At 34.1% G+C, this 135,249-nt stretch overlaps 3 protein-coding genes across 3 annotated transcripts; 1 reads left to right on the top strand and 2 right to left on the bottom strand.

Moving 5' to 3' along the window:
• Positions 1 to 32,809: 32,809 nt before the first annotated feature.
• Positions 32,810 to 77,802, bottom strand: LOC117690194 (uncharacterized). The gene is made up of 10 exons (XM_066070102.1): positions 77,549 to 77,802; positions 68,211 to 68,400; positions 66,926 to 67,042; positions 62,841 to 62,898; positions 60,790 to 60,977; positions 59,519 to 59,629; positions 51,149 to 51,193; positions 50,877 to 50,987; positions 40,763 to 40,873; positions 32,810 to 32,937 (listed from the first exon to the last, which is right to left on the bottom strand). Exons 1-10 carry the CDS (start codon positions 77,627 to 77,629, stop codon positions 32,810 to 32,812), a joined length of 1,140 nt encoding a protein of 379 aa, XP_065926174.1. The 5' UTR covers positions 77,630 to 77,802.
• A 4,072-nt stretch (positions 77,803 to 81,874) lies between these two features.
• On the bottom strand, positions 81,875 to 118,512 carry LOC105327283 (TSC22 domain family protein 1). Its single transcript, XM_011427647.4, has 3 exons — positions 116,814 to 118,512; positions 84,748 to 84,793; positions 81,875 to 83,504 (listed from the first exon to the last, which is right to left on the bottom strand). Exons 1-3 carry the CDS (start codon positions 118,268 to 118,270, stop codon positions 83,310 to 83,312), a joined length of 1,698 nt encoding a protein of 565 aa, XP_011425949.3. The 5' UTR covers positions 118,271 to 118,512; the 3' UTR covers positions 81,875 to 83,309.
• A 3,484-nt stretch (positions 118,513 to 121,996) lies between these two features.
• LOC105327286 (transmembrane protein 254) lies at positions 121,997 to 124,049 on the top strand. The gene is made up of 4 exons (XM_011427648.4): positions 121,997 to 122,151; positions 122,696 to 122,796; positions 123,319 to 123,378; positions 123,937 to 124,049. Exons 1-4 carry the CDS (start codon positions 122,074 to 122,076, stop codon positions 124,046 to 124,048), a joined length of 351 nt encoding a protein of 116 aa, XP_011425950.3. The 5' UTR covers positions 121,997 to 122,073; the 3' UTR covers position 124,049.
• The last annotated feature ends 11,200 nt before the right edge of the window (positions 124,050 to 135,249 follow it).

Genomic DNA, 135,249 nt, shown 5'->3' with positions numbered 1-135,249 from the left:
AAGGAGTTTCATTGTTTTTGTCAGATGAATTGATATCTGCTCCGTTATTCAATAAAAGTTTTACAATGTCTTCATGTCCCCGTCCACTGGCTTTATGTAGATGGGTTTCGTTGTTTGCGCCACATATATTAATATTTGCTCCTTTATTTAATAATAGTTGTACAGTGCGTTCATGTCCCTTTTTACTTGCTCTATGTAGAGGAGTTTCTTCTTTTTTGTCGCATGAATTGATATTTGCTCCTTTATCTATTAAAAGTTGTACAATTATATCATATCCTTTTAGACTGGCCTTATGAAGAGGGGATTCTTTGTTTGTGTCACATGAATTAATATTTGCTCCTTTTTCTAATAACAGTTGTACAGTGCTTTCACGTCCCCATGCACTAGCTTTATGTAGAGGAGTTTCTTTGTTTATATCACATGAATTAATATCTGCTTCTTTTTCTAATAAAAGTTGTACAGTTCTTTCATGTCCCATTTTCCTTGCTTTATGTAGAGGAGTTTCTTTGTTTGTGTCACAAAGATTAATATCTGCTCCTTTATATAATAAAAGTTGTACAGTACTTTCCTGACCTCTTTCACAGGCTTTATGTAGAGGAGTTTTTTTGTTTGTGTCACATGAACTAATATTTGCTCCTTTTTCTAATTAAAGTTGTACAGTGCTTTCAAGTCCTCATTCAGTGGCATTAAGGAGAAGAGTTTCTTTGTTTGTATCACATGAATTAATATTTGCTCCTTTATCTAATAAAAGTTGCACAGTGCTTTCAGATCCCCATTTACTGACTTTATGTAGAGGAGTTTCTTTGTTTGTATCACATGAATTAATATTTGCTCCTTTTTCTAATAAAAGTTGTACAGTGCTTTCATGTCCTCCTCCACTGGCTTTATGAAGAGGAGTTTCTTTGTTTAGGTCACATGAATTAATATCTGCTCTTTTTTCTAATAAAAGTTGCACAGTGCTTTCATATCCCCCTTCACTGGCTTTATGTAGAGGAGTTTCTTTGTTTAGGTCACCTGAATTAATATCTGCTCCTTTTTCTAATAAAAGTTGCACAGTGCTTTCAAGTCCTCATTCAGTGGCATTAAGGAGAAGAGTTTCTTTGTTTGTGTCAAATGAACCAATATCTGCTCCATTATCTAATAAAAATTGTACAGTGCTTTCATGTCCCTTTTTGCTTGTTTATGTAGAGGAGTTTCTTTGTTTAGGTCACATGATTTAATATTTGCTCCTTTTTCTAATAAAAGTTGTACAGTGCTTTCACGTCCCCATTCACTAGCTTTATGTAGAGGAGTTTCTTTGTTTAGGTCACATGAATTAATATCTGCACCTTTTTCTAATAAAAGTTGCACAGTGCTTTCATATCCCCCTTCACTGGCTTTATGTAGAGGAGTTTCTTTGTTTAGGTCACATGAATTAATATCTGCTCCTTGATCTAATAAAAGCTGTACAATGCTTCCACGTCCCAATATACTGGCTTTATGTAGAGGATTTTCTTTTTTTGTGTCACAGGAATTAATATTTGCTCCTTTTTCTTATAAACGTTGTACAGTGCTTTTAAGTCCCCATTTACTGGCATTAAGGAGAGGTGTTTCTTTGTTTGTGTTACACAGATTAATATCTGCTCCTTTTTCTAATAAAAAATGCGCAGTGCTTTCATGTCCACATTCACTGGCTTTATGTAGAGGAGTTTCTTTGCTTAGGTCACATGAATTAATATTTGCTCCTTTTTCTAATAAAAGTTGTACAGTACTTTCCTGACCTCTTTTACTGGCTTTATGTAGAGGAGTTTCTTTGCTTAGGTCACATGAATTAATATCTACTCCTTTTTCTAATAAAAGTTGTACAGTGCTTTCACGTCCCCATTCACTAGCTTTATGTAGAGGAGTTTCTTTGTTTGTGTCACATGAATTAATATCTGCTCCTTGATCTAATAAAAGCTGTACAATGCTTCCACGTCCCCATATACTGGCTTTATGTAGAGGAGTTTCTTTGTTTGTATCACATGAATTAATATTTGCTCCTTTATCTAATAAAAGTTGCACAGTGCTTTCAGATCCCCATTTACTGGCTTTATGTAGAGGAGTTTCTTTGTTTGTATCACATGAATTAATATTTGCTCCTTTTTCTAATAAAAGTTGTACAGTGCTTTCATGTCCTCCTTCACTGGCTTTATGAAGAGGAGTTTCTTCGTTTAGGTCATATGAATTAATATCTGCTCCTTTTTTTAATAAAAGTTGCACAGTGCTTTCATGTCCTCCTTCAGTTGCTTTATGTAGAGGAGTTTCTTTGTTTAGGTCACCTGAATTAATATCTGCTCCTTTTTCTAATAAAAGTTGCACAGTGCTTTCATGTCCCCTTTCACTGGCTTTATGAAGAGGAGTTTCTTTGTTTGTGTTACACAGATTAATATCTGCTCCTTTTTCTAATAAACATTGCACAGTGCTTTTATGTCCTCCTTCACTGGCTTGGTGTAGAGGAGCTTCTTTTTTTCTGTCACATGAATTAATATTTGCTCCTTTATCTAATGAACTATGTACAGTGCTTTCATGTCCCTTTTTACTGGCTTTATGTAGAGGAGTTTTTTTGTGTGCGTCACATGAATTAATATCTGCTCCTTTATCTAATAAAAGTTGTACAGTGCTTTCAAGTCCCCAATTACTGGCATAAAGGAGAAGTGTTTCTTTGTTTGTGATACACAGTTTAATATCTGCTCCTTTTTTTAATAAAAATTGCACAGTGCTTTCACGGCCACATTTAATTGCTTTATAAAGAGGAGTTTCTTTGTTTGTATCACATGAATTAATATTTGCTCCTTTTTCTAATAAAAGTTGCACAGTGCTTTCATATCCCCTTTCACTGGCTTTATGAAGAGGAGTTTCTTTGTTTTTGTTACCCAGATTAATATCTGCTCCTTTTTCTAATAAACATTGCACAGTGCTTTTATGTCCTCCTTCACTGGCTTTATGTAGAGGAGCTTCTTTTTTTTCTGTCACATGAATTAATATTTGCTCCTTTATCTAATAAACGTTGTACAGTGCTTTCATCTCCTCTTTTACTGGCTTTATGTAGAGGAGTTTCTTTGTTTTTGTTACACAGATTAATATCTGCTCCTTTTTCTAATAAAAGTTGTACAGTGCTTTCACGTCCTCATTCACTAGCTTTATGTAGAGGAGTTTCTTTGTTTGTGTCACATGAACTAATATTTGCTCCTTTTTCTAATTAAAGTTGTACAGTGCTTTCAAGTCCTCATTTACTGGCTTTATGTAGAGGAGTTTCTTTGTTTGTATCACATGAATTAATATTTGCTCCTTTTTCTAATAAAAGTTGTACTGTGCTTTCATGTCCTCCTTCACTGGCTTTATGAAGAGGAGTTTCTTCGTTTAGGTCACATGAATTAATATCTGCTCCTTTTTCTAATAAAAGTTGCACAGTGCTTTCATGTCCTCCTTCAGTTGCTTTATGTAGAGGAGTTTCTTTGTTTAGGTCACCTGAATTAATATCTGCTCCTTTTTCTAATAAAAGTTGCACAGTGCTTTTATGTCCTCCTTCACTGGCTTTATGTAGAGGAGTTTCTTTGTCTGTGTTACACAGATTAATATCTGCTCCTTTTTCTAATAAACATTGCACAGTGCTTTTATGTCCTCCTTCACTGGCTTTATGTAGAGGAGCTTCTTTTTTTCTGTCACATGAATTAATATTTGCTCCTTTATCTAATAAACGATGTACAGTGCTTTCATGTCCCTTTTTACTGGCTTTATGTTGAGGAGTTTTTTTGTGTGCGTCACATGAATTAATATCTGCTCCTTTATCTAATAAAAGTTGTACAGTGCTTTCAAGTCCCCATTTACTGGCATAAAGGAGAAGTGTTTCTTTGTTTGTGATACACAGTTTAATATCTGCTCCTTTTTCTAATAAAAGTTGCACAGTGCTTTCATGTCCTCCTTCAGTTGCTTTATAAAGAGAAGTTTCTTTGTTTGTGTCACATGAATTAATATCTGCTCCTTTGTCTAATAAAAGTTGCACAGTGCTTTCATCTCCTCCTTCCCTGGCTTTATGCAGAGGAGTTTCTTTGTTTGTATCACATGAATTAATATTTGCTCCTTTTTCTAATAAAAGTTGTGCAGTGTTTTCATGTCCTCCTTTACTGGCTTTATGTAAAGGAGTTTCTTTGTTTAGGTCACCTGAATTAATATCTGCTCCTTTTTCTAATAAAAGTTGCACAGTGCTTTCATATCCCCTTTCACTGGCTTGATGAAGTCTTTGTTTGTGATACACAGTTTAATATCTGCTCCTTTTTTAATAGAAATTGCACAGTGCTTTCACGGCCATATTTAATTGCTTTATAAAGAGAAGTTTCTTTGTTTGTGTCACATGAGTTAATATCTGCTCCTTTGTCTAATAAAAGTTGCACAGTGCTTTCATCTCCTCCTTCCCTGGCTTTATGCAGAGGAGTTTCTTTGTTTGTATCACATGAATTAATATTTGCTCCTTTTTCTAATAAAAGTTGTGCAGTGTTTTCATGTCCTCCTTTACTGGCTTTATGTAAAGGAGTTTCTTTGTTTAGGTCACCTGAATTAATATCTGCTCCTTTTTCTAATAAAAGTTGCACAGTGCTTTCATATCCCCTTTCACTGGCTTTATGAAGAGGAGTTTCTTTGTTTTTGTTACACAGATTAATATCTGCTCCTTTTTCTAATAAACATTGCACAGTGCTTTTATGTCCTCCTTCACTGGCTTTATGTAGAGGAGCTTCTTTTTTTCTGTCACATGAATTAATATTTGCTCCTTTATCTAATAAACGTTGTACAGTGCTTTCATGTCCCTCTTTACTGGCTTTATGTAGAGGAGTTTCTTTGTTTTTGTTACACAGATTAATATCTGCTCCTTTTTTTAATAAAAGTTGTACAGTGCTTTCACGTCCCCATTCACTAGCTTTATGTAGAGGAGTTTCTTTGTGTGCGTCACATGAATTAATATCTGCTCCTTTATCTAATAAAAGTTGTACAATGCTTTCATGTCTCTTTTTACTGGCTTTATGTAGAGGAGTTTCTTTGCTTAGGTCACATAAATTAATATTTGCTCTTCTTTCTAATAAAAGTTGTACAGTGCTTTCATGTTTCCATTCACTAGCTTTATGTAGAGGAGTTTCTTTGTGTGCGTCACATGAATTAATATCTGCTCCTCTATCTAATAAAAATTGTACAGTTCTTTCATGTCTCCATTCACTAGCTTTATGTAGAGGAGTTTCTTTGTTTGTGATACATGAATTAATATTTGCTCCTTTTTCTAATAAAAGTTGTACAGTGCTTTCATGTCCTCCTTCACTGGCTTTTTGAAGAGGAGTTTCTTCTTTTAGGTCACATGAATTAATATCTGCTCCTTTTTCTAATAAAAGTTGCACAGTGCTTTCATGTCCTCCTTCAGTTGCTTTATGTAGAGGAGTTTCTTTGTTTAGGTCACCTGAATTAATATCTGCTCCTTTTTCTAATAAAAGTTGCACAGTGCTTTTATGTCCTCCTTCACTGGCTTTATGTAGAGGAGTTTCTTTGTCTGTGTTACACAGATTAATATCTGCTCCTTTTTCTAATAAACATTGCACAGTGCTTTTATGTCCTCCTTCACTGGCTTTATGTAGAGGAGCTTCTTTTTTTCTGTCACATGAATTAATATTTGCTCCTTTATCTAATAAACGATGTACAGTGCTTTCATGTCCCTTTTTACTGGCTTTATGTTGAGGAGTTTTTTTGTGTGCGTCACATGAATTAATATCTGCTCCTTTATCTAATAAAAGTTGTACAGTGCTTTCAAGTCCCCATTTACTGGCATAAAGGAGAAGTGTTTCTTTGTTTGTGATACACAGTTTAATATCTGCTCCTTTTTCTAATAAAAGTTGCACAGTGCTTTCATGTCCTCCTTCAGTTGCTTTATAAAGAGAAGTTTCTTTGTTTGTGTCACATGAATTAATATCTGCTCCTTTGTCTAATAAAAGTTGCACAGTGCTTTCATCTCCTCCTTCCCTGGCTTTATGCAGAGGAGTTTCTTTGTTTGTATCACATGAATTAATATTTGCTCCTTTTTCTAATAAAAGTTGTGCAGTGTTTTCATGTCCTCCTTTACTGGCTTTATGTAAAGGAGTTTCTTTGTTTAGGTCACCTGAATTAATATCTGCTCCTTTTTCTAATAAAAGTTGCACAGTGCTTTCATATCCCCTTTCACTGGCTTGATGAAGTCTTTGTTTGTGATACACAGTTTAATATCTGCTCCTTTTTTAATAGAAATTGCACAGTGCTTTCACGGCCACATTTAATTGCTTTATAAAGAGAAGTTTCTTTGTTTGTGTCACATGAGTTAATATCTGCTCCTTTGTCTAATAAAAGTTGCACAGTGCTTTCATCTCCTCCTTCCCTGGCTTTATGCAGAGGAGTTTCTTTGTTTGTATCACATGAATTAATATTTGCTCCTTTTTCTAATAAAAGTTGTGCAGTGTTTTCATGTCCTCCTTTACTGGCTTTATGTAAAGGAGTTTCTTTGTTTAGGTCACCTGAATTAATATCTGCTCCTTTTTCTAATAAAAGTTGCACAGTGCTTTCATATCCCCTTTCACTGGCTTTATGAAGAGGAGTTTCTTTGTTTTTGTTACACAGATTAATATCTGCTCCTTTTTCTAATAAACATTGCACAGTGCTTTTATGTCCTCCTTCACTGGCTTTATGTAGAGGAGCTTCTTTTTTTCTGTCACATGAATTAATATTTGCTCCTTTATCTAATAAACGTTGTACAGTGCTTTCATGTCCCTCTTTACTGGCTTTATGTAGAGGAGTTTCTTTGTTTTTGTTACACAGATTAATATCTGCTCCTTTTTTTAATAAAAGTTGTACAGTGCTTTCACGTCCCCATTCACTAGCTTTATGTAGAGGAGTTTCTTTGTGTGCGTCACATGAATTAATATCTGCTCCTTTATCTAATAAAAGTTGTACAATGCTTTCATGTCTCTTTTTACTGGCTTTATGTAGAGGAGTTTCTTTGCTTAGGTCACATAAATTAATATTTGCTCTTCTTTCTAATAAAAGTTGTACAGTGCTTTCATGTTTCCATTCACTAGCTTTATGTAGAGGAGTTTCTTTGTGTGCGTCACATGAATTAATATCTGCTCCTCTATCTAATAAAAATTGTACAGTTCTTTCATGTCTCCATTCACTAGCTTTATGTAGAGGAGTTTCTTTGTTTGTGATACATGAATTAATATTTGCTCCTTTTTCTAATAAAAGTTGTACAGTGCTTTCATGTCCTCCTTCACTGGCTTTTTGAAGAGGAGTTTCTTCTTTTAGGTCACATGAATTAATATCTGCTCCTTTTTCTAATAAAAGTTGCACAGTGCTTTCATGTCCTCCTTCAGTTGCTTTATGTAGAGGAGTTTCTTTGTTTAGGTCACCTGAATTAATATCTGCTCCTTTTTCTAATAAAAGTTGCACAGTGCTTTTATGTCCTCCTTCACTGGCTTTATGTAGAGGAGTTTCTTTGTCTGTGTTACACAGATTAATATCTGCTCCTTTTTCTAATAAACATTGCACAGTGCTTTTATGTCCTCCTTCACTGGCTTTATGTAGAGGAGCTTCTTTTTTTCTGTCACATGAATTAATATTTGCTCCTTTATCTAATAAACGATGTACAGTGCTTTCATGTCCCTTTTTACTGGCTTTATGTTGAGGAGTTTTTTTGTGTGCGTCACATGAATTAATATCTGCTCCTTTATCTAATAAAAGTTGTACAGTGCTTTCAAGTCCCCATTTACTGGCATAAAGGAGAAGTGTTTCTTTGTTTGTGATACACAGTTTAATATCTGCTCCTTTTTCTAATAAAAGTTGCACAGTGCTTTCATGTCCTCCTTCAGTTGCTTTATAAAGAGAAGTTTCTTTGTTTGTGTCACATGAATTAATATCTGCTCCTTTGTCTAATAAAAGTTGCACAGTGCTTTCATCTCCTCCTTCCCTGGCTTTATGCAGAGGAGTTTCTTTGTTTGTATCACATGAATTAATATTTGCTCCTTTTTCTAATAAAAGTTGTGCAGTGTTTTCATGTCCTCCTTTACTGGCTTTATGTAAAGGAGTTTCTTTGTTTAGGTCACCTGAATTAATATCTGCTCCTTTTTCTAATAAAAGTTGCACAGTGCTTTCATATCCCCTTTCACTGGCTTGATGAAGTCTTTGTTTGTGATACACAGTTTAATATCTGCTCCTTTTTTAATAGAAATTGCACAGTGCTTTCACGGCCACATTTAATTGCTTTATAAAGAGAAGTTTCTTTGTTTGTGTCACATGAGTTAATATCTGCTCCTTTGTCTAATAAAAGTTGCACAGTGCTTTCATCTCCTCCTTCCCTGGCTTTATGCAGAGGAGTTTCTTTGTTTGTATCACATGAATTAATATTTGCTCCTTTTTCTAATAAAAGTTGTGCAGTGTTTTCATGTCCTCCTTTACTGGCTTTATGTAAAGGAGTTTCTTTGTTTAGGTCACCTGAATTAATATCTGCTCCTTTTTCTAATAAAAGTTGCACAGTGCTTTCATATCCCCTTTCACTGGCTTTATGAAGAGGAGTTTCTTTGTTTTTGTTACACAGATTAATATCTGCTCCTTTTTCTAATAAACATTGCACAGTGCTTTTATGTCCTCCTTCACTGGCTTTATGTAGAGGAGCTTCTTTGTTTTTGTTACACAGATTAATATCTGCTCCTTTTTCTAATAAAAGTTGTACAGTGCTTTCACGTCCCCATTCACTAGCTTTATGTAGAGGAGTTTCTTTGTGTGCGTCACATGAATTAATATCTGCTCCTTTATCTAATAAAAGTTGTACAATGCTTTCATGTCTCTTTTTACTGGCTTTATGTAGAGGAGTTTCTTTGCTTAGGTCACATAAATTAATATTTGCTCTTCTTTCTAATAAAAGTTGTACAGTGCTTTCATGTCCGCGTTTAATTGCTTTATGTAGAGGAGTTTCTTTGTTTAGGTCACATGATTAAATATTTGCTCCTTTTTCTAATAAAAGTTGTACAGTGCTTTCACGTCCCCATTCACTAGCTTTATGTAGAGGAGTTTCTTTGTTTAGGTCACATGAATTAATATCTGCACCTTTTTCTAATAAAAGTTGCACAGTGCTTTCATATCCCCCTTCACTGGCTTTATGTAGAGGAGTTTCTTTGTTTAGGTCACATGAATTAATATCTGCTCCTTGATCTAATAAAAGCTGTACAATGCTTCCACGTCCCAATATACTGGCTTTATGTAGAGGATTTTCTTTTTTTGTGTCACAGGAATTAATATTTGCTCCTTTTTCTTATAAACGTTGTACAGTGCTTTTAAGTCCCCATTTACTGGCATTAAGGAGAGGTGTTTCTTTGTTTGTGTTACACAGATTAATATCTGCTCCTTTTTCTAATAAAAAATGCGCAGTGCTTTCATGTCCACATTCACTTGCTTTATGTAGAGGAGTTTCTTTGCTTAGGTCACATGAATTAATATTTGCTCCTTTTTCTAATAAAAGTTGTACAGTACTTTCCTGACCTCTTTTACTGGCTTTATGTAGAGGAGTTTCTTTGCTTAGGTCACATGAGTTAATATCTGCTCCTTTTTCTAATAAAAGTTGTACAGTGCTTTCACGTCCCCATTCACTAGCTTTATGTAGAGGAGTTTCTTTGTTTGTGTCACATGAATTAATATCTGCTCTTTGATCTAATAAAAGCTGTACAATGCTTCCACGTCCCCATTTACTGTCATTATGTAGAGGAGTTTCTTTGTTTGTATCACATGAATTAATATTTGCTCCTTTATCTAATAAAAGTTGCACAGTGCTTTCAGATCCCCATATACTGGCTTGATGTAGAGGAGTTTCTTTGTTTGTATCACATGAATTAATATTTGCTCCTTTTTCTAATAAAAGTTGTACAGTGCTTTCATGTCCTCCTTCACTGGCTTTTTGAAGAGGAGTTTCTTCGTTTAGGTCACATGAATTAATATCTGCTCCTTTTTCTAATAAAAGTTGCACAGTGCTTTCATGTCCTCCTTCAGTTGCTTTATGTAGAGTAGTTTCTTTGTTTAGGTCACCTGAATTAATATCTGCTCCTTTTTCTAATAAAAGTTGCACAGTGCTTTCATATCCCCTTTCACTGGCTTTATGAAGAGGAGTTTCTTTGTTTGTGTTACACAGATTAATATCTGCTCCTTTTTCTAATAAACATTGCACAGTGCTTTTATGTCCTCCTTCACTGGCTTTATGTAGAGGAGCTTCTTTTTTTCTGTCACATGAATTAATATTTGCTCCTTTATCTAATTAACGATGTACAGTGCTTTCATGTCCCTTTTTACTGGCTTTATGTAGAGGAGTTTTTTTGTGTGCGTCACATGAATTAATATCTGCTCCTTTATCTAATAAAAGTTGTACAGTGCTTTCAAGTCCCCATTTACTGGCATAAAGGAGAAGTGTTTCTTTGTTTGTGATACACAGTTTAATATCTGCTCCTTTTTTTAATAGAAATTGCACAGTGCTTTCACGGCCAAATTTAATTGCTTTATAAAGAGGAGTTTCTTTGTTTGTGTCACATGAATTAATATCTGCTCCTTTGTCTTATAAAAGTTGCACAGTGCTTTCATCTCCTTCTTCACTGGCTTTACGCAGAGGAGTTTCTTTGTTTGTGTCACATGAATTAATATCTGCTCCTTTTTCTAATAAAAGTTGTACAGTGTTTTCATGTCCTCCTTTACTGGCTTTATGTAAAGGAGTTTCTTTGTTTAGGTCACCTGAATTAATATCTGCTCCTTTTTCTAATAAAAGTTGCACAGTGCTTTCATATCCCCTTTTACTGGCTTAATGAAGAGGAGTTTCTTTGTTTTTGTTACACAGATTAATATCTGCTCCTTTTTCTAATAAACATTGCACAGTGCTTTTATGTCCTCCTTCACTGGCTTTATGTAGAGGAGCTTCTTTTTTTCTGTCACATGAATTAATATTTGCTCCTTTATCTAATAAACGTTGTACAGTGCTTTCATGTCCCTCTTTACTGGCTTTATGTAGAGGAGTTTCTTTGTTTTTGTTACACAGATTAATATCTGCTCCTTTTTCTAATAAAAGTTGTACAGTGCTTTCACGTCCCCATTCACTAGCTTTATGTAGAGGAGTTTCTTTGTGTGCGTCACATGAATTAATATCTGCTCCTTTTTCTAATAAAAGTTGTACAATGCTTTCACGTCCCCAATCACTGGCTTTATGTAGAGGAGTTTCTTTGTTTAGGTCACATGAATTAATATCTGCTCCTTTTTCTAATAAAAGTTGTACAATGCTTTCACGTCCCCAATCACTGGCTTTATGTAGAGGAGTTTCTTTGTTTAGGTCACATAAATTAATATCTGCTCCTTTTTCTAATAAAAGTTGTACAGTGCTTTTATGTCCCTCTTTACTAGCTTTATGTAGAGGAGTTTCTTTGTGTGCGTCACATGAATTAATATCTGCTCCTTTATCTAATAAAAATTGTACAGTTCTTTCATCTCCCCATTCACTAGCTTTATGTAGAGGAGTTTCTTTGTTTGTGTCACATGAATTAATATTTGCTCCTTTTTCTAATAAAAGTTGTACAGTGCTTTCATGTCCGTGTTTAGTTGCTTTATGTAGAGGAGTTTCTTTGTTTAGGTCCCATGAATTAATATTTGCTCCGTTTTCTAATAAAAGTTGTACATTGCTTTCACTTCCCCATGCACTAGCTTTATGAAGAGGAGTTTCTTTGTTTGTGTCACATGAATTAATATTTGCTCCTTTTTCTAATAAAAGTTGTACAGTGCTTTCATATCCCCCTTTACTGGCTTTATGTAGAGGAGTTTCTTTGTTTAGGTCACATGAATTAATATCTGCTCCTTGATCTAATAAAAGTTGTACAGCGCTTTCAAGTCCCCATTTACTGGCATAAAGGAGAAGTGTTTGTTTGTTTGTGATACACAGTTTAATATCTGCTCCTTTATCTAATAAAAGTTGTACAGTGCTTTTATGTCCCCTTTTAATTGCTTTATGTAGAGGAGTTTCTTTGTTTGTGTCACATGAATTAATATTTGCTCCTTTTTCTAATAAAAGTTGCACAGTGCTTTCACGTCCCCATTCACTAGCTTTATGTAGAGGAGTTTCTTTGTTTAGGTCACATGAATTAATATCTGCTCCTTTTTCTAATAAAAGTTGTACAGTGCTTTCGTGTCCCATTTTACTTGCTTTATGAAGAGGAGTTTCTTTGTTTAGGTCCCATGATTTAATATCTGCTCCTTTTTCTAATAAAAGTTGTACAGTGCTTTCGTGTCCCTTTTTACTTGCTTTATGAAGAGGAGTTTCTTTGTTTGTGTCACATGAATAAATATCTGCTCCTTGATCTAACAAAAGTTGTACAGTGCTTTTATGTCCACATTTAATTGCTTTATGTAGAGGAGTTTCTTTGTTTAGGTCCCATGAATTAATATCTGCTCCTTGATCTAACAAAAGTTGTACAGTGCTTTCGTGTCCCTTTTCACTTGCTTTATGTAGAGGAGTTTCTTTGTTTGTGTCACATGAATTAACATTTGCTCCTTTTTCTAATAAAAGTTGTAAAGTGCTTTCAGGTCCCCATTCACTGGCATAAAGGAGAGGTGTTGTTTTTTTTTTATTACAGAGATTAATATCTGCTCCATTATCTAATAAAAGTTGTACAGTTCTTTCACGTCCTTTTTTACTAGCTTTATGTAGAGGAGTTTCTTTGCTTAGGTCACATAAATTAATATCTGCTCCTTTTTCTAATAAAAGTTGTACAGTTCTTTCACGTCCCCATTCACTGGCTTTATGTAGAGGAGTTTCTTTGTTTAGGTCACATGAATTAATATCTGCTCCTTTTTCTAATAAAAGTTGCACAGTGCTTTCATGTCCTCTTCCACTGGCTTTATGTAAAGGAGTTTCTTTGTATTTGTCACATGAATTAATATTTGCTCCTTTTTCTAATGAAAGTTGTACAGTGCTTTCAAGCCCCCCTTTACTGGCAATAAAGAGCAGTGTTTCTTTCTCTAGGTCACATGAATTAATATCTGCTCCATTTTCTAATAAACGTTGCACAGTGCTTTCATGTCCCCATACACTGGCTATATGTAGAAGAGTTTCTTTGCTTGTGTCACATGAATTGATATTTGCTCTTTTTTCTAATAAAAGTTGTACAGTGCTTTCATGTCCGCGTTTAATTGCTTTATGTAGAGGAGTTTCTTTGTTTGTGTCACATGAATTAATATCTGCTCCTTTTTCTAATAAAAGTTGTACAGTGCTTTCATGTCCATTTTTACTGGCTTTATGTAGAGGAGTTTTTTTGTTTTTGTCACATGAATTAACATCTGCTCCTTTTTCTAATAAACGTTGCACAATGCTTTCATGTCCTTTATTACTTGCTTGAAGTAAAGGAGTTTCTTTGAATAAGTTACATGAATTAATATCTGCTCCATTTTCTAATAAACGTTGCACAATGCTTTCATGTCCTATATTACTTGCTTGAAGTAAAGGAGTTTCTTTGAATAAGTTACATGAATTAATATCTGCTCCATTTTCTAATAAACGTTGCAAAATGCGTTCATGTCCAAATTCACTGGCTATATGTAGAGGAGTCATTTTGATTTCGTTACATAAATTAATATCTGCTCCTTTACTTAACAACAGTTCTACAGTGTGATCGCTCCCTAATTTACTTGCTATATGGAGAGGACTCCCAAAAATTAAGAATGGATCACCTAAATTAATGTTAGCTCCATGAGTCAGTAAAAGTTCAACAGTGATATCAATTGGCTGATTTCTTGTTTCCTTATTTTTTTGTTCGCTCGTGTCCGTATTGCAAACTGCCAACATCAAGGGAGTATATCCATATTCGGTTCTCAAATTCACCTCATTCTTCACCTTAGTCAGCTCCCGCAATATTTCATGATTATGAAACAGGGAAACAATGTGAATGGGATAGTATTTGCCCCACTGTTTCACCAAAAACCATTTAATTTGTTCTTTTGGAAATACATTGAACAAATCCATTGAACCATTGCAACATACCGCAGAAAAAAAAGAAGTATATTTAAGAGAATTTTGCATTCGCTGTAGAGTTTCTAAACAATATTTTGATATATTTGTATGACAAAATACTATTATAGCACTAAGAATTGGCACTTTATCTTCAAAATACAGAAAGTCAAGTTTGGAAGCAAATGATTGTTTTAATGCTTGATTAGCTTGTTGCCCTCTAACCTTTTCGTGAAGCGTTTTTTTTGTGAGTAGGCTGTGCAGTTTTTCGGGGCTATTTTTTAATTTTTGTATGAAACATGTAGCCACCTTCTCATTCCTCATACATGGATTGAGAACAACATCAAGCATACGATCTCCAAATACATCATTAAAAAGTCTATCCACTAGATCGCTAACATATTTATCATTTAGATATATGGTAAACATATCAACTTCTTCTTTTCTATTGTCGTTACTGCTTTTTAAGTTTACACGTCGTCTAAGGAAACCAATATCTGAATACTGTATTGTTTCTCTCGGATAGTCTGTTCCAAACACATAGGTGGTAACTTCCATTACAAAATCGTGATAAAAATGATAGGTGTCCTCAATCTTCTTGACAAAAAATCCCTCTAGAGTCTTCAGAGCGTCACCAATAGTATGAGGTGCTGTGCTTTTCTTCATTTCACACAGTTTCAAAGCAAGTTTAAATTTTTCTCTTAAGCAATCCTTTTCTTGTATATCCTCAACACAAAGCTGATTGTTACACAGAACAAGAAGAACAAGAGCACAGTAACTGTCTTTGCATTCATTTCTGAAATTTCTTATTTGTTCCTGACAGACGTTAAAAGGTTCTTTAAAAAATCGCGGTCCTATTGTCTGGTTATTTTTGTCGCTAAAATAAAGTTTGCATAATAACGGAAAATACTCCTCAGTCATCAAAATTCCATTATTATCGTCTTTTAGAAGACCACTGTTTGATGAGTAACTCCTTAGAATGTTTTCTTTTTCTCCATTATTCAGTTTATGTTTGTCATCACTAAGATCAATGTTGCATGATTTATCGTTTAACATTCCTTTAACCCTATTATCAAGCAGAATATATTTTCTACATGATAATAACATTTTGACTTCTTTCAGACAAGCTTTTAACCTCTCTTCATATTCTCTCCATAATTTATATGCAATTTCGTCAAACGATTCGTTTCCATAAGGATCATTGAATACAAAAAGGATTTTGCTTTGTAATACATTTCCTAAGGAATATGTATCAGTGATTTCCTTCACGTTATATACTGGTTTCACTGTCCAGCCTTGGACCCTATACCTCAACGCTATATGTTGAATAATGGCTGATTTTCCTGACCCAGAGTTACCGGTCACGATCACCAGATTCTGACTTTTGATAAGTGTTTCTACTTCCTCACAAGCTCTTGTTGAAACAAATTGTCTGTTGTCTTCCTGCCACTGCTTGAATATAGCTTGGTCAAGTGGTGACTCTGAAAGATAAAAGTTATTCTGTATTATATTTTTTTAAGCATTTGACAAGAAGATTAATATCATCTCATCATAATATTTAATCGTTTAACCTTTTGGTACAATATTAATGATATTAATTAAATTAGACATTTAAAAGCCGTAATTTAATAAAATATTATACAACTTGAAGAAAAAAATTACAGCTTTAAAGTCACAACAGCAACACCAATGCCCGTGCATTATGAATGCCTACTGCTTTGTGACGATTTTGAAACGTTTACACTCTTGAAGAATGACATAGGATAAGAGTATGTATTAACGACATCAAAGGACCATGATCGGAGGTACATTGAAAGTTCAACCTGACGCTTTGTCTCAACAATACATCAACTTTATGCATTTCAAACCCAAAAATATATTTTTTAATCTAAATGTCAAGGACTTTTTCTGCAACTGAATCTATATAACGATGGCTACAGTATTGCAACCTAGATGTGAAAAAAAATCATTATAGTTTTGTTATTGCATGTCTCCAAAGTGAGTTTTTGGCCGAATAAAGCTTTTGTCGATTTATTTAATTACCTCTGGTCAAATAAAAAAAAATGTTCCATAATAAGATTTCATTTTGGTTTTGTAACTTTTTATAGATCAATTCATTAAGATTAATTTGACATTGATAGCCATTTATATCGAGTAGTGGGTTAAAAACAGAATGTTTTCTTTTTCAAAATATTTCTTCTTTATTGTGTATTTTTCTTTTTTGTAAGTTAAGCTCTGACTGACGTTTTTGTACTTATTGTTAGGCCATTATTATTCATCAAATTGTCTACATATTTTCCGTTTTCCCGATTACGACAAAGTGCACGAGGCGGATGTGACCGGTCAGCAGAGGAGACTCACTCCTTCATGGCACCTGATCCTACCTCAAACTTTTGTAGATATCCGTGTTTACTCTGCTCCTGATTTGTATTTTTCCTTTAAATTTTAAACACTATATTTCAAAATCATTATTCGTTTCTAATGACATGCTCCCTTTACTACTTAGTAACTATTTACTGTTTTTTCTCACTGTATCGAGCACTTAATGTTAACACGAGTTTTGATCTGAAAGTCACCGATAGTTTAGGAAATGACCTGGTTTCGAGTGCATTTTACATGAAACAGTAAGATAATTATAACTTATTGTAAAACCACTGGAAACATACTTTACAGTGAGCATCTGTCCATTAACGATAAATAAAACGGTAGAGTTTATATAAAAGATCGATCCTTATTCAAAGCGGAAAAAAATCTCGAAACAGTAGAAAAAAGGGGGTGCATTTTTAAAAATATTCTTCATAAGAACTACAGAGTCAAATTCAATGTAATCAAGCAAATTAAATAATCCCTATGGAAAGGAAGATTTCAATTGCACAACGTATGGGCTAAGTCTGTTTCAAATCCTAGTTATGACGAAAATTATAATAAAGGAAAGACGTGTTTCAATCCGTTTATAGCTTCGGGTTCAGTATCAATGAGTCTTAGTAAAATGGGTAGGCAAAACCGGGCCGGGCCAAAACAAAAGATTGGCAGTTATCAATCTGTCAATATCCTTAAAATTTCAAGGATATTTTATGGAACAATATATTTGTGTTTGCTGTAAATATTGCTACAAAACAATGCGTATTTCGGAATCGACGATTGCCGATCTACCCCGGCTTTTATTTTGCTCCGGCCCGGCTTTGCTAACCCATTTTACCAAGACTCGTATTCCATACTTCTAAAACGAGGTTTCAAGCAGCGATGACAGATGATAAACGGGCCGATCTAACAATGATGAATTTGTTTGTTGTGCAACAGTTTGCGTTCGAAGGGAATCTTTGAAACATGCAAAATACATTGATGCCGATTTAATGAAGTAAATTGAGGCTAAATATGGCAATGCGTTGACAGTTTTCACATATAACGGTGGTTTTAGCTTGTTTTGAATTTCATTTTTATTTATGCTTTGTAACCTGGGAACTGTCGCTTGTATTTTGTTACTGTTTACCTGCTCAAATTAAGCAAAATGTGATATATTAAAAGAACTAAAATACAATTCATTCCTTCGATAATTCGGTATGATCTTTTGCGCAATGGTAGATTAATGCAATATGTTTTGTTGAGATGATCAGCATTTTCTCGAGTTTATTCAGTCTAAATAGAGTTTAATATCGCTGACGGAAAATGTAGGTATATACATATATATGATTCATTTTGAAAAATAACTTGTGCTTTTTGGTTGTTCTAGTGCATGTTTCTTTTCTTTAATTGTTTACAATTTCCATTTACTAACCATATTTGAGTGCTTCGATTTATTAGCAATATACAGAGATTTGTTCACGACTCTATGTTTGCACTCACATCTGAGGCCATTCTTTTTCTTCATTTTAAATGCTGAATAGGAAAAACTAAGTTAAAAATCTTAAGCTGAATGTAATAAACTCATGTGAACAAAATATGACTCAAGCCTAGCAGAATTGTGAGCTCTATATCTTGCTTATAATTATACGATTGATGCTGAAATTGTGTTTGTTCATTAGAAATCCTTAATGAATTAGAGTATGATAAATACTTGTACAAAAAAAAAAGTGTGTTATGCTGTATATAATTTCTCTTTGGGGCCCCTCTTTTTACAATGAAATCTACATCAATGTTGATAGTTTTTCATATAATTAAGTATCAGTTAAAATACAGTATAAATTTCAGTATAATAAAGTAGCAAAGTGCGGTATAATAAAATGTTTTACAATACGGTTCAAATGTTATTCTGTAGATGTCAAAAATGTCAGTCAGTGTTTTTTAATATCTTTACTTTTTAAAGTCAATTATGTAAATGTTCACATTTTGAAAATAAAACCCATTAACCCTTAAAATAAGTCACAGTGCATGGATATTCATCTATACAACTTCCAAGAAGTATAACTTTTTAAAACACAAATTCGTGTGTATGAATTCCCACTTGGCGTGTAAAGATAAATAAATTATATGGCATGTCTTAAGTATTGAACTGTGACGGCCAAAAAGGAATAATATTTTAGGGCGTAGACAACACAAACTTTGATTTTAAGAAGGAATTTAGCATAGCATTTTTACGCCTCTTTGAAAAAAGAAATGTTTGTTTTGTTTTGATTGGTGTGAGCGAGTGTGAAATTGGTTAAAATATGCAATGTATCTTATATGTTCATTTGTTAATAAAGGACTATGTGCGGTTTTATGCATTTTTTGCCCCTAAAATTTAAGTTTTATAAAGCGCTTTAAAAATAAGGGTGAAGATAGTTTAAATCATATTAAAAATAAGGGTGCAAAAGGTTATCACCACAGTGACATTAAAGTGTAGAAATGACGTCATGAAGATTGCCTAATTTTGATAAATTGATGTTTTGAGGCAAAATATGGGTGTTTTCCGATGATTCTTCGACTAGGAAACTGAGCGCAGGCTTGCTCAAGTACCATTTTTTAGCATGATGTGTATAATTATCTGAAGAAAAACATATGTTAAAATCGCACTTGAGGAGACCTGCGCTCTATACTTCCGAATGCAAAATATACAGCAAAAATTAGAATATTTTCATCCGTTTGCAAATTTGCGGGAATAAGGTCATAAAGTTGACGTCATAGATAAATAGCCAATGAGCAATGGTGGTCAAAATCAAGACTACAGTGATAGGCGTCCACTGTTCACTGATTTATGAAGATTTGATTTTTATACGACACTTTAAAAATTGGTTAAAATTAGGGGCAGATATTAGACCATACCGCACATAGTCCTTTCATCCGATCAAAATATCTTTATTGTTTTGTAGAAAACGCTTGGCTCATCCACGTTACAATAGTATTATCACATTTTGTAAAAGTGTCATTGTTGAGAAGAAGGTGCAGAGTATTTATCATGTAGTTTTATGATGAAATTTAACCCCTTCATAGTCCCCAGTTTAATTTAGGGTCACAAATTTAATAATTTACAATTTTTACTTTACACAAAGGCATGAATATAAATATTTTTATTACGGGCCGCCAGAAGGCGGTCCGTTATTTGATACACATTTAAATATTGTTACTGCGTTTCTGCGGGATAGTTCTTTTTTAGTAGAATTAATACTATGCTTATTTTTATGAATTAAAAGTTAATTTGCATGTAGAAATATGTTTTATGCCTTTTAGAAAATATCACATATTTTTGTTTTACTCGTAAATGAAAAGTAGGTCATACTTAGTAGATTGTCGTATTTGGAACGTTTTTTATCGAGACTATAATCTATTCGGAAAATTTCGGAGTTCTTCATTCTTTTAAAATCGGTATGCGGGACATACTAAAAACCTGAAATACTAAAGATCTGAATGTCATTAAATTTCATATAAATGATATATTTGAGTTTCTATGTGCCGTGTCAAATAAAGTGACTTTGCGTTTGTATTATTATATTTCCATGTAAAAATGTGGTAGAAAATATCATGGAATGACATTATATCAATTATTTACGCAAGAATATGACAGAAATGAAAATTTGAATTGACTGGAAAATTTGAACTAATCCATTTTAATTTTAATATGAGGTCCCTAGAAATTATATATTAAACTAATGCATTAAGTTTTCATTCAATACAATGCAACAAAAAAAAAAAACAAAATGGTTCAAAATACATAATCTCCACGAGAAATTTCAAATGATGAGTTGAACTTTGCATTAGAGTAATGTACAAATCAATGTGTTCTCCATAACTTCATACTAAGGCAATGATCATACACTTGCCGTTAGAAATGCTTACAGTAACGAAATCGATTCTTTATGATGATAGTAAAATGTTAAACTTCAAAACAAGTTGCTGAAAGTATATTAAAATTTACCAAATTAGTACAATCAACTCTTATTTTTTTCTTTGTGGTGTGTTTTTATGTAAACAACCAATGATTCATACAACAATTATATTTTTTGCGGCCCATTTGGCGCTTGCGTCAATATGATTTCTTGTTTATTGTGATGTACTTTTTGAGGAAATATTTTACAGGGTTTATTCAGAAAAGATTCTGAATGCTGTTTCTGCTATGTAGTCTTCCCTGGAGATAATTTGTACCACGTTATGTTAAATTTGACCAAGTAGCAGTAAAGAAAAGGTAAAATATTAGGAAGGTTTTTTTTTCAGACAAACGGCAGGATTAGCGATATGTTATCAGAGAAGCCTGGTCTTTATAGGGTTTGTTTGCATAAGACAATTATTTGACTTTCTACTACCAAACCTTTTGAAATTGGTTCTGTTTTATCCCGTTGATATTTCTTAATAGATATTGACTCCTCCTCCTCCCCTTCAAATTAAGCGAAAAAGATAAAATGTGAAAGACAGAGATGTATTTTCAATATTATTTCTGATATTTTAATATCTTGACAATTTATCAAAAATATGTTTTTTTGTTTGAACTTTAGTAACTAATTGCCGATGTTTCATGCTGCAGATGATATATAAATAATAAGCCATATTGAACACATACTTTGTACATCTAATGTTTCTTTCTTCTTCTTTTCTTCTTCATTAACTTAAAATTAAATAGAAAAGATAAAAAGTAGAAGACAAATATGCATTTTTATTTAATTTCTTGTGATTTTATTTTATTTACAGATTAAAACATGCTCTTGTGTTTGAACCTTCCCAACTAGTTCCCCGCAAAAGTCAATGTCTTTTTGCCGCATAAATTATATTACTAACAATACTAAGCCATAAAATTCCCATTTTTACTGATAAACATAGACATTTACTGACAATGTACTGATATTACTGATAAACTTAGTAAAGTACTGACGTTTTTACTGACGCTACTGAGAAACTTAGAAAAGTACTGATAAACTTAGACAGTACTGAAACTTAGAGAAGAACTGACACTTTTTACTGACTGTACTGAAAAACTTAAAAAAGTACTGACAAGTACTGATAAGCATTGAATTCATTGTTCTTACTCCTGCTAGAGCTTAAAGGTAGTGGATTTGATTAAATAATGTATTTTGAAAAATAATAAAGTATTAAATGATTATTACACTTATAAATAATGTCACGCTTCTACCATCGTTTTTAATAGTTTTATTTAGACAATAGACAGTGGTAATAACTACAACAAAACAAAGACAAACGTAAGCACATATGACATGACAACGACATCAAATGTTTTCTTTTAAAGATAATAAAAATAGTCAAAATTTATAGGCTTAGAATAATCAGAATGTACAATTATGAATTTTCATTATTATTAAACTTACCAAAGTTAATTAACTTACTCCATTGTGGTCTAAAACATGAAAAAGATTGACAGTTACTGATGTTTCTACTGTGTTTCCTCACGAACCGCACGAGACACACTGAGTTCCACATATCATAACACACGGATATCAACAGAACGTACACAAATTTCACAACACGGACAAAAACTGATAAACAAACAAAATAAGCCGTGTAACGGCACAAAAAACATTTTCTTTGAAAGAAAATGTTAATTAAGGTCTTCCATTTCCAACGGAAGACCTTATAGTTTTCGTACAGTTTCTTATTTTTTTTTTAACAAATGTTGTGCACTCGAAACTATCCAACCGATTTACACAATTTGTTCACAGATGATAGGAATTGACCTGAATTTATCTAGTTTTTAATGTTTTAGCCGTCGTCACTTCCGATACCAATTTATTGCTGCTTTTGTAACTTTTTCGACCCATTTTGTGCACGCTTCATCTCAACAATTATTAGAGATATGAATATGAAATTTTCAGGATAGGTAGACCATAGTCTGAAGTTGTGCTTATTGTTTTTGTTTTACGCCATTGGCGCCGTTCTAAGAGCTTACTATTGCTAAAATTGGGTACGAAATTTGTTCCCCTTTTTTGTACACACGATTTATCAGAGATGGCTCGATATATTTTTTTTTTGAAATTTTAAGGAGTGATAGAAAAAAATTATATCTTGAGTATTCATTTTTCATTATTTCAAAGTTCATTTCCTGTCGTCCGTTTCCTGTCCCGCGACAAAAAGCTTGTGATATTGAGATCTCAAAAATGATAAGGTCTTGAACATTCAGACTTTGTAGGATTATAGACCTATAGCTGTAGATGTCTTTAAGTTATTTTGTTTTGTTCGTCATAACTTCCAGTCGTCATCGAAACCACTTTAATTTATTTTTTTTCTTTTGCAATGAATTTGTTTAATATAGAATTGAAATATAAGTAATAAAAATAACGTGGGTCATGTATCCGAGGTTAAATGAAAACAAAAAAATCTACTTCCGGTGAGAAATCTCAAATATCTCAGAAAGCGTTTTTTTAATAATGTTTTACCCACGAAATCTCAAAAAAGTCAATTGATAAATGCACGAAACTTATATAGATAATAGACATTCGATAGAAAATGCATTCAATCGCTTTCAATTTATCAACCGTCACTTCCAGTCCTCACCGGAAGGGTTAAAACAAACTGTTTGAAAATGTAACTTTTTCTTTTTACAGTTTAAGTTAAATTGATAAACAATAAAGTGAAAAGGTCTAATGTTTAAGAAAAATTAACTTTTTATTTTCACTGAGCATTTCTGTTTGTCCGTTTCCTGTCAAGAGACGGAAAAAACAATGATTCCACGAGATGATGGTGAACGGTGATGACTTGAACAACCATGATAGATTTAAGTATGTATCCGTGTTTACATTATGTTGTTTGAATCGTCGTCACGTCCGGTCGTCACCGAAGAGTTCAAACAATTCATGTTTTAACAAGTTTAACCGATGATCTTTGGATTTTCATCTAGCTTGATAAACAGTGATGTTCACTAATGTGATGATAACAAATGTATAAAAAACAGCTTTTATTTTCATTAATCAATTCCGTTCGCCCGTTTCTGGTCTCAAGACAAAAATCCTAGTTTCACCAGGATCTCAGATTTGGCAGAAAGTATCGATATTTCATCGTATCATATAAACAAAAGCGGACGAAAGACCTACTCGTTACTCGTAACGAGATCTAGTTTTATATGTTATTTTATAAGTGGAGGAGAATTCGAGCCAAGTTCTAAAATATACTGGCCCCGTTGATTTTACTATTACTGAATGAAATTCTATCTGCTCTTTTTTTTATTGTATGTTATGTTTCCACATTAATTAGTTAAGCTACCTAGATACAGTGTAACATTTATATTTACTGATATTAATTTTGAAGCATTAACTGGGTCTGTTATATTTAATTTGTTTAATGTTAACAAAATTATGATCAGAAAAAGTGTCATAATTAAGAAAAATGTAATATGGGGCTTTATTTCGTACACATAAATTCGTGTTGTACAAATAGGAAGGGGTGGAATTAGAGTTGGATGTTTGCAAATGACTAGGAATGCCGCGGTTTTTTTTATTTTCAGACGTAAAACATGTTTTAATTCAATGTTTTGCCATATGCAAATATATTTACATTTGCAGATATGTGTTCTTATATGAACCTATAGAATTGCAAAAACGTTCAATTCTGTATGAACTTTTGCATAACGTCACAATGATCATAGCACGCGCTTATCGCTTGTCGCAAGGATAATTATAAACTTAAAGTATCGGTAATTTTAACAGTTCTGAACGATATGTCTCTTTCAAACGTAAATATAAGTAATAAAAATCAATATACAAAAAGTCACCAGGACATGAAATCGGTTGGTACGTGATCAAATCTACAAAGAGGCCGTTCGGGCTTTAAAGGATTTGATCACGTGATTTAACCAAATATTACATTAGTAATCATGTCATTTGATCACGTCATTTCACCTAAGATTACATTAGTAACATTAAATCCAATTCTAATTGTAGTTTTACAATATATATGCATGCTGGGTTTATTCCATAAGGGCAGTATTTCTAAACTTTTAATGTATACATGTAGATTTCTTTCTACATCTTCTTTGCAAAAAAAAACAGCAATCGTCAGTGCTCACAATAATTGTTTTAAGGTAGTATTTTGTAGGCAAAATTCTGAAAAGAATTCTGTACTGAAGCTACTGTACTGAGGTATCAGGACTTGTTTAAAACATTCTTTAAAGAACTCTTTAACTGAAACATTAATTTCCAGTTCCATGGATAATTCAGTGTTCCATTTCTGAATGGAGTTTGGTAGAATATCTTTACTATGAATAAGATTGTACAAGATTTTCGAACATTTTCAAACAATAAAACATACTCAAAGTAAAATGAAATGTATGGATAGTGATCTTTTTTAACATCAGATCTTTTTACTGAGAAAAATACCATACATGTTTTCAAACAAAATATCTGTAAAATGAAATATATTAGAGAGCAGTTAAGTGTTAGTTCATATCAATGTGTCAAATGCTGTTCCGAATTTAAAACTCTTTCTTTTCATGTTTGAAATTCTTAGAACTGTTAAATCCAAATTTTTAAATTCTGTTTTCCTTACTTGAAAAACTGGGGGGGGGGGAAGTATTCAGGGGTGTTAAAACGATATATTGTACTATTGTTTAGCAGTACCAAGCATTCAGATCTTAGGACATGTGTGTATATTCAAGAACATATGTCTCTGTCACCTAATTGTTTCCAACCTTGCTACCGTGCACTAAAAATTGTCAAGAAGGGCTGTGTACAGTAGCCATTATATAATCGCTGACTGGCCATTCAGATCTTAGGAAGTGAGTGTATATATACATGTACACGTGTGTCTGTCACCTCATTGTTCCCAATCTCGCTACCGTGCACTGCAAGTTGTCAAAAAGGGCTGTGTACAGTAGCAATTATATAACCGCTGACCGTGTCATAAAAAGTCAACATTCTTTCCTTTGAAAACTTCAAATTCAATCAATCAGTTGTTAAATATGTGTTTTAGATTTTTTGATCAATTGGTCTGGTGTTAAATAAGACATTGATGGATAAAAGATTAAATTGACCACATTAAGTTAATCAAAAAACATTATACATAATACAAACATATGCATTCATAAAAATTAATTAGGATTGCTTGTCAACTTATTGAGAATTGAGAAATCGATTTCTGGGTAAACTATTTGTAACTTTTAATTCAAAATCAATGCAAACTCTCTCTCTCTCTCTCTCTCTCTTTCTTTCTCTCTCTCTCATGCTTTATTAAAAAAAGAAAACCAATGGTAATCATCGATTGCAGTTTACATGATTAAGATATAATAAGTTAGTATCTTATCTAATTTACTTCACATTTTGACTTAATGTCAAAATATAGGTGATCATTTCGATCGGTGTGTGATTATCTGCACGTGCTAATTATGTTATGTTACCTGGCTCCTTCACTTGTTTTGTTTTGTTTTTTTACAAAACACGGTAATTTTTTCAAATATTAATAATGATATATGTAAACGGTTTATCAGTATAAACAAGTCCAACTTGATTTGTGTCAATGTTGAGTCAGATGTTTAGATAAAATCTAGTCTCCTCAAGCTTCAATGTAGATGGATAGGGTTGAGTTCTAGATTTGTATTATTTCACAAAGACAAAATCACAGATAAACACCTTCTGCCTCTGTCATAAGCGCTTCGAGCTTACCGCAATCAGAAGTATACGGAAACACAGCGCTTTGATTTACTAGAATGTAAAATGCGTGAAATATTGTTTATTTTTTCCCGGTGTGTGTGTGGGGGGGAAGTTCTGAGCAATATCTAATATTTATGCAAATGTGAAAAATTGGATTTTTCCATGGAGGGTGCAAGGAGGGGGGGGTCAAGTTTCCCCGTAAATCCGCGGACGGGTAATACGGGAAGTCGAATGCTAATAGCTATGATTTGTTATGGGTGATCAAGTTTATTGATGTATAGCTCAATAGTGTCAATTTTTTTCCTGACTTTTCGTTTCTAAATAATTATTAAACCTTATGCTAACAACAAAAATATAATAACATCTGTCAGTTTTTGTTTTTTTTTTAAATAAGGCTCAATTTCTACTTCACTTATAAAATTACATATAAAGTTGACATTTTCATTTAAGGAAAATGTTATTTATAAGGTTAATAATTTTTTATTCTTTATTATCATTCACAATACATTATTTAATACAATTTCACACCTTTTAAGCTCTAGCGGGAGTACGAACAATGGTGTCAGTACTTAGCTAAGTTTTTCAGCAACATCAATAAAACGTGTCAGTACTTCTCTGAGTTTATCAGTACTGTTTAAGTTTGTCAGTACTTTTTCAAGTTCCTCAGTACTGTCAGTAAAAACGTCGGAACGTTTCTAATTTCATCAGTAATGTTATTACATTTTGAGTAAATGTATCAGTTTATCAGTAAAAAATGGGAATGTCAGTACTTTTATGACTTAGTAGTGTAATATACTATGTTGCACTAATACCTTGTTCAATTAAGACTGCATTATCACGTTTATCCGTTTGAATCAGTGGTTAAAGTTCAGAGGTTGTTTCTGTATGTTGTTCTTCGTCATCACTTTTCCGGAGTTGAATACTTAGATATTGAAGAATGCATAATAATTGCATTTACTAAATTTGTTTTTGTTTTCAGTACTCTGTGCACTTATTTCATTGTTTACAATTTCATATATTTTTATATCCTTAAGTGCTAAGTAAATTTTATTAATTTAATTTAACAACTGATAGGAGAAATTGTTCCGAAGGTTGCGGTTTAAATAGCCGACAAATAGCTGACAACCCACCCCCCCCCCCCACTAAAAATTGTCAAGAAGGGCTGTGTACAGTAGCCATTATATAATCGCTGACTGGCCATTCAGATCTTAGGAAGTGAGTGTATATATACATGTACACGTGTGTCTGTCTCCTCATTGTTCCCAATCTCGCTACCGTGCACTGCAAGTTGTCAAAAAGGGTTGTGTACAGTAGCAATTATATAACCGCTGACCGTGTCATAAAAAGTCAACATTCTTTCCTTTGAAAACTTCAAATTCAATCAATCAGTTGTTAAATATGTGTTTTAGATTTTTTGATCAATTGGTCTGGTGTTAAATAAGACATTGATGGATAAAAGATTAAATTGACCACTCTAAGTTAATCAAAAAACATTATACATAATACAAACATATGCATTCATAAAAATTAATTAGGATTGCTTGTCAACTTAAAATCAAATTGAGAAATCGATTTCTGGGTAAACTATTTGTAACTTTTAATTCAAAATCAATGCAAACTCTCTCTCTCTCTCTCTCTCTCTCTCTCTCTCTCTCTCTCTCTCATGCTTTATTAAAAAAAGAAAACCAATGGTAATCATCGATTGCAGTTTACATGATTAAGATATAATAAGTTAGTATCTTATCTAATTTACTTCACATTTTGACTTAATGTCAAAATATAGGTGATCATTTCGATCGGTGTGTGATTATCTGCACGTGCTAATTATGTTATGTTACCTGGCTCCTTCACTTGTTTTGTTTTGGGTTTTTTTTACAAAACACGGTAATTTTTTCAAATATTAATAATGATATCTGTAAACGGTTTATCAGTATAAACAAGTCCAACTTGATTTGTGTCAATGTTGAGTCAGATGTTTAGATAAAATCTAGTCTCCTCAAGCTTCAATGTAGATGGATAGGGTTGAGTTCTAGATTTATATTATTTCACAAAGACAAAATCACAGATAAACACCTTCTGCCTCTGTCATAAGCGCTTCGAGCTTACCGCAATCAGAAGTATACGGAAACACAGCGCTTTGATTTACTAGAATGTGAAATGCGTGAAATATTGTTTATGTTTTCCGGGTGTGTGTGTGGGGGGGTGGGGAGTTCTGAGCAATATCTAATATTTATGCAAATGTGAAAAATTGGATTTTCCATGGAGGGTGCAAGGAGGGGGGGGTCAAGTTTCCCCGTAAATCCGCGGACGGGTAATACGGGAAGTCGAATGCTAATAGCTATGATTTGTTATGGGTGATCAAGTTTATTGATGTATAGCTCAATAGTGTCATTTTTTTTACTGACTTTTCGTTTCTAAATAATTATTAAACCTTATGCTACCAACATTAATATAATAAAATGTCAGTTTTTGTTGTTTTTTTTTAAATAAGGCTCAATTTCTACTTCACTTATAAAATTACATATAAAGTTGACATTTTCATTTAAGGAAAATGTTATTAATAAGTTTAATATTTTTTGATTCTTTATTATCATTCACAATACATTATTTAATACAATTTCACACCTTTTAAGCTCTAGCGGGAGTACGAACAATGGTGTCAGTACTTAGCTAAGTTTTTCAGCAACATCAATAAAACGTGTAAGTACTTCTCTGAGTTTATCAGTACTGTCTAAGTTTGTTAGTACTTTTTCAAGTTCCTCAGTACTGTCAGTAAAAACGTCAGATTTTTTCTAATTTCATCAGTAATGTTATTACATTTTGAGTAAATGTATCAGTTTATCAGTAAAAAATGGGAATGTCAGTACTTTTATGACTTAGTAGTGTAAAATACTATGTTGCACTAATACCTTGTTCAATTAAGACTGCATTATTATATTTTTATATCCTTAAGTGCTAAGTAAATTTTATTAATTTAATTTAACAACTGATAGGAGAAATTGTTCCGAAGGTTGCGGTTTAAATAGCCGACAAATAGCTGACAACCCCCCCCCCCCCCCCCACTAAAATTTGTCAAGAAGGGCTGTGTACAGTAGCCATTATATAATCGCTGACTGGCCATTCAGATCTTAGGAAGTGAGTGTATATATACATGTACACGTGTGTCTGTCTCCTCATTGTTCCCAATCTCGCTACCGTGCACTGCAAGTTGTCAAAAAGGGTTGTGTACAGTAGCAATTATATAACCGCTGACCGTGTCATAAAAAGTCAACATTCTTTCCTTTGAAAACTTCAAATTCAATCAATCAGTTGTTAAATATGTGTTTTAGATTTTTTGATCAATTGGTCTGGTGTTAAATAAGACATTGATGGATAAAAGATTAAATTGACCACTCTAAGTTAATCAAAAAACATTATACATAATACAAACATATGCATTCATAAAAATTAATTAGGATTGCTTGTCAACTTAAAATCATATTGAGAAATCGATTTCTGAGTAAACTATTTGTAACTTTTAATTCAAAATCAATGCAAACTCTCTCTCTCTCTCTCTCTCTCTCTCTCTCTCTCTCTCTCTCTCTCTCTCTCTCTCTCTCTCATGCTTTATTAAAAAAAGAAAACCAATGGTAATCATCGATTGCAGTTTACATGATTAAGATATAATAAGTTAGTATCTTATCTAATTTACTTCACATTTTGACTTAATGTCAAAATATAGGTGATCATTTCGATCGGTGTGTGATTATCTGCACGTGCTAATTATGTTATGTTACCTGGCTCCTTCACTTGTTTTGTTTTGGGTTTTTTTTACAAAACACGGTAATTTTTTCAAATATTAATAATGATATCTGTAAACGGTTTATCAGTATAAACAAGTCCAACTTGATTTGTGTCAATGTTGAGTCAGATGTTTAGATAAAATCTAGTCTCCTCAAGCTTCAATGTAGATGGATAGGGTTGAGTTCTAGATTTATATTATTTCACAAAGACAAAATCACAGATAAACACCTTCTGCCTCTGTCATAAGCGCTTCGAGCTTACCGCAATCAGAAGTATACGGAAACACAGCGCTTTGATTTACTAGAATGTAAAATGCGTGAAATATTGTTTATGTTTTCCGGGTGTGTGTGTGTGGGGGGGGGGGGGGTTCTGAGCAATATCTAATATTTATGCAAATGTGAAAAATTGGATTTTCCATGGAGGGTGCAAGGAGGGGGGGGTCAAGTTTCCCCGTAAATCCGCGGACGGGTAATACGGGAAGTCGAATGCTAATAGCTATGATTTGTTATGGGTGATCAAGTTTATTGATGTATAGCTCAATAGTGTCATTTTTTTTACTGACTTTTCGTTTCTAAATAATTATTTAACCTTATGCTACCAACATTAATATAATAAAATGTCAGTTTTTGTGGGTTTTTTTTAAATAAGGCTCAATTTCTACTTCACTTATAAAATTACATATAAGGTTGACATTTTCATTTAAGGAAAATGTTAGTAATAAGTTTAATATTTTTTGATTCTTTATTATCATTCACAATACATTATTCAATACAATCTCACACCTTTTAAGCTCTAGCGGGAGTACGAACAATGGTGTCAGTACTTAGCTAAGTTTTTCAGCAACATCAATAAAACGTGTCAGTACTTCTCTGAGTTTATCAGTACTGTCTAAGTTTGTTAGTACTTTTTCAAGTTCCTCAGTACTGTCAGTAAAAACGTCAGATTTTTTCTAATTTCATCAGTAATGTTATTACATTTTGAGTAAATGTATCAGTTTATCAGTAAAAAATGGGAATGTCAGTACTTTTATGACTTAGTAGTGTAATATACTATGTTGCACTAATACCTTGTTCAATTAAGACTGCATTATTATATTTTTATATCCTTAAGTGCTAAGTAAATTTTATTAATTTAATTTAACAACTGATAGGAGAAATTGTTCCGAAGGTTGCGGTTTAAATAGCCGACAAATAGCTGACAACCCCCCCCCCCCACTAAAAATTGTCAAGAAGGGCTGTGTACAGTAGCCATTATATAATCGCTGACTGGCCATTAAGATCTTAGGAAGTGAGTGTATATATACATGTACACGTGTGTCTGTCTCCTCATTGTTCCCAATCTCGCTACCGTGCACTGCAAGTTGTCAAAAAGGGCTGTGTACAGTAGCAATTATATAACCGCTGACCGTGTCATAAAAAGTCAACATTCTTTCCTTTGAAAACTTCAAATTCAATCAATCAGTTGTTAAATATGTGTTTTAGATTTTTTGATCAATTGGTCTGGTGTTAAATAAGACATTGATGGATAAAAGATTAAATTGACCACTCTAAGTTAATCAAAAAACATTATACATAATACAAACATATGCATTCATAAAAATTAATTAGGATTGCTTGTCAACTTAAAATCAAATTGAGAAATCGATTTCTGGGTAAACTATTTGTAACTTTTAATTCAAAATCAATGCAAACTCTCTCTCTCTCTCTCTCTCTCTCTCTCTCTCTCTCTCTCTCTCTCTCTCTCTCTCTCATGCTTTATTAAAAAAAGAAAACCAATGGTAATCATCGATTGCAGTTTACATGATTAAGATATAATAAGTTAGTATCTTATCTAATTTACTTCACATTTTGACTTAATGTCAAAATATAGGTGATCATTTCGATCGGTGTGTGATTATCTGCACGTGCTAATTATGTTATGTTACCTGGCTCCTTCACTTGTTTTGTTTTGTTTTTATTTTACAAAACACGGTAATTTTTTCAAATATTAATAATGATATCTGTAAACGGTTTATCAGTATAAACAAGTCCAACTTGATTTGTGTCAATGTTGAGTCAGATGTTTAGATAAAATCTAGTCTCCTCAAGCTTCAATGTAGATGGATAGGGTTGAGTTCTAGATTTATATTATTTCACAAAGACAAAATCACAGATAAACACCTTCTGCCTCTGTCATAAGCGCTTCGAGCTTACCGCAATCAGAAGTATACGGAAACACAGCGCTTTGATTTACTAGAATGTAAAATGCGTGAAATATTGTTTATGTTTTCCGGGTGTGTGGGGGGGGGGGGGGGGGGGAGTTCTGAGCAATATCTAATATTTATGCAAATGTGAAAAATTGGATTTTCCATGGAGGGTGCAAGGAGGGGGGGGGGGGGTCAAGTTTCCCCGTAAATCCGCGGACGGGTAATACGGGAAGTCGAATGCTAATAGCTATGATTTGTTATGGGTGATCAAGTTTATTGATGTATAGCTCAATAGTGTCATTTTTTTTACTGACTTTTCGTTTCTAAATGATTATTAAACCTTATGCTACCAACATTAATATAATAAAATGTCAGTTTTTGGTTTTTTTTTTTAAATAAGGCTCAATTTCTACTTCACTTATAAAATTACATATAAAGTTGACATTTTCATTTAAGGAAAATGTTATTAATAAGTTTAATATTTTTTGATTCTTTATTATCATTCACAATACATTATTTAATACAATTTCACACCTTTTAAGCTCTAGCGGGAGTACGAACAATGGTGTCAGTACTTAGCTAAGTTTTTCAGCAACATCAATAAAACGTGTCAGTACTTCTCTGAGTTTATCAGTACTGTCTAAGTTTGTTAGTACTTTTTCAAGTTCCTCAGTACTGTCAGTAGAAACGTCAGATTTTTTCTAATTTCATCAGTAATGTTATTACATTTTGAGTAAATGTATCAGTTTATCAGTAAAAAATGGGAATGTCAGTACTTTTATGACTTAGTAGTGTAATATACTATGTTGCACTAATACCTTGTTCAATTAAGACTGCATTATCACGTTTATCCGTTTGAATCAGTGGTAAAAGTTCAGAGGTTGTTTCTGTATATTGTTCTTTGTCATCACTTTTCCGGAGTTGAATACCTAGATATTGAAGAATGCATAATAATTGCATTTACTAAATTTGTTTTTCTTTTCAGTACTCTGTGAACTTATTTCATTGTTTACAATTTCATATATTTTTATATCCTTAAGTGCTAAGTAAATTTTATTAATTTAGTTTAACAACTGATAGGAGAAATTATTTCGAAGGTTGCGGTTTAAATAGCCGACAAATAGCTGACAAACCCCCCCCCCCACCCCCAACTAAAAATTGTCAAGAAGGGCTGTGTACAGTAGCCATTATATAATCGCTGACTGGCCATTCAGATCTTAGGAAGTGAGTGTATATATACATGTACACGTGTGTCTGTCTCCTCATTGTTCCCAATCTCGCTACCGTGCACTGCAAGTTGTCAAAAAGGGCTGTGTACAGTAGCAATTATATAACCGCTGACCGTGTAATAAAAAGTCAATATTCTTTCCTTTGAAAACTTCAAATTCAATCAATCAGTTGTTAAATATGTGTTTTAGATTTTTTGATCAATTGGTCTGGTGTTAAATAAGACATTGATGGATAAAAGATTAAATTGACCACATTAAGTTAATCAAAAAACATTATACATAATACAAACTTATGCATTCATAAAAATTAATTAGGATTGCTTGTCAACTTATTGAGAATTGAGAAATCGATTTCTGGGTAAACTATTTGTAACTTTTAATTCAAAATCAATGCAAACTCTCTCTCTCTCTCTCTCTCTCTCTCTCTCTCTCTCTCTCTCTCTCTCTCTCTCTCTCTCTCTCTCTCTCATGCTTTATTAAAAAAAGAAAACCAATGGTAATCATCGATTGCAGTTTACATGATTAAGATATAATAAGTTAGTATCTTATCTAATTTACTTCACATTTTGACTTAATGTCAAAATATAGGTGATCATTTCGATCGGTGTGTGATTATCTGCACGTGCTAATTATGTTATGTTACCTGGCTCCTTCACTTGTTGTTTTTTTTTTTACAAAACACGGTAATTTTTTCAAATATTAACTAGATGCTGTCATTAGACAGTAATACCCGCACCATGTGTTTGCCCCTAAATAATACTGTTTTATACCAGTTTAATTAAAAATGAAGGCTACATGCAAACTCCGGTAATACATTTAAAAATTATAATTTTCATAACTGAAGGATGATATCCCTGCCCATATGATAATACACATCGTGACATGAGCAGCACTTTATGTGCAATTTGGGGTAGAACTGTTTGCAGTGAATTTTCAGTTAATCAATAATCTTAACATTTTATGTCATAGGAAGTATAATGGTCTATATAATTATTACAAACAAAATTAAAAATTAAATTATGCCCCCTCCCTGTGGCGGTTGCCGGTTTTAGATTTGCTTCTGTGTGCCTACATGAACATCATCGTGTGCACAGATTTAGAGAAGGGGTGGGAGTGAGGGGTCCAGACCCCCCCCCCCCTCCCCATGAAAATTCGTAAATTATCAAAAATACACCTTGGACCCCAATGCTCTTACAGACATGTAAACGCTCTAACCCATTGCGCTTCAATGTTAGGTAACATTATTTGGGGGGTAAATATTTAATCAATAGTCAACATACTTTATTGTTTATCTCAATAGGAAGTATACATGTACATCACAATATGCAGGTGTCCTGCACCACCTTAAAGCTGTTATTTACCTAATAAAATAGTGCAAGTGGATTTGAAGAATAGGTCATAAAAATACATGCATGTTACAAATGACTGATCTTTGTCTGAAGTTACGTACACAACACAGGTTTGCATGTCTCATTAGCGGGTACTAATTTTACCCAGCTCTTCGATTAGATGGGTTCACGTGTATACATACATGGGTGTTGCTAAAACGCGGAACGGAAAACGGAACGGAAGGAAAACGGAAAATCTTATCTAAGGTTATTTACCTCATAGATTTGTTAAGTATGCTAAAACGATATACTTTATGTACCTTTTTAATATTTTTTGAAAGATTAGCAATATTAGATTATTTATTCAAGAATATTTATTTCCTCAAAATTAACAGTACATGCATTGACCACTATATTCTGTCCCAAAATATCCTCGATTCACTTTTTGCTGTATATTTATATATACCTCAGGGTTCAAGCGATTCTCTTTTAGAAGCATTAAACATTCTCATTATTCTTTCTTTAAAACGTCCTCTCTAGCTTATCAGCTGGTATAAATACACGGCTAAAAATAAAGAAGTCTACGGGGTTTTGCATTTTAACAGACCCCGATGATGGTGTTGAAAAATTGTGCAAGGTCTTCTGAGTGACTTCCAAATGGAGAAAAGATGTCAACATTTTCCATTATAAATCGTCCAAATGTGCTGCATGAATATTTTGGGATCGACAGACTATAGTCCCAATATATAATCGGAAAATCAAACCAGGCAACGTCTAGAGCTCTCTTTTCGGATCATATGTATATAGCTGCTGGAATAAACAACTGCATGCTTTGTAATGCAAACGTAAACAAAATTGCATTGCTAAAAATACTAGTTTCACAAATTACTAGTTTCACAAATTACCGGGTATTTTAATGTTTACTGTATTTTAATTTTTTAATGTCGTCAGTCCTACAGTTTTTTTCTTCCATCTCAATGATACTGTATCGTCTGTATGATAAAAGATCGTCTAGAACACCGAAAATTCAATTTTGATGTAAGTATATACATGTACATCATATTTGAAAATAATATAAAAATACTCAAAACACGCATAAAACGCTTTCACTAACTGCGTACGTTACACTAATATGCCAGCAATACCATATAAGAGAAATAAGTAAAAAGTTATAGCTAATTTGCTCGTTTAATCATGTTAATGTTTCACAATTCGTATACATTTGATTTTTCCGTTTCGTACTCAACTAAAGCCGAATGAATACAATGCTATAATTGATAGACATTCATATGAATATTAATAAGATAGCAACATGTTGATAATCATTCATTAGATATAAATAAAAGATACAAAGTAAATCGTTTCTGGCCAGTCTATACCCTTTTTAAGGGATAAACGTGATGATATTTTCCATTCCGTTCCGTTTTCCGTTCCGCGTTTTAGCAACACCCATACATACATGTCTGTGTTTTCCGTATGCAGAAAAGGATTACGGTAGTTAAGATCAGCTAAAGGAATTCATTATTGTGTTTTAATTGGATTATCATTATGATGTTGACCAATTTAGGTAAGCATAATACATGTAGTAGCAGTAGCACAATATAATAAGATGCCAGCATGGGATTCCTGCCAGCATACATACACATTTATATAAGTTCTACTTTCACTTTCTAAATGTAATCTCCCTTTGACAGCATACTGTATCATCATCTTTTAATATTTAAATAAGCTTATCATCGTTACCTACATGTATCCTATCGCATTTGTAAAGTTTCTGTCATTTTAGTTGCAAAAGTTATTTTTTTTCATTTGTCAGACAGCATGCACTGTTGAGTTGACCCCATATTGACCCTGTATAAACAATTTCTTATTAAATTTGTGTATTTCATATGTAAGTAAGTGTAGACACTTATATTTTTTATATGAGTAATAATAGGAAGGAAGGAGTATTTCTTTCTTAATGTATTATAATGCATCAAATACAATGTAGGTCATGACCTTATGGGACTGTTCTGACCCCACGAAACAGGAAAATACAAAATATCTTCTAAAGTCATTATGATGCATCAACTGGTGTAAAGTACATTAATGACCCCCAGGTGTTGTCTTTAACCCCCCCCCCCCTTTATGAAATAGGAAATGATATGATACACTGTATATTTTGTTAACTTCTGAGATCTGAGATCCTCATCCCTAAACCGTTTAATTTATTTTTGCTCTTTGTGTCATTGCGCGTAAAATTGTATTGTAAGATTATGCCCCCTTGGAGACACCCTAACATTTTAGAACTAGAAATAATAATGTATTTTATCTTATTCATATGTTATACAGTAGTGTTTGATCCTTGTGGGTAATTCCTAGCCTAATGATGTCACTGCTTTGTTTAGGAGACTTTACAATTGCCCCAAATAGGTGAATACACATGGCAGTGATGCATATAACATTTTGTTTATAAATCTTAAAAATTGAATTAAGCAATTTCCAAAATGTTAATGTGAATCACGAGAGAAAAAGCAATCAAGAAATGATTTAAAATTTGCTACTGTACACATGTAAGAATGTATTAAGAAGACTGAATCTTTATAAGCAGGTTAGATTGGGGGGGGGATGAATGTGGAGTATAAACATTTATAATTTGAATCATTTATTGTTATTAATTAATTTTAACTTGTCAATGAATACTACTTATTGATCCCAAGGTAGAAATATGACCTCTGATCGTATCTCAATAGATCATTTGTCAATTATGCAAGGTGTAATGTAATTTTCTTTAAAGAATAACATTTTTTACCAGTTTATAAAAGTTTTTAGACACCCAAATTATATTTTGATTTTAATAGATTATTCGACAAGGAAGGGGGGAGAGGGGGGGAGAGAGAACAGTTTATATTTGAGTTTGTTTGGGAGTGGGGGTTCCAAGTCATATATTTGACAATTTTTTAATGTAATTTAAAATAAGACTAAGCCATACTACAGTCATGAACATGAATAGTATAGAACAAAACACAAACTAATACATGTACATGTATATATACATAGGAAGTATTACAAAACAGATGATTGATCTATATCTGGGTTCTTAAATTGAATCATATATCATGTACATATTATATTATTGTTTCTTTGTTCAAGGCATTTCAGATGGTATGTAGGTCATGATCCCAAGTGCTCTTCCTGAAATTATCAAATATCATAAAAACCATTGAGATCCCCACCTTAATCCAAAGATATTATTCCTCCTTAGGTCATGCAGGCGCATCAGATCATTATGGCATGTAAGTCATGACCCTAAGGGGTCATCCTGACCCCCTTAGAATCAGAAATTGTCAATTATCTTTAAATTATTGATGTTTGATGATCCTATCTCTATTTAATCTTTATTAATTATTAAGTCTCCTGAATGAAGTTTGGAGACTTATTGTTTTTGTACGGTTCTTAATACATGTATATATTCTTCATCTTCTTTTTCTTCTTTCCCGCTCTGAACTTGTTTCTCAGAGATGGCTGAACATAATTGTACAAAACTCTAGGATATGATAGGCCTGCAAATCTAGTTGTGCACCCTGGTTTGATTTTTCTCATTTTTGGGTTAGACAACCACTTTTCGGGGGAGGGGGGGGAGGGGGGTGTCAAAAGGGTGTGGGGTCTAACATTGAACCTTGTAGAAAGAATCATAGACTCTATTGTAAATGGTAACTTGAAAACGGACAAAGATAATAATATAGGGTTTTCATAATCATATATTGGCTGTTACTGGCAATATATAGGGTTTATTAGATCTGACCCCTGGGGTCATCCCCACCCCCCAGGAATTTGAAATTACCATATATCTCAGAAACTGTTATAATCATGACCCCTTAACCATATATATTCATGTTTCTGATGTCAAGGGGCATCAAATGTTATGTAGGTCATGGGCCCTGTGGGTGGTCCTGACGCCCTCAAACAGCAAGTCCCTTAATATCTTCAAAACAGTTGAGATCCCCACCCTTAAACCATATATATTCTTGTACCTTGTGTCAAGGGACATCAAACGGTATGTAGGTCATGGGCCCCGGGGGTTGTCATGACCCCCCTTGAACAGGAAGTGCACGAATATCTCGAAAACGGTTGAGATCCCCACCCCTTAACCATATATATTCTTGATCCTTAAAGGGCATCAAAAGGTATGTACCGGTAGGTAATGGGCCTCAGGGTTAAATTTAATTTTTCAAAACCGTAATGCACATCTATGGAACAGTTCCTTTCATATCCCAAGATATGATGTGTCTATCCATTAAATCATAAAAGGAGTTCTAGGATCTATGTTTTTTTTAAGTGATAAACGTCAATTTTCTGCTACATTTTGACTCCCTGGATGAAATTTAAATTTTGAAAACCTTACTGCACATCTATAGAACAGTCCCTATCATATCCCAAGATATGATTGTCTATCCATTAAATCATAAGAGGAGCTCTTGGATCAATGTTTGATTTTTTAGTGATAAACGTCAATTTTCTGCTACTATTTGACTCCCAGGATGAAATTTAAATTTTTAAAACCTTATTGCACATCTATAGGACAGCCCCAATTATATCCCAAGAGATGATGTAGCTACTCCAAAAGTTGTAAGAGGAGTTCTGGGAACCATATTTTTTTTGCCAAAAAACGTCATTTTTTGTTGCCCACTGATCCCCTTAATTAAAAAAAAAATTCTGGAACCTGATCATGCCTCAATATGACACCCCCAATCATATTCTAGAAGATCATTTGGCTACTGCTTAAAAAAAATGACGTTTTTTAAACCAGTTTTTTTGTAAAAAAAAAAAAACGTCATTTTTTAGCCATTAAATGACCCCCAGGACAAAATTGAAAATTCCGAAACCTTATTGTGCATCTATAGGATACCCTAAAACATATTCCAAAAGATGATTTGTCTACTTTTGAAAATGTAGGAGGAGTTCGAGGAAGAAGGTTTTTTGTGAAAAAACGTCATTTTTTAGCCATTAAATGACCCCCAGGACTAACAGAGAATTTTTGAAACTTTTTTACAAAACAACATGATACCCCAAATCAAACTCCAAGAGTTCAGTTTGCTGGTTTATAAGATGTAAGAGCAGTTTGAGAAATTAAAACGTGACAGACGGACGGACGGACGGACAGACGGACGGACGGACGGAACAGGGTAACAACAATAACAATATAATAATGATATATGTAAACGGTTTATCAGTATAAACAAGTCCAACTTGATTTGTGTCAATGTTGAGTCAGATGTTTAGATAAAATCTAGTCTCCTCAAGCTTCAATGTAGATGGATAGGATTCAATTCTAGATTTATATTATTTCACAAAGACAAAATCACAGATAAACTCCTTCTGCCTCTGTCATAAGCGCTTCGAGCTTACCGCAATCAGAAGTATACGGAAACACAGCGCTTTGATTGACTAGAATGTAAAATGCGTGAAATATTTGTTTATGTTTTCCGGGTGTGTGTGGGGGGGAGGAGTTCTGAGCAATATCTAATATTTATGCAAATGTGAAAAATTGGATTTTTCCATGGAGGGTGCAAGGAGGGGGGGGGGGGGGGTCAAGTTTCCCCGTAAATCCGCGGACGGGTAATACGGGAAGTCGAATGCTAATAGCTATGATTTGTTATGGGTGATCAAGTTTATTGATGTACAGCTCAATAGTGTCAATTTTTTTACTGACTTTTCGTTTCTAAATAATTATTAAACCTTATGCTAACAACATAAATATAATAAAATCTGTCAGGTTTTTTTTTTTTTTTTAGATAAGGCTCAATTTCTACTTCACTTATAAAATTACATATAAAGTTGACATTTTCATTTAAGGAAAATGTTATTAATAAGTTTAATAATTTTTTATTCTTTATTATCATTCACAATACATTATTTAATACAATTTCACACCTTTTAAGCTCTAGCGGGAGTACGAACAATGGTGTCAGTACTTAGCTAAGTTGTTCAGCAACATCAATAAAACGTGTCAGTACTTCTCTGAGTTTATCAGTACTGTCTAAGTTTGTCAGTACTTTTTCAAGTTCCTCAGTACTGTCAGTAAAAACGTCAGAACTTTTCTAATTTCATCAGTAATGTTATTACATTTTGAGTAAATGTATCAGTTTATCAGTAAAAAATGGGAATGTCAGTACTTTTATGACTTAGTAGTGTAATATGCTATGTTGCACTAATACCTTGTTCAATTAAGACTGCATTATCACGTTTATCCGTTTGAATCAGTGGTAAAAGTTCAGAGGTTGTTTCTGTATGTTGTTCTTCGTCATCACTTTTCCGGAGTTGAATACCTAGATATTGAAGAATGCATAATAATTGCATTTACTAAATTTGTTTTTGTTTTCAGTACTCTGTGCACTTATTTCATTGTTTACAATTTCATATATTTTTATATCCTTAAGTGCTAAGTAAATTTTATTAATTTAATTTGACAACTGATAGGAGAAATTGTTCCGAAGGTTGCGGTTTAAATAGCCGACAAATAGCGACAACCCCCCACTAAAAATTGTCCTTAAGTGATAAGTATATTTTATTTATTTAATTAAACCAATGCTAGGAGAAATTGTTCCGAAAAAAACCCCAAAACAAACCAAAAAAGACCACACACACAATAATTAAGGTAGTCCTATACTCGGCACTAAATGGGCTCAATCATTAAAGCTTAGTTTTAAATGATAAATATACATTCTAGCAATACATATACAAAAGAAATTATGTATCTTTACATGCAAGTTTGTTTGTTATCACCTCTCAGACGGGTGTACCCCCTTGCAAAAATTATTGACAATTATGAAATTTGCCAGACGTCCGTTTTTCCTAAAAATAATTACAAATTTTGGGGAAATTAGAACTGAACATATAAAATAGAGCATAAATATTTATTTAAGCCATATCTCATCAATAATTTTGCGCAAATTTTTGTAAGTAAGTACGCTTTATGGACCTGATGTATCAAAATAGAATACAAGAAATGCAATGCTAGTATCGCGTTTGGTAATTTTTTTACTATTTTATGGACTCAAACTTAAATTCATTGTGTTTATTCGATAGATTGATATCTTAGAAAAAAGATTTGGTAAAATAAATTATATGTTGACGGATTACTTTTCACGCTATAAGCTCAAAACCAAGTAGACCCTGACGAAAAAATCCGTAAAAATCATATTTTGTTACAGTTTTCTGCCTAGATCTGTCAACAATGTTAGATATCATTCAAACATTAATTAATTGGCGATTGATTAAATTCGAAATAACTTCTGTCTCTAAATTTAAACCGGTTTTAGTAAAAGAAAAAGAAAAATTCGGGGTGGGGGGGTCAAAACAAAGAAAATATAAGCATACCTGAGATCCTGGTTAATCAGCAACTTCGTTTTTTATTTTACTTTAACAGAATCGAGTTTCTCAACATTAATCAATTCTATCTCTCATAGAATACATATATTACCGTTCTAATTGCTTATTATTGCCATTGTTTACAACAGCGATGTAGAGCAAAATCAATACCGGGTATCAAAAGCGCTTTGTAAAAGTCGAACCAATATTGTAAAATCCGTATTATGACGTAGTGCGATACTCGGACTACTTTAATTTTATTTATAAATAGAAAAAAAAATGAGTTTTTGAAGAAAAAAAATTTGGAAATGTCTTCCTCACAATCAAACTTATTTTGTATTAATAAGGTAATGTTTTTTACATATAACGGCTTACGTAGTTCACGCTTTATTACGTCTTATGATCTAATTAAGGCATTAATGATATATATAACAACGGAACTAAGTATACTTAAAAATTGATTTACAACAAATTAATTTTTAAAAAGTGATGACCCGTAATCACAAAAATAAATGGAAAAAAACACACTCGTCGATTGCTTTGTTAAATGATAGATACTTACTTTTCCCACAAAATCATTATTTTGTTGACCTGAATGATTGCTCTGATGATTCTTTGAATATTAATCATTGAAATTCCATAAATATATCAAAATCCTTACTGAGATCGAAAACATGGAACAAGGGAAATAAATATACAAAGGGAGATTATTCAAACTTCTTGCTTTAGCTATACAATATCTATTTTTTTACGCTTAGGGACAAGCATACTTATTTTCTCGTTAGAATTAAACTACAGTCAAAGAAATATTATTTTATTACTTTATAACAGTTTTGAAACCAGTGAATACAATTGAATAGTTTTTTTATTGAAATCAATTTTTTCTTCACATGTTGCTGCAATTTCTAAATACCGTTCTCAATCCAAATAACTTACAGATATCAAGAGAAACCATACTATGCAATTTGAAAAAGTTTAATCAAAGGTTTGTTTAAATCCATATCTTTTCTATTTAGTAATAAGAAAAACCTACTTTCAGAGTGATAATAAAATCACTAACCTTTGCAAAGATTTCTACCAAAAATACGCTCAATGTGATCATGAGAAGGCCAACTCGTCGTGTTGTTTTATTTTAATTGATAAAGGGCTTTAAATGGTAAGTATTATAAACAATTTAGAGATTTCTAAACATTCATTAATTAAAAAAAAACCTTTGATTCTCATTAATGCGAGTGTATGTGTAAGCAATATTGTCAATATATTATATAATTTAGCGAAACGAACATAAAATCTTTAATTAAAAAATAAATGAATTCATGAACTTCACGTAGAACATTCGTCAAAACATGGTGTCCTGAAAATATAATTACAGTCTTTGAATGATATTCGTTATGAATGAAAAAAGCCCCATCCCCCCCCCCCCCAAATGTTCTATTTTAGCAACGGTCCCAACTTTTACAAACCCGATCACAATGATCGCCTTTGGATACAGATTATTACGAAAGCCGAGAAGGATCATTCGAGATTCGAGATTCAAAATACGAGATTCGATATACGAGATTCAAGATTCGAAATTCGGGATTCAATATCTAAATTAATCAATCAAATCATGGATCTGAAACCTGTATCCTAGCAACATCAAACTGTTCTAAATAAAGATCATTCGTACATGCTCTTTCCTACAAATAAATGTCTTAATAGCTCTTATATAGTGGTTATAAAATGGTTAAATTAACATTGATGAATTAACCCCACACAGTATAAACAATGAAATTAGTGATAACACTGTTGGGTTTGCGAATCTAAGTGATATTGTTTACCCTGTATGTATTTCCCCCCGAACAATTTTAACCCGAAGTGTATTCGCCCAAAATGTGTAAAAATCGGCTTGCGAAAAAGATATGTTTAATCTAAATAATTAAAACTGAGTGTGGTTTTAGCTATGAAACGAAACTCAATGAAATAAACGACATGTCAAAATATAGGTTATGATAAAGATTTAAACCATAGTAGATATAATGATTTACAACCTCAACGACAACAATTCAGATAGGAATAGTGTATTGTAGGGTATGGCAATGCCATTGTCGAAATGAGAGAGAGAGAGAGAGAGTTTTGTAGTGTCAAATTCAATTTTGATTTAGAATTTGAAATTGATTTGATTTGATACAAGCATATATAGACAATAATTAAGCCTCTAAAAGGAGAAAAGAGAGGAGGTAGCTAGGGTAGGGCAAACCAACTAGCAAGCTTTAATTTTAACGGTGTTAGCGCACCTGTGATTTACATCGACTCTCTCTCTCTCTCTCTCTCTCTCTCTCTCTCTCTCTCTCTCTCTCTCTCTCTCATCACCTAGCATGCATTTCCTTTTCCGTGAGGGGGTTTGAGGTATTTGTGATGTTTTACATTAGCTAACAAAAATGATAGAAAACCATGAAATTTTCTTCAAATTGTGTGCGGATGTTGTAATCAATAATCTGTATTTCAAGAGGGGGGGGCTATATAGTCCTAATAAATTTGTCAGTTATTTTGTCCCCAATTTGTTTTCTCTTCGTTTTCCGGGTTTATTTATTTGGTTTGGCAAATTAATATAAAACTTTCTGTGAAGCTCCATAACGATGCACTGTAGATAAATTATGAGTAGTTTTACTTTCAATAAACATGTACATATCCGTACTTGATTTTAAAATTGACTCTTATAATCGGATTTAATACTCCAATAAATATAGGGTAGGAAAGAGTAGACGGGACTTTTTTGCGCATATCCTACTGTACCATTCATTCAACACAGGTATTAGCACTAATCGAGTTCCACTTGCTTTCCTTTTTTTATCCACTGGATTTAAAGCTATTAATTTTTGAAAATATTTTGAATTTATGGCCTAATTATATATAAATTAGAGCTGCGCTGGTGCATCTATTTACCCAAATGGACTAACATATAACCAAATGAATCTAAACATTTTATCAAAATTAGTTTAAACGTACGACTCTGTTTTCAATTCTAATCGGGAATGTCCTTTAGAAAAATCTTGAACCACACACATTTTAGCAAATAAAACGACAATTGGATCATTTTTTTATGGGGAGGGAGGTGGTGCCGGTAAAGGATATGTATTGCTTGTGGCAGTTGTGCTATACTCTCATTTGTTATAATAGGTAATACTACATATTGATATAAAATGAAGTTTCCAATTACACGGTACATAGCTTCTATCATGCATTTTGACCCGTGCGATAGCTTAAAACAATTTTCTAAGCATTTAATGTAATTTAACCGATCATTTTATAATATCCCCGCCTGATACGTCCGCCTTCTTGTATATTAGAATTACATGTACGTTGACCATACATGTATGTACACATTAACTTAATCGGCTATGTTATGTGACGATGACATTTTTTATCAATGTTTTTGCAGGATAGGTAACAAATAACAGCCTATCTGTTGGTTTTTGCACTGATTATTTGAGATAATTTGCCGCCATCTTTTATGCATTCCACACACCACTCACAGTTTCTTTATTTGGTGTTCTGTGTGTATGGCGACAAATTGGTAAATTTGCACCACTCGCCCCTTGTAGCTTCACCCTGATTACATTTTATCTGGCTAAGTGTAATGTAGTAGCACATATCTTTGTTTGCAGTGCTTATTTACATCTTTAGAGATTTACTTACAAACAAAGTAAACATTTGTATGATTTATGTGTAATTATTGTCAATTTTGGTGCGGGGGGGGGGGGGGGGGGTAGGAAACTACAGACAAACTTAACTTGGCTGTGATACATATGCTTGTCTATACCTTTTATTCTTTCTTGTTGATATATCAATGAATGAATTATAACAAAATGCATGTGCAACAATTAATCTTGAAATTAATCTTGAAATATTTATGCACAATCAAATTTTTAAAATGTTTTACTGTTCTCTGCACAAGAAATCGGCAATGTGAACAAATTGGCACTCTATCATCCCTACCTTTAATTGTACAGAGTAGTTATACTTCTATATCGAAAACAATTCCAAAAGTAAGACTCATAATAAGTTGTTTACTGAGGAAAAGGAAAAAAATGTATCAATAATTCCGTATGATGTGATAATATCTCAATATTTTGTTTATCATCATAGTACTAGTGTATGACTGTCTGCATACATAAAAGCGATAAGTAATGCTTATATTTATTGGTGAAACCGGACTGATTATTTATAAATGGATTATTTAGATACATGTACTAATCTTCATGCGCGGATCTAGATAGGAGGGGGTCAGGGGATCTGGACCCCCTCCTCGGGAAAATTGGAGCTTATTAAATTTACAAAGTAACGTCAACACTGACGCTATTTTCATGATTGTATCAAAGTCAGTCAAAATTGACATTTTTCTGATTTTTTTAATGGGAAATATAGAGCGACTCTTTGAACAAGAACGGACTTTTCGTCACTTATAAGAACTGAAGAAATACATTTTGGGTGAAAATATATTATTTGATCAAGCAATTGCTCAATGGTTTCTTATAGAAAAAATGTTTGATAACAAACCATTTTATGCTAAAAATGCGATAGTGGCGGGAAAAAAAGGTACACTTTATGATGTCGTATTTTTAAGGGGGCCATATTAGGCTCAAACCATATACAGTCGTTTCAAAAGTCAGAGCAAATCACATTTTATTTTTCTAGTGTTTCATAAAAACCTTAAAACAGAGATCAGGGCATAGCTACAATGTTTTTTTTATTAGAATACAGAAATAAACAAATTTTAAAAGAATGTGAATCAGGAAAGAAAGAAGTAAAGGTCAGATAACAACAAAATACAAAAGGAAAATTAATATTTATTGTTTACACTTTAGATCAAATTAAACACGCACCTTAAAGCATACCATTTAAAGATTGATTCCTTATTTCATTAATCATGCTATTAAAAAATACAATAGTCATCGATAGAAAGAATTAAAATATATTTTACAAAGATAATTAGTAGTGTTGTCAAATGAAACTTATAAAATAATATTAATCGCAAATTGTGCACTCATCATTTATTTTCAGTATTCAAGTCATTTAAGGATTACGTTTACTCAGGGGCGAAAAAAAATCCACTAATAGGAACGAAAAACTACGTATTGTACATTGTAGCCCCACTATGGTGGGTCTATTTTCACTTACAAAATATTAGGTCAATGACCTACTTTTTCTGCTAGTGACCTCTGAATGTTTTTAGAAAAAATTCTCAAAATTTGTTAGAATTGTCCACCATTTTCAAGGTTTTCTTTATTTTGTTTTTATTAGAAATAATAAAACAATTTGTAGGTTGGGAAATGATAAAATATGAATAGCTTTACTAATTTTATTTTTGAATGAATCGTTTAAAGCTCATATTTTAGGTTTAATTTAGTCCGAATTTCCTCTATCAATTTCCAAAATTGTACCCATTTTTGATCGAGTTTTACAAAAAACTGACTTATAGGAGCCCCAAATAATTGATTGCCTAAAACTATTTTTATTGCCTGTATTATGTTGACATTAACATTATATAAGGTCAATGATCAAAATTTCAAGATATTTTATCTTGAATCGATTTTATGCATTTTAAAGATATTTCCGATCACGTGCCAGCCAGTGATATAAATTTATAGACGAGTAAATACAAACATAAAATATGTAAAATGATTCGAAAAAACATATAGAAACTTAACTTTTGCAATAACATTGCAACAAAAAGTGTTTAAGAGAAAATAAGAAAGTGAAAAAATTAGTCCGAATTTCCTCTGTTTCAAAATTAATCTACCTTTGTCGAAGCATATCTTCCTCAGATAAACAAATCATGAATATCAATATCAAATTTGTTAATAACGCTGTTATTTTGTGGTTTTAAAACAACTTTGGACTTCAGATATTGAACTTTGTAAAAATATTTTTTGAAATAAATCAAACCCTGAGTAAACGTAATCCTTAAGGTAGTACAAAACAGCATCCGAAAAACAAGCACTTCGGAAACCCTTGCGCAAGTCAAACGTTTACGAGATACAAATAAATGACGTGCGTCACGTTCTATGTGTCTTATTATGACGTCACGCCGTGCAAGAACTGTTAAAAAATACTTTATCACAAAGTGGGGGAGGGGGGTTTAAACTTCTTTTTAAAAATATCTAGTGGTGGAATTGTTTTGGTATTTACATAATATTATTTACATATTCCAACAATTTATATAATAGTTTTTCGTGGAATTTGAATGATAGGAATTAAAATAAAAACGGTATTTAGTTTGGCGAATAGCTCCATAATAGGGCCTTCTTGCATATACTTTAATTGGACTGATTTTATTGGTACAAAAATTTATCAAAGTCAATAATTATTATTGTTTTAACGTTTAACATGTCTTAATTTCTTTGTTAAAAGATATTTGCCAAAAAAAATATTTTGACAATTTTTTTTAAAATCATGTATTCTGATGAGCCCACGTTAGCCCTTTTTTAACAGGGTGTCGGAAGCCATAGTTAAGACCTAGTTTACGAGAAAACTAATGGTGGAATTTTTTTAAAACTTTGTATACGTATACAGTGTAATATGATTAACATTTGGTGCAATTTTTAAAAAAAATGAATTATGGGAAAAATTTACGCTATCTGTTTTGTACTACCTTAAGTGTTTTTAAAAGGTTGATTTACATGGACTACACCTTTACAAACCTTTTATTTCTTCATTTAAAAGGTTTTTGAATTGCAAGTAATAAATCTTTGGCACAATCTGTTTGTATGGTGTCAAATAAAAAATGAATACTTTGAATACTTAAATAGCTTTAAGAAACGGAACACCTCGTAAACACATAATTTGCCTACCCTATTTCAGACAATTTGTCTATGAGATAAAAAAAAAAAGAAGATATACTGAAAAAGATGAAAAAAAAAACTAGACAGAATCATTCAAAACTCTAAATAACTGAATCAAAAAAGCATAAAGACGGTGGGTTACCCTCTTTTGAGGGTAATGGACGGCTCATCCAAGAGCACCCGTATACATGAGAAGCATGTAATAAAAACACAAATCATATTATTATGACGGAACTATTGTTGATATATTTCTTCATATCTTTCTCTTAAATTAATGATATGAGATAATGTCTATTTTCTCAATAAAGATGACATTGTGAGAATGTAAAATATTTATAATTGATTGATGACTTTAATCCCAACGGATATATTAATTTAGAGTATGTGTATTATATACACTGCCTCGTTTAACTTCATGTAAAGTTTAACTTGAAAGATACATTTTCATTGAAATATTTTAGTGATGATTTTAATCGTATCGTCAAAGTTTTGTTAGTCTTTTGTTGGAAAAAAATCAGGAAGTCCATCCATTCATTGTCAGACATATGCCAGAATAAGAAAATCCACAAGTCGAGATTTGGGTCTAAAATATGTATGTCGAATATTTAGTATTAAGATAGTCGGTAACTTGATTTAAATATTAATCTTCGTAAATAGTCTTACGCGTAAATAACATTAAGTCCCAGTGTAATACTTTTTGGCAGCTGTATAATTTAGTCAATATCCTCTACAGAAGCCAAGGAATGGCACATTGTGTTGGTTGAAAACATACAAGGGCGTGCAGTCAAGTACACACATCGCTATTAACATGTTGATTGGCGGAGAATAGAGGAACAAGGGTACTGGGTAAAGTAGCATACAGTAGAATAAAGAAGCAAAGTACGGTATAGTAAAATATTTTATTGTACGGTCCAAATGTTATTCTGTAGATGTCAAACAATGTCAGTCAGTGTTTTGGAATATCTTTAGCTTTTAAAGTCAATTATGTAAATGTTCACAATATAAAAATAAAACCCATTAACCCTTAAAATAAGTCACAGTGTATGAAATATGCACCTGTACTATTTCCAAGACGTATAACTTTTAAACGCACAAATTTGTTTGTATGAACGACTTACTGGTCGTGTTATGAAGTAAATGATTTAAAATTTGTCCACCTTAGTCCAGTACCTAATTCGGATTTGAATTATAGGAAGCTGAATTGCAGCATTATAATTACTTACGTAAACTAATCTTTATTCTCAATTTATTTTTAAACAGGTTTTTCATTTACGTATAGTTTTTTTGAGAGTAAATGTAGATATTAGTGATGGAGATTGGTAGTTAACTTGAAACGTACGACATATTAATGAATTAAATGGCATGTCTTAAGCATTGAACTGTGACGGCTAAGAAGCAATAATATTTTAGGGCATGGGCAACACAAACTTTGATTGTAAGATGGAATTAAGCATAGCATGATTACGCCTCTCTGACAAAAAGGTGTTTGTTTTGTTTTGATTTTCTATATTTTTGTTCAAGTGGGGTTTATTAGTTAAAGTCATATAAAATGATAGAAAGGCATGAGCGAGTGTTGATGTGAAAGTAGTTAATATTGCAATGTATCTTATTTGTTCATTTGTTTATAAATTTCATCAGGTCAAAATATCTTAACTGTTTTGTAGAAAACGCTTTACTCATCCACTTTGCAATAGTATTATGACATTTTGTAAAAGTGTTATTGTTGAAAAGAAGGTGCAGAGTTTTTATCATGTATTTTTATGATGCAATTTAACCCCTTCATGGTCCCCAGTTTAATTTAGGGGTCATTGATTTAATAATTTACAATTTGTACTTCACACAAAAGCATGAATATAAGTATTTTATTTAATTGTGATGTAGTTTTTGATGAAAATATTTTACAGGGTTTATCCAGAGAGGATTCTGAATATTGTTTCTGCTATGTAGTCTTCCCTTTTCATAGAGATAATCTCTTCCACGTTATGGTAAATTTGACCCCATGTAGCAGTAAAAAAAAAGGTAAAATATTTGGATTTTTTTAGAAGAACGGCAGGATTAGCGATATGTCATCGGAGAAGCCTAGTATCAAAAGGGTTTGTTTGCAAAAGACAATTATCTGAGATTGCTATTATCAAACCTTTTGCAATTGATCCTGTTTTATCCTGTTGATTGATTTTAATAGATATTAAATGCGACTCCTTCTCCTCATTCTTCTTCTCCTCATCCCCCTTTTCCTCCTCTTTATTAACTACAAATTAAGCAGAAAAGATGAAAGGTGAAATACAGATATGTATATGCAATATTATTTCTGAGATTTTAATATCTTGATAATTTACAAATTAAAAAAAAATGTGTTATTATTTCATGCTGCAGATGATATATGAATTATAAGCCATATTGAACACATACCTTGTACAGCTAATGTTTCTTTCTTTTTCTTTTCTTCTTCATTAACTTAAAATTAAATAGAAAAGATAAAAAGTAGAAGACAAATATGTATTTTTATTTAATTTTCTGAAATTTTTTTTTTATTTACAGATTAAAACATTCTCTAGTGTTTGAACCTTCCCAACTAATTCCCCGCAAAAGTCGATGTCTTTTTGCTGCTGAAATTATATAAATAACACTACTAAGTCATAAAAGTACTGATATTCCTAATTTTTACTGATAAACATAGACGTTTACTAACAATGTACTGACATTACTGATAAACTTAGAAAAGTACTGACTTTTTTACTGACGTTACTGAGAAACTTAGAAAGTACTGATAAAGTTAAACTGGACTGATAAACTAAGTACTGACACTTTTTACTGACGGTACTGAAAAACTTAGAGAAGTACTGACAAGTACTGATATGTATTGAATTCATTCTTCTTACTCCCGCTAGAGCTTAAAGGACGTGAAATTGTATTAAACAATGTATTTTGAATTATAATAAAGTATTAAATGATTATTTGTAAAACCTATAAATGACATTTTTCTTGAAAGAAAATGTTAATTTTATATGTAATTTTATAAGTGTAGAAAAAATTGAGCCAAGTTCTGAAAAATACTGGCCCCGTTGTTTTTACTATTACTGAATAAAATTTTATCTGATGTTTTTTCTTGTATGTTATTTTTCCACATTTATTAATTAAGCCACCTAGATACAGTGTAAAATTTATATTTACTGATATTAATTTTGAAGCAATAACTGGGTCTGTTATATTTAATTTGTTTAATGTTAACAAAATTATGATCATAAAAATCGTCATAACTAGATACGACCTCGTTATGAGTAACGAATAGGTCTTCAGTCCGATTTAAAAAAAAAAATTAAATGATACCATGAAATATTGATACAATTTCATAATTAACACCCCCCCCCCCCCCAAAAAAAAAAATCTATCCTGAAAATTTCGTATTCATATCTTGAATATATTCTGAGATCAGCTCTGCACAACATAGAAAATACGCCGTAACTCGGTACCGGAAGTGAGGATTTCAAAATTTAAAAAAATGTCTAAAATTAAGACCTCTGGCAATCATCTGTGAAAAAATGGTCAAAATCGGCTGAATAGTTTCTGAGAAATCGCATGCACAAAATTTATGGAGAAAAATAATAACTAGATACGATCTTGTTACGAGTGACGAGTAGGTCTTCCGTTCAATTTTTAAACAATACAATTAAATATCAATGAATTTCCAGAATCCCCCCTCAACCATTCCCTTTCAGATAATGTATTTGATTGTCAATATCCTTTTAAATGCGAAACAAAGTGTTTTGCTTTTTCACATACAGTACAATAAAGATTTAAGATTTAAGTCCTCTTAGATCCCTAATTACGTCATCAATGAGCAATCAGTTTAAGTAACTGATATTGTTACGATCAACAACTTTGTTTCTATAATACTAGTATGTAACAAAAATCTTTATCGTTTTAAAGGTATGTGTAAAAGACTTTACGAGTGTCTTGGTTCCTAATTTAAGGGGCCAGCCCCTTTTTAATGAATGCATTCGAAAGTTCTCACGAATACCGACATTTTTCGTTCTTACGCCTATCTAAAATTGTTGATCATTTTTTTTTATAAAAATGATTGAATATTTTAGGGACCAGCCCTCTAGATCCTTAATAGGGACAAACATTGGTCTTTTGATTAGTTTAATCGATTAGAATCATCAATGGAGACAGTTTCTCTTCTACAAAGTTTAACAAAATACGTCTCCTTCTCTATATATATTGCGTCAACGTTTAAGTACTTTGGCCCCTAAAAATCCCTAATTACGTTAGAAATGGGCGTGGCAATGATTTTACATGATATATATTGTTACGATCAACAACTTTGCTTCAACAATGAATTAGAAAATCTTTTCGTTTTAAGGTTATTTGTAATAGAAATTACCAGTGTCTTGGTCCCTAAATAAAGGGGCCAGCCCCTTTTTCTTGATTTGGTTGGAACGGTCTTAAGAATACAAACATTTTTTTGTTCTTACACTCATCTGAAATTGTTGATCATTTTTGAGATACAAATGATTGAATATTTTAAGGGCCAGCCCTCTAGATCCTTAATGGGGACAGAAATTGGTGTTTTGATTAATGGAATCGATTAGAATCATCAATGCACAAATTTTCTCTTCTACAATGCTTACCAAAATATGTCTCCTTCTCTAGATAAATTGCGTCAAAGTTTAAGTACTTTGGACCCTAAAAATCCCTTATAACGTAATAAATGGGCGTGGCAATGCTTTTGCCTGATTTTTATTGTTACAATCAATAACTTCGCTTCTATAATGTATTGCAAAATCTTTATCATTTTTAAGTTATTTGTAATAGAGTATACGAGTGTTTTTGGCCCCTAAAAAAGGGGGGCACGCCCCGCAGCACAGTTAAGGCTGTCAATAAACTCCGTTCAGACAAAAGTACGGGAAATGTGCATTATGACATCACAGTATATTACAAACCTCGAAAGTACTTATTAATCTATTTATTAGTAAAATTAACTTAAACTAATCTTTTAATTAAAAACAACAAATGCTATTACTTACAATTTTGATGTCCGTTATATCGTACACACTGAAAAATAAGCGAGATGTCGTTCTCGCTGTACTACAAAATATGACGTCATATGCTTCAAAATGACGCATCAAGTTAAATCATTGAAGGCTATCGTGCAGTTTTATAGCGAAGAAAAATAAATGTCATACATTAACGGAAAAGTATAAATGAATATTTAAGGAATGAATTCAATATTTATTTGTTTTATACGATATAAAATGGTTTGGGACAGTTTACGCTTTATAAACCGCGAAGCGGTTTATAAAAAAGCGTAAACTGTTTCAAACCATTTTATATCGTATAAAACTAATAAATATTGAATTCATTGCTTATAATTTAATTTTTTTACTCTTCATTATAGATAAAAACGGTCATTTGACCTTTAAAATGACGTAAAATTGTACAAAATTCAAACGTAACGTCAGGCGTATTGATACGTTTTTGACGTTAGTCTTACTATGACGTAGGCAACATTCTTTATACGATATAAAATAATTTTTTTAGCCAATCAGAAAGCGCGTTACAACCAGAATTAAATTATTTTGTTTTAAATTATTATTAGTAGAATGCTACTTATATAGTCTTATTTTCATTTTGTTAAAAGTATGCATCGTATAAAGAAGCCACCTCGGTTTTGTATAAAATATCGTATATCTTAAATCTGAGTACCTAAATAAATCACTTAATTGCAAGGGCATACACTTACCTGATCCCGACAAAATTTTAAATGTGAATTTGAAATATGCTATGTAACTTAAAAACTTCTACGATCCTTGTAAAATCTTACAAATTAATTATTTTTTAATGAAATTAACCCTGTAACCTTCAAAATTATTCAACATATGCATTATAAATTACGGTTTCTACTAACAAATATTCTTATCTTAAAAAGTTCGCACCGTTTTTCAGAATCTACGATATAACATCAAGTTATTTCATAATTCAGTTGTGAATTTTGACATGATTATGCCCTTGCAATATTGAATTTTTTAAATGACCTCAAAACCACAATTACATCTGCTTGTACCATGTGACTGCCATATCACGTGACCACTATGAACATAAAATATTGTACTGTTATATATATATTTTAGAAATATATTGCATTTGAGTGACTGTTATTGATTTTAAAAAGGACATGCCAGTTTAACTAAAGTATACGTGTTTTCATCACAAAAATTTGCCCATATTTTTATTGACCGCCTTAACTGTACTGCGCCCTATTTCTTGATTTTGTTGGAAAGAACGTTTGATGCTTTACCACTTTTGTTATATATGTTTTAACAAAATATCAACTAATAAAGAGGTACAGATCAAAAAATATGAAAATTTTGATTAAAAATTGGTACCCAATTTTCGTGCCTAACCGAGCTCCAAGAAATGGCGCCACTGACGTAAAACAACATAATAGTGCACAACTTCAAACTATAGACTACTTATCCTGAAAATTTCATAGTCATATCTCTGATAGTTTTTGAGATAAACTCTGCACAAAATAGGTCGTAACAAAATAGAAAATCGGCCGTAACTCGGTACCGGAAGTGACGATTTCAAAATTTCAAAAAAGGCTAAAATTATGAACTCTGGCAATCATCTGTGAAAAAATGTTTGAAATCGGTCAAATAGTTTCTGAGAAATCGCGTGCACAAAATTTGTGGAAAAAAATAATAAGAAGAAACAGTACGAAAACAATAAGGTCTTCCGTTGGAATATGTGTACTTATATAAACCCGTAAAATTGCGAAAACGTTCAATTCTGTATAACTTTTGCATAACGCCACAATGATCATAGCACGCGCTTATCGCGTGTCGCATGGGTAATTGTAAACTTAAAATATCGGTAATTTTAACAGTTCTGAACGAGTTGTCTGTTTCAAAACTTAAATATAAGTAAGAAATATCAATGTAAAAAAGTCACCAGGACATGCAATCGGGTGTTACGTAATCAAATCTACTAAGAAGCCCTTCGGGCTTTACAGGATTTGATCACGTGATTTCACCAAATATTACATTAGTAATCAGGTCATTTGATCACGTCATTTCACCAAAGATTACATTAGTAACATTAAATACAATTATATTTGTAGTTTTACAATACATATTCATGCTGAGTTTATTCCATAAGGGCAGTATTTCTAAAATTTTAATGTATACATGTAGATTTCTTTCTGCATCTTATTTGCAAAAAGAGCTTAAAATCGTCAGAGCTCACATTAATTTTTTTTAAATAGTATTTTGTAAGCAACATTCTGAAAAGAATTCTGTACTGAAGCCACTGTACTGAGGTATCAGCACTTGTTTTAAAACATTCTTTGAAGAACTCTTTAAATAAAACATTAATTTCTAGTTCCATGGATAATTCACTTTTCCATTTCTGAATGGAATTTGGTATAACATCTTTACTATGAATAAGATTACACACAATTTTCGAAAATTTTCAAACAATAAAACATACTCAAAGTAAAATGGAATGTTTAGATAGTGATCTTTTTTAACATCAGATCTTTTTATACACTGATATCTAACGAAACTAGATTCTGCATTAATGACACTGTTGTATAGCATTGTACATATATTAGACAGCTTAAAATATTGTACAAAATCACGCTGTTTCAAACTTTGACCATATTCATTTAGAAAGTTACCTATAATTGTAATACCATGTTTATAACCATTGTAAATAAAATTTGATGCGGGATACAACGTACGGCGAACCGGTAGTCAGACTTTCTGCGCTAAAAAAGATCAACTATTACAAGGTTTATGGTAATATGAAATCAATATGTTACCTTTATAACAAACATTTGTACAGTTTGTACAGAGAGAGAGAGAGAGAGAGAGAGAGAGAGAGAGAGAGAGAGAGAGAGTGTGTGTGAGAGAGTGAGTTTGCATTGATTTTGAATTAAAAGTTACAAATAGTTTACCCAGAAATCGATTTCTCAATTCTCAATAAGTTCACAAGCAATCCTAATTAATTTTCAATGTATGTATGTTTGTATTATGTATAGTTTTTTAGATAAACTTAGAGCGGTCAATTTGATCTTTTATCCATCAATGTCTTATTTTACACCAGATCAATTGACAAAGAATCTAAAACACATATCTAACAACTGATTGATTGAAGTAAAAAGTTTTCAAAGGAGATGATGTTTACATTTTTATATAATAGCACTGTACGCAGCCCTTCTTGACAACTTCCAGTGCACGGTAGCGAGATTGGGAACAATGACTGACATACACACGTGTACATGTATAAATACACTCACTTCCTAAGATCTGAATGGCCCGTAATAGATTATATAAAAGCTACTGTACACAGTCCTTCTTGACAATTTTCTGTGCACGGTAGCGAGGCTGGAAACAATGAGGTAACAGAGACATATGTTCTTGTATATACACACATGTCCTAAGATCTGAATGCTTGGTACTGCTAATCAATAATGCAATATATTGTTTTACATGTGTAGCAACCCTGAATACCCCCCACCCCCAGTTTTTCAAGTAAGGAAAACAGAATTTGAAAATTTTAATTCAACAGTTCTAAGAACTTTAAACAGCATTTGGCACAGTGATATGAACTAAAACTTAATTGCTCTCTCATATTTTTCATTTTTCAAATAAAATTTAAAAAACAAATGTATGATTTTTTTCTAATTTTAAACAGGAAACACTGTTTTTAGATCATGCTTTTGTGTACTACCCGTTACCGGCATTTGTATACGATACATTCATTAATCATATATTAACTGTATCATTGCTTTATATGTACATGTATGAAAACAATTGTATACAATAATGCATATAGATACAGAACTGGAGAATTCACACTGTGAAAAGTTAAAAGTGCCAAAGAACGGAACTAATCCTACCTTCCGAAAATATCAACTCTCTTTCTCTCTATGCATCAATAAACAAAGCAAACATGTCAAAATATATGTGATCATTTCGATCGGTGTGTGATTATTTTGATGTGCTAATTATGTAGTGTTATTATGCGCTTTAACTCGGGCATGTTACATGGCCCCTCCACTTGTTTTTTTTTTTTTTACAAAACACGGTAATTTGTTCAAATACAAGTAATGAGATATATAAGCGGTCTATCGATATTCAAGTCTAACTTGATTTGTGTCAATGTTGAGTCAGATGTTTAGATAAAATCTAGTCTCCCCAAGCTTCAATGTAGATATATAGGGTTAAATTCTAGATATATAGTATTTCACAAAGACAAAATAACAGATAAACACGTTCGGCCTCTGTCATAGGCGCTTCAAGCTTACAGCGATCAGAGGTACACGGAAACACGGCGCTTTGATTTACTAGAATGTAAAATGCGTGGACCCCAAAATCATTACTTTTAAAAGAGTATAAATATTGTTTATGTTTTCCGGGGGGGGGGGGTTGGGGGGTTGAGCAATATCTAATATTTATGCAAATGTAAGAAATTAGATTTGTCCATGGAGGGTGCAAGGGGGGGGGGGGGTGTCAAGATTCCCCGTAAATCTGCAGACGGGTAATACGGGTAGTCGAATTCTATGTTTTGTTATAGGTGATCAAGTTTTTTTATGTTTAATTCAAAAGTGTCAATTTTTTTTAGGACTTTTCGTTTCTAAATTATTATTAAGGTAGTACAAAACAGTATCCGAAAAACAATCGCTTCGGAAGTCCTTGCGCAAGTCAAACCTTTACGAGATACAAATAAATGACGTACGTCACGTTCTATGTGTCTTATTATGACGTCACGTCGTGCAAAAACTGTTTAAAAAATACTTGATCACAAAGTGGTGGAGGGGGGTTTAAACTTCTTTTTAAAAATATCTAGTGGTGGAATTGTTTTGGTATTTACATAATATTATCTACATATTCCAACAATTCATATGATAGTTTTTCGTGGAATTTGAATGATAGGAATTTTAAAAAAAAACGGTATTTAGTTTGGCTCCATAATAGGGCCTTCTTGCATATTGACTTTAATAGGACTGATTTTATTGGTACAAAAATTTATCAAAAACAATAATTATCATTATTTTAAAGTTTAACGTGTCTTAATCTCTTTGTTAAAAGATATTTGCCAAAAAAAATATTTTGACAATTTTTTTTAAATCAAGTATTCTGATGAGCCTACGTTAGCCTTTTTTTAACAGGGTGTCGGAAGCCATAGTTGTGACCTAGATTACGAGAAAACTAATGGTGGAATTTTTTTAAAACTTTGTATACGTATACAGTTCAATATGATTAACATTTGGTGCAATTTTAAAAAAAATGAATTATGGGGAAAATTTACGCTATCTGTTTTGTACTACCTTAAACCTAATGCTAACTACATAAATATAATAAAATCCGACAGTGTCTTTTTTTTTTTTAAATAAGGCTCAATTTCTCCCTCACTTATAAAACTACATATAAAGTTGACATTTTCATTTAAGGAAAATGTTATCAATAAGTTTATTAATTTTTTATTCTTTATTATAATTCACAATACATTATTTAATACAATTTCACACCTTTTAAGCTCTAGCGGGAGTACGAACAATGGTGTCAGTACTTCTCTGAGTGTATCAGTACTGTCTAAGCTTGTCAGTACGTTTTCAAGTTCCTCAGTACTGTCAGTAAAAACGTCAGAACGTTTCTAATTTCATCAGTAATGTTATTACATTTTGAGTAAATGTATCAGTTTATCAGTAAAAAATGGGAATGTCAGTACTTTTATGACTTAGTAGTGTAATATGCTATGTTGCACTAATACCTTGTACAACTAATGCTGTATTATCATATTCATCCGTTTGAATTAGTTGTGAAAGTAAGGCTCTTTCTGTATGTTGTTGTTCGTCATCATGTCTTTTCCGGAATTGAATACCTAGATGTTGAAGAAAGCATAATAATTGCATTTACTAAATTTGTTTTTGTTTCCTCTACTCTCTGCACTTATTTCATTGTTTACAATTTTTTAACGTTATCCTTAAGTGAAAAGTATATTTTATTTATTTAATTTAACTACTGCTAGGATAAATTGTTCCGAAGGTTGAGGGTTAAATAGCAGACAAAAAAACACCAAAAACCATTTGATTTATAAATAGAAAAAAAATGTATTTTGAAATAAGGCGGTCTTTATTTTTTGAAATGTCTTCCTCACTATCAAACATAGTTTGTATTAATAGGGTAATGTTTTTTACATCCCAAGAAAACGTCTTACGTAGTTCACGCTTAATTACGTCTTCTGATCTAATTAAGGCATTAATGATGTATATAACAAAGGAACGTTTAAGTAGACTTAAAAATTGATTTATAACAAATTTATTTTTAAAAAGTGATGACTTCCGTAATCACAAAAAGAAATGAAAAAAAAAAACACTCGTCGATTGCTTTGTTAAATGATAGATACTTACTTTTTCCACAAAATCATTATTTTGTAGATCTGAATGATTGTTTTGATGATACTTTGAACATTAATCATTGAAATTTCATAAACATATCAAAATCCTTACTGAGATCGAAAACATGCAACAAGGGAAATAAAAATACAAAGGGAGATCATTCAAACTTCTTGCTTTAGCTATACAATCTCTATTCTTTACGCTTAGGGACAAGCATACTGATATTCTCCTCCTTGATAAAGGGCTTTAAATGGTAAGTAATATGAACATTTTAGAGATTTCTAAACATTCATTAATAAAAAAAAAACCTTTGATTCTCTTTAATTCGAGTGTGTGTGTAAGCAATATTGTCAATATATTATATAATTTAGCGAATGGAACATAAAATCTTTCATTAAAAAATAAATGAATTCATGAACATGTAGAATATTCGTCAAAACATGATTTCCTGAAAATATAATTACAGACTTTGGGTGCTATTTATTATGTATGAAAAAAGCTCCATTTTCCCCCCAAAATTTTCTATTTTAGCAACGGTCCTAACTTTTACAAACCCGATCACAATGATCGTCTTATTATCAAAACCTTGTTTGGATACGGATTACATGAAAAATAAGTAAAGTAAAGAAAATTCATCTCTTACCTCTCCTATAAATGATACACGCAATACAGAAAGAGATAGAGATAAGTACTCCGGAAAGTATTGGTATCATAATCATTTCATCATTGTTGGCAAATTCATTATTTTCAAGTGTTTTGTTTGCATTCATAGAAGCAATCTCCATCTGTATTGTTTTCGTAGTTTCTGGAGGTTGAGTTGTTGTGTCAATACTGTTTAAAACAAAAAAAAACGGTTTTTCTACATTAAAGAAAACTTTGATAATGAATATTGGAACATTATTGTACTTTAGGTCTTATAACCTTTAAATCTCCTGAATGATTTTGTTTTAAGAAATTAACATTTTTTGCACTTCGAAGCAAGATTTAACAATGTATACCTAAATTAGCACTATCTTCAAATTGTTATTTGTAATTTGTAATATAATTCTTTACTTTTTATTTAAGAGACACTATATAATACCGTTTAATTTATCTACAGAAATGAACAAAATTTCCCTTTTTTTAGCTTGTGGCATTACAAAAGTAAATTGGTTCAAAGTGTAATATTTAAACTTTTTATAAAATCCCAACGACAGTATATTTATTTTTGTAAACATTTATTAATTAAAATGACCTATTTTCACTATATATCAGTTCTTTGGAGCGTCATTGATACACACTGATGCTATTCACTTATTAAAGAACGGAAATATCCTTAACAATGTTTTAAAATATCAAATTTTTTCAGTAATTTTTTTGTTTGATACATTTAATTAATCAAACACACATGCGTTGATAACGCAGAAAGGGAGAATTAATTATTTTTGAACTGTTTCTTGATATTGATCTATTGTATGACATGTTGTGATAACAAACAGTGGACAAATTCAAAATCCCAAAAGAAATTACAACATAGGAGCATAGCAAATCCGGACCTCTTAAAAAATGAGGTAGGATCAGGTTCAAAGGTCAAAATCTAAACTATTTTGAATCTACACTATATCAGTTATAGTTTTTGATCACATTCTCTATCATTTAAGTTCTTGTAAGATGTTAAAGACATTATTATGAATATTTTTAAATAAAACTTTTAAATATTTCTGGGGACTCAAAATTGTCGACGGCTCACAGTTTGAAAAACTTGTAAAGATTTCTCTGTTTTAATATCGCCTACAAATTGTGTTGCTAAAAAGAATCGACTTGTTTTAAATTCACAGTCTTGTTTCAATTTTCAATACTTCAAAAAGTAAGGCACTGGTAAAACTTATGTTGATAATTCATTAAAAGTTCAAAATTGTCTCATATAATTTTTGTTTGTTAAGTGCTGGCAAAACAAAGTGCTTAAACAATCTTAAATTTACAATCTTTCAAAAATTCAATGTTAAAGTTTGGATATAACAGGCTATTCAAGTTTTATTTTCTAAAAACATCATACCCAATTTGTTTTACTGTTTCCTAATTACAGTCAGTTCAGGCATATCTTTAACAACATACACCATAGCATAGCATTGACATCTCTTACAATAGCAGTGGAATCTTATACCATTGCATTGGAATCTCACACCATATCATACAATCTCATAGATTTTCATTCGTCATATCATACCATAGCATACAATATGATTTAAACTCGGTTTTAAATGCTTTTATCCATACTAAATGTTCACATTGAAGATTAGTTGTTAACTTTGGCTTTTTAACATTTTACTTAAAAATATTCGAAACTCTTTTGTATATGGAGGCTTTCTTGTTAAAACTTCATAGCATACCACAGCATAGTATACCATATATATATCACTCAGTCCTTCATTTTAATTTCTCATAGCATAGCATACAAATCTCATATCATTGCATTTAAATCGCATAGCATATCATTAAAATCGCATAGCATAAAATTGTAAAAGATATGCATGAAACGACCGTATCCTCCTCTACCTTTGAAGGGAACCGGACCCTATATTTGAACAAACCTGAATATTATAGATTATGTAGTTAGTTAAAGAGTTGTGAAAAAAATTAAACTTAAAAATAAGATGTTTCCAAAAGTTTTTAAAAGTTAAGCTCTAATACTTAATACTTTCCAAAGTTTCTTACCCTTTACAAGATGGTTCGGCAAGGAAACAACCATTTCCAATTGATGTACAACTCGGATCTATAAGAGAGAAACAAATGGCTGAGTTTTCGTTTAGATTTCTTTGTAAAAACAAATTTATTGTAGACTTTCAATGTTTTTGTCGTGTAAAATATGAGAGAGAATGGTAATAAGAAAAGGACCTCGTGTACATAATTTACTACTGTTGTTATCAATTGTTTTGAATACTTGTCATAAGATCCATGTCATTTCAGTTTAGTAAAACTCTCTGTTTAAAGCCAGATAATCTGAAGCTTCTGACCCCTTTCATTCAAGAGTATATTTTTTTTTAGGTATGTCATTCTTCAATGTTGTTGCATAAAGAAATTTTTAAGATGTATATCATTGAAATATGATGACAAAACAATTACAAAGAAATAGTGGGGTCAGTTTTCATACCTCTGAGTTATGACCTATTTAATTTGATCTTTTTGTACCTAAAATGCAATTTCAGTCTAATTGGGATTTGTTGTCAGTATTCTTAATTAAGAAAACTAATTTCATTAAATATTGTATTCAATTATGCACAATAGCTATCTATAGACTGAATAGAAAGATTACAAGAACATTTCGTACGAAGCTGCATAATGTTTGAGGGACTTACATTTTAAATAGACATTTTTATGATAGTTATAATTTGATTTGAAATGATTTTTTTTTAATATCAAAAATTTTATTCGATTAATCCAGTTTGCTTTGGTAGGTATTCAGTTATATATGAAACATGGAGGTCAGTGATATCAAGTTTTATATAAAGGGCTTCAAAGGTTAAAATTCTCGCAAGATTTGGCTAAAGAAATTTTGTCATTTTCTAAGTATTCGGAAGAAATATTTGCCAAATTTCTATAACTCTCTTGATATTCAATCTTGTATATGTCACACTGAACCTGAAGAATATGTTATATTTATATGAATATTTATATTTATATCATGTCATATTTTATTTATATTTATATGAATACATAGAGCAGAGGATGCTCACTTCTCCTAGGCACCTGATCATACCTCTATCTTTTAAGAGGTCCGCTTTGCTTTGAATTTGTATTTTGTTTTATGGATTTTACAGATGGTTGACAGTGTGTTATTGTCATTTTTCATTGCTAACCAATCAAATGTTGAAAATGTGTGTAATAAATAAAGAATGATAAAAAGAAAAGTATATTGAAAATTCATAACATTTTTTTGTTTTTGTCATTTTCGTCTAAAAAAACCTTTCCGCACGAAAAAAATAGTTCCTATCAAGAAACTTTGTGTTTTTATCTCACTTGAGCTGAAAATTTTCTCAAGAACTATTAATCCAGGAAAACTAAAACTTGTTTGGAAGCATCCTCAGGTAGTGTAGATTCAAAGATGGGAAAATCGTGACCCCCGGGCTGAGTGTGGTGCCAGAATCGGGGGTCATTTTTTTTTTTTTTTGGATATATAGCGTAAATCTTTAAAGGTCTTCTTCTCGAAAAATTAATCAGCCAGGAAAGCTGAAACTTGTGTGGAAGCATTCTCAGGTAGTCTAGATTCAAAATTGTCAAAATCATGATACCTGGGGGTAGAGTGGGGCAACAATGGAGGGTCAAAGTTTTACATAAGAATATATAGAGTAAATCTTTAAAAATCTTCTTCTCAAAAACTAATCAGCCAGGAAAGCTGACACTTGTGTAGAAGCATCCTCAGGTTGTGTAGATTCAAAGTTGTTAAAACATTACCCCTGGGGATAGGGTTGGGCCACAATGGAGGGTCAAAGTTTTACATAAGAATATATAGAGTAAATCTTTAACTATCTTCTTCTCAGAAACTAATCAGCCAGGAAAGATGTGGAAGCATCTTAAGGTAGTGTAGATAAAAAGTTGTGAAATATTGACAACCCCGGGAGTAGGGTTGAGCCACAATGGGAGGGGTCAAAGTTTTACATAGGAATATGTAAAGTAAATCTTTATAAGTCTTCTTCACAGATACTAATCAGCCAGATGATTCTTTATAATTGTTAAGACTTTGGCCCTAAGACAATTCTTCAGCCTCACAAGAAGGTTCAGAGTTTTATGTAGGTTTATATCCCATAACAATTGTTAAGGATCTTTTTTAGAACTGCAAAACTCAACATGTGATATGAGTATTAAAATCATCCTATTAGAAAAGGGACTAATGATTATAAACATAAGAATATTCAGGGGGGGGGGGTTATTCATACAGGATCTACATTGGATATTGTCCAGACAGTTTGTATTATGACTCCATTAAGCTGATTTTATCATACATATTGTTCCTCAGGTGAGCGATGTAGCCCATGGGCCTCTTGTTTGAATTCAAATGGTTTTTTACGAAGGTTGTGTAATTATAAAATAGTAATCTTTCTGTGATGAAAAAATTTAAAAGAATCGTATTCATTTTAAGTAAAATGATTATAAACGCAAATCAAAACCTGAGGGGGTAAGATACCTGAAGCCGTTTCTTGGACTGACATTGTCTTCTTCTAAAGTTTTTATCATTTTGATATGAATTCGCTGTGTCGCCTTGGCGTCAAAATTCAATATGTTTGCGTAGCGTGGGTTATGTATTTTATTGTTTAAATGGCTTGGTTAATTTTGTATGTCAACTTGATCACAAGTAAAACTTGCATAAAGGTTATTCACAATACATCAATGAAATTGTAAAATCATTTGTTAGAGATTATTCAATGATCTATTCAATGTCTAGGCCACTCTTCACTAATATCCGGTACATAAAAAAAGAAAAACAGATATGAACTGTGTCGATAATTTCCGAGCAACCCTGGTAATTATCTTAAAAAAGAAAATAACAGTCGTCTGCCTATTTTATATGTAAAGTTACATATTTACTTTTTAAACAACATTTAATTTAATTTTAGTGCTACAGTTTTATAAACAGTGATACATGTTACCTTGGGGTTTTATTTTAAGCGAAAAGCAAAAACGCAATACCTTGATACCATTGTGTGAAAGATTTATAAAGTATCTGTATTATAGATCTCAGAACAAAATTAGAAACACGTCAACTGATTGTCTGTTACGTAAAAATCAACATTTGTCATGATATTATTTTCAATTCATGCTGTTAAACCCTATATGCTTTTGATTATTTTGTTTGTTTGGGTTTTTTTCTTATCTGTGCAGGCATGCTATCGTTTGCTATATTTTAAATTGTCAAATTGCAAAATCATCCTTCATCACTAAATCTATTTTCGAGCAAAATCTTTGTGTTGAAACATTGATTTTGGAAACTCACGTTTTATATGTAATGCTTAATCAAAACAATAAAGTATTTCTCATTAATAGTATTTTGCTGCATGTATCAAAGGATTTTGGACCAAATAGAAGCGCTTTTATCTAAACAAGCCAGTTAATTTTAAATTACACAGCGTTACCATCTGTATGAATCTTTCAGCCATTAAAGATGGCTTAAAGGTGACTTAAAGAAGTTTGGACATTAAGGACCTATAAGCTCAGCTTACAGGTGACTTAAAGGTGGCTTAAAGATTGTATCTCCTTTAAGCCACCTTTAAGCCACCTTTAAGGACTTGCTTAAAGATTGTTTTTCGCCCTGTGTACTTTTAAGAGTTTTGAGACGTACACGCCGAAGTTTCCATCGCCCGACATTAAGTTTTCCTCCAAGAATAAAAACCAGCAAACAACTGATTTCAACTTAAAGGCGTCATATCAATTTATGGTAGACCCATGTTTTTGTGTATTTTTTTGCGCTTGACAGTCATAAATCGTTGAAAAATTGATGTTTTCCAAAAGAAAAGGAAGAATATGCCACCAGTAAAAGAAGAAGTTTTCAAATTTGGTTGTTCCTAGAAATATTTTTTTTCATAAGAATAATTAAAAATGTGGTTGTTTTTTTTTTATCATATATTTCAAAACGGATTCTCAAAAGACAGTGTACTATAATCTTATCAATTTTCGAGAATTTTGACAATTTCAAAATTTAAATCACTTTTGTGTACAAAAGTTGGTGCTTAACAAATGATAATGAAATCACAAATATTGCTATTGGGTTATTTTTTATGTTAAATACATTACTCCTTGTGACTTACATTTAAACAAATCATATGATGGAAAGGAAGAAGTGTGACATTCGGATCCGGATTGGAAACTACTGCAGCTGTATGAATATATCGTCGAGTCATCTGTTCTTAGATACAAACAATAACCTGAAATGAAATCATACAATGATCATTCAAAAAAGAAAAATGCAATGATATTACAATGAGCACGCAGCATTAAGAATGTTTGTCATGGAATTAAAATGTTGACATTCTGCAATTAAGGAGAGTAGTTTTTGTACATCTAAATGGTATTAGTTATGTTTCTATTTAGAACCGGGTTCAAGTTTGCTTGTGTTACCTCTGTTATCTTGTAATGATAATTATAAAAGATCTATATAAAGATAATAATTTGTTTTTAACATTTTTTGTTTTAAAACCATGTTTACACAAACTTAGCAATATTAAATTTTCATATCATTTTTTTGTTTACACATAAAAGCAGTCATAAGTTTTGATGTCACTATGCTTCAAAAGGAAGCGTGCGGGTTTTCTTTATTAAATTTATTAAATTTATTACGTTACTGACAGCGAATTCAAGACTTGTAATTAGAGATAAACATGTACCTTAAAATTTGGATGGTTCTTTAATACACCAATTACAATCTTTAAAAATACTTATATAATGTTTTGTAGGCAGCCATATCAACAAAGTAGTGTATTTAAGTTTTTGTTCTTTAAAATGATATATTTACATTATCCAGTGTCTTTGTCTGTGATAACACTACGTATCGATTTTGTACTATATAACCCATAATACAAATGACGCCAAATTGAGGCGCCGGCGGGGTTTACATATTTATATCTAAAGATTAAATCGCACGATGGCCTAAAATTATATAAATATAAGTAATAAGGACTTCTTTGAATATTATGAGGTGATAATAATAATGATCAAATCTATCATTAAGCCCTTCGGGCTTTATTGGATTTTATCACGCCCCGACCAAAATTATCACCTCATAATACTCAAAGAATGATTCATTATTCCTTATTTAAAAAATGAAAAGAAACACAATACCACTTATTTATGTGTGTATATAGTTTACTTTTATTACTTCTTTGAATATCCTGTTTAGAGTAGCTCTCTCTCTCTCTCTCTTTCTCTCTTTCTCTCTCTCTCTCTCTCTCTCTCTCTCTCTCTCCTGCGTGAACAAAGTGTTGGGTTGAACTAGACGTGCATACTAGCTCCACAGTAACGAACAACTACTCATAACATGACAAGCCACCCATTACAATCTAGCAGCTTTATCGTTTAGTGGCAAATAATGTGTACCTTCCTGTATCCATATGAAACGAGCTCTATGACAAAACTCCAGTAGCTGGGTGAACTTTTCGTTTGGGAAACACAAGTATCCATTATCCTTGGTACAGTTGATGGCAGACGACCTCTCGTTCCACTCTGTCTGATTTCTGGGACAGACTTCTGTTGAGTATACTGGAAACTTGTAGCCATCCAGCTTTTTCTGGAATAAATATATGTCCTTTATATTTACTATTTATATACTAAATGTTACCTAATATTTTACACTATAATAAGTACGTAGCATTAACTTCATATATTAACAGATTAACCTTTATATCACTTGTGTACATGACATTCTATGTGCTAAAGGTGTATTTATTCAAAAACAATTTTTTCCTTTTTGAAGTAATAAATTAAAGGGGCATGGTCACGATTTTGGTCAAAATTTGATTCCCCGATTTTAATGTTTATAATGCTTCAGGAAGGCATATTTATTTGGCAACTAAAATTTAAGTGTCATTTGTTGAGTTATAAGCGAGTTACAGAGCTTACAATTCTTTGCTATGTAAACAAAGCTTTTGTTTACATTTCGAACGTTGAAGTGAAAACTCCAGTTTTACACCGAAAATGAATGTGGTAAACGTTAGCATCTGTTTATTTATGCTTACTATGAATAAGAAGTAGAAAAATAAGCTATATTGAACTAATGTAAACAAAAACAGGGCACGAGCTTTGTTTACATGTAAAATAATCGCGAGCCCTGTATCTTACTTATAACTTCACTACTGACTCTCCAATTTCATTTGGTCATTGGAAATGTATTCCTAAAGCATTGGAATTCCGAAATAATAAAAACAGAAAAATAGAATTTGACTAAAATTGTGACCATGCCCCTTTAATCAAAAGTGACCTTTAAATTTTATACACGTAAATGATTATGCTTTTCATTCCACCTCTTTGAAAAAAAAATGCTGCATTATGTTTTATAACTTAATTCAAAATGGATGATACCTATAACATATTTTAGCGGCCCCTTGTTCAAGGTATAATATGGTCATTTTTCGTATGGACTACTTCTTTCAAGGCTCATACAGCAAGCAGCTTTCTGGGGAGTGTGCAGTCTGTTTACATACGAACGGAAAACACGTGGGTTTGACGGTATACCGGTTGGAGCTAGATATTTTGAGAAAATTACGTATCGTGTGCCATTTTTTGGTGTCAGATAATGAGATAGGGAACACATAACATTCCCTCCGAATATTTTGTAAAGAGAAATACAAAACTTATTCTTAAAATTGTTTCCCTCTAAATGTTGTATAGTAAAAGCAATTACCGATGTGATACCTTTTAATGCGATGACTTAAAGAAAATCGATCATGATTTTGATAATTTTAAGCAAAATAAGGAAGAAATTGTCACATCTTGTTTTCTTATAATATATAACTAGCGTTGTCAAGATTGTATCATTGATATTTTATGATTTTTGACCCACCGACGGTGAATTTCGAACTGGCTTGATTAAGGATAAGGTGGAATAACACCCCAGGAAAAAGTCATTCAAATTTACAGGAAATTTTTTGATAATAAAAGATATAATGATAATAAACTGTAAAAATGTCAAATAAGCAAAAAATTTGCAGATAGGGGATAAAAATGAATATCTAAAACAATATTCCAGTAAGTAACCACAAAAGGTTCTGCTGGATTCGAACTCGGGATGTACGGATCACAAGTCCGACACTTTATCCACTCGACTATGGAGTTAGTTATATGTTTCAGTCCATGAAATCCTTTTAATAAAACATAATGTCGTTTCAATCAGCGGTCAGCCATTGTGTGAGTATGTGTTATTCCACCTAAAGTTCAACGTCATTAGTAAAATTTGTCCTTATCACAAAACAAATTTATAAAATAAATTATAAAGACATAACATTGGATATTTTTACTACAATTTGAAAATAGGTTCAAACAAAAATAGGCTTATGGCAAAACGGAGGAACTTCGGACTATTTTTTTTTTTAATTTGTTTTCCACTAAAACATTTTTGGCAGTTCTAAAATAATAAAAGTTAAATTCTTATTATAAAGTCTATATAATTTTGCATATTTTCTGTTGGTTTTATCTCACTCATTTTTTATAAATATCGTATGGCACGAACGCAATGCAAAAATATGGATAAAATGATTGAAAAAAAGTTAGAGACACAATATCTAAAAATAATTGTCCTCATATAAATTTTATTCCAGCAGAATATGTTAAAGCAATTTGAGCTGCAATTTTTATGCTGAATTTTTTTTTTACGAAAAATGTTCTTTTCTACTAAAATGACAAAAATATCATGGTTTTTAAAGTTCTGTAAGACATATTTTTATTTGAAAAGCCGGAAAGAAGCCTTAAATGAAGCGAAGTTGAATTATTGTCGTCCTGTACAAAAATTGATCTGCTATATATTCCTTAGAAGAGAAATATTTATTCTGACGAAAATTAATGATTCTTTCAAACCCCTTTTATCATAAGAGTTTAATTTACATGCAGACTTACCATACTAGCAGGTTTTTGCAGTAAAATAAAATTCTAAGAAATACAGCTCATATTGCTTTAAATATAATCAGTATAATACTATATATTTTTAGTTATATCCTCTTTGAGATTTTTGTTTAATTGAATTTTTAAAAAAAAACTTCACTTGGTATTTGAAAACTAATACTAGTGGAAGAAAATTCTGACAAGTATTCTTCAAAATTGTTTCTAAAAACTTTATACTTTGTATCTATTTAGCTACACTGTTATTCATAAATTGTTTTTACATTCTTTAATGAGTTAAGTCATTTGTTACATTTTCACAATTAAGAAAATTTCAATCGTGGTGTAAAATTTGAGGGATTTTCCTTGAATTTTCAAAAATATTCATTTGTCATTAACAAAAAGAGTAGGTAACTAACCTTCTATTTTGAAAATGCAAAATAACACTACAAGTAAAGGTCATCAATAGATTGTTTTTCTCAATATCAGCAGTATTATTTTTTTCAATCTGAGAAAATGACATCGTTAATGCCTGTGTTACATTTTAGCTGGTGGTCGGGCGAACAAATTTTCCTCGTATCGTCGTATGCAATCGATCGTCCATCAGCCGATTTGTCAAAATTGTCCAAAAGACCAGTCAACCCTCGGTGGATTTTCTTTCGTCAATCGGTGTTTCACGCCGAAATTTAAGAAAAATCCAAATGCCTATTATTAATTCAATCGACCGACGACAGACATTAAATCTCTCTGCTGATGATGGGACGTTGATCGAGAGTTGCTTGACTGACTACTTAACGACTGTTTCATCTCAATGGAATTGGGCATCGACGCAGAAAAACAATTAGAACTTGGCAAGACGGACACAAAATTGGTCGTCCGCTGAAGAAAGGTTTATATCGGCCAAGACTGATGAGTTGCAGACTGTCGCCAGAACAACTCAATATTTGTGTCAAACATCATCCGTTGGTCGTTTTTGAAAATTTTACTAGGTTTAAGGAAATTTGACAAGTCTCGTTTACATATCACATGAAATTATTTCATCGCAAAAATCTCACTTATTGAGGAAAAACTTAAAAGTAAATGACAGTTAATGAAATGTATAGTCATGTCTATCTACAACACTTATTATACTAACATATTCCTGTGTCCCTGTCTCTGATAACACTCAATTAAATTTGTAACATGTCGTCCAATACATTTCACCAATAAGGCAAATGGCGTAATGCTGGGGCGCATAATTATACAAAATAAAAATAACGTAAAAATATCAATATTGTATTCAATTATATAACTTATAAGAATTCATTGTTTGAAAAAAAAATTTAATTAGGGACATGGCTTGATCAGATTTCTCACAGAAGTATGAAAATAAAGCCTTTATGGGTTTGCTCACTCCCGACCAAAATTATCACCTCATAATACTCAACGAATGATTCTAAGGTTATTCCTTAATTATGTATGATTTTGAATGTTTACTTTTTCCTTCATTCCCGTGTAAATTGTTATGTAGTATGGTTATATTTTCTCTGTTGTAAATAACAATCAAAGATATATTCAAACTTTTTAATATCAAACACGCATATAATACCAAAATGGATATCTCGTGACATGCGTGATATAAACAAGTAACATTATAAAAGGTTAAGAAGGATCTATGGCCATCTTAAACAGTTGAGTATCAAAATGTAAACATTTCTTGAACTGGCTGGATTCAGCCCAAAGCTGACAAAAACTGCTATCAAAAGATAAACAAGAGGCCAGGGGATCACATCACTCACCTGAGCAACAGCAGCCATAATTCTGATCAAATCAGCATTGCAATATATAATTCAAAATGACTTGACAATTTAGTAGAAGAGATCTTGCTCAAAAAGTTTTAAAATCTTCCTATTTTTCCACATATTTTTATGTTAATACCAGACTACTTTTGGGTTTTTCTCAGTATTTGAAAGACGATCATTCTCTATTCCTACATGTATTTAATCTCCACCCCTTTAGTGGCCCCATCTTTCTTCGGGAAACCGTGATTTGATCAAACTTGTGCTCTCACACAAGTTTCAGCTTTTTGGGCTGAATGCTTTTTCAGATGATTGTTAAAAGTTTTTCTCTAATATATATTCCTATCTAAAAATTCGAACCCCCCCCCCCTACATAAGTTACAGTTTTCTTTGCCAACTGATTTTAAGAATAAGCTTTTAAAATATTTTTCTTCTTTTAATCTTAAGTTAAAATTCACCCCTTCCCATTGTGGCCCTACCCTACCCACCCTACACCCGGGGATCTTGATTTGAAGCAACTTGATTATACACTACATGAGGTTGCTTCTACATAGGTCCCAGCTTTTTTGACATAATGGTTTTTGAGAAGATTTTCCAAGATTTTCTCTTGGAAATATAAATCTGAGTAAAAATTCATCCCCATACATTGTGGCCCCATCCTTTTTTTTTAACAACATAACTTCAATCTACTCTACCTGAGAATGTTTCCAAACCAGTTTCAGGGGGGGGGGGGGGGGGTCGGGGATTTTTTCGCCAAATGGATTTTTATTTTTAAACATTTTCTCTATAAAAGCCTTTGTAAAATTTTAATCTATTATTGTAGTACCATATCTACACTATCTGAGAACGCTTCCCAAAAGTTTCTGCTTTTCGGGTCAAACAGTTTTTTATAAGAAGATTTTTAAACATGTTTCTATATATTCCTGTGGAAATATTCATCCCCCTGATGTGGCCCGATCCTTCCCTCAGGGATTATGATTTGAACAAACTTTAATCTAAACTACATGAGGTTGTTTCTCTATAAATTTTTGCCCGATGTGGTCCAACCACATTCCCGGTAATATGATTTGAACAAACTTTTATGTACAATACACGAGGATGTTTTCAAACAAGTTTCAGCTTTCCTGGTCAAAAGGTTTTTATGAGGAAGATTTTTTAACATTTTTTTCTATAGATTCCTGTGTAAAAATTAATCCCCCCGATGTAGCCCCATCCTACCCCTGGGGACCATTTTTGTGAACAAACTTGAATTTACTCTACCTGAGGATATTTCCAAACAAGTTTCAGCTTTTGGCGATATGGTTTATGAGAAGAATTTTTTAAAACATTTTCTCTATATAATTTCAATTATTCATTGTGGTCTAATCCTACCCCCGGGGATAATGATTTAAACAAACTTAAATCTAAACAACATAAGGATGTTCCCAAACAAATTTCAGCTTTTCTGGTCAAAAAGTTCAAGAGAAGAATACTTAAAACATTTTTTGATATAATCCTATGTAAAAATTCATCCTCCAATTGTTGCTACACCCTACCTCCCAGGGCCATGATTTCAACAAACTTGTTTTTACACAACCTGAGGACACTTCCCAAAAATGTCATCTTCATTTCATAGAGGGTATTGTTATTTGAGAAAAAAAAACTTGAATCCCCTTAACCCAATGATTCTTTGTGCCGAGTGGATTGAAATTGGCTCAGTGGTTCTGGAGATGATAAAAATGTGGTAAGGTTACGACAACGACGCCAACGCCAACGACAGTCAAAGAACAAATTTTGATCAGGCGAGCTCAAAAGGAATATGATGTTTTACTATTATGCATACAAGAACAAAGCAATGCCTTTTTAATCACATAGAACAGCGTAGAAATGCCAAGGTGCATACTTATTTTGAAGATTTGAAATTCTGAAAAAGTATGAAAGAGCTTACTTTGTGTCCTCTCTACAACGATTTGTTGAGATAAAGGATAAAGAATATTGCACAAAACTTAGTCACAAAATTTTGTGCCCTATTTTATTTGTCGGCACCAGATCTACTTTAATTTTAGAACAAAAATAATCCAGTCTATACTTAGAACTCCTTTGTCTATGGAGGCACATCGACGTTATATTTTTATTTTTAAAAATGTCAATTCAAAACAACCTTTTTGTTGTGTGTTGAATGTTTAATGTGACAGACATCTCTTTACTAGACCCAAGTTTATTTTTTCAGTTCTAATTTAAATTACATTTTTGCTGGAAATAGGGTAGAAGTCCAAACAATTAATTGTATAGAATAAAAAATAAACATATATTTTTCAATGAAAATATAACTTCAATGTACCTCAAAAGACGGGAAAATATATCTCATCCCAACTGAGACCAATTTAATAAAAGAATAGGGCACTCTATATTTAGACAAATTTACAACTTAAATAAGCAAGCTTTGACCTTTTTTTCACAATTTGTTGTAGAGTTGACAACAATGACCACCTTTCCATTATTTATTTTTTTGCTTCAGATTTTTAAATCTTGAATTTAAATCTGAAGCTGTGCAGTTTTAAGTGATTAAAAAGACATTGCTTTTCTTGTGGTGTTATTGGCAAGCATAACGAATTGTAAAATCACGTGAATAAGAGACAAGTTAACAAAAATATGACAAGTTGACACAATTATCTGACAAGATAACATTAAGATCTGACAAGTTAATTAACGACTCATATTTTTTCAGTATTATTTCATCTGACTTGTCGGCATATATGATTTCAACAAAAATACAAAATCATCTGATAAATCGATTTTTTGATTGTTGATGTTGATTTGTCAAATCTTTATATCAGAAAAATATGATACTGGTAAGATGGCAGAAATTATGCATGTACACTTTTTTATTTAAATTTGTTTGACACGTTGATAAGTAACAAGTCGACATTACTTATATAGTATATCGACGACATAAAGATTGGAAAATTGCATGATGGCAGAAATATGCCACCATAAACCCATCACATATAATAATATATTCTTTATGATTGTTTTATCTTGTGAGTTTAAAATTACTAAAATTACAAAATCTATTTTTGTCAATTTGGCCATAATTCACATCATCCGAAGTTCACAAAATGTTATATTTCGTCAATTAAAATGAAAAATATTTACTTGATTATTCGAACAATAGCAAGGTATGTCCCACGAGACAACAACTATTTCCCTGGGCTTTGTCTCGAGAGTAATCGTAAATTAGATTCCAAATACACCCCTGCGAATGTGTTCGGAATGTTTTCTTTATCGTTGCTAAGTATGTAATAAATCCAATTGTGCTCGAATGAAAGTTCATGAGACTTCACCGAGATTTGTTCAGTTCCTGTGAAATTTCGAGCGGAAGTATAAGTGTTCTGATAATATTCTCAAAATACGTAAGTACTGGTCAATTTTCATATTATATCCTACTTTGATTTATGTAAAAACATCAAAATATTTTAAGATGTATGTCTTATTTCACCATCTATAGCGGTTATTTAAATTTAGCGATGATATTCAGAACAGAGTTACCGTTCGTGTTCAATAGGAGTCACGTGAGCAACCTCATGTGTAAATTTATCAGCGATACGTCATATGCACAACAAGTGATGACGTATCGCTTTTGTTCATTGGTTAAGCTGTATTAGAGGTGTGTGCGAGGGGAATGAATGACAGTGGGGAGCTAGGCAACCATTGTTATTATGTTTTATTTGTTCAAATAAACTTGTATATATATAATATGTGGTTGTTCACTGTGACGTATGTTTCCATAAACCACGTGTAGAGTGGTTGAAAATATAAACATTGGGTTGCAAAATAAAATCATAGCCATGTTTGATGCTTGTGGTGTGCAATACTATGTTTTTAAAAAAATAATAGGTGAATGTTTTGCATAAAAACTTAGTATATTGAGCCATTTTCAAGGAACATTCTGCATAAAATACTATAGTCTCTTTCACTATTGATGTTATTACTAGGTCAGGCGCGGATCGAAAATTAATTCCTAGGGGGGATCTCTACTACGCATGTTAATTGTTGCAACAGCAGAAAAAAAAACTATTTTTTGTATTGTCACATTTATTTCTAGAACACATTTTATCCACCAATTAATGAAAATAAAGTGTAAAATCAATATACTTCTAGAATTTATATTTGACAATAAGTACCTAGATTCTATAAAATAAACACGAGGCACGATTTTTACTGCGAAACTGAAAGGGTCAAATAAAACCACGTGTTCTAAAATTTGAATGACAATAACATTCGCAGGGGTGAAAAAGTCGGAAACCATTCAACTGTACAATGTATGTGCTGCTGCGTGTTTTAATTTTATCACCTGCAACGACGCAGGATTATGGACTACAATGTTAGCTTTTTAAGAAACTAATAAAGTCAGCCAGCGGCATTTAAATTTTAGGGTAAACGTGACTACACAATCTATTCAAATACTAGATAAATAGTTTTCAGAACAACAACTACATGCGGGTGCACATCTAGTTTGCAGCCTTATTTTTATGGCTATACATGTAGGTGAGGTAAGCGTGTAGCGGTGTACATGCAATGTATGAATGCAGACCTTCTTATTACTTAAAGTTGTAATTTTGTAGACACAGCTCTCTAGCTTATTTTCATGGTCTGGTGGCAAACTACTTCCAATATATTTACTTTTCAATCTCACTAAGAGAGTTGGGAAGAAATACGCGGACTCCGGACAGTGGCTGCAGACGACTCCCAGCTTCGTGGATAAAATGAAAATCACGTACAGTTTCAAGGACACGTAAATTCGTGGCCAATGACCCTATCAATACAAACTGTTAATAGATATTGCACTTCAATGAACACTTCATTTCGTGGATCAACTTAATAACGAAATCCACGAAAATTGCTGTTCAACGAATATTGATGAAAACACAGTAACTTAATATAGTCAGCCCGCGGGCTGACTAATAACCAGGGGACATGTGCACGCTATTACATAAAAGTATCAAGCCAAACATACTAATGCACCTTTATCATTAGTCTTTGTTGAGTTTTCTGAACACTTTACGTAAAGAAAATGTTTATACTTACACACTCATATAGAGGGAGACAAAAGGACAGGAATGTTCCTAGTAAAACAGACAACAATCTTATGTGTCCATAAAGCGCCATGGTGTGCGTTTTACCACATACGCATTTACTCCAAAAACATAACCTTAGTGCGACTTTTCTGGAACCAGTAAGGCCATCTAAATCAACAAACGGCACTGAATTACTGAATTACTTAGGAAAAACCACTTTCGGTTCCGAACCTCTTTACCCCGGCCCTTTATTTGCGCATTTCAAACAAAAATTAGTAAATTTCCTATGTAGATGATGTATTTCAAACTTTTATTCAATCTGTACAGTAACATAAATCGATTTTTTTTTTATTTGCTGCAACAATGAAACTGTAATTAGAAAGGAGCTAGTGGGGAACTACTTCTTGTTCTCAAATGGGCAGGGTAGAATAAAATATGTGACCCAGTTTGCACGGTGTAGTGTCATTTAGTATGCACGGTGTAATGTCATTTAGTATGTGTATTTTCACGATTTAGCTTAAGCACAAATTTTCTTATTTAAATATTTTTTTGATAATAACAATGATTTATCTTTTCACCTATTATGTTTAATTTTGATATTCTTAATAGATTGAATGAAAAATTGTAATTATATTTCAAATTATGTTTGTCTAAAGGTGACCTGACCTTTAGATTATTAAACTGGTAGGGGAAGTCTCTGGACACTTATACTGATTTCCCCTACACATATCTACCAGAAAAATATTTTGCTGTTACATGTATTAGCTATATTTATGTACAAATCTAAATATTATGCGTATAGTTGAAAATTTAATTGTAAATGAATGCCATTGTGAAAAATATAACTATAAAGGTGACCAGACCTTTAAATTATAAAACTGGTAGGGGGATTCTTTGGACACTGGATAATAAAGTTGGGATAGAAACAGGTGTATAAAACTTCTAGCTTATAAACGCTTCTGTGTAGTCACTCAAGTTAAATTGATTATGACCTAAACACTACTGTTATCATTACGTTTAGTTTACGTTGATGAAATTAAGTTTTAGCGTTCAATTTTAAACGATGGCAATTTAATAAAATAAAAGGAGGTGGATATTTTTTATTCATTCAATAAATTAATGATTTGGTTTCTGATATAGCCCATTGTTTTTAATTAAAAAGATATCGTTTTCAAAGTAAGTAATTTCCTGCATACATATTCACAAAGAAAAGCAGATCAAAATTGGTAAAACAGTTGACTGGTAAGCATGTCCTATGTTGATCAAATGAATTTCACAAGTTTTCCTTTGTGTGTAAATTGTTGAACTTCGTATGCATATCACCTTGATTGGTTTTTTCCATACTTTAGTTTAAACAATATTGATTTAGTTATTAGCATCATACATATTATAATAACAGTACATAGGAGATTGAGAAACACGCCAAAAGGCTTATTTTAATCTCGCTCTCATAATACTTTGACCTGGTTCCAAAAATAATGTACTTTGCAAAAATGAATTTCGAAAAATGCGTATTTTTGAAGCACCATTTCACATTTTTCAATTATAAAGATCAGTTGGAATTTTTCCTCCATGGAGTACTGTACCAAGAATTGTACAGAGATTCCGAAGTAAATGCGCAAAAGGCGGGAAAGAGTATACTTGATATGAACCTGAACATGTCCAGCAATGCATGTGTCTTTAACTAATTAACAATTTTTAATTGTCAATGAGTCCATGACTACCGTAAAGTAAATTGAGACATGCCATCGGATTAAAAGAAGAATTTGGTAGCTTTACTTAAATGTTATTAAATCAATATATTCAAATATATAATTTTAGTTAATTTGAAAACAACTTTTCCTCACGACACATGTTTTATTCTTGGTTGTCATTCATAAATAAAACACTTACGGACATTAAGGGACATTTTCTTTGATTTGCAATATGTAAGGTTTGGTTTTTGGGGTGTTTTTTATTTATTTATTTATTTTTTTTTGGTTTTTTGTAGTTGTTTTTCTTTGGTAGTGTCTTATTTCAATTTTTTATCTTATGAGAAATTAAGTAATAAATTGAATGAATAATGTTAAGACTACGAGCACTTCAATGAAAAGTAATTTTAATTTATGCAAAATCGAATCACAAGATGTGTTGATTTTTTTTTTAATAAATTAGAAAATAGATATACCTCAATACATCTTGATGATAAGTGATACACCAAGGTCCCGTTCATTCAATGGTTGTCTCGGTGCTGTACACTACAGCTTTCAGAGGTGCGATGAAGGGGGGAGGAGGTTTACCAGATCAAGTCCCAACCCTGACGCACTCATCTATCCGGCGTCTGTCTGTATAGCATCACAATGAATGTTCATTTCCTATCACTAATAGTTTTAAAGTTGCACTTTCCATTGCTCTTCTCGCTTCTCCCACGTGTGTGCCATTTTCGCATTCAAGAGATTTGAATTAAATATGTAGGGTTTTTTTTTTCTTCTCAGTTCGATCTTCATTTGCACATTGACATTTACCCTACATTTGTTCATTTAGTATGGCTGAACAAATTTTATTTTATTTTGTACTAGAGATCGGACCAATGCTCATTTAGATACATTATTGTTGCATAATATTGATAGCATTTATAGATCTAATGAATTTGAATGTTTTGTTTTATAGTTTAATAAGTATCTTAAAAACTTAGTTGATACCTGTAATCTATTCTTTATGGACTAATCTAATAGTGCAAGGTGTGGAGAGAGAGAAAGAGAGAGAGTGAGTGTGAGAGAGAGAGAGAGAGAGAGAGAGAGAGAGAGAGAGAGAGAGAGAGAGAGAGAGAGAGAGAGAGAGAGAGTCGTTCTGTTTTATCAATAGGTACCTTCTTAAAATTCTGCGAGACACATTCATTTAGATAATACTATTTGTTTGTTTTTTGTTTTTTGTTTTTTTTTATTTAAGTGAAAAAACCACACATACCCTTTTCATTAACATAATAAATGAAAAAGTTGTTACATCTTCTTTATCACCTATATCAATGTATGCATTCATCGGTAACTTAACCACGTGATTAATAAAACTAATAGTTATAATCTTGATTTATCATATGACAATTGGGCAGAAGGTAACAATCGTTGCTGTTTTCAGGTTGTCTCCCTTCAAATGCTCAAGTCACCAAAGTATACTATCTACTACTATATGTAACTCCCCTCTATAAGTAATCTGTCCACAGAAATACTTGTATCAGCAAATCTTTGATGCATTCATTTAAATTCTCCAACCATCGGTAGTATAATGTAGACCTTTTCACTCTTGGTAAATTTTTTTTAATTCTCTTTTGAAAATCAACGAATTAACCTTCATCACTTGTATCCTCTCTTTGAAAGATGAATTTCTTTGTTAAAAACATGCAAATTGGTATTGCAAATAAAATACCAGTACATGTACTCTATAAACTGAATTGTTCCAATGTCAAAGCAACACAACACAATTAGTGTTGTCTCCCTTTATATGTAACAGTCTGTGTTCCGTTCACAACGTATCCTACTACTATCTCCTAATTATACGATTTCCACCAACTAGAAACCTGACTACTTCTAAATCTTACTTTCCATGGAAATGTACATGTACATGTTTACAAGCAAATCTTTAATGCATTCAGTTTGATTTCTCTAACTGTCAGAAGTAAAATGTACACTTAAAATGTTAACTCTTTCAAGACAATTATCTGATTATGAATTATCTTTTGAGAAGTGGACAGGCAAAACCTTTTTTCCAATGCATTTTCATTTCTTCTAGAGGGCTCAAAGGTCATGGCCATTTTTAGACTGTATTGATCTCCTTTAGAAGAAGATTTCAATATAAAATATTGGAACATGCCCAAATTTAAGAGTTAAGGTACCTCACTACACCTACACTTTTACTTTTTAAGACACTACGTCAAAAGGTCGCAATTTAAATGTTTTGTTAATGTTCATGTTTACTGAACTGAATTTTTGAAAATGTAATTTTTCATCCAAAATTGCACATTTTTTTTAGCCTATTTGACTTAAATACTTCTTATCCATTATGATATCAATCACAATTAAGTAATTTTCTGCTGATTTGAGAAAATATTTCAAGGTGTAGTGAGCCACCTTAAAACACACATTTTTTTTCTTTACTAAATAAAGTTTATAGCTACAGACATCATACCTTTCTATAATTTTAGTTAAATCTGATGGTTAATTTGTTAACCACCCAGCCTGCTTAAATATAATGTTGTTGTTGATTTTATTATTTAAAAAGACCTATATTGCATCCCGATATAACTGAATCCTCGCCCGATTTATTCTGATACAACATTTTCAAAGCAACACAACACAATCAGTTTATATATATACAACTTTTATTATAGATTACTTTGTTTCCAAGCTTATCACATGTTTTAAAACACATTTGAATGAATTAATGCTACACTTAACACATAAACAATTGTCGCTGTCTGTGACAGAACAGAGTTTTTTTCCCTCATCACAGAAACGTTGCAGCACTTTTTTTGTCCAAACTCTAGAGTTTCTCAACAGAGCCCTTCTCACTCACTGTTCATCATAAGCTAATTTTCAATTTAGGAACACTGATTTACAAATGATATCATCAATAAAAACAGAAGGGAACATTAACAATGATTTATAAAATCAATCATAAAAAGCCATGACCCAATAGCTCAGCCCTCGTCACTCCACATTTCTCAATTCATTTTGTTTATTTTTGGTTGCTCCACTAATTTAAAAATAATACTTCTAGAAGACAATAATTACAAATGATATAGAAAGATCATTTGTATGATATCAATGGAGAGAGGAATAGAAAAGTGTAAAACACGTGGAAATGGCTAGTAAACAAATAGACGTATTGTGAACAAATCTTTACCAAGGTCAGTTCTATTAAAAAATAGTATCTTTTCCACAAAGAATATAGAGACTTCTTTTAAATACATGTATTTACATATTTGGCGACATATGTACGAAATCTCCAATAATTCCTAAACATTGATATAAAATCCCATTTGCACATTTCAATAAAATGAATCAGATGGATTTTTTATGGTGAAGAATTCTCCCCTATAGTGCTGGCCGAGACATTCTCTTGTTTATGCCCAATAAAACCTAATCATTTTCTAAAAGCACCAACTGAGCACAAAGAAGTCTGAGGTGGCCAGATCCAATCCGTCTGGCATGCCAGAAAATACAACATGCCCTCAATGACATTGATGTTTTTAAAACATTTTTTTCAATAAAATCTAATGAGAAAGGAATTTTTGTGATCATACAATAACCAAACAAAAGCTGATCCTTTTATATATTTATGCTCTACACAGATTCTCCTGTCTGGAGATCAGAATACCAAGCATCTAATTACATCAAAACATTAGGAATGGCAAATAATGACCTGGAAATGTACATGGGTTTTTTTTTCCAAATGTTTTTTTTAGTGTCACTTTAAAATGTCATGACATATATTACACATTAACAATCTTTGTGTACCGGTATCATCAGATGAGTATATCTACATATTTTACGGAAATAATCCACAACACTATCCGAACCCAAAGTTCAGACCTCCATCACACCGAGCACTGAGTCCCAATGCTTGTCTCAGCTTCCACCAACAGACTCCATATCTCATCTGACTGGCAGCCTCTCTCTGGATATTGGGTTGTCAGGACTACGGGTTATGCATCCCTTGCGGTGTCCTCCGTGGTTACCGGGCCACTAGAAGCTTGTAGCAGGGTTGGGCCATCTCGGGCCCTAGGGGACAGGTTGTCATGACGATGAGGATGGGGGTGGGGGCTGGCGAGGCTGACTCAGCAGGGTCAGTGTCTCCGGACTCGCGGCCGCCTTCAGGATGTTGTTCTCGTGCTCGAGTTGCGAGTTCTTCTCGATGAGTTCCTTGATCTGTTCTTTGAGAACCTCCACCTCTTCTCTGACGGCGTACATCAAATGGCTCTTTACCAAGTCCTGGAAACAAACAAAGATTGTCATGAACCACGCATTATTGCTATATTTATATATGTAATGAAGTCTAATCCTCCTTGCATTACTTATCATACAACTGTTCACAGTGTATTTGTTTCATTTAGCATTGCTTACATCATCATCGACTCTTTATTTTTAGGAGCATGTGGGTATTACATCAGTACAGAAAGTTCCCCTGTCAATGATCTGCCTAATCATATATTATCCCCCCATTCCCTTACACACACAATGTGTTTCAACAATTGTCCTGCATATAAATAAATAAGATCTGTCCTTAAAAATACAGACAAAATAACTAAAGAAAAAATAAAATTGAAGCACCAAAGAATGCATAAATATCAATCTAGTTATAATAAAAAATTTAAACAATTCGTCATGTAATTGGCACTTTCATAGTCAACAAAAATAAAACAAAACAAAAACTATAAAAAAAAAAAACCTAGCAAAACATTACTCATAAAAAATACTGGATGACTGGTTATTGCCATGGCAACAATTACATCAGGAAGTCACAGTGTTGCAGAATGGGCAATAAAATTCACATCTCTGCAGGGCTTCAACAACATTCTGCACACATCTGATGTTTACAATTCTCTAACACCGTGATATTTTTAAAGTTATGTTTGTGGTTTTTTTTTCATATATGTGAACCTTTCTCATTTTAATTTGAGGACTAAGACAAGTCTTATTCAAATTAAAATTGTTCATTGTTTTGTTCTATTTTTACCTATCAAAGACTGATTAATAAATGAGAGATGAGTTGGTATATATAACGTGTATGTACTGAGTAAATGAGAGATGAGTTGGTATATATAACTGTATGTACTGAGTAAATGAGAGATGAGTTGGTATATATAACTGTATGTACTGAGTAAATGAGAGATGAGTTGGTATATATAACTGTATGTACTGAGTAAATGAGAGATGAGTTGGTATATATAACGTGTATGTACTGAGTAAATGAGAGATGAGTTGGTATATATAACGTGTATGTACTGAGTAAATGAGAGATGAGTTGGTATATATAACGTGTATGTACTGAGTAAATGAGAGATGAGTTGGTATATATAACGTGTATGTACTGAGTAAATGAGAGATGAGTTGGTATATATAACGTGTATGTACTGAGTAAATGAGAGATGAGTTGGTATATATAACGTGTATGTACTGAGTAAATGAGAGATGAGTTGGTATATATAACGTGTATGTACTGAGTAATACTCACCATTGCTTGTTCTATCTTGTTGTCGATGGCCACGGTACTTGAACCACTACAAAGACAGAAAAATAACACTCATTAACTTACAATCTCACTGAGACTTTTAAAATGTACTGAGTAACACTTTCATCTGAGTCTAAGTATTTATAAGACCCGGTTTATACAATGCAACTTCCTTGTAGCAGAAATGTCACCAGAACATCATCAAACTGTCAACGCTTCAATCAGAGCTGACAGTCGGGAGATGTTTACGGAGGGGATTTCCCCCCAGTGTGGTACAGAAATGCCACATATGAGGCAAATGTTGGGCTAGTTAGCATATTATAACAGCAATCACTCTATGCTAACTAACTAAAGGCTTTGTTGTGTTTGCTGTTATCACAAAATCTAGTAATTTTAATTTTTTTTGGTTAGTTTTTTTGTCTTATTGGGTGTAACCCCAAATCTTTTACTTTTCAATAACAAACCCAGAGACAAACTTAAGCCCATCTCAAAGAAAATAAACTTAAAACAAAATATCCAAAATTAAAAAAAATACACACTCAAAGCACATGAAGAGTTGTAGGATTGTGCGCATCTCCCGTAAAATCAAGATTTTCTCTTGCTTGCTTTTTTCTTTGCACAAGGGGGCACTAAGAAGAGAATCCATGTCTGAACACAGAGCTATCCAAAGCCAGCTAACTAGACTCGCCGAGCGCTGAATGACAGGCTGAATGACGGATTCCTGGGCGACCGGTGAGGTTATATATACCATTGTCTACTTCCGCTCCAGGACTAGCGCAAACCAGATCCGTTAATTACTGTGAGAGACCTTCGCCCTAATCCCCGCTCTTTACACAGAGAGATATGACCAGCGAGTGTCCGGCTACAGTAATAGATAAGCAGTGACTGGTTTGTCCTCAGAAGTGGGGCTATAAATATAGCGGGGCTCAGCAAGGCTTGTTTACCGGTCTCTGTTCAAGGTCTCCACACAACTCCTCCCTGCTGCCTGATCAGCTGTTGGAGTTGAACGCCCTTTGAGATCCGACCTTGACATTGATCTGTACACCCCTGTGTTGATCAGTGAAAATTGTTTGCTATAACAGGATTCCCTTTAATAAACAATACAGCTCAGCAAATTCACACAAAAGAAAAGTTCAAAGAATAGAGCATTTACATAATGCTTCTCCTTGCTTTGAACCTCTTTCAAAGCCACAAGTTGTTTACTACCTTTATATCTGCTTTTATACATTACGTGTATATATATATGCTCTCATTAAAGAAGGATTAACTCTTCCATCAATAAGATTCTGTAAATCCTTATGAAATCAACGTCATTACATTTAAGGAGGATATGTGGGTATTTAAAAATTGTGTCTTTTTTGCATCATTGCAATGTCAGCAAGTGAACATTCATACAGACTATGTGAACTTCAGCAGACAATGTCCATCAATTATCTACTAGTGGCCACTCACACACAACTGACCAGGCTGACACGTGTAGAGAGAGGAGTGCAGGGGGCCCCCACGTGTTTAAAGGTCGTCAGAGGGCACCTGCGGACAAGGCCAGAGTGAAGTGTTTGTGTGGAGTAGTTACTCCAGCATTGTCAATAGTATTTGCCCTGGGTCAGCACCCCCCACCCCCTCCTCTGGATGATTCCGGTTCTAGTTTCACTGACCTTCGAGTTGTTTATCACTTAATCATTATAGCATTAAGCCATTATTTTTTGTGTTGCATTCTCTGGGCGTTATCATTAAATCAAGCGTTGAACCATTACTACATTTTGTTCTCCTATATATTATGTTCTCTCTCAGCCACATTATTTTTGCTGTACAGCCAAACAGTTACCAACCATGTGGTACACACAAAAGCTTTTATCAAATCAATCAACAAAAGAGAAACATTTTGCTCTTGTTGTTTCTTTTGTTGTGCAGAAATTGCCCAACTATTATTGTGTCTTTATTAATACACATACTTTAAATTACAAATCATTTTTGCATTTTGCTGAAATTTTGGTCAATATCAGCTGTTATTCTAAAAGCTATTGTTAATTCCACTATTACAATTTTATGAGCTGTTTGAGCAGGCCCTACTTGAGTACTGAGTCAGTGTGATGGTCAGACACGGGCTCTAGGGATATTACCCATTCATTAATGGTGGGAGAATCATTTCCTGCTATCACAAATCCAGCCTAAACTGGTCCGTCCCCAGCACAAGCTAGTCAGGGGGCAATTAACATCACTCCACAGCCCATTAATATTCCTGTTCACTGAACGACCTACATAAAGGTGACAGGCCTAGAACCCTTTATGTCTGTTTCATACCTACAAGCACCATCTATATCCTCTATATAGCCTGGTCACCTCCGGTCAGCGCTGGACTTGGGGTCTAAATATAGGTCAGTGTGTGGGTAATGGCCACTGAGATGATCTACAGGTAGGCTGATGTACAGGTAGGCTGCATAATCCATAATTCAGAACAGACTAGGGCAGAGGTAAGGGAATCCATCATTTCTACCTGTCAGAATTCAGAGAGCTAACAAGAGTGTGTACAATTAATGTAGGAATCCCCCTGCCTGGGCCTTCATTAGCCTCCATTTACCCTTCTCTCTGAACACATCTATGATTCCAAGGTTTCACTAAATCAATACATTGAACATATCTAATAAAAGTTTAAAATTCTGAAGGTCAAAAAACAACTAATCCTTGGGCTGAGAGAGTGGACAAACATTGACCCTATTTAAGAGTTCTGATTGGCTGTGAGGTGGTCAGCATATTTCTGCTGACCAAGGTAGTTTGTGGCGGCCAGACTTTACAGGTGTCCGGGTCAAACTGTTTGTGCTATGTGGCCTTGAAGGCAGCTAATTTCCAATTTACACTGATCCAAGGCCGGCTACCTGGTCTACATAATAGCTACCCCAGGTCTACAAAACAAACCCTGATAACTTTAACATCAAAGAAATATTCCAAAGCCACCATAAACTGACTCCATATTAAAAACAGTACTATTGTGACCTGATAAATCATTTCTCTATATCTAAAATTTTTTCTAAATAGTTGTACTTTGACCTGCTGTCAATAATGACAGCACTTTGTTCCATGTATACACAGATACAGGTATTGTATAGATACTACTGGCCAGCAATACATCAGCACAGTATAACGATTAAGATCCAGTATTAATTTGTCCTACATCACTGCAATGTTTGACATTTTTTCGGAGTAGCACTCGGGGGAACTTTGTCCCATATTTCAAGTTTTTAAACCATTACAAAGCAATCAGTAATTCCAGGCATTTGGTAATTCCGTTAAATCTCCTGTTATACTTATTGACACAAGAGCAGCGACTAACTGCCTTACAACTCATTACTGAATGCATTAGGTCACAGTGATTATATCGCAGGGATTAGGCAGCATACCTGTTTTACCTGCTATTGCTATGAATACTATCTGATATCGATATGAAGACTTGGCTGCAATCTTTGTCACCTATTAATTTCTTAAATTTCTTTGTAGGAAAACGATTTTGTTTAGTGTCTGGGTAAAAAAAAACAGATTTTTTTTTATTTTCTCGGTAGGAAAACAATGAGTGATCAGAGTGCAGTGTTTATATATAGTCTGCGTCACATTAACTGCTTTGAGCCTTTGATCAATGAGTGTTTTATTTTTGTTGTATTAATTAAAACATGAATAAAATATATTCAAATCATAAAATCATTCTTAATGAGCTTACAGGTCTATTGTTCTCTAGATCCAACAAACGTCACAAAAAATTGTTTTGGAATAATTCAACACTTATAATAAAGCATAAATACATAGCAAATCCTGTTTAATGCAAGGGAGTCGTGGCCTTATTTTACATTTAGAACTAAGTGATGAAACTTTTGCCAGATAATATCCCAGTCTAGATAAAACACATCTAATTATAGCCTCCATCTTTCTCCCTCTGGCTGGGAGGTAGACCATTAAACACAGCAGAGAGTTTCTTTAAAGTCTGAACACGATCAGGCTTCATACACCTTGAGTTCCTAGAAAATCTTCTCATAAAGTCATTTCAAGGAGACTTGGGCAATACCTTCATACGACTCCCTGCTTTGCAGAGTACAACACACTTATCTAGGGGTCCATCAGGTGCACACTGCACAAGTAAAAAGTTACGCCCAATGGAACTAAGTTCCTGATAATCCTCGCACAAGATCATCCATAATTCACAGAGGTCTCTCTCAGAGAGCGGAAGTCAAACTGTGTATCAATAATAAACCACTTCCTCAAGTCACGGGCCACGACAGACCCATCCGGGCCATGATAGACCCATCCGGGCCACGACAGACCCATCCGGGCAACGATAGACCCATCTGGGCCACGACAGACCCATCCGGGCAACGATAGACCCATCTGGGCCACGATAGACCCATACGGGCCACGATAGACCCATCCGGGCCACGATAGACCCATACGGGCCACGATAGACCCATCTTTCTACATAACACTGAACAAATACATGTACCAGTACCATAGCCCATACAACTCTGGGCAACTAGGAGACAGGCCAAAGACACTAGGCATAAAACTATAATATTTACATACATAAACCCAATACCTGACAGAAAACAGCCCATGATCAATATAACATCAATATTGTACAGCTATAGAGACCAACAGTCCTGATGGGGTTCTTTGTGTCTAATTTATCACTGTACTCACCTGAACAGTAAATCCGTAATGACACTTCAGTGTCAAGTAAATAAACTCTCTTCAATTCAGAATGACAATGTAAAGAACAAATAATGCATCCCTATATTTATAAAGAAATTCAGCATGACTTGATGATGTGTATACATCAGCTAATAAATAGGTCAAATATTTTTCCAAAAACAGAACAATATTTTTGTCCGAGAATTGGTAGAAAATATTGCTAGTATCTTAGATATACGATCTTGTATGATACGCAATTTAAATCTGTCTGAACGACCTTCTACATAGCGGTGTATCTGGGTCACCTGACACAAACCTAAACAAGAACTTCAGGAAAAAGCATCAATTGTGCTCTAAGACGGGAAATTTCCACTGAATGGAATAGTTGTACAACTAGTGGCAGACATAAAGAGACGAGATCAATAGCTGGAACTGATGTGGCTGTTAATGCATCGCCTCTTTACCTTTCTTTTCCAGACAAGTTAACATTACAGATGGAAACAGAACCCAGAAAGAACAAAGAAAACTTTACACGAAGAAGACTGCAGAGAGAAGCATTATTCTGGGGGATATAAGCCGCCATTAAATGTATTGATGTGGGTTCTCTATGACATTTCAGGGTGCACTCGTCAAAATAGGGTAAATCTCTCTTGCCCCTGTCCACTTCTCTGAATTCTTTGCAGAGATTTGACAACAATCACCGTTGATATCAGCAGAATTAGGGCAACAAAAAAAAATCATCTCCCCCAAAATCACCCCCCCCCCCCCCCCCCGCCAAAAAATAAAGAGAGAAAAAAGAAAAATAGATGTCCGCAATTACAGGCTGCTCAAATCATTGATGGACGGAGAAAGACCTGGGTATTTTCAGGGTTAACCTCTGACCATGTTATAACCTAATCCACATAAATCATGATCATAGTATAAGAATAGGTGTTAACGGGTGATGATTTGCTTTGTGATGAATGAACACAGGTGGTCAGGGAATGAAAACTGACTGGCAGGTTGGTGGGGACTGTTGGACACACACACACACTCTCTCTCTCTCCTCTCTCTCTCTCCAGGATGGTGATGTACTTACCAACAGCTCTGTAGGTAAGTAATAGAGTTCAACAGAAGACTGTCCTCGTAATTGCTCTTTAGAGAATGCAGTTCCAAGTATTTAAACAGGGATTCCTTTTGATGGGATATTGAGTGGTCCATCTCGGGTAGAAACATCCCTACTGTGCACATTGTCTACAGCCTTACTGACCCTGATCACTGTCTCTGATCTATAAACTGGTTCCAATCACTTTCTATATCAGTCTTAAGTCAGTTTCTAGAAAAGGGCTATATATAGATTTTTAAAATTTTCCGTTGTTGTGAAATCAGTACTTCGCTTTAGGAAAATCCTCTCAAGTGTTTCGCTTTCACTTTACATTCAGTGTCTGTTGGCAGATATATAAGTCTTGTAGATGTTAGATGTCTGCAGCATATGCCAATAAATGAGTAGCTATAGCTTTCATCAACTGCACAGGTAGTTCACAATGGATACACAAACATGGAGCTCCGGTTCTATATATATCAAAACCCTCAAAGACATGGAAGGGGTGGAGCCTACAGGACCACCAACCAATCAATGACTCATACCTCATGAATATTCATGACAACTATCTGCTCACCAGATAATAAACAAAAAACACTGCAAAGCAAAATATTGACATTTTGCATTACATTTCAACATGTTAATTCAACTTTTTATCTGAACAGAAAAAATTAAAATGGTAAATGTATGTAAATTAATTCCTCAACGACAAAATAAATTGCAGCCCAGAAAGCTTATTAATTACATGTACAGTTTAATATTCTTATCTGAAATTATCTGTGACAAGTCCCTGCACATTTGGTCAAGATTTAGAACTTTAATACATATGCAATCCTCTCAGCTGAATTACAAACCAAGACATGCATTGTTCAAAATGATATAATCAACATATTACATCTTCTCAATGGAAATGGAGAGGTACATTTGCATAATCAATACTGGATCCATCCAAACCAGTGAAATAACAGCGCAGATGAGAGGTTGTTTTCAATTTCTCAATCACTACAATAACAGCGGAGAATTCGGATCTATTTATATCACAAGACCTGAATTATATCTGAGCCATGCGATAAATCAGAAAAAAACCCTGTGCTGCTAGCTATTGTGTCATTCTTTTTTGGTTTTGTTTTTCTTCTTTTTTTTCTCCTATGATTTGAATTTGAAATGATTTGATCTTGCATACAACTGTGTGGTTGTTCCCGACATTAGTTGCCTGAATCAGAGCAAATCGGACATCAAACAGAACCGCTGGCATCAAAAGACCCATCGCTCAGGTTAACGAAACACTTCATTATAAAGTGTCAAACATACATTTATGCGATCCATCAGGTCTTTTACATTTCCTCTCTGTTTAATTAGAGCAGCCTTTCAGAGCACGCAGTAACAATTTCAATATTCAGTACCCCCACCCCTTTTTTATTAATATGTGTGTGTGTGAGATTTTCAAAAGTGGAAAAAACAAACAATTTGACGAAAACAATCTCCATACAATGAACAACAAATAAGAAGATCCACCCAGTGACATAAAGCGTCCAGATCAATGGTCGCATTCTAATTCTGCAGTGATGACTGTTGTGCCCACATACTTCTAACTCCTCAATAACAGAGGACTTTCTCAGTGGTGTGACTTCGGGGCGTTGTTAAAAAATTTCAGGAAATCGTAGCACGAGAATAGTCAGTCGCCTCACCACACCACTCGGAAATTGGTGAGTCACTGCCTCGTACAACTGTATGCGCTATAAATAGATGCACTGTGTATCCGGGAGGATCTACCCTACACCTGAAGACATCCCTGGGATGTGGTCCGTCAATTTATATTACAAGTCAGGGCAGCTAGAGTCATCAATCAAATATCATGAAAACCATTACAAATTAAATCCTTACACTGCCAAATATTTCACTCATTCTAAATATATATCTATAAGCTGCTTATTCAAACTGGATAAAATATGAAATGTACATTCAGCTGAAGAAATTTTAAATGTATTTGTAAATAGACATTTTTTACTTTATAAAAAACTCCTCTGTGCATTTGGCCGTCTGGTCAGTGACCTATATTTAGAATCGACTGTGTGAATGGCTTTATAAGCTTCTTTCCAATCCCCCGTGTTTTACCATAAACAACAGATAAAGTCCCCAAAAGCAAAAGGAATATAAAAGAAGTTGACAGCATGAAGTGGAAGGGGGATTACTGCACATGGATGTATTGGATTAGTGTGTGTGAATAAGATGTATCTAAGTACTACGCTCCATTACAGGTGAATGACATCCACAGAAAACCAATTTCCACACACTGAGTGTGAATGCTCTGTGTCTCTGACTGTGAAACAGGAACTTCTCCCTTCCACTGTCTGTGAGGTTAATATATCCTTTCTCCCTACTCTCTCTTCTCTCTCTCTCTCTCTCTGGTTTGTCTGTGTGTCTCTCTGATTTGTCAGTGTATCCTATATTTCTTTCAGTGGAGCATGTCTTTTCTCTCTCTCACTCTATAGGTCAATAAACTACCTTTCTTCATCACCAATTCTATTTCTGATATTTTGCTGTTTCTTTCTTTCTTTGGTTTGTCTATGTTTCTCTCTTAATGATTTTTTCCTCTGTTACTGTTTTGTGTTCTCATTGTTCTCTCTATTTTTTTCATTCTCTCTCTCTCTCTCTCTCTCTCTCTCTCTCTCTCTCTCTCTTTCTCTCTCTCTCTCTCTAAGTCAGTTTCACACATTGATTTAATTAATAGATGTGTCAAAGTCCAACACAACAGGAGTGAAAGAAGAAAAAATATTGAGTGAAAAAAGAAGTGATTCAAGAAAGGATTAAACCATGACATAATGAGTAGAATTATGTGATGTACGTTTAATCTACTGTTTTACCAGCATGGTCAGGACAGACTCCAACACAAAACACTTACCGAACTCTCTTTGATCTAAGGTGGGCAGAAAAGACATCAAAATTAGCAAATCATTCATTTTTTTTTTAAATCTAAAAAATGCAATAAAAAGTATAATGCATATCAAAATAGATTCCCACATTAGTGATATTTTTGGTTCAAAATCAGTTGAATCATGAAATGATGAATGAGCAGAATGTCTGCTTAATTAAATCTGTTGTTTCCTTATAAGGTAAAGTGAGTGACAATTTCAAAATTAGTACTAAATTATTCAGTCAGAAATGCCTTTTACTTTCTTTTTATCAGTAAGTATTCTAGATATGTCTCACGTCAAATTTCTAGAATAGCATTGCAGTGCAATCAGACAAATATCATGTCAAGCCGGCGATAGAACAAGTTTACAGAAGATAACGAATCAACACGGGCCTGACAAAGTGTCCGCGACGCTGACGCACTCTGTGTGCCAAAAAATCCAGATATCAAACCGTGTCAAAAGTCCAAGATCGGGAAAATATTATCCCGAATAACAAGTCACAATATTGCATTGATTATGATTGCACATTATCTACGTTTACTTACAATGAATATGATATAATAGCAGTCACTGCAGGAATAACTCAAATACATGGAACATTTCTCAAACACTTACTCATGATGACTTTGTTTTTGTTTTCAACTGAAGGAGAACAACATAGAAAAACAACAAAAAATCAGAATTTTGACTACACCCTCAAGTCCAAACACTGTTCAACTATTCTGGAATGCTACGTAACATTGATATAATCTCAAACTGAACTAGCTAACAAAGTGGTTCATTCAAACTTACACTTCAAGGGTTTAAATCAGACTGAATTTGGTATGGACAGGAAAAGATAATTTTAGAAAGTTCTTTGTACACAAAAAATACTTCTCCACCCAGAGCTAAGTGATTTGGCTTTGCTAATATTTTGTCGATTGGAGAAAACAATAACATGTAAAGCATGTTAGAAATAACTTGGGAAATAACTCGAAAAAACTAAAATTAGAATCTGAAGACATGCACATACAGTGCAACATGAACTTGCACTGCATATATAATGATAATTGGTTGCAATTTTTGCAAAAAGAAGACAACTACAAACTATAGTAGTCCTGGACCTAGCTCTCCTTGTATTGCAGCAGTCGTAATAAGGAAGGCTAACACAAAGTGAAGGACTAACGGAGAGAGTAAAGGCCTAATACACAGATCACTTGGTAAGCTCGGATCGGTCGGTCGTTGCTCTACATTTAGCCAGGACGAGGTCGCTAGTAACAGGGCGTGAGGATTACATAGGCCGCGGCTGTCAGCACCGGGCTTGTTGTTTTGGGGGAGGGGTTACTGACCCCCCCTGCAGTACTACATGGAATACAATGATGTCACAATACAATGGGACTATTTCTACCGGACAAAGCACTGAAGCTTCTTCTAGCAGGATATACATTGAATGCTTTCATACTCAAATAACAAGTAAATGTCCTATACTGTACAAACACAGAATGAACCACAGCGGTGAGTTTAAGGCCATCCGTTCTGTTTACAGAAAAACAAGGGAATTTAAAACAGATGTTTGTGTTCTCCAGTCATTGCTCTCTGGAAGAGTTGACCACAGTCCACAGTCCAGCGGTCATTTCACTACTGGCCAGTCCTACCGCAAACACATAAAATTTCTGTCCTTCCTACCCCAATTGAAAGTGGAAATGGGTTTTGGGTCGTCTTGTATCTAGGGGGTTCAGGGTTCAATGAGATTTCTTCTATACAACTCTTTTAAGCTACATCTGGGAGAGTCAATTCCTGATTTGGGTAATTTCTCTTCTCCCCATCAATCTTAACTTGATGACTATGGTCAATTCATGTGGCTGCAGATTCCTTGGAATATTTTTGTACATTGACAGAGATTAAGATGCGACAAGTAACTAAAATATGGAAAATTTCTGATGAAAATTTATTTCACAAGAAGTTTTCATGTTATTGTAAGTTTGTTTGACCCATTTTCTGTTTTTATCAGGTTAGCATTGTTAATACAAAATTCAAAATATTGACATGGCCTACTTTTTTACGATACAAGAGGCAGAACACATTAATAATCAGCTTTATCTTTATCAAAACTCAAACAGTCCCATTGTAACATAACTTGTTCTGATTTGCTACACTTGTCCTTTATCTGTTACAGCAAATTGTTCAAGATAAATATGCCTATAATTGTGAAACCCAACACAGTGTTGGTTTCTGTTTTAGTACACTGTAACCTAGTGATAAAACAATTGACAATCTACCTCCGGCTTTTGGTTAACAATTTTGGCTACCTTATGACTTGCTCTTCTTCAGGAGATTCTGATTTAGAGAAGCCGTTTGATTAATACCATCCTTCCCAACCTCTGAATAGGAGAAACAGGTTATAGACGTTGTTGGATACCCTGCCCCCTCCCCAATGTTCTACAACAAGCCCCGTGGGATAGAGGTGTAAACAGTCTGGCCATCATGACAGTTGATTAGTTTACACACAGTATCATGGCTGCTGGCATCATCACACAGAACATGGATGGGCACTGGTCAATATCGCCCAAACTCCTGCCCATAATTGTCGTTTATTTCCCCGTTTATTACCCCTCAGAGACAATGGGGAAATGAGGCTGGGGAATGCAGGCAGCTTTCATTGGTTTCTGATCAATATCGTGCTCTATAGATAGTAACCCATACAGAACTCTATGGTGGCTATTTGATGCTGCTTCTGCAAGACTTATCTAGACTTCAAGACTTATCTAGTTCAAACCAGAAATTTCAGCATTTTAATTGGGAACCTATTGATTCATTTACTTATTTTGAAACAGTGGCCAAAAGTTCAAAATGAAGTGAAACATAGAGGCAATTAAATTAAATAAGCTTTTACACTGGTAGACTTTCCAAACAAATTTAAATAGATATGGAATGTTGTGGTCCAAGTTACACTGGACTCAATGGTCAGAGCAATACTTTGCAGGTAAAAACAGCCAAATGTCTGGCCCCACCCCCAAATCAGTCCCCTCCTACCAAACAGTCTAATGACTGCAGAATCTAAGAAGATATAGTAAACCTATACATGTTCTATTATTAATTAATAAATATTAATTAATAATCAGTATCTCAATGTCAGTCCCCTGCTGGGAGCAGTGAGGCATTTTGGAAAAACAACACATTTTGAATCACATAACAGTGAGAGTGGATTCAGATTTTTTTCTTCAAAAATTGATGAAGTTTATTGATAGAACTAAAAGCATTCTAACTGCAAAATATCAAGTTCAAAAACTTGGTGGTTTAATGGCTGATAGGAGATTGAAATGCTGTTACAATTAACCATTAAAGCTTAACGCAATTTTACAACCCAATAAAAACTTTCACTATAAACTTTTTTCTATAGACTTGTTTTCAAACTATGAGACGATAAATTATGTTTAACAGCGATTCGTTTCGAGACAAAGCTTCCAAGGTACCACCCTGTGGCACCCTCAACCCACCGTCACCACCTGCACAAAAATGTTAACAACAGTGCATAGGTGATCAACAATTCTTCACACCTGACTCAGGTGTTCTCTCGTTAGCCTTAAATCTCTATATAAGGAAAAAACCCACTAATTCTGATCATATTTTGATGGAGGATTTAAAGTGGGAGTAAAAAAATTAATATACAGATCTATATGTTTCAATAATCATGAAAATAAGTTGCATCATTTAAAACTTCTGAATAATAACAAAGGTGAAAATAACAGGCGTTAAAACCAAGTGGTTGGGTGATAATAAATTTCAGATCGTTTGACGTCAATGCACGTATCAATCACAACAAGACATCACACGGAATTCGACAAATCTACCTCCAACGGGGACCATACAGGTAACACACAGGTAACAATCAAATGGCCAGCCGGCAAGATAAAGATCTGTTTACCTCAAGATTGAGAGAAGTGTAAAGAATGTGTGCATAAATGAATGTCAAATATGCAGGAGTCGTCTTCTTAGACTAACAATATTAACACCCTATACATAGAGTGGGATGACTGGCCGATTGCATCATTTATTACCTCAATAGTAAAAGTTATAAGTGATGATGGGATCAAAGCAAGCACCCTTAACCACTCAACAGTGCATCTATTGATGTAGAAAAGTGCACTCTTAAGTTTTCTTTTCCTATGATAAAGTTAGCTGCATATATACGTGTACACACAGAGCAGCCACGTGTCCTTTCAGACAGAATTAGCACGCAATAATTCAACTTCTTTTAAATATAATATTTCATCCACTTTTATAAAAAATATATATTCAAATTAATGCATAAGAGAGTAATTTATTGCTTTTCAGGTGTTGTATAGCAATTTAGCTTGCATTAAATAAATAGAGTGACACTTTGTTTTGACAGATACATTATACAGAGGAGACAGGTTACATAACTTACACTGTGGCTGAGAAAAGGGAAATAATGGATTCAGTGGGGGGGGGGGTTTCCACCTTCTCATTCTAGGGTTAAATATTCCCCCATTTTACTTGCTTGCTAATTTTAATTGAATAATAGGCATGAGCTCACCGCCCGACTAAAAAAAACTTGGCTGAAAAGAGTAATACTAGAGGGTTTAATGATGGGCGCCTCTGAGTATTTGAGTGTAAACAAATTACAAATGCAGAGAAAAAATTGTCTTGACTGAGGTGCATTATCACTGCAGCGCCTTCCTTAATGAACAGCATGATCTGCACACTGTTTTCCCGTTGAAGTGACTCGGTACAACCACATGTAGATGTTTATGCATCATAACAAAGATTGTAACTGCGTTATTGTGCATTCAAGGAAGAGTGCATCTCAAGGCCTGGCTTATCATAAATGGACATCGCCTAAAATCTCTCACACTCAGTGCCCAAACAGCAAGCACCTGACGAGGTCCTCTCAATCTGTATGCACATCATTACCATAGGGTACCTGTATGACAACGTTCACCTGTAACTTGGAAAAATGTCTCAGCATTTTTTGGTTGGATGTGACACCACCCATAAATTACACAGGTTAACACCATAATAAATACACCTGTACACAGAAATAAATTGACCTGATTACTTGCGTAAAATTTGTTCCTACCTTGGCACACTTTTTCCAGGCTGATGATGGAAATTTACTGACATTGAAATTGTAGACTACAATTCTATATAGATAAAAAAAACATAACACAGAACCCAAGTTCACACAACATCTAATGAACACACCTCATTACAGCCCTTAATTGGAAGTCAACAGTCACTGCCTCAATCTCACCAAATCGTGTTTCCAAAAATCAATTTTAGACTCGGCTTTATATAAAAGCCAATCACGTATTTCCTTGTAACTTGCTTCAACTGGAAATACCCGATTAACTTCCTGTTTCATTTAATGCAGGTACATGTACATACTGTTATAAAATTAGATTTCTTTAAATTTTTTAATTTAACTTCTGCGTTGCAGCAAACTGTGAAGTACCGAAAGGGTTGTCCTACTTCATAACTAACAAGGAAGCATGAGTTATCTACCTTTCATTCTGTGCACAATTTGCTTACGAACATGCAAGATTAAAAACAAACAAACAAAATAAGTTTAATCAACACCCCCTTTTCCTAATAAAATAAGATGTGATTAAATGTTGGTCAAAATTAAGTTATTAATTGATTAGGATCGTTTAGAAAAAAAAAATTATTTTAAATATTTCTTTTTATTTTCTTAACAACATTGATTTCAATCATTATTTATACATTAGAATTTTATTTGTATTGCACAATACCCCCTTTTTTTTTATTATCAATGTTAATGCTCCCTCCCCATTCCCTTTTTCCAAATTCCAAAATAAAGAAAACCCCCTTGAAAATCTCAGAGTAGAGAAGTTTGTTGAGAACAGGAACACAAGAGTTATCCTTCTTTACAGATAGCATTCAGGGTCCTCCTCTCTCAGAAACCCTGCCTTGTCTCTGTCCTCAGAATTCTTATTCATTCAGGGCTTAAATAACGTTGAAGATAAAAGTGAACCTATGCATTTCAGATGGCTGTTTAACTATTTCCAACTGTTGCAGTTTAATTTTCAAAATATGAAAATTGAAATGGCCAAGTTTGATGACTGAAACAGTTACTGATAAATTGCCCTGGTTTCCATTCATGGGTTTGAGTGGCTGGGATCATTTTTATTCCTATCTTAACTTCTCAAGATGAAGAGTTCTGTATATTGAACATAAAATAGAAAAGTTCTCAAGTTCTCAAGTTCAAATATTTCTATTTTTCCTTTACTAATAAATATTATTATACTTTCATGTTAAACACTGAAATCTGATTGGCTTAGACACAGTTGATACTCCGTTCTATTACCCTCAGCGTTAGCAACACACTTGACAACAGGTAACACAACAAATTGCTACATGCGCGTAAATTATGCGCATACGATTCGGCGTAGAATTCAAGTCTTTTTGACACCCCTCGATTCTCGGGATGTCATTTTCAACTCTGCTTCGCTTTGGTTGACAACGGTTCTCCCGGGATGTCAATTTCAACTGTAACCCTTCCAAACAGGCAGTATTTATTTTATTATACTGAAAGTCTTAATTCTAAAGAAAACATAGCTGCTTTTATGTAGAAATGGCTTAAATTCTATGCCGAACCGTACGTGCATAATTTACGCGCATGTAACAATTCGTTGTGTTACCCGTTGTCAAGTGTGTTGCTAATGCTGAGGGTAATAGAACGGATTATCAACTGTGTCTAAACCAATCAGATTTCAGTATTTAACATGAAAGTATAACAAAAAATAAATAGTGCCTCGCTGTTTGGTAAGGGTAACAGATGAAATTGACACCCCTTGAAAACCATTGTCAACCTCTGCTTCACATCCGTTGACAATGGTTTTCTCGGGGTGTCAATTTCAACTGTTACCCTCCCAAACAGGCACTATTTCTATGATAGTTCATGTCCCAAATAACACAATGATATCTAAAAGTTTTGCAGGAAATCTGCTGACTTCTACTCTTACATAAGACACTCTCTCCTACTCAGTGATCGCGATTGCTGCCATCACAGTATGAACACTTACTGATTTAAAGCATCTTTACAAAACTATTTTTTTGATTTCTCTATCATCATCTCTCTCCCTACAACTCCTGAAGATAGGACATCCCTTGATTTCTCTATCATCATCTCTCTCCCTACAACTCCTGAAGTTAGGACATCTCTTGATTTCTCTATCATCATCTCTCTCACTACAACTCCTGAAGTTAGGACATCTCTCTCCCTACAACTCCTGAAGTTAGGACATCTCTCTCCCTACAACTCCTGAAGTTAGGACATCTCTTGATTTCTCTCAAAATCATTGAACATAGATATGAATAAATGAGTTCATTCAAAATTAAAATACTCCATTCAATTTTACAATCAGCTGATATTCAGTTTCAATACTTTCAGCCATTACAAGTATGTGCACTAGTTACAAGAACAGACTAAGTCTGCATGGTAAACAAACATCATCAGGTGTGAAATAAAAATGTTGGCAACAAGGGAATTATTAAGAATTTCAGAATGTCTTATAAGTGGGAATAAGCTATATTTTGACTGGAAAACAATGGCTTCGTGCATTGACTACAAGTTTCACCCTTCATCACCAATGTAAAAGCTTATACAGCTGTAATAAAGTGTATCGATTTTATGTTGGTTGATGCAGGGGACTCTACACAGATAACGACAGAAAAGAGCTGATATTGGGCCATTAAAGACATGAAATGATCTTGTGACGTCATAGAAACCTAATAAACTGATTTTGATACTAATTGTTTTGTACAATAACTTATTTCTATATCAACTATCTGACGTAGAAACACAGAGGAAAAGTGTTGAAACCATTATTAATCTGTCACTATTTTATACAAAATTGAACTTCAAAAGCCTTGTAATATCATTGCTTTGAATTAACGTAAACATTTTTACAAAAAGTATCCTACATTTACATGGTGTAGGCCCTTATTTTTTCATGTCTTGTAACTGTGTATAATGTGATTCCATTTACTCCATATTGGAGGCAGTTAAATATGCAGCAAGTTGGTCTACCTTTGATGGGTTTAGTGTTTAAAAAAAAAAATTGTCAATGACAGCTTATAAAATTGCTGATTTTATCAATATACATTATGTCAATTTTGTTTGATTTTTTAGCTTCAACATTGCATGATATAAGACACATTGAAACATTGATGTTTTCAGTTTTCATGATGCAATTTTTAGAGGACAGAGAGAACATTCATTGTTTTATGTTTGTTTTATGATATTACCTCTGTTTTGTACATTGTTTTGTACATTGTGTAGTTTAATACTTAACATTATGAAAACATGAAACTTGGTTTGATACCCTGAAAGCCCTACAGCTTAGGGCCATAGTGTAATGTATCACTATGAATTGACATTGAATGATCAAATGAAGCAAGATTGCATCATAATATCCATATAGCTATGTATATATTTTATGAAATGCAACATAAGTCTGTGCATTATGTACATAAGCTGTTCACCCACTGCTGAGTGAGTGATTAGAACACCTGGGTAGTACATCATCAGGTACGAGCCTGGTCTCCCTAACTAGGTTATCTTAAGTCAGTCCTGCATGCATAACACAGATCAAGTTCTAGTACATACAGGGTTAACCAGGACAATTTCATCACTCCTCCCAATCTCATAATCCATCAAATGGAAGACCTCAAGGAAAGCTATATCACTTAAAGATAGACTTGGATATTCTTTCCATAATTTTTTTGGTTGTTTGAAAATCAGAGGGAAAAATAATTTAGCATTGCTGTGAAAAAAAAGAGCAGCAACTCAGAAATAGCAGAAAATAAAGGTGATCAAGAGTTATCTTTCTTTGACTTATCCTGCACTTGCAATAGTAATGGTCAGTGAACTCTTAACAGTACTTATACCGTATAGGAGACCTTATTTTCGTTGTCCACTGCATGTATTGTAGAATAAGTAACACCCTCCTCCCTAAAGTCTGACAGCTAGAACCCGACATAATGGCGACATTTAAGCTATGACCACCCTCAGCTCTGAGGACCTGCATTTAACTGACTACAGAGGATGGGCCCTGGTCACTGTCCATTTCATCCCAGGGGTATTTTCTTGTATACATCTACACCACATGAAGTCATGAATAATGATGCCTTATAGGTCAAAATACTAAAGAGGCTCGGTACAGGGTGGCTCTTAAGTTTTCTTATTCAATTTCTGTTTCAAATTATTTATTTTTCGCAGGGTTTTTTTTTCAATTTTTAATTTGAAATTTAAATTATTGATCCTTGTTCTTCAATCCACTCATTAACAGGAAGGAGTCTTGGAGTGAATGTTCTCCTGACAGATTGAATCTGTCCATGCCCTGAACACTCAGGTTCAAGACAAGATTCAACAATAACAACCGATGCTGAAGGTCATTGTGATTCTACATGCACATAGCTACGTGGTAACCTAATTATCTGTGGAATAAACAGTATCTGGGTCAGTTGTACTACTACGCATGTTTATTATCTGTTACATGTACCCAGCAGTGGCCCTACAGGAAATCTCAATGGGCCATATCTATCACCTATCAACATCTGGGTGGTTTTTTTTGAAAACCTGCCCCAATATTTCAATCTGATTATCTGTTAAAGGGATAATGGAAAACTACGCTGTAGTTTATAGCTCTAGAAATTCATTCAATACACGACCAGTCAATGGAAATCTTCGTCACTATAACCCGTGCAATGATGCACAAACACAATGCATGTAGCAAACAACTATTTCACAGAAACATGAATAAAACCAACAAAGGCCACAGAAACTGAAAAACAGTGCAATATCATTTGTCATATTCTCCTCTTTAAAGGGAAAAAGGAGAGACAATGCACTTTACCTGTCGTTTGTAATATTTGCATTACATCAAAAAATAAGCCACTCTGCATATGTTTACATCAAGACCAAATGATGACAGATTCATTACGGTAGAACTATACATCACAGTTAATTAATAAATTAACTATAAGAATTAGCAGGTTTTTTATTGTCGACATTTACTTACATCTTGGGCTTCCTGCAGCTGTAGCACATCCAGTAGGGGTGGTATATGTTCTGACACATCGGGCTGTATCCAGCCGAGGAGACCGGATACCCAGAGGATAAAGAGTAAGGTGGATAGTAGATATCCATGCTGGCCACGCTGGAGGGGATAGAGGAGGTACTGTTACACAGGGGGGAGGCCAGGCTGGAGTAGGGGTATCCCCCCGAGTACAGCTGCTCCACTGAACCGTACATTGACATGGGCGTGCTCACTGCCTGATCCTGTATATATGAGTACGACCGCTCTGAAATGTTTGACTGTGAACGCTGCAGGTTTTTGCCGAAGCTAAAGTAACTGCTGGGACCCTCCATGGAGGAAAGCTCCGAGTCGGACTCACTCTCAAACACCGAGCTTGAGTCTCTCTTATTGTATGCTGGCAAGTAGCTGGGTCGCTTTGAAGGGGGAGAGTTTGGTTCACTGGTCCAACCACTTGGGTTGTATGGTACAACTGACGGGGGGACAGATGCGGTCTCCCAGGGTAAAGCCTGGTGCTGTGGACTTTGGACTGACTGAGTGATGGGGACTCCCTCCCAGGGTCGTACTTTGCCAGTCCTGTGTGGACTCTGGACCTGAGTGGGGGCAGTGTTGGTGGCTCCAGTCCCCGCCAATGGTACAGGTGGTGATGGCTGCTTGGAACTGCTGTCAACGAGCTTGTTACTGGAATCCCTGTCACCGCGATCAGGCTTTTCAACCATTGTGCACCCAGACACCTTGCTCATGTCACACCAGAGAGGGAGCAAGTACTTATGTAGGTGTCAATCGCCTCACAGTGGGGAAAAATATCTCACTAATCAGCTGATAATTGTATTAAATTCCAGGCAGGTATGGAAAGTAGCTGGATTAAGTGGTGAGAAGAAAGAACTCCCTAATCATGTCTCACCTGGCCCCAATAATCATTGACTCCTTGTCAAGATTGCACACTGGCACTCACCCATGTGGCAGCGGTCCTAGTAAACAGTTGCGTAATGTCCGTGCAACTTGAATGTTAATTCACAAAACTGCTATCACTGTGAGAGCGATTATGATCTACAGATAAGGTGGCCTTCTGATCTATTTACCTATACAGAGGACGGTCCCTCTCCACTCCAAGGCTCCCGATGCTACTGTGCACAGAGCTCTATGTATAAATTATTTCTCATCACGACAAGGCAAACAAATCTTTTTCTTCTTTTTTTATACATATAGGTCACATGGAATGAATTTCACGGACCTCAGCTATGATATCTTCATTTGCATCAATTTCTCCTTAATTTGTACGAGCCTTTAAATGTCAAATCCTCACACAAAAAACACAAGAGTGCCAACAAACTTAATTTTTCCTCTCAGCAGCAGCATAGCCACCAAAACTTCCATCAATATCGTCCAATAGGATGGTGGTTTATATTCTCTCTTGGTTCTGCAGACACACACGTGTTAATCAAATCGTCCATTTGACAGCCCCACTCATGATTATGCTAGAGTACTACTGATATTATTCTCTCCCTCAGGTGAAACATGCATGAACACTTTTCAGTCACTCTGACAAGATCGATTTAAAAATAGCTATTAAAGGCACATGTCTGCTGAGCCTGCCATGAACGCATCGTGAAACTCGGTCAGACAGCGTAGTACTACTTCACAATGAATACACAATCTTTTCCCCCCAAATCTAGGTCATTACAAACATTGTAGGAAAAGTTTAATGAGGTAGCAATGATATTATATATGATAAAGTATTTTGTGTTGGGTAAAACCCTGTTGATTACACAATATGTGTATGTGTAGTTACTTGGTCCAACTGGAGAAAACAGGTTCTAGTGGAACACTGGGAGCCTACCCAGCGCTGTATATAATATATCCCATAATTCAAATGTAAAGATCATTGCGCAACTGAATTAAAGTCCTCAAGAATTTGATTGGCGAATTGTAAGGATTGATATGCTGTCTCTATAATGCATTATGTGCACTATAAGCATTATCAGCCCTCTCACTCACTCTCTCTCTCTTAATTAACTAAAAACAATTAGTATTCATTTCTTTATTTCCAGTAAAAAAAAATTATGTTGCTTTCTGTTTTGGTAATGGCTAGTGAAGATGCAGATCTACAAGTTTTTGAGGTTTTTAAAAATAAAACATCATACTTTGGTTAATAATAATAGTTAAGCTCATTGCCAAGTAAAATGAGGTTAATCTTAACAAAATCAATACATCAAATCAATTCTCAGTACTAGCATAAAATTAAAATACTACAGTGTAATGTTATGCTTCAATTACCTTATGGATTTTGGCTTGGGATAGTCATAGCATTTAGGAAAAACTAGGGATCTTTTGCACTTTTGGAAATATTTTAGATTCAAACTCCAGCTGTAACTTGAATATCCAAAACTGACAGGAAAGGGAAGGGGTGGGGTGGGGTGGAGTGGGGGGGGGGGGCATTGAGGGGTTACTGATCTTTTAGTGTTGCATTAACTGTACAAAATATAAGGAAGCTCTGAAATCTGAATGGTTTTCAGACCTGAGATGGAGAGTAGGGGTACATATTTTTAAGGGGATGGATGGGGGTCAGCAATCTTTGATCTTTGAGTGACGCCTTCAGTTTTCAATTTAAAAACGGAGGTGTCTGAATGAGACAGATTTTCTGTGATGCGGGTATCTGTAGAACAATGTAGGTCCCTGTCAAACACTGCCTAAATGTTTATATCTACAGCCAATCACATCTCAGCATGGGTCATTATGCTTGAATTAGAACTGCATTAATTATATTAATAAAATTTGTGCACACAAGGACTAGTCTAAGGGAGTATCTAATACTGTTAATTTACCCCTTCAATGTGATTATATCATAATTTAGGCCCAGCTAGCCTGGTATTTTCATGAGCTGCAGGGGGGGGGGGGGGGGGTAAACACCATCATGAATATTACAACAACAGTAAGCAGTTCAATAGACCTAACACCAAAGGGAGATGAAAATAGAGCAAAAAATATCAAAGTCCAAAGGGCTGCAACTCTGCTAAAATCAGGCCAACTTACTCGATATATGAACTTGATCTGCACGCCATCTGGGTGAAGTGAAGTGATGCGAACTAGACAAGTATTAAAACACGGTCAGCTCAGAAGTACTAAAACACGGTCAGCTCAAAAGTACTGAAACACAGAAGTACTGAAACACGGTCAGCTCAGAAGTACTGAATCACTGTGACCTCATATCCAACAGCAGTCTGCCCAGGTCATCAAACATGCTGAGGTCAGCTGTATATAGAGACTTCAAGTGTCTTTCAGTCACTTGCTGACTCTACAAATCTTTTTGTTTAGGTCATTCACAAAAATTGTAACACAGTTTGGTCTCATCTGGAACTAATATCTACAGAACAAAATGACATCACCACAAAGCAATCACTTTGGACAATAATCCATAGAAACAATCATCCACTACCCCAATTAATTTCACAATTCGCAGGGATCCAACGAGATCAGGTTGTAGCAGACTAGCAGTTATGTCCCCCTAATGACCTTGTAACCATTGTAAAGACACAGGAGTGAACTTCGTATTAGAGGGCTGGTAATTTTCTATCAAGATGAATGGCTCCCCATTTAAACTCATTAATTCCTTACAAAATGTCACTGGAATAATTTACACAGTCTGCTCCACAAGTATTTAACAATCATAATGTACTCTATGTTAAGATGTCTCTAAGTTTTCTGCCTGATAGCATCTTCTTGCGTGTTTATCTCTTAAGACTCTACAACATGAACGGTGCAATGAAAACATAATTCACATGAAAAACAAGGTTGTGCCCCTCCCCCCCTTCCACAAAAATGAAAACAAAATACCAGCATCTTCAGCATCAGGAGAATCATGCATGACTTGGACCAAAATTATTTGTGGTATGCACATTATCAACGTTCAAGCTCTCAGTTTTATCCTTATCATACACCAATAACATCCACAGAATTCATCAAATCCGACTTCAGCAGTGGTTGGGTGCTGATTCCTGTAGGACAATTAAATGAACACCTTTACAACCCCCTCCCCTTTCTTGTCTGGTATTTCTCTGTATTAAAATCTCATAAAAAAAAATCATTATAATACAAATTATTCATCTCCAACTTGTTTGGGAGAAAAAACATCCATGAGGATTTTGGGGTGGGGGTTCAGGGGTGAGTCTGTAGGACTATTGTCTTTTTTAAAGTGCATCAAGATATCTTAGCTCTCTCAGCATGTTCAAATGTGAAGAAACTTCCGACTGTATTGTTAAGTAGGCCCCTCTCTCTCTATAAGAGGAAAGCCCTAAATCAGTGTTGTTGGCTGGCATTCAGTGTCTCTTTACAACCAGAGAACAATAAGTGGCACAGATTGGTTTCTGTCAGACATGATACAGTCACTTTGCCCCAGACAGACCCAGTGTGGTGGTGTTGGTGAAACAGAGAATAATCAAGTATAAACACCATGTATAGTTACTGCCCCTACCATGTATAGTTACTGCCCCTACCATGTATAGTTACTGGCCCTACCTAAAACACCATGTATAGTCACTGCCCCTACCAGGTACCTTGTTTAATGGGAGTTCCATTCATGTCATATACATAGTAACCCCCCCTACCCTGTATTGGTATCTTGTTTACTGTGAGTTCCATTAATGCCATATACATAGTAACCCCCTACCCTGTATTGGTATCTTGTTTATTGGGAGTTCCATTCATGTCATATACATAGTAACCCCCCCTACCCTGTATTGGTATCTTGTTTACTGTGAGTTCCATTAATGCCATATACATAGTAACCCCCCTACCCTGTATTGGTATCTTGTTTACTGTGAGTTCCATTAATGCCATATACATAGTAACCCCCCTACCCTGTATTGGTATCTTGTTTACTGTGAGTTCCATTAATGCCATATACATAGTAACCCCCCTACCCTGTATTGGTATCTTGTTTACTGTGAGTTCCATTAATGCCATATACATAGTAACCCCCCTACCCTGTATTGGTATCTTGTTTATTGGGAGTTCCATTAATGCCATATACATAATAACCCCCTACCCTGTATTGGTATCTTGTTTACTGTGAGTTCCATTAATGCCATATACATAGTAACCCCCCTACCCTGTATTGGTATCTTGTTTATTGGGAGTTCCATTAATGCCATATACATAGTAACCCCCCCCCCCCTACCCTGTATTGGTATCTTGTTTATTGTGAGTTCCATTAATGCCATATACATAGTAACTCCCCCTACCCTGTATTGGTATCTTGTTTACTGGAAGTTCCATTGATGCCATATACATAATGACCCCCTACCCTGTATTGGTATCTTGTTTACTGGGAGTTCCATTCATGTCATATACATAGTAACCCCCCCCCCCTACCCTGTATTGGTATCTTGTTTACTGGGAGTTCCATTAATGCCATATACATAGTAACCCCCCCCCCTACCCTGTATTGGTATCTTGTTTACTGGGAGTTCCATTAATGCCATATACATAGTAACTCCCCCCACCATGTATTGGTATCTTGTTTACTGGGAGTTCCATTAATGCCATATACATAGTAACCCCCCCTACCCTGTATTGGTATCTTGTTTACTGGGAGTTCCATTAATGCCATATACATAGTAACCCCCCCTACCCTGTATTGGTATCTTGTTTACTGGGAGTTCCATGAACCAGAGTACTGTAAACGTACTACATTTCGTGGTGTATTTTATTTAGTGCTTTTGGCGTAATGCAAATTCCGCTAAATCAAGTACATCGCTAAATGCCATGCATGTATGTATAAGAATAGTCGCATTCAAGAATACGCTAATTCAAATCTACGCCAACTTGTTCAAAAACCAATTTCCGCAAAATATCGCACACGCCAAATATAATACTTTTACAGTATTATCTATTAGTATCATCCAATAGTAACTTCTTCTATCATGTAGACTGGGTCTTACATAAACTAAAGTATAGTCAACCAAAAAGCTACCCCCTCATGTAATGAACATACTGGGTCCACAATGAATACTGCCAGGTCGAGTATCTATTGCCCAGTAGTAACTTCTATCAGGTATATAATACATGGGTCCTACATGAATGGCTCATTCCCCTAATTAGACAAGCATGAATACCAACATAAATAGGGTTTGGTGAAATGAGTAAATTTCAATGTTGCTAGCCATATCAGGAGAGATACTCATCAAGGAAATATATCTCGTGTCAAGCGTTTCTTATTGACTATGTTCATTCATAAACTATCATTCCCCAATCCCAACCCAATCCCAAACATTTCTTAAAGGTGCAGATTATTTCACTTGTTGTGTAATTTTGTATTTGAAATATACCTTGAATTGATTTTGATCTGTAAAACTTTACATGTTCACTTTTTGCACAATGATATATCAATGACCTTCTTTCGACAAATAGTCAACTAAACAAGGTGTATGGGGTGTATGAACTCATTATAATTGGTGGTGTTTTAGTCCTAGAACAAAATCAGACAACAACAAAAACAACGCGGAAAAGTTTCTAAAACCAACAGCATCTTAAGGAGCAGATAGACAACAAATTAACCATCAGATCTGGTTAAAATTTAAAATACAATTTTTCAAGCTATAAACACTTACACAGTAAAAGAAAATGACAAATGGTTTAGTTTGAAAATTCTACAAAAACAACCGCCACCATTCAACCTTGCTGAAAAAAGGGTTATCTGACTTGGCCCGGCTACCACTTCCTGTCCCAGTAAATATCTCGGTTACTTGGTCACCGCTTCTGTTGTTTGTAACAGGAACAGTTTGATACCAAGTCCTTCCTGTTCATTGTTTGTTTGTAACTGAAGGAGTAAGGATTAGACAGACTATGGGAGTAAGGTGGGGAGACTAATTAGTGGTGTTAATTAAAAGTCAGTAGACAACAAAAGTAGCTGTGATAGAGAGTCTATAGCAGTAAAGTGGGGACACTAATTGGTGGTGTTAATTAAAAGCTGTCTCAGTCAGTAGGCAGCAAAAGTAGTGGTGATAAAAAGTCCATAGGAGTAAAGGGGGAGACTAATAGTGGCGTCTAGTCAGTAGTCAACAAAAGCAGTGGTGATAGAGAGTCTATGAGAGTAAAGTGGGGAGACTATTAGTGGCTTCTAGTCAGTAGTCAACAAAAGCAGTGGTGATAGAGAGTCTATGAGAGTAAAGTGGGGAGACTAATAGTGGCTTCTAGTCAGTAGTCAACAAAAGCAGTGGTGATAGAGAGCCTATCATGAGAGTAAGGATGTGGCTGGTGGAGTAGAGAGTAATTTGGGGAGTAAGAAGCTGACTATTTTTAGTTAGTAAGAAATCAAAGTGGTAGTAAGAGAGATTGCCTAGGGACTGGGATATGAATAGTCAATCATCTGCAGATAAATTTGTAGTTTTAAAAGACATACTTAGGTAGTATAAACAGAATTAGTGTTAAGAGAACTCAGTTGTTGGGAAGTAGAAATCTGACTATGCAGTAGTCAGCTTTGGTGACAGAAAAGATGGTAGAGAGAGTGACTAATGGAGATAAAATCTGACTGGTCAGTAGGGGACAGAAGAGAAAATGGTAGAGAGAGTGACTAATGAAGTTGAAATCAGACTAGTCAGATGTCAGTAGAGAACAGATGAAGTGGTAGAGAATGATTAAAGGAGTTAATATCTGGCTGGTCACTAGTCAGAAGGGGACAGATATTAGATGGAACAATTTGATACCAAGTCCTTCCTGTTATTGTATTGTTTGTTACTGAAAAAGTAGTGATAGAGAGACTTCTATAGGAGTAAGGACACAACTAGACTAGTTGGGATTCCAGTTTGGGGAATAGGAATCTGACTAATCACTAGTTAGTATAAGTGATAGATAATTGTAGTAGTAGATACTAACTAGGGATGTTAAAGACTGACTGATGTTTGCAGTGATTACGAGACTGACTAAGGATGTTAGGGTCTTGTTAATAATCTGCATTCAGTAGTTAACAGAAGTTATAAGCGGTAGAAAAATAGATTTAATAATAGGGAAGAAATCTGACACCTAATGTATGTGCCCACAAAATCTATACTATGTAATGTTTTTCAAATGCATAAAACTCTCACTGTTTTAAAGCTGTTTAATCTTAGCTTGTGACATGAACTCCTTTCTCCAAGATAGACTAGTGGTACAAATAAATTTATCTTAGTTTTAAGGAAGTCCTGTCCACAACGACAAAGGGGAGCTGAAGTATTCCTGACAACAGGATTCATAGGAATTCTTCCTTTTTTGCTCCATTATAATCATTAGCATAACTTTGATCCTATTGTTTATCTTAGAGCAGCTCCCCACCACTCAACCACCGGTAGCAGACACATTACAGACTGACAGACAGCTCTCTTGTTTCCCCAGATTCCTCACCGCATAGCTCCATATCACAGCACTGGGTGGGCGAGGAGAATGACAAAACCCAGTGTGCTTGTGTGTGTGGGAGCTTGGTTGGTAGGATGTTGGCTTCAGGGAGGGGGGTTGTTTGGTTGGTAGGAAGGTTGGGGGGGGGGGGGGGGGGGGGGGAGGTAGAGGAGGTCAGGGAGGGGGATTGATTAGTTGGTTGGCAGGTGGAGCTCAGGGAGGGGGAGAGGGTGTTAGGAGGGTAAAGGGGTGGACGGGAAAAGGGGTTCTGTTGCTCTGTTGCTGTCAATCAATTTGGTAAAGAAACACTTTAGCGATGGGGACCATTCGGCATTGGGGTGAACACACTTGGTCTGGTAGTCTACTTATCGTTTTGTCTATAAATCCTTCATAGCTGGCTGGGTGGGGGGGGGGGGGGGGGGGGGGGGTGGTGGTTATTGTCTAGGTAAGTATTACTTTATACATGCACACCAGTCCTCTCCTTGTGTGCTGCTTGTGTCAGGCAGATAAACATAACCAGTACTGACTCACCCCTGGGGCCCAACCTGATTGGCTAAAAGACTCAGTGGGACAATGACCATATACACCCTGTCCCTGTAATACTAGGGGGACAGATTCAGATTTATCACGGGCTGACCCAGTTTTACCCAGGTATAGACCACAGAACACTTATCGTTTGTGTCAGGTGCCACACACAAAACGAGTTATCAAGTACAAACACCTAGGTCTTCTCTCATTTTTTTTTTTTTAACGGTGATGACATGTGCCTTAAACTGTCATGTTTAAAGAGAGAGATTTTGTTTTATAACCATTCAAAGCTTGTGTTGGTTACAGTCTATTCAAAATCATTAATACTTCTGCCACTTCTACCAACCAATAATTTACAGGTCCTCAAACAAAAACTCATGTTTGTTCCCTTTGGAAACAATTCCCTTTTCGGAAAAACTGTATCGTAGATTCCTTATTTTGAACAGGTACCTAATTCTGGGATTAAATCACGAGAACACCAAACTTTTCATACAATCTCATTTAGAATAAATCTGTTAAAAAAATAAACCAAGATTTAAGAATCCTAAAGATGTACGTCTTGCAATTTTATGCGAATATTAATTCCTCATGTTGAATTAGGCATTTACAGGATTTTTGCATGGAACTAAGATTTATATATGAATCTAAATTGTTGTCAAAGAATGGTGTCAGTATCTATGTATATCTAAGGGGACAATAACAGTTACTGTATAACAGACCTCTACCTCGTGAGACTCGGAATGTGTAAGACATGACTTAGAGACAAATGGTAGAGACACAGATTTGGAGACGATGAATCAGCCCATGCTTGCAGGAGATGCTAATTTATGTCCTAAATAATTGGCAATTGCTGTATACAAATATTTAATTGTAAACCTTGGTTTCTGATATAATATATATCAATCTTGCACTTTTACATCTTGTTATAATGAATTCATGTCTGTCTTTTTTTGTTTTATTATTAGTGGGGGTCCCATAAATAGCAACGCATGAAGTTACGCAACTTTACAGCTGATCAGAGCTTTATGAAGAATCACGGATATGCTAGTAATGCTACAATACATTACTCTCACCAGAAATGTTTCCCCACATTACATTAGTTCTTTATGAACTTCTAATCTGGTGCACCAATAACATTATGCAAACTCTGATATATCACCTGCAGGAAGAAGACATAACTTGTAATGTAAAGTAGAATATATGTGAGAGGTTTCTGTTCAGAAGAGCATATCATAATGCATATTCACTTCAAACATAGACTACAAAATACAGGTACATTGTGAACATCATAAGCTCCCTAAATATCTTGAAATTCTTCAAATTAAAACCATTGGCAAGTAGAACTGCAATCTATATTATCATGCACAAAATAAAGTCTTAAACGGATTTATATTTGAAATATGGAGCCAGGAATTAATCTAGGTTTTGGGGAAAACTACCTTCTCTGGACTGATTTGGAAAATCATCCAGGGGTCAGAGCCCTGCTGTGGGAGGGGGGGGGGGGGGGGGGGGGAGAGGAGGCAGAGGGCTGAGGCCACCTGGCTGAAATTGAATTTAGGGGGGTGATATTATGAACTGTGAACTATACTATGCCATTCTTATTAAATGGAGTAAATGTCCAATAAAAGATCATTTTCCATGCGAATAGAAACAGGTCAAAATTTTTGTACAGTTGGTCAACCCCATTCAGATTACCAGGGGTCCCCCCTCCACTAAGAATCAATGTAGGTTAGGTCAGTGACAAACTGAGAGAAATCCCCCAACAATTAATTACAACCAGTGCCAGCAACTTGGTACTACAAGTCAATGCTATGGCCAACACCAGTTCCTACGACTAGTTTCAGCAGTACAGGTTCCAGTGGCTCTAAATCACAAACCAATACTATTGTAATCAATATCAGACCCAATCAGGCACTGGTTTGGAATTCTAAGTGTCAATTCCAGTTACAGTGGTTCACCTGACCTGACCCCGTTGTACTCTTGTTTAAGGGCAGCATGCAAAAAACCCATGCAAACAAGACTTGGCTATTGTGTAGATATTCATATAGGTCAAACCTACCGCTGCTTAGGAGGCCAAACACAAGGGGGAAAAAAATCCTGGCATTTTAAACTCCCCGTCTTGGTGGTTAAAGGAATGTAGCGTTTTGATTTTGAATCAAAATAGGTCAGAACCACCGGTCCCTGTCCACAGAACAGTGGATCTTTTTACCATGAACACTCTGTGTGTAAGAGACAGGCCTAAATCAACAGACCGTATCAACGGACGGGGAATCATTCTGCTGGTAAAATTTCACTTCACAAACCATGGACTTTACATATAGCAATAAGCTTGAATTATCTTTGATTTATATGTAAAATACACACAATTCAAAATTGGAAAACACAAACTTTTAAGCATCAAATCCATTAAATACATGAAAATATATGTATCCTTTCTTCAGAGTTAAATTAATTAATTTTAAGTTGTAGATAATCAAATACAGACAAAGATTCTGCAATTGCTATCTGAAAGTATTTTACGACACCCCCCCCCCATCCTGCTCATCTCAAACAACACCACAATCATTTATTGAGTCAGATCTAATTATAGATAAGTGGTGTGCTCATCTATATGGAGAAAATCTACATCACATTTGCATGATGACTGAATTCTTATATTACATTACTCCAAAACAAGCTCAAAAATTTAGTTGTTGATATTTTGTAGGAAATTTCACTTGGGAGATTATTCTTGGAAGTCATCCACCCCTAATATCAGTTTAAGCTTGGTAAGGTTCAGAGTAAACGTACAATGCGGTAGATGCAAGATAATGTACGAACAGGTCCATGAACAACCAATGAAAATGACCTGCTCTTCCACGAATGACCATCACTACCCCATATCATTGTCGCAAGCCACAGGACTGTGGAAATAGAAAGGACTCAAACCCTGTAGGGTGAAGGTTCCATAGATGGACAATGAACAGAAACACAAACTACAACACATACTCTATTACCATGTTTGCTGTATGAAAGTTCAGAACTCAAACAAGTTCCTATGCATTGATACTTTGCCAGTGTTCAAAATCAAGCATTTTGATTTTATGAACATAGGTTTGGAATTGGCAGTTGTTTTCACTTAATACTGCCTCTAGCAAAGAAAAAAAACATAAAACTTGATAACCTTAATTTAAAGAATCAAATTGCTATTCTGAAATTGCATATATAATTGTTGCTGGAACGCATGCGAATGGACACTCTTTGCTGTTAGACGGAGTCACAGACAGACAGGTGGACAGAAAACAACAATGTTACCAATGTTACCGAGGTTATACTATAACAAGTCAACTCAAAGGCCACTAGGAAATACATGTAACATCACTAACATGTGTTAATGTTTTGTTACATCATTTGAAATTCTCCATTGGTGAATATGTATTATTAATGTTAAATAATTTTCTTATCCAACATGTCCGATGTATTCATTTATTATGTACAGCAATGCATTCAATTGTACAATATTTGAAATAGAAGGAGCAAATTCTGTATAGTTGTCATGTTCGAGACCACCACTTATCTACAGACTATTATACAGACAACATCCCACCCCACACCACCGCCCCACCCCCCTTACCCTATCCCCATCCTCGGGATTTTACATAAACAATATTTACAATTTACTTCATTTTTTGAATATCTCTTTATATTGTTAATGTTAATAACAAATTAGATGTAGTTAATAAAGCCTCAGTAATCCTGTGCTATGACCTGTTGAGATCTGAACATGGTGACTGACACCAATACACTACTGACGTTAGACTCGGTAGCTCCCAGCCTGCACTTTCTTATCAATGACCACTGAGTCCTACAGCGTGTGTGAACTCAGGGCATCCTGTATGTGACCACCTATCCTGTTACTGGTCTACTCCATCAACAACCATGGTAAACAAGCAAACATAAACAACATACACAACCCCAGTACACTACTTCACTGGTTGGTGACATTCCTGCTGCTTATACTCAACTTATTGGATAGATAGAGCATACATTCAAAACATAATACATTATAATTTGTCAAATAATCTAAATGACTTCTTATGGCATTAATTTAAGGTCAGTGGCTCCTTGCTGTAGTCTACAACAGATGCTTTAAGGCACCACCTTTGAAGAATTGTCCGTCTTCGACCACTTGACGAGAAGTACCCTACTAAAGATATTCTCATTAACTTTTTTTTTTTTTCATTTTTCAAAATAAATACAGATTTTTGCATACCACTTTTTTTATTTAATAAGATAAGCTTTCAAATTATTTACAAAACTTAGATTAACACATCAAATCACATGTCTGAGGACAGATAATTTATTAAAGGTGGTCCAAGCACTTGCCACTGACCTCCCCCCCCTCCCAAAAAAACCCCACACATGCCAGGGTTTGTGTACACCTATGTAAAATCAAAGGTGACTCACCTCTCTGCGTCTTCTTTCGTTGGACTAGCAATGCTGCCTACAGCTTCAGCCACAGCAGACTCGGTCAATATTGGGGTCAGGGAGGGGTTCCCCAGCTCCTCACCCTCCCTCTGGCTCTGTGGGTCTGTGGGGACGCCCTCTGATATGTTTTCACTGGCTTTGGCAACTTGATCCGTTTGAGACTGACTAGCTGACATGTTGATGGGTAAATTACTGGGTACTACATTTGGACTTTCAGACACTTTGACCTCCTGGTATTCCCCGGGGGAATGAATTTGACTCGTGGGCGCTATTTGGGGAACACTGTATACATCATTACTGGGGTTCAGAGAAGTCTGTGGGTGAATGTTTGTCGGTTGTTGAGTATAGTCTTTGTCACCACCGGCAGAGACATTAATGCTGTTTGGAAGGGAGGTTATCACAGGGGCATTAGAATTGTGTATGTGCCCATGGTGTCCATTCTGTATGGCTTGTACTGACACTGACTGTTGCTGAGCGGGACCCTGACTTACACTCACCACCGACTGGTTTGTAGGGGCAAAGTTGGAGGCCCCTGTAACACTTATGTTCATGGCATTTATATAGGATTGCAAAGTTGCTTGATCACTCATTGTTGGTACACCATATAAAAGTTTGTGCATCTGATTCATGTTGGGATTGGAGGGATTCGGATGCATCCCGTACGAGTGAGCGAGATTAATCGACGACTGCGGCATTTGCGTACCGTCGCTCCAAACTAACTGACCCGTCTGTGTCATGTGGACATTGACGGGATTCTGATTCATAACTAGTCCAGTGGGTTGATTCTGTAGCACTTCATTCAACTGATCGTTCACTTGATTCAACGTGTGACCAGTATGTAGTGGATTTTTGGAAGGGTCGTCCTGACCATAATCATAGTGAACAGAACTGCACGCACTCGAGTTGCCAGAATTGGTTTTCTCCTTGTCCTTAAAACTGATTTTTGTGTCGCTTCCTTCGGACACGGCGGGGGTGTCCAGAGAGTCACGACACGTCCATCGCCCCCTGCGAAACGGTTCCTTGGTCTCTACCTTGACAACCTTAAACCTTGTGACAGTGTGCTCCTTGGGCTCTTTCCCTGCCTCAAGCTCAGCTTCTGTTGAGAAATTATTGTCCTCTAGGGGACTCTGTTCCCCCACATCCTCATACTTTGACCCATCCAGAATTTCAGAACTCGCGTCCTCCGTGTGACTCTCCACGGTCTCATCCAAATCCTCTAACGAGTCCCCATCCAGTTCCCCAATCGGGGCCTCGCTACTTCCACCTCGGTTCTTGGTGATACTTGTGATCTTAAATGTCTTCTTTTTGTGAACTCCGTCCGAGACAACCTTACTTGTAGCCACCACTACTTTAACGTCGGTCTCAGTGTGCTCGTTAACTGGAGTATTCGTATGGTTATCCACTGTCACGGCCATTTTATCAGAATTGGATGCCATTTTTCAGACTTCAAACCCGTGCAAAAGACAGTTCTCTCTCGTTAAATTGAGTACCCCATGACAGACACAGTCTCTGATATAATTTTTCCATTGTTATATTTGTCACGAAAATTGTTTTGAATCCATAAGTATAACTCCCCGATTCTTATCACATAAAACAAGTTGTATGTCTACACCTCACCTTCTTCAACGACGGCGGCCATGAGCAGCTACGAATGATGGGAAGTGACGTCACACGAAAACTAACCTAGAAAAATTCATTCATGACCTCATTTGACACTAATTTGTGGGTAGTCGTGTACATACGTACATTGTCGTAACTACTTACTGAATTAAAATGTATTTGAAAAATTATTTTTATGAAAATATGAAACATGTTTATTCAAATTTCAATATTATGAACACGTGTTCTTTTATAATGAAAGTACGGTCGTGACTGGAGGTCCTTATGATCATTTTTTCTTTGACATCCTTGCTATATCCAAGGTTAATATGTAAACGGTGTGACCGTTGGACCGAGCGCAGATTTAACACAGTGCAGATAAAATCTATTTAAAACGCAAAAAGTAGGATCCGCTAGCATGGTTGCCTACTCAAATCATTCGTCAAAGTTAAACTAAACGTCGCGTGCTCAGTCTACATTATGACGTCATATTTCAGACGTATAACGTTCAAGTTTTGTCTTCGGAAATAACCGAAGAGAGTTACGCGATTCCGATTTTTTTAAATTTCTTCTTTTATTGTTCATCAATTTAATTCATATGAATGCCAATGTAATAAAATTGAATACTTTATTCAGTATCAAAAAGATCAGTTCCTTGACGTTAATGTTTTTATTTTCCATCTGATATTTTGATAAGACATACATAGAACAAGTCGTGTTTCATAATTGAAGCGCTATTAAAACTTATCTGGTTTCCTTTTTAATTTCTTTTAATTCAAATTACCTTCTATTGAAACACTGGAACTTATTTAATCGAATTTAGGGGCAATAAACATCGATAAGTGCCAGTCAATCAATGATCGAACTAACTTTTTAAAAACAAAATGGCTGCCAATATGGCGGCGCCCAGGGCTGGAAGAAATTTTTTTTGGCCTTAGTACCCCTGATTCAACTTTCATTTTTCACTGATTTTCTTATATATACGTGTTACCATTAATCCTCGCTTCGCGAGGCGGGCTTCGCCCGCCTCTCGCTGCGCTCGGTAATAATTCGCACAGATCCTCAGTGGGCTGATGGGAGGGGGCTGCTATTAATTCCCTTAGCTTCGATTTCACTGTTCACTGTTTTCTTATTTTCACTTCCATTAGTCATACTTGCTTCTAAAATAAAAAAAATGGGGGGGGGGCTTCATTTTTTTATTTTGTAAAAAGAAAAATGTCTGCTGCGAGAAAGAGTGGGATAGGGGACCTTGAATATGGGTTTATATTAAGATTATCAAGATAAAATGACTACCGTTAATCAGTGTTAATCTTACAAAATCTTAATCAGATCTTAATATCCACCGTTATACTTGCCATCATTGGTGGATAGAATCAAGGATGTATATATATTGTATTACAGATAATTTATTACCAGATATTATCAGGGACGTATATACTAACTATATAATACTATACTAGGCTATTGAGATATACAAAACTTATCAAATTTGTTATAACATAGTAGTATTTTTTTTATACGAAGTTAAACACTCAATAACCCTACAACAAATTACTAAATGTTATAACAACTTATAACAGATTACTGTGCTAGCTGTGCTATGGTTAGTTAATAAAAGTAAAAATAATACTGATGTCCTATAAGTTTCGGTAATTTACCGACTTCATGTTTTGCCGGTGTATTAAAAAAATCAAACATATATAAACTTGTTTTTTCCCGCCCAATTTGTTAAAGCTGCTTGGTCCGATTTTTTTTGTAATTACAGTATCAACATTTTTTCCATACAAATCATTTATCTTCGAAAGTTATGGACTTTCTCCTATTTACACCACCAGAATCAGTCTCCTTTCAAAGTTAGAAATATTCAAAGTAAATAAAAATAATTTCTCTTTGGGCAAACGAAAAAACAAACCAAAATGCATCACGGGAATGTTTAGAAAAGGAAACCGCTTGGTTTCGTCCCCCGAATGATTGGGGTTATTCAACCCGCATGCTATGCATCGATTGTAAAGAAAGCAGACTTTAGAAATAGTAGCGAAAAAAACGTACACATGTTTATTTGTTATTTGTCTGATCATTTCGACCTTTATTTAAAGCGACGTCAAAGTCGTAATACAATCATACCCGTCTCGTCGCCAGGGGTGAAATTTAACATGAGGCGAAATAACGGGATACCCTTTAATGTCGTTTGTTTTGTTAGCAAATTTTGTACGAATTTTTCTTCATTGAAATTTGGCATAATTGACGGGTAAAACTACTGCAATGTCTATTATTATACATATACTAAGTATAGCCATCGTTTAAAAGCGTGCATAAAATTTGATATAAAATCGGACCAAGCAGCTTTAAGAAATTTTTTTTGGATTATTGTATTGTTTATTAATAAATCAACATCTGGAAAACTCACCTGTAGACATGCAAGACAGTTGATAAAACGTATTACTTACATATACTATATATCAGAGACAATTTGTCCTACAGATAAACGTTCATATGTCATTTATATCAACAGTTACGCAATATGTACATGTATTATAAGCTAATAAAATCTACCCCACATCAATGAAAGTAATGATGGAGTTTATAGCTGTTCGTCAATCTTTTTTTTTTAATTATACACCGTCCAAAGATATTATCGATTCATTATTCTCGATTTTGCTTAATTACTAGATATTTATAAATACTCGAGGGTTCAAACGATCCTTATTCAAAAATATGAAAAATGTCCAAGCTTTTTTCTTTGAAACGCCCAGTTAGCTTATCAGGTTTCAATAAACGGCTAAAAAATGTTATATCTACGGGTATTTTGTATTGCAACAGACCCGGATGACAACGTTAAAAATACATGTACATGTACAGATGTCAAAAAAGATGTCAAACATCACCCATTATAAATCTCAGTAAGAAATTTAATTGTTTTGCGTTCATGTAAATTTTTCTGGGTGGAAAATGATAACGTGCAAATGAATATATCTTGGAAATTTTCTATTTCATGTATATTTCAATTGCACTTCTTTCACAGGCATGTGTATTTTCAATAAAAATCGCCCAAATGTGCTGCAAAAATATATTAGAACAGACTACAGTAGAGTTAGCTGATCTCTGAATAATGCAAAACTGTTTTTTTTTTAATTATCCATTTATAAATAATAAAAAAGATGTTTAATAATATGAACACAAAATCTGTAAATAAATATCTTTCTGGCCGGTTATAGACCTGTAGGCCTATATCAATATATTTTAGTTATCAATTGAATTAATAGGCCTACTTCGTGTTCTTAATATTGTTAGCTGTACATCATACATGTCTACATCATGACCCATCTCATTTACCCTGAAGTGGCAGAGTGTGGGGGTGGGGACAAGGGACAAGGCCTATAAAGCGGTACACGCATGACCCGTGACGACTCATTTGGAATGTCCCTCATTATCTGAAGGGGTTTCTGTTACCACTGTAAAGACAGTATTTTAATCTCCAGCCCTGGACAAAAAATGCCCTGCCCCCATCGATTTATTCTATTTTTTTCCCGATTCCCCATACAATCGGATAATTGCCTAAATTTTTTGAATAGAGCTGTAGCTGTGACCTTTGTCCCATTGACCGGGTTTCTGTAATGAGGCAAAGGTTAGACAGACGGAAATGGCGGATCCGAACTACTTTCGATTTGTGCACGTTGGCTGGGCAATTTTAATAGGGTCAGGCTTAGCAGTATTAACTGTAAGTAATTTCATTAATTAAAATAGTGAACAGGTCTGATAAATATACGCTCAATATAGTAATAGATGTTGTTAAAAAAATGTGTGTGTTGAGGGGGGGGGGGGGGGGGGGGTGTTTGCTTTCACTTTGTTGTGCTGCACATATTTGGCTAAGTGTTCACAACCTGATCACAGGATAGGCTTTCCTTTTATGGCTAATGGAAATGACAACCATGTTGTGTCAAAGTTAACTTAGGCATCTGCAAGTTCAATGTGATTTAGTGAATGCAGATCTAGTGATGAACATGATGAATCAAAATTAATAAAATTGTCAACAAAATATATACGTATTATCGTATTATAAACCGATAAAACAGAAAGAATATCTTGTTACATATAGTTGAATATATATTCACTGATTCCAATTTCCATGAGAAAAAGAGAAGCAACATTTAACAGTCATTTTTTTAGCGTCCTCCTCTCTCTCTCTCTCTCTCTCTCTCTCTCTCTCTCTCTCTGCGTAACACTATGCTACCGTTATTCAGAAATCTGTTGTTTATTTTTAGTGGTCACATTATGACCCCGATGGAATTCCGTGGATTTTTGGACCACTGGGCCAGCTTGGTACTTATCTAGGAAAAACATACCCAACACTAATCAGAAACATGTAGGTAAAAAAACAAATCAAAGTACTAAGAGTACTGGTAGGCTGAAAAAATTCAACTGAACTTCACATAGAAGCCCAGGGATTTATTGTTGTTCACACTTAGAAGGACTTTTTCTCGAAGCAACATATTTTCTTAAATTCACATATAAAAAACTTCATTCTTCATTATCATGAAGTTGTCCCCCCCCCCCCCCTTTTTTTGGGAGAATGTAAAAAACTGGAATGAAAATAAGGAAATGAATAGTAAAATTGAAGTTATAGATATACTACGCCAGCTCCCCCCCCCCCCCCTCCCCCATCCCCCCCCCCCACCACCCCCCACTCCTCCCGGATTAGGATTTGGATGATTTTGGAAAGTTGTTTTTTTTGGGGGGGGGGGTTGCCTGTCAAGATTTTTTGATTGAGTCTGGTTCCCCACTTTCAAAATCGATGCTACATGCCTGAAGGATTAACTTGGAGTAAACATCAAAGATGTGGACTACAGTAAATTAAGTGTTGATGATATTTTCTGTGCTTCTACAGGTTTTATGGAACCATAGCGATTCATGTAGCAGAGGCTCTGTACTCCATCAAAGTATGCGGGTAAGTACGCTACAATCTAAAGCTAGGATATTAATGTTGCATGTTAGCTAAATTGAGGAAACATTTTCTACAATGTGCCAGAGGATATTAAATATTTAAAGATTTTAATATAATTAACATTATTCAAATATGTCAGACTGTGTTTTTAAATGTTTAATATATACATGTATATATGTTACCTATATTCTGATTCTGAATTTCATAATGAGATTGGTTTAGAAAATACTTTATTAAAGAAACATGACCTTGTGAATGGAACTCTTCATCCCTGTGGTATCATGATGAAACATTTATGTTAAAACTTATCATAATTCCATATAATTTACTGAATACTGTAAAGCAGAAATAAGTTTGTGCATTCTGTTTTCATTATTTACATTGATGAAAAAAAACTCAACCCAAAATTGTATATTGGTTATGTTTTCAAAAAATCATTTTTGAAACATCAAATTTCAATTCCATTGAATTACAATATTTGCATGTTAAACAAACAAAATTAAATCCCCACGAAAATTTTTGTTATCACATGATGTAATATAAAGTTCTCTTTATCTTCAGAGATAAACACCTGAGCACCTCTGCGACCATGAAGTGGTGCCTACAGACTTTTGTCTTTGGATTTGCTTCCTTCCTTCGTTTGAACAAAGTCAAAAATGTCAAATCCAACTGATGCCTTCTGGGAAAATTTCACTCCTTGGAGGAGTTCACTGCTGCAGTACAATCAATTCTAGACCTAAACCTGTTTACTGTCAAATCAGGAGCAGCGGTCTGCAGCAGACGACCATCTAGCAGACCAAATTAATTTATCTTAGACTAATTGCTTTATGATTGGTTGGCTTGAAAATTCAAATTGATTGCCTCCATTATTGAATTGGATTGCATGGATACATTGGCATATATTCTGCTTTAATTTATGGCCAAAATTTTGTTAATATGTTCTCTTAATGAAACATCATGTATTACACCCTAATCTGAAGAAAAAAATTCCAATCAAGTACCTCATATTTTGTACATAACATATGAAGCATCAATTCATCCATATTTAAGAGAGTGTAAGCAGAATGTTTTGATTATTTTACGAATATTGATGAATGGTTGTTTAGAAGAATATATGTCACTAAGGTGAAATGTAATTACCAGGTACTTGTATCTAATATAAAAAATTGTTAATTTATACAAAAAAATGCATTTGTTGTTTTGTTTTTTTACAGCTAAGTTGCACTGGTCTCCATGCACTTCTTGTGATGACAGTCCCACAAAGGTTTCAGTCTCGGATTATAATGATTTAGATCCTAATCCACACGTAACCTGTTAAACACTTACCATCACTTACACAGACACCTTTTCATAAGAACAGCACACAGGGGGTGATCCAAAGATATATTTTCCAAGAGTTGAGAGGTTTGAGACGGTTTAGAATAATTGGATTATTTTTTAAAAGAAAAAAGACTCATGTTTCATTATTCTTCATGTTAAACATTAAGAGAATTCGAAATGACCTCCATAGAAAATTGACCCCTGCTGTAGACAAGAGTAGATATGGGTTACCCCATATCCAAGCAATTCGACTTTTAAACCAGTTGAATTATCAAAAAATAAAATTTGCATGTAGTTTGCATTATAAATATTATTCTTTACGTATAAAAGGTTTCAATTTTCAATTTTAGGTAAAAGTAAATGCAGTACATCTGTGAACAAGGTGTAGGAGAGGAGTGTAGTATAGTGTGTTAAATCGCACACAGTTTTTATGGAGGCTGGGTGGACAACACATTAACCGTCAGATCTGCATCAAACTTTATAAAGCAATATGAGCTGCATTTTTCATGTTGAATTTTCGTTTTACTAAAATGTTCTTTTCTACTAAAATGACAAAAATATCATGGTTTTTAAATTTCTGTTAGCCATATTTTTGTGGAAAATGCCGTTAAGAAGCCTTATTTGGAGAAAAATTGAATGATTGTCGTCCTGTACAAAAATTGATTTGCTATATATTCCTTAGAAGAGAAGTATTTCCTTTGACAAAAATGGCTATTGGTACTTAAAAGTTTAAGTTATATGCAGACTTATCATACTAGCAGGTTTTTGCAGCAAAATAAAATTCTAAAAAAAACAGCTCATATTGCTTTAACATAAGATAATTTTGTCTATATACTAAAATTTAGTAAAGAAAAAAATCTAAAAGTTTAGCTTAAAAAAAACATTAGTTCCTATATCTTTAGACAGAGCTAAAGAGTTAAATAGGTTACCAAGAAAAGATGATACGTGCTTGCATTTAATGATAAATATACAATGTGGCTGGTTTTTATGGCTTGGATATAATTCTGGGCTATTTTGGCGATTTATGAAGAATCGCCAAAATTAAAATCACCATTAAAGTACTTCTATGTTGATTTTGCTAACAAACATGTAGTTTTTGGGCTTATTTTTTTTTATGTATTTACAAACCTGAATCTACACTTTCTGATGATGCTTCCACACAAGTTTCAGCTTTTTTGACCAAATGGTTTTTGAGTAAAAAGATTTTTAATGATTAACTCTATATATTTCTATGTAAAACTTTGACCCCCTCCCCATTTGTGGCCCCACCTTACCCCCGGGGATCATGATTTTAAAATCTTGAATTTTCACCATATGAGGATGCTTTTGCACAAGTTTCAGCTTTTATGGCCGACTGGTTTTTGAGAATAAGTCTTTAGAAAAATAGCACCAACTTTTCAATAAATCCTAATTATTTCCCCCTTGAAAGAGGACATGGTTGGGTTTTTTTTATCAAGTTTGAATTCCTTTTACCCAATGGTGCTTTGTGCCAATTTTGGTTGAAATTGGCCAATTACAGTTCAGGAGAAAAAGCCAAAAAAGTAAAATGTTTAAGGACGGACGAACAGCCAGACGCAGGACAAAAAGTGATCAGAAAAGCTCACTTGATCTTTCAGCTCAGGTGAGCTAAAAATTACTTTTAGTCTTCTTTACATCCGAAGATTCATGTGAAGCCACTTTTGCCTGAGTATTTCATGTATTTTGCAAAAACAAATATTGAAGCTTAAGTAACCAGGATCAGACATCAAACTTCACCGCCTTGTAATGGCGACTTAGGAATTTTGCCCAAGTACAATAACTTCTTACGTGTTAAAAACAAACTGACACTAGAATTATATTAAAGGTAAAAGGAAACAGCAAAATTACATCCGCCAAAATCGATAAAAACCTTGTAGGCCCAAGTATTTCAACTTTCAATCATCCCGGGACCGCAATATCAAAACGATCTACACGTTACGACTAGGCCACGCGTATCTTAACATTTTTTGGACATCATATCAATATAGGTAGATATATTTATTGAACTAGAAAAGTCACATATTTATAAAATAAAGTTGTCCTTTTTCAGTTCAAAGACCACGTTAAACCAAAATTGATTCAATATTAACGTTCACAACAATACCTGTAGAATATAATTTTAATCTTTGATGTAAAGTGGTTCAAATTGTAAAATATCAAACTTTTTTATTGCATACTATTTTCCTAAACCATCACAAAACCACTCGTGTATAGATAATTGAGACTCTAAGCTAGTACATGTAGACTTTGAGTTCCTTTTAATACTAGAATATTTTATCTAACTATTGTAAAATATTGATGTCTGATGTTTGCCAAATCGCTGTATTGTATTCGAAATCGTATACCTAATACGCTATATCTCTTTGTGTCCTGCCAAGTTTTTTTAATCCCGATATATGGTATAAATTACAATATTTACATTCTACTGTGTTTTTCCATTAAATTCCGTGATGGTTAAATGCCTCTAAATGCACACCTATTCACTGCGTATGAATTTACGAGTAATTTACATGCATACGTAGTTCTCAAACAGTGATTTCTATGTTATCGGTTAAAAAAAGTATTTCATGAATGTTGTCAAAACATCATGTTTTATAATTATTCGACAAAAAAGTTGACTTTATTGTAAAAAGCAACATTTCAAGAGTTATTTATCATGGATTATATTTTCATGCTCGTCGATCTCATCTCAACAGTCTATGTGAAAACCAGTTTAAACCGGTTTTACAAAACAGCTGTTCTTGCTGTTACTTATTCACTCCCTCCGTGATCTGCACTTAATATCGATTTATTTAAGTAAACAATTGATTTCTTCAGTAGGGGAATGTAAATATAAGCATTAAATGATTTATTTTTGACGTCGTCGTGTCAATAACTGCCATCAGGTGAACAGACAAATTATCATATCGCGCTAACGCGCGTTATACAATTTGTCTGCTCACCTGATGGCAGTTATTGACACGACGACGTCAAAAATAAATCATTTAATATTACAATAAGTCAAACTATGATTGACCTCTTAAATTTTTAAATCGCGTTAGTAGGTTATGTATTTTTTTCTGCAATGATCGCTACCTTCACAACCCGCATGAATATCAAAGTAAACATTTTTACTTTTACATTTTTAAAACTTTTTTATACAGACATCTTTCTATCAACAAATCAATAAATTGGTCGGAAAAAGTCAGAAAAATTAAAAAAAAGTATGGTTATATACACCTGTTAGATAAAAGAAACAGGCAAATCGCTTTTTATGGGAATATGAGTCTGTCGTCATCATCATGAGTATTTCGCGCAGTCCGTGATTTTTCTTAGGTTGCTGAAGTGTTCGATAAATCGATAAACGGGGCATGTAGATTTCAGTCCTGTCAGTTTAACAGAGCTATGAGTGTACGATCAATTATCGTAAGAAATAGGGAAATCATTTGATGATCCATCGATCAATTGATGGATGTAAATGTATAATAATGAATGATAATTAAATGTAAAATATAGTTTATTGGTTCTAAATAGATCACTGACTATATAGATTACATCAATTAAATATTACACCTATAGTTTATGAATATAAATGACAATAAGCTAGTCAAATTACGACCTGATTCTATAATTATACATGTAGTGTGTACATGTAAAACAAATTAAAACAGAGTACCTCTAATGAATATTCCAGTAGTTTCACGATTATAGAAACTATAGTTATCGACTCTACCAAGTCTAAAAGGCATAAATTTCAACTTTTATATTGCATGACAACACTTAACTATATATCTGAGATGTGAAACACAGGGGTTTTCTACTTCTTCAAGATTGCGGCTACCATCAATCGCTGATGACACTGCCACTTTGGAGCGCATCCCAAATTTTAGAAAGTGATGGTGTTCTATGGTGTTCCGATGGGGCCATGCAGCACTTCGACCTTCGCACTTTCGCCTTTAGGTCGAGGTGCGAGAGTGCGAAGATGCAAAGGCGAGAGTGCGATGGTGCAACAGCGAAGGAGCGAAGATGCAAAGGCGAAAGTGCGAAGTCGCGAAGGCAAAGAAGTATGGTGTTCCGATGTGGCCACTTCGACCTTCGCACTCTCGCCTTTAGGCGAGAGTGCGAAGTTGCGACGGCGAAAGTGCGAAGGTGCGACGGCGAAGGTGCGAAAGTGCGAAGATGCGAAGGCGAAAGTGCGAAGTTGCGAAGGCGAAGAAGCGATATTACAATCGCACCTTCGCCATCGCAACTTCGCACTCTCGCCTTCGCATCTTCGCCCTCTTGATCCATACATGAGCAAGGAGTGTCGCATAATGAAATTAGAATCTTACTGTGTTTGATCCACGGTAAACAGACAGCTGGTAAGTGACAGGAGTCTGGAAATGCATATGTATTCCTTATGGTGGACATAACATTTTATATGGAGTAAATAATGATTAGGCAAACACATAATATTAAAATATTTATAAACATTCATAGTAAGCACAATGGCCTAGCGCATGCGTACCAATAATATCATGGATTAATCGGAAAACCTTGGCGAATACGGTGCCTGCATCAAATTCTATGAAATTGACCGATACTTTCTGAATGCTATCAAAAAAGGCGAAGGCGAAAGTGCGAAGCTGCGAAGGCGATAGTGCGAAGTTGCAAGGGCGAAGGAGCGATAATAGTATCGCTCCTTCGCCTTCGCACTTTTGACATCGCATCTTCGCGCTTCGCCGTCGCATCTTCGCACTTTCGCTCCTTCGCCGTCGCACTCTCACACATTCGCCTTCGCAACTTCGCACTCTCGCATCTTCGACCTAAATGCGGAAGTGCGAAGGTCGAAGTGGCCCCATCGGAACACCATAAAGGAGCGATAGTAGTATCGCTCCTTCGCCTTCGCACCTTCGCACTTTCGCCATCGCATCTTCGCGCTTCGCCGTCGCATCTTCGCACTTTCGCTCCTTCACCGTCGCACTCTCGCACTTTCGCCTTCGCAACTTCGCACTCTCGCATTTTCGACCTAAAGGCGAAAGTGCGAAGGTGGACGTGGCCCCATCGGAACACCATACTAGAGTGTTACTACCCCTGGTCGGTTCTTCTACTATTTGTATGAAACCATTGTCGTCTGATATATCTGTGAACTTGTGGTGGATTGATGGGTATGGAGTGTTGGGTTTCAGTCTGTTGTTTTTCCAGCCCCATTGTGGTAGGTTGAAGTCTTCTGCTACTACTATAAAAGAGTGCTTAATGCTCGATGCTCTCTCAAGAATTTTAGCTAGCTGGTAGATGCTTTCTTCATTAGAGGTTTTAGGAAAGTAGTATGAGCATAAGTGGATGGATTTGTGGTCAACAAGTTCCATTTTGCACCAGACGATTTCACAGTCTGCATGTTTGTAGTTCATGTGCTAGATTCATAAAGGGTCGTACGTCCAGACTTAGCGGTGCGCCGGAGAAAATACGGGACTAGTTCGCGATCGAATATTTGCATTTCATTAAAGGGCTCATCTTTGCGTCTGACTAAAGTTAAGCCAAAAATTTATCTAAATTCAGGAGCAGCTTAAAATTCCTGCCATTTTTTTTTTCCAAGAAAAAAAAATAATGCAAAAGATGCAGCTATTTAGCACCACTCAATTTTGCCACCCAAACTCTTTCTTTCTCTCTGAAATAAAACTACAGGAGGACATATATAATCACGGTAACTATGAGTTGTTAGCCAGTAGACACATACAAATCCAAGCAGCCTGCTTTTTGTAGGACTGTCTACGCCTGCGCCAACACTGCAGAATATGGTCATAAAGTAGGGATCCGTTTATGCTATCCGTGTACATGTATTGGGGCGAGTTGCACTGATTAGGTGCGAATTGTCATTGGTTGCACGGGGTCGAGTTGTTTTGGGGACGTGTTGTCCCGATTCCCTTTCATGTTTCAATGTCGTCCCGGGTAATGTTAGACCAGGAAGTAATATATAAATAGTGCCTGTTTGGGAGGGTAACAGTTGAAATTGACACCCCTCGAAAACCATTGTCAACCTCCGCGAAGCGGAGGTTGACAATGGTTTTCGAGGGGTGTCAATTTCAACTGTTATCCTCCCAAACAGGCACTATTTATTTTGTTATACTGAATGTCTTTTTTAAAATTTTTAAGAAAATTTTACTGCTTTTATATAGGAATAACGTGAATTCTACAGCGAACCGTACGCGCATAATTTTCGCGCATGTAACATTTTTTATTGTTATACTTTCATGTTAAATACTGAAATCTGATTGGTTAAGACGCAGTTAATAATATTTTATATTACCCTCAGCGTTAGCAACGCACTTAGCAACGGGTAACATTAAAACATGTTACATGCGCGAAAATTATGCGCGTACGGTTCGCTGTAGAATTCACGTTATTCCTATATAAAAGCAGTAAAATTTTCTTAAAATTAAGACATTCAGTATAACAAAATAAATAGTGCCTGTTTGGGAGGATAACAGTTGAAATAACACCCCTCGAAAACCATTGTCGACCTCGGCTTCGCGTCGGTTGACAATGGTTTTCTCAGGGTGTCAATTTCAACTGTTACCCTCCCAAACAGGCACTATTTATATAATGTTACCCGTTGCCAAGTGCGTTGCTAACGCTGAGTGTAATAGTAAATATTATTTACTGCGTCTTAACCAATCAGATTTCAGTATTTAACATGAAAGTATAACAATAACAACTATCCTATCTGGAATTGCCACGTTGGAATGGGGTTGGTATTTATTGATTTTATGACAGTTAAATTACAAGACACAGGTTTAAATAAATGAGTATTGGATCAGCATGATCTTATTTTGATAATCACTTAACTATAGTTATACAGCTCTAAGAATTAACATTGTAAAGTTACCGATGATAAAAATATGGGCCCCAAAACACCCACCCCGACAACAAACCCCCCTTCCTCCCAAAAAATTATTGATTCGGGATTGGGCTTTATCCAGAGAAATATTTTGGAAAGTTTGTAATTGTAGGTCACTATAATTGTGATGTAGACAAGTACTCGGTTTTTTCGATCAACTTTATTAAATGGAAATAAAATAAGAGACAGCTAAGAGTCTTCTTATAATGAAATTTGTGAGCGTATATCATTAATGTAGAAAATTTTAACTCAGGCTGGCCAAATTATTGTTGGCTACAACTCGTGCACATAGGTTTAATTGAGAGAAATTAATATTCTTGTTTTCAAACCTCAAACGAACCCTTATTTTCTTTTGACGATAAATTCTAAAAGAAATGAAATCAACAAAAACTTTATATTGTACGGAAGCCCGTTGGTGCCACGTATGAAAAATATTTTATCTGGCGGCCGCCAGATAATTATTTGGCGGCCGCCACTTATTATCTGGCGGCCGCCACATAATTTTCTGGCGGCCGCCATATAATTTTCTGGCGGCCGCCACTTATTATCTGGCGGCCGCCACATAATTATCTGGCGGCCGCCATATAATTATCTGGCGGCCGCCATATAATTTTCTGGCGGCAGCCACATAATTATCTGGCGGCCGCCACATAATTTTCTGGCGGCCGCCACTTATTATCTGGCGGCCGCCACATAATTATTTGGCGGCCGCCAGATAAAACCTGGCTTCCTGATGCGCGCGCATGTTTTAATGGGAGTTGTGGATTCACTCTAATTTATTAGTTTTATTAATTATTTCTGAAACTTGACATTAAATATCAATTGCAGAGCTTAGGATTTTGAAAAACTGGTTGAGTTGAATGTATAGAAGACTTTGCTGTTAGAATCTAGAATGAATTTTATATTACTTTGTGCCTTGTATTATACATGTTTGTTGTAAAACATGGTATTTTAGAGTTGATTCTGAACTTTTAAAACTGAAGTAAACACCCGTTCAGGAAATCTTAACATTAAAAAACCTTAACTTGAGAGGAATTTTATGTAAACATGTATAAGTAAAGGAACGCGCTGCCTTCTATATGTTTTAATTTTGGTATAAGAATTTACCAACGCAGATTAAAGTCAGCTTTATTGACCACGACAGCTAGTACAGGCAATATTATCACGAGAGCAGATCCATCTATGACTTTATAAGGATAAACAAGGATAAGTGTGAACAAGCATTCGTGGCAATAAAAATGAAACTATTTAACTGACTGTGTTGTTAAACTTTTATTCCAAATCACATGAAAGGCAGTACAATAAAAAGACCGCGATCGGCCACAGTCTCTCTGGGTAAATCAAAGTACTGAGAGTACTGAAAGGCGGGGTCTTGAAAGTTTGAATGTGTAATTGTTTACGTTTTCCTCCGTTATGTTCCAAATATTATGAGCTTGAATTAGTTGTTTCAATCTACATGTAGTATGCTAAAGTTCGGCCTTTTGTAATTGCCTGATACTTTGTCATAATTTTGCTAAATCCCGACCGGGACTGTTCTTCATAATTGTAGAAAATTGACACAACGGTATATTATGTAAAATAAGACCCCAAGAAAATTTTTAGAAAACTACAACTTACCGGGAAAATCAAAACAACCATTTTTAGTAGGGATGAAAAATTGGTTAATTTTTAGTACTCGGTTACTTGGACGTTTTTCCGATCGAGTACCCGGGTACTCGTTAAGAGTGTAAATAAATCTGAACAAGTACATTGAGAACTGTAAAAACTTGGTCACTTTTGTAGAAATTCCTCCTTACAATGTATGTTTAAGACAAATGTGATTTAACATGTTTGTCGTCCCCCCCCCCTTCCCCCGTATAGAATAAGCTAGTTTACTCGCACAGCTGATATTTTACGATTTTTGAATCTTCAGGTCTTTTAAAATATTTCCAGACCTTTGAAGTTTAGGTCTGTTCAATTTCTCTACTGTGTGCTATCTAATTTATATAATAGACTATATAAACGACAATGTTCAGTGAAAACAAATCATTAAAGTAAACCAAAAAATAAGCGTCGAAGACAGCCAAAGGTGAGAAAGCTAGGTAACAGGTGCTTGGTCACGATAATTACAATAGCATTGAATCTTGATTTTTAAAGTATACACTCTCATACATGTAACTGCAGCGGTGTGTGCATACAAATTGAGTAACGCGCGGTAGTATATGGTGGCATATCTCTGCCCCCTGTGTGCAAGTTAGTTTTCTCTTAATTTGTTGACATGCAAGATAAATATGTTGACATGCAAGATAGTTATGTCAACATGCAACATAACTATGTTGACATGCAAGAAAACTGCAATCAAATAAGAGTTATAAAAAATCTCAAATATCGCCAGCATGTGACATCCAAGATGCTAGATATGCTACCTATTGATGTCAACATGCAACTTCTTTATGTTAACATGCAGCTTCTTTATGTCAACATGCAATTTAGTTATGTTAGCATGCAAGATAAAAATTGTTGACATACAACTTATAAGTTGCATGTCAACAAATTTATCTCGCATGTAAACATAACTAATTCATATTATAAAACTGTGCGTAATTTAAATACACGTGCGTAATTCAAATACAGATTAGAAACTACTTGCCATGCAAAATAACATAACGTTGATTTTAGAATTGATAACAATCGATAAAATCAACTCCCGACAGTACTTCAGTACTTGATTATCTTCTTAAAATTGAAATAAGTCCTATCCATTTACATGTACTACCACACAATAAATTAAAGATTTAAAACATAACAACCATGCGTTATCTCTGAATTCATAGGTCTAATATTGGTGCGAAATATTTATCAATGGGAGAAAGATCAGCTGAGTTTCTGATGAGAGGCATTAAGATATTGATGAAGAAATCTTTTAAATCATGAATATGACTGGTTTTGCCCGTTATAAAGTATAGAAAATGTCTCATAACATTAAAACAAATTACATGATTGTATATTCCAACTAAGCCGGACAACATGAACATTAACATTTAACTTGGTTCTTCAATCGATAAGATTGTATATATCAATTAATCACCAAAAATGTATAATCTATATAGATTTTGCTTACAAAAATATGACGTGATTCATTCACGTTTGGTCTCCATTTTCTTGTTTTATCGATTTGAAAAGCAGATGACTGCATTTGGAGTATGATTTTTAATAAAATTCAGAATCGGTTGTATCGTGATTCGTGTAAATGATGCACGAGTTTACACAAAAAAGTAGTAAGTGGCGAACGAATTTATTTTTTACCTATTAATTTTATATGAATCACTGCCAAAAAAAATCATGACAGGTACAATATAAAAGGTCGAAAAAATCAAAATGGCTACTGCGACAATTTTTTGTTATTGTTATAGTACTTGGAATATCTTATTGTAAAAAAGAAATATTTCTAACGTTGGAAGCCTGTGTTTGTTATCGGTATACAAATGTTAACTTTGTTCGGTAATTCAACAGTTTGAGAGTTTTCGGAGTTTCCATAAACCTTGTATAACAGATACCGTCCAACTTATAGATTTTCCCTTCGATCACAAAATAAATAAATATAACGATTTAAATTATATACCTAAATATAGTTGTTTTATTTTTCCGGTTAGTTGTAGTTTTTTAAAAATTTTCTTGGGGTCTTATTTTACATAACATAC

The sequence above is a fragment of the Magallana gigas genome, chromosome 8, assembly GCF_963853765.1.
Source record: "Magallana gigas chromosome 8, xbMagGiga1.1, whole genome shotgun sequence".
NCBI classification, from domain to species: Eukaryota; Metazoa; Mollusca; class Bivalvia; order Ostreida; family Ostreidae; genus Magallana; species Magallana gigas.
The sequence above is the reverse complement of the archived record's forward strand: the minus strand, read 5'-3'. Positions and strand labels throughout refer to the sequence as shown.

What these genes read in the sequence shown, in the direction of transcription:
- LOC117690194 (XM_066070102.1), bottom strand. Translation starts at nt 77,629, where the DNA reads ATGGCGCTTTATGGACACATAAGATTGTTGTCTGTTTTACTAGGAACA. An exon ending in TTTCATATGGATACAGGAAG is followed by an intron (nt 67,043 to 68,210) that starts GTACACATTATT and finishes ATTTCATTTCAG; the next exon opens with GTTATTGTTTGTATCTAAGA. An exon ending in TACAGCATTAGTTGTACAAG is followed by an intron (nt 51,194 to 59,518) that starts GTATTAGTGCAA and finishes TTTAATTTTAAG; the next exon opens with TTAATGAAGAAGAAAAGAAA.
- LOC105327283 (XM_011427647.4), bottom strand. Translation starts at nt 118,270, where the DNA reads ATGGCATCCAATTCTGATAAAATGGCCGTGACAGTGGATAACCATACG. An exon ending in ACGAAAGAAGACGCAGAGAG is followed by an intron (nt 84,794 to 116,813) that starts GTGAGTCACCTT and finishes CTGTCTTTGTAG; the next exon opens with TGGTTCAAGTACCGTGGCCA. An exon ending in ACAAGATAGAACAAGCAATG is followed by an intron (nt 83,505 to 84,747) that starts GTGAGTATTACT and finishes GTTTGTTTCCAG; the next exon opens with GACTTGGTAAAGAGCCATTT.
- LOC105327286 (XM_011427648.4), top strand. Translation starts at nt 122,074, where the DNA reads ATGGCGGATCCGAACTACTTTCGATTTGTGCACGTTGGCTGGGCAATT. An exon ending in CAGGCTTAGCAGTATTAACT is followed by an intron (nt 122,152 to 122,695) that starts GTAAGTAATTTC and finishes GTTTATTTTTAG; the next exon opens with TGGTCACATTATGACCCCGA. An exon ending in CCAACACTAATCAGAAACAT is followed by an intron (nt 122,797 to 123,318) that starts GTAGGTAAAAAA and finishes GTGCTTCTACAG; the next exon opens with GTTTTATGGAACCATAGCGA.